The sequence below is a fragment of the Stegodyphus dumicola genome, chromosome X1, assembly GCF_044657685.1.
Source record: "Stegodyphus dumicola isolate Sdum_Otavi_A_Nest chromosome X1, ASM4465768v1".
In the NCBI taxonomy this organism is placed as follows: Eukaryota; Metazoa; Arthropoda; class Arachnida; order Araneae; family Eresidae; genus Stegodyphus; species Stegodyphus dumicola.
In genome coordinates this window covers 93,945,282-94,050,795 of record NC_140780.1, presented here as the reverse complement: position 1 = coordinate 94,050,795, position 105,514 = coordinate 93,945,282, and the positions used below count along the sequence as shown (strand labels likewise).

Here is a 105,514-nt window from a genome sequence, read left to right as displayed (position 1 = left end):
GAATTTCAGGGTGTTGTTAGAAAACAGCTAAAGACATCATGATATCGACAAGCTAGATAATACACCAAATTAAATTTATGAAATCTAAATACTGATGGTAATGTGTTTCATTCAACCCACACAAAATATTAAAAGCTGCAATAAGTGATATCATACAATTTTAGCTTATCTTTCAGGTGTTTCAAAACTTAGAACCTACATTCTATTGAATATATCTAAATATGCATTATCTAGAGAAAGTAGACATAATTATTTAATGGCAATTTTATTGATTATTGGCTTGCATTTTTAATTACTACTTGAAGATGTTGATCAAACGAATAAAACCTCTCAAACTCATTCATAAAAACTAATCTAATTTGTAATGTTCGTGTAATAATTACAATAATTAATATAAAATATGAATATTTCTCTCATTCATTTTTCTTAATTTGTTTAGCTTTTATAATTGTTTTATCAATACACACAATATATTTTCAGACAGATATTATTACCTGGTAGCCTTAGTACAGGATTTGTTAAAATCACACAAAAAAGTTTCAAAGTAACCCCAACAAAGTACACACAACTCCAAAATAATTTATTTTTGAAACAAAATTCACGTACAAAAATTAAAAACAGTTGTAAAGTATTTAAAATACATAGAAAATATGTACAAATAGCTTCAATATTATAATAAAAACACATATTCAGATATACTAATAACATAATAAAAAGTTACTAATAACGTTGCTAAATACAAAAATTTGCTTGTTGCACTTTTTTCAATTTCAACTCGTATCTAAGCATTGACGTCAGCATGGGCTGTTGCAGGCCTCCATGCTGCTGAAATCTTTGCATTGCAACTTCATTAGAAACTTTAGTTGCAATATTAGAAATCGTTAAATCATCACCATACTGTAACATGTTCTTCTTCAACGATGATACAAACCAGCTCTCTTCATTAGGAATACGGAAACTGACATATCTAAATTCACAAATAAAAATTAAAACATAATCAAAAACAAGACATCTGAACCTGAGTTGAATTTAGTCAGACAGTTGACAAATATAAGATCATGAATGATACGATGTAATAGTGTAAAAAGAAAAAATTATTAACAGCTTGGTTTTGATAGTGGTAAACAAAGTTAATAATCATTAAAGAATTACAGAATCATAATTGAAACACTAATCACCTTGAATGCATATCAATTCTCGCAGACACAGCCTTAAAATACTTGTTTTTAATGACCTATTATGTTAAATGGTTTTTACATTGCACCGACATTACCTCTCTTCCCTCCTATCCAAACGGTTCAGTTTTTAATGAAACAAACACTGAATATGCAAAGTACTCAAATATCAAAAGCAGCTCTTAAAACAATACTGGATACCTCTGACTAGTGGCTTTATTTTCTACCATTATAAACTAATAAACAGCTATGTATGCTTCATGTGGCAGATTTCATCAAAAATCATATGCTGTGTTGCTAAATCTTTATATACAGTACAAAATCCGTAATCTGGACCTCCATTATGCGGAATGATCTATAATGCAGACCTCAAAGCCACAAACTTATGCATGCATGTAAAGCGTTTACCCATGCGCGCTTCCGATAGTGAAGAAAGTAACAGAGAACGTTATTGAAAATGAAAAAATTTTGATTGACAAGTTAGTCGGTATTGTCGACACAGCAATTATGGGACTTAAACAGTGGAACTTTGTAACTGAACAAGAAATTATGTCTGTTTATAGAATTAAAGAGAAAGGATTAAAAAACGAAGCAACTTAAACAACTTACATTGAATGAAATGTTTACTAACGTAAAAAAATAAATATTAAGCTTTTTTTTTTTTTTTGTAAATTTTGATACCCTTTAGATCATAATTGCTTTTTATTTCATAAATTACGGTTTCATATTTTTAATTGTATAATTTCTGCATGCCATCTTACCAGATTTACATGGATGATCTATAATCCAGAATTGCCGAAGTCCCGATGAGTCCGGATTACGGACTTTGTACTGTATGAGTATGACAACCTGAACCATAATAAACAGGCAGTAAAAACATTTACAAGATTTTTTTTTCTTGTTGATAAAAACAAAAGACAATGAAGATAACCTAGCCAATTAAAAAATGGATAATGAAAAAAATCACATCAGGTATTCGTTAACAGAAATAAGCAGCTCCATACAAATCATTTTAACATCCTATAAGGCCTAAATGGAAAGCTTTGAAATTGCATCACTTTTTCTTTCCAATACTAGTCATGGCAATCATTTACTGAATTCTGTAACAGCTACACATAGATACGTTCAAACCTATAGTTTGATAGCCATAACCTTTAGCATTTGGTCACAACAAGAGGAGATACTAAGCAAGAAATGAATTGTTGTGAACATCACAGAAAAATCTTTGTATGGATTGTATGTAAAATTGGTAAAAATGTACTGTACACTTTACCTGTTAAGAGAGCAGCAAAATATGTTTATGAAATGCAGAAATATTTAAAGTGATTCACATTAATCAGCTAATGAAAGAAATTATGTGACATTTTTACTTAATACAATTATTTAAATATATTCAAGCTCTGCAGGGTAAAAAGGTCATTTTAAATTTATAGTTTCAATATCGCCAAAATTTGTAATTTATTAATGGAGAAATAATGGTGAGCAAGAATGCGTGTTTTATACAGCTCAATATAAATTTACTGTATTTCCAGAACCCCACTTTCAATCCACTGAATTTTTGTACCCATAACTATTCATTCAGTATACATATTAAGACAAAAATTGCTAATTTAAAAACTAAGAACATGGTCAAAAACTGTGTTGATGTACAAAAGAAATTTATTTAAAATGAAACATACTGTTATGCAAGAAAATAACCGAATGGGCAAATATCCTATAAGTATAGTACTAAAACGGTTTTTCTTTTATCTAATTGACAAATCTAATTATTCAGTTCTTTTTCGGGAAAAATGCAATTAAGCTAAAATAAGAACTCAAGATTTCTAATAGAGTTTAGAAATTTTGGTAAATTCTAAAGAAATAAAGCAAAATTACATTGCTTTTGGAGCAGTAGTACTCATTAGTATTTGCAATGTAATATGCTTAGAAAATGTCCATATGATCCCTTTCGATCATATACAATATGTTTGGCATTTGCAGGCACACTACCCTTTATCAATTTCATAAACATAACAAAATTTAACTTTTTACTCATTCCTCTGGTCTCTGCATTTACATTTAGGAAAATGTCACAGTTATTATGACAAATAAATAACAGAAAGTTTTAACTCCTGTCAGACAAAAATTGACAAAAGGAGCAAATATATTTTTTGCACTCTAAAAGTTTTCATACTCAAAATTTATTTAATGTATACAATGAATGCACATGAATCTTTTTAATTAGGTTATACACTGGCTTCTAAATGCTAAGCACGTGATAGTTAAATCAATAAAAATGGAAAAGTTAAGCCTTGATTAACACTGAATTGTATATAAAGACAGCAGTTGTATTTATGGATGAAACAAAACATTATGCGCAAAGATGCAAAAATATTTAATTTTCGTAAATTATCTGATGGAATCACATTTGTCACATGAACAAACAAATTTATGTTTAAAGTAAAAAAAAAAAAAAAAAAAAACTAACATAATTAGGTATGTGACCGGCCTCAACCTTCACATTAACTTTATAGCCACTACCCTTGCTTTCAATGAGGTGATCAACCATCACAGATGCTAGCAATGACAATTCCTCCATTGCAATGGTCTCCAACTGTCTGAGATGGGCTGATGGAAGCTAACAGACAGCACGTCTAATGTGACTGAGGTCAGGGAATATGGCAGCCACTCCATACAAGAAATATACCCCCTTTCAAGATACTTATTAATGATGTTTGGCTCAATGGGAATCGACATAATCATTCATAAAGAAAACAGCAGGAACAACCGTTGCAGCATAATGCCTCACAATGGGGTGCAGGACTTCATCTTGGTACTGTGCAGAGCCATCTTCAAAAATATATAGCTGAGTCAATATCCCATGAAAATTCCAGACCACACCATGATACTGACACCTCTGAATGTGTGTTTCATCATGTTCATGGCTTGATTCTATATGCCTTGTTTTCTTCGGAATCTTACACACTTATCATCCGAGTCCAGGGATAATTCATGAACAGGACAGTATACCACTTTAAAATAGTCCAAATGACATGTTGACAACACCAATTTAACCTTGCCCAAGGGTACACTTGGTACTTGGACATACACTACCTTCATGATAAGCTTATGCAGTAAAGTACTAGTAGATATTGCCAAATCAAATAATGCTCCAACCATATATGTAAGAGTTCTGGAGGTCGTTCATTGATTCTGCTTAGTTACTGCAGCAATATACAGTACAAAGTCCGTAATCCGGACTGGTCGGGATTTCAGTGATTTCGGATTAGGAGTTTTTCTGGATTATAGATCATCAATTTAAATCTGGTAAGATGGCATGCAGAAATTATACAACTCAATATATGAAATCGTAATTTATGAAATAAAGAACAATTATGATCTAAAGGGTATCTAAATTTACAAAAAAAAAAAAAGTTTAATATTTATTTGTTTACTTTATTAAACTAAGATGCTTTCACAAAAAAATCAAAAATTTCCCTTTTCTTGTGTCATATATAGTGGACTGATAGACTTCGAGACGGATACATCTTTATCTATTTTTTGCAGCAATTCCACTTTTTGTTTAATGGACATCGAAACATGCTTTCGCTTTGTAGATTCTTTGGCAGCTCCAGAATTGGAAACTCTTTTTGACATAATCAAAAGTTCAAGCTTAATTTTTATAAAATTGTTCTAACAGTCTGCAAAAAATAATAAGCCGTATCCAATTAGAAGATTAAGGAACAGCACAATCTGCAACATTAACTGAAATGCCTTAGATAATTTTAGCCTACCTTATACCGTCCATTATACATTAAACACATATTAACTGAAATGCCTTAGATAATTTTAGCCTACCTTATACCGTAAATCATACATTTAACACATTATGCGCATGCATAAACCCACATAAAGTTTGTAGTTTTGAGGTCCGGATTATAGATCATTCCGGATTATGGACGTCCAGATTACAGGCTTTGTACTGTACTGATCAGAAGGAGTGATAAACCTTGCTTGACAGGGCCGTATCTAAAGACAACTGTTTGACTTGTTTGACTGTCTCCACATTTGACAAATTACAAAATGATCAACATATACACACAAAAACAGGACATATTTGACTGTCTTGCTTCAATGCATCCCACAGTACACCAGTAATCACTATTTATCATTCACTTCCTTTTAGCATAGAAGCATAAATATCATCAAAAATTATTAAAAAAAGTTATAAATACTTCATACCAGAGTTTAAATGAACCTCTTTAAACTCTTCAGATTGCTGACATTTTCAACAACAACCTAATTAGCATATGTTCAAATAATCAATCATGATTGGCTGTAACATACAATATTTGCATACTGATATACTGATACCCACATGCACAGAGATTTTCCCACACTCAAATTCAACTATGCTTTCGAAAGTTGCTAATTTGCATTGCATGCTTAACTTCTGTGCAGACAATTGAAGCCAGTGTAAATGTATAAAAGCACGCATTCAAAATTTACATAGCCATTTCTCACATCTTTGCACCTTCCAAAGTTATTCCAAAAGGATATAAGCTCATTACACGTACATGTGATTGAAAGTTTCTGTTTGAAGACTGCATTTCAACAGGTTTATTCTATTTTGAAGAAACTCTTGCTGGAGTTAAGGCAATTTCTACATAGACAAGGCATATTAAAGATACACGCTGGTCTGCTAGTTGCTGCATAAAATATGATACAGCCTTTTCAATTAGAAATTGACTGCTTTCTGAGATTCTGTAAGTGGCCTGAAGATGACATAATCATATAGCATGAGATCGTGATTGAAGACAAAAGGTGTTTTATTTAACCCCTTTGTGCCGACTGTCACATCTACATGCCAGCAACAAACACACTCACTTCCTGGCCGACACGCAGGCGTGCCAGAGCGTTTTCCCGTTCAGCCCCGACTGTCACGTATTTGTGCCAGTGTCCTGGAACGTTTTAAAAACTATAATTTCTGCCACAAGATGGCACTGTATATCCATATGGTTTCAGATACATGTACATTAAACCTTTTACTCGAAATGAGAGAAGCATGACTCACATACACATATTTTTGATTATATAAACAAACGGGGAAATAAATGTTTCCGAATGGCGTGATTTATGATGTCTCTTTAAATTCTCATGTGGCAGTTGTTTATTGTAAGTAGAGAAGTTTTATTTTCGCTAAAGCGTTGGGTATTTTGGTTTGCAGTTCAGTTTTTAGAAAATAATTAGATCTTGTTAGACGTGAATTCTTTCTGTTTTTACCGTTGCAATCTCGAAGCGTCGAAAATGTTTAACAGAGCACGAAATAGCAGAAATGATGCAAAATATTTCAGATATTGATTCTGAAACAGATTCTGATAGTAGTGATAGTGATACTACGATATATCCTGATCATAAAGAATCTGGCGAATCTAAAGATGATGAGGACATTTCGGACATCTGTATGCCGAGTATGTCGAAAGCAAGTACTTCTCCAGGGTCATCCACAATAGAAAATTTTTAAAAATCCTCCAAAATGGCAAATGAGTTATTAAGAGTGCAAATGTACAACTGTGTGTAGATCCCTATTTTTAAATTGTTCATACGAAAAGAGAATTTTAAGTAATATATTTAGTTTTCAGATGTATAATGTTAAAAGTCATAAAATGGTGTGTAATGAAAATAAAATGTGTAAAATATGCATTTAAACAAGAAATAAGGTAATTAAAGTACATATAAAAATATCTATAAAGCATAAGCCGTTTAAATACTCTATAGAGCATTATTAAACAATGCGTTGATACTTCGGAAATTTCATGGGTTTAGGCTTAATAGCAAAAAAGCCCCCGGCCCTGGACAGACGCTCGCATAAGACACTGCCGGCCTCCGCGATAAGCGCACATTTGTGCTACCCGGTGCGAAGGGGTTAAGAGCATCCAACTTGTGCTTTATGACCTTGTCAACATGACATACAACACTGATGTGTAGCAGAAAGATATCTTTATGGATGTTGGCAGGATATTCTTGCCCTAACCGCACTTTCTAACTACTTATGGATATTACAAATTGAGATAGGTTACATGAAGTTGTATGACTGAGAAACAATTCATGAACTGGGGAACTCCAATGCCTTCATAAAGTCATCCAATTCTTAAACAGATAAATTCTTAGTACTGTATTATCTTGTAAATTAAAACTACATAAAAACCTTTCTATATGTGAAAGATCTCAAAATGAAAGCACATTTAGTTAGTAGAATCAACAATAAGTACGCAACATGCTCTGCATACAAAAAACAGGAACTATTTCAATTTTAGCAATTTTCACTTAAAAAAAAAAATCACTTTTTTTCAACTAAAATAAGCATCAATGAGTTTGTGAGAATAACCAAAAGAAGAATGTTAAAAGATGACTACAATAAATTCTGCAGTTAAATAAAACTCACCCTTTCACCGCAGAATTAAGAATTAATGTATCAGTAAAATCTGGAAGACCAGCTTTAGTTGAATCCTCATTTAGTAACTGGATCAAAGTTTTAGACTCATGCAAATCAGCAGTAGACTCAAGAGTTTTTTTTTTACAGGAGCTAACTAAAAGAAAAAAAAAATATTAACACACTGAAGAGAGAAATTAAGAAATTTCTTGTAGCAAATCAGATTGAACTTATAGTGAAAAATCTGGTCCGAGTTTTTACAATGTTACAAAAATTTTAACATTAATAGTAGTTTATATTTGACACATATACAATGTACTTTTTTAGACAAATAAGACTAATGTAGAGTTTTCCTTATTTTGCATAAAAATTTATTTAAGGTTGATTCCGTTATCTGAACTTTTCAACTTCTCCCATTCTCTTGCCAGGATGTAAATTTAAAGTTAAGTGAAGTGCATATTTAAACGGGCGAATCTCTGAATTTATTCAGAGCGTGTTTTTGCTAGCCAGCGTGCGTTTCATTGTTGTTTCACCATTACACTAGTAGGTCTCTAGGCCATTTCGGATTTATCATCACACATGTTAGGTTTTTGTGAGTCCACCTGTTAGGTGTAACTTACATGCTATCCAGCCCTACTTATTTTAGATCTTGACTTGAATTATAATCTACGTTTTTAGTTTCAACATCAAGTTTGATGGTGTCTTTGTAATGCACAAAGAGTGTGCTTTTCTGTTAACTATCTTGAATTAATAAAGGGTTATTTTCACCCTTCTTCTGTGCTGGTAGTATTCATGCCTGTGCGAGAATTTGCCGGGTTCATTGTAGGATCTCACGGACGTAGCCAGCTCAAATGGCGGGGGGTGCTTGTTATGACTCCTATGGCTGTACTGTTCTACGTATTACAGCATCTTCAAGTATATACCAATTATTACGTGACGAATATATTGTGTTAATGGCAGTTATCTAATTATAAATAATAATTATATTATGAATCTTATTAATAAAATTATGTAACATATTTATAGATATATTGCATTTAATTATCGTATTTATAATTATTACCTTACAATCATAATAAATGCGTAACTCAATATTTCTGTTTATAAATTAAACATTATTATTAAAATATTAAAAGAATTATAAAATTCATTTTATTTTGGTTACATAATACAACTATAAAGATAAATAAATATATAAAATCCATATTTCTGTTGTATATAATAAAGATATTGAATTAAATACATAAAAGTTGTAAATACATTATTTATTCTGGAAATGAAATTAAATTGGAAATAAAAATTTAAAAAAAAAAAAAAAAAAAAAAAAAAAAAAAAAAAAAAAAAGAAGGCAAAAATTTTTCTGGCCTTCCACTTTGGTTCGGCATTTAAAATATTCCCGAATTCCACTTTCCGTGACTGTAAACTGGCAAATACATATATCAATAATTTTGTCAATTGATATTCCCTTGGTATAATTAATGTTCCTTAATATCAAAGAATTCCTGCGCTCTTCGCTTATAGTACCTCTATTATAACTTTCTAACCTTTTCAAAGCACCTATCAGAACGCTAACATTCGCAAGATATTATCAGCAGTATAGCTGCTATGTGCAAAAGCACATTAGTATTTGGTACAAAGATTTTATTCAAAGCTTTTAAAACCAAAACTGGTGTGCCTGGGAGCTTTGTTTTGGGAATAGACATAAAATGCCGTTGCCAATGTTTCGTCTCTTCTTTTAGAAGTTTTGGAGAGGGTAAATCACCTTCTAAGGCATTTCTCCCGTCTTCTTAGCATGCCTTTGTGGTGTAATGGTCAGCATGCTCGGAGCGTATTCAAGAGGACAGTGATTCGAGTCGCGGTGAGGGCATGGCTCATTTTTTATCTCTCCTGCTTTAAAAAAATATCTAATGTCTCTATAGTGGCGCCTGAACTAAAAGGTGGTGAATGATGATTCTTCACTACCAGAATTTGGCAACTGGGTCCCCAAAACCTCAGTCGCCCTTTAAAAGGAAGAATATATAAGGTATTTCACCTGCCTTCTTAGCAAGCCTTCGCGGTGTAGTGGTCAGCACGCTCGACGCGAATTCGAAAGGTCCGTGGTTTGAGTCCCGGCGAGGGCATCGCTCCTTTTTCACATGACTCCTGCATAAAAAAAACCCCAATGACTCTACAATCTTCAACTCATTTACCGCAATTTCATTTACACGATCAGCGCAAACTGATGGCTGTATGCAAAACAGGGATGATGCAGTCTTTTCTAAACTTGAAAATTGAGATTTTAAATGGAAATTGAGATGGCCAAGTAAAGGTATTGCTAAAATAGTTTTATAATAATTAAACACAGAATCACAATGAGCATTATATCGATAGATTTGCTTTAGAATGATGCATGGCAGGTAATTAAAAATTGAAAAATTTTACCACTTATCAAAATTTTCAGTTTTGATAAATATATTTAAATACACAATAGCACACACTGCATGCAATTTTGAATGCATTAAAAATTAATTTTATCATTATAATTATAGCTATTATTATAATAGCTATAATTATATAATAGTCAGGATTTTCAAATGAGGGGGGATATTGCATAATATTTTCCACAACAGAAATGCTTCCGGTAGAAAATGTTCATTAGAAAATGTACAAGTGTTTGGAGAAAAGAAACCCAATTTTTTTGCACTTTTTTCTAATTTATGCTTTCTTTTTTCAGGGCGTCTCATATTAAGTGATTTGCATTACCAGTTAAAGCATTATTTCTAGTAACACAACACATAGCAAAATTTGCTGGAAAAATATAGACTTTAGATCTGATCCGTTACTTTTCACTTTCTCATGAACAAATTGGCCGGATCTCTCATAGTTTATTCCCAAGGGCTAATTGGACCTCGTACAGTGATTCCCGCAATTTAGTAAAATGCCTCGGTTCTATTCGTCGACATGCCTAGCTTGTAGGAATCCTCACTGTGTAATTCTAAGTTGCTGTTGGAAGTGAAGAAACTTAAGAACTGATAAGCGAACGACCACTTCAGTTATTGTGACAGGAAACAACAAGATAGAAGGGTAAAACAACCCTTTATTATTCCAACTAAAGTTTAACAAAACTCCGTCTTGGAGTAGTACAATAAAGCGACAATTGGGCTTGAACTTAAGAAACTAAGAATTAAACTAACTAATATTAACTAAAGAGATATAGCTGAAGCTATCAAGATTCTAACAGAGTTGGCCCCTTAACGTTAATCGACTGTGAAGCTATCAAAGGCCTAAAGTACGGCCGAGCGTAATAACAGCTTACGAGAGAGTAGCCTAAAAAGGCGGACGCGTGGTATCCATAATACCTGGTATCTCTCTCACTAAGACCGAAGATCTTTGCGGTTAAATACCGCTCTTCCTCATTATGTATTCATACGTGATTTTAAAACTACGTTCTGGCCGGAAGTGGTAAGTTGAAGTTAAGAATTGATAGGAAAGGAAGTTTAACTCAAAATTTAACTGTTAATAAAATTAATATAATCCTTACAAGCTTTAAAACTGGGAAAAAAAAAAAAAAAAAAAAAGCAGTTTTAAGAGTTTTGCAAAAATTGATGTTCTACACTATTGAATTTAAAAATTAATAGCTATGGTTTTAAAATTTTAGGCGATGCCTGTAATTATGTGATGTAAACGAACCATACTTTCGCATTCCCTTCCGAGGATAACTGTGATACCCTTTAATATTAATATTTAATTGTTTATGTTATTTTTCTCTTTTGCATTACGATCAAAAAGTAAAATGCATTTGGTTTTGATAAATATGTTAGAACTATAGTATAGAACATCGATTTTTGAAAAATAAAGCTCATGCCAATAAAATTATTTCTCTTGAAAAGGGATGTTGCTGATTCGGGGTTTCAGCTTGATGTCGACGATGTATATGATCTTAAAATTACATCAAATTTTTATCATTATAATTAGTATTTCATATATGCTTGCTACTGTTTGTTGAAATCAGTATGGAAAAGCATACAAAAGTTATCTGTCTATGAGAAAGGATGCCATCCCATTTGTGGAGAACTTTCTAAGGGAAACAGGATCGTATTTACCTTATACACTAGAAAAACAATAAAAGCTCATTCAGCTCGTTCCCCGATATTCAAACCTATGTCGAACTAGCACCGTTCAGCAATCTTATACGTTTTGCACACTAATGGGCTATGTACATTTTTCATTCTATTTCAATTCTCATTTTATACTTCTTTTTAATCAGTAATTATCTGATTATTTGTTCCAAACGCAGCTGAACACAAAATAAATCTGAAAGCTTTCAGATTTTATATTATGCCCAAAGGGGCTTGGTGTTTTTTTCTAATGTTTTGTGTGTTACCTTTATTTATTAAATATTGTGTTCTTCGCACTTAAACCACAAAATTCGATTCAACAGCAATACCCCAAATAAACTAAAAAGAGCATACCTTTCGAATTTCCGATGCACAGTCTCTCGCGCTAATCCCCCCCCGCGACAGTGTTGCCACTGCTTGTTTTGAAATGGATGAGTTTGTTAATCAAAAATTTGTTAAATTTTACAAAACAGGAAATAGATAATAAAACAAATTCCAAATTTGGGCTTTCAGATGCTCATATTCGAGTGAAGGACTATGCTATTCAAAATTTGATGCCTCTAGGTATCATTGTTTTTTCACAATGCAGCAAACATGCATACATTCATTCAGATTCTTCATTATTTAATTTTTTTTAAATATAATGCAGGGCTCTAATATTTGCTGGCAACAGTTTGGAAAGTGAAACAACGTTTATACTAAACAAACGCAAAATACCAAAACGAAATTAATAGCCCTTCTGGGAAATTTGCCCCTTTGCGCTAATAATAAAATAAAATAAATTACTTGGCAGTGAATGACCTATCTGCATATGTAACGGCTACCCTATTAAATCATTTTAAATAACAATAATTTAAATTGCTAGATGACTAATAAAATAAAATTCATTGCACTGAATTCAACAAAGTTCACATGCTCTCTACATTATTCCAAGAAAATTAATATTTATGCTATACTTATTGACTTCTGAATTTCGAAATTGATGTAAAAAACAATCACTCAAAATAATTTTACTATCTTTCCTTCCCTCTTTTGTGCAATATTTAGATATTATTATATTATATTTAGATAATAAGCAGCAAATCTCAAAATGAAATACCCCAACTTATCACTTTTTTTTTGTTTTGTAAATACTTATTTTTTTTGGTCCGAAACAAAAGGGCTTTTGGTTCTTTAGTGACATAAGCTTAATAGTTAGAGGGAAAGTGGAACCGGATACAAAGGGCTATTCAAAACTGTAAAAGAACAAAAGCTTTACGACTTGAAAGTGTCACCTAACCTTCGAAGCATTTTCCCGCCACTTGTTTGGTGAGGAAGGCTGACTTTTTCAGATCTTACTTCTAAACTGAAAATCAGAGACTTTCCGTTCATTCTTTGTTAATCACATGAATGTTTTTGGGAAGCTGGAAAGCAATATATTAAAAGTTTGAAGAAAGAATCTATTGAAAATTAATTAGTACATTTTTTAAGTATAGGTAGTGATGAAGCAGGAGAGTGCTTGGGCGCCTCCCTGGCTACGCGCCTGGATCTAATTTAGTTTATGTGGAAAAGGAGAGAATAACCATACACAGTAAAAAGAAAGAATAAGTCCTCTAACAAATCTTATCACGCAAACCTACAGAAGGACGGAAACTTTTCATGGAATTATAAATTATGTGTAGACTGGTGGGTACTGTTAGTTTCAAAACCATTTTATAACTTGGAATTATTGCTCAAACCAGGAAGTTTCGAAATGTCTTGATATCATAATATGCTCTTGAATATGATAATAATGCTATTTTATTCTAGTATACTAATCTTGTACAGTTTATGACAGAAACATGTTTTGCTTAAATAAATCTATTATGCATTTGGATCAAGAAAAAAGCTAAAACTGAGTATCTGAATCAAATACATATGGCGACTTTTCTGTGTTAAGTATTATTAAATATAGAAATAACACTTTTCTGTGTTAAGTCTTATTAGATAAAATAACACTTTTCTGTGTTAAGTCTTATTAAATAAGAAACATAAAATCTGAGATTAATTTTCAAGCTATAGTAATATTTTTCTGCTCTGTTCCTGATTTCTTTTTTTGGCATTACCCTATGATTTGTTAGAGGGACTTATTCTTTCTTTTTACTGTTTTATTTGTCTAAAAAAGTACTTGTCCTATAATAACCTTTTTATATATATCTTACTCCATATGGGAAGAAATTATTTTTCTGATGATTCTTACAATAAATACTGTTAATAAAACTAGTTGCTGAAAAATTATTAAAATGATAGAAAAGTACTAAATAGTTCATTTTGTTACAGTAGTTTATAATTGATACATGATTTACTGTAACAATTTGGAAGATAAATGATTACCTTATACTATTAGAATCAGCAATTTATCTGTTTGCATAGCTTTGGCTTTTTGTCACTTTGTCAGTACAGGATTGCACTCACAAACTGAAAATAGCACATTATTCAAATGCTAATTGAACCGTATCCTCTTTTTGTGTGTATAATGAATATAATCTACAGCAATAAAATAAATAATAATTTTTTGAAAAAAATTCTGCCAAGTATTTTATCCATGCAGTGTAGTAAGTCTTTAAACCTTCTGAAAGCCTTGGTATGTGACTAAAACTTATTTTTACTGAAGCAATTGAAGGTTGATTTCAGGTTAATTTGATTACAGCGAAGGATGCGGAGGCTATTTGTTTAATGAGAGGACTTTCTTTCTATGGGAAATTGGCCTGTATATACATCAAACACATGTGGAGAAAACCATGTAAACACCCACGCAACCAGCTTGTTTGCCTGGATTCGAACCCAGGTTACCAATATTCAATGACTTTACTACTCAGCTGCTAGTGGGTAGCAAATTGAAGGAAACCATACACTTTTTAAAAATATTCTTCTCTTTTTTACCATTCAGAAATTAGTTGGGCTCTTTCTTTATCTCATTTCCCTCCTCCAATTAAATGACCATTTTTAAATGGGGGCAATTTGAGTGCAAATATCCCATTATGAAAAAGTCTAGTTGGAAGTAGACAGTAACCAGACTTTCAACGTATTTTGCTGAAACGGCCCAGAGGCAAATTTGACCCATCGGAATGCTTATATCAAAATATGTTTAATATCAAGTATTTTGCTATTTGTTATTATTTCTTCTATTTAGATATTTACCTGTGAGTAAAAATTTTTACAGTAAGATAATAAAAATATTAATATTATATTTACACTACATAAAACACCATACATGTTATAATATAAAACACAAAATAAATCATTTTAGTTTTGCAATGATGTTTTTTGTCTTATTTGTCCTGCATATTTATGAGCAGTTCTGTTGTTGTTGTGACTTATCTCACTTGTCTGACAGTAACATCAGCAAAACCCCATGAAATTTGTCGTGACAAGGAGTGCAAGATCGTGCCTGTTGTTACAGTGCCCCCATGCTGCATAGATGCTATACTTTTACAAACATCCATGCCTTCTCCGAGAAATCCAACCCAGGCCCTTTGGTATAGCAATCAGTGTTGTTAACCATTATCCTGGTTAGGCGGCATGAGCAGTTCTTAAAACTTCTAATGCAATCATTTCCCACTAAAACCCAAACAGAATTACTTTCAATAGTTCTCCAATCCGTATTAAAATTTAATCATTTTAAAAATTTCACACATTTGTTCCATTTGCATATCTAAAATTATATAAACATCAAATGTATCTGAAATTATTTATACATCAAATAGGGTGGAAATATTTTAATGAATTTCTAAATTAAATTGTTTGGAAACAACTTGAACCAAGAAATAATTTTACTTTCAATTTTTAAATCTTTTTTAGACCCATACTATATTTTACATTTTTTAACAAATAATTTTACAATGATACTTGATCTTAGTGGAACTGGACATATAAGAGTTACGCGAAAACGTAGAAAGATCATTCGATATTTTTTCAGACAGCATAAAAGGATACCTATAAAAGTGCCTGAGTAACCATTTTGAACCATTCTATGTAAAAAACAATTTTGAACCATTTTATATAAAACCTTGAATGCTGAACTGATATTTACTTTGGGGTAATTTTCAAAATTCAAACATAAAAAATTTGTGAATTCTTTTTCAACATTGTAAAATTACGAACAATCCCTTGAAATTTGCGTAAATTTGAGCCGTAATAAAGTGGGTCTTGCAAAAAAAATCAAACAATAGGTGATTACTTTGCAGGTATTTTGTTTGCTTTGTCAGGTTTTTGACTGCAAATCATCAAATAATTAATGGTAAAGCAGGTGAAAGTAAGCATGCTTACCTAAATTTCAATAACCAATTTGACAGCCACTGCACTTATTAGATGCAAATATGCATTGATAGTATTTCCATTAATTTTATTAAGATATAGAATTTTACGTAATATTAAAAAAGTAAACTATAATGTCTATTTTTGTTACCTGTAGAATTTTCACCATGGAATTAAAAGCGAAGAGAATTTTTTTTCATTTTTGATTATGTGCTGCATAGTTATATCCAAAAACTTTAATTAGTTTTATTATTTATTGTTTCATAAATATTTTGTGTACATCAAATGTTTTCTGTACACATGTAATTGTTCTTGAAAATTTTAATAATATGCTCTTTGTAAAACTATTATACTGAATAGGTTCAAAATTGTACAACAAATTGTGAAAAGAGCCTTAATATTAAATGAATAAATTTATTATGTTCTTTGTCAATAAATAGGCATTTACCTTTTTTATTTACTTGTATGAAGTAAAGGAAGTATTGTAACAGCAAAAACATTTGGTTAACAGATATGAGTGAAAATATCCATTTCGACTTTTTTCTCCATAACTTTTGTAAATACACACAGAATAAAGTACTCTTAATTCCAAACCAGATTGTAAAATGGGTTTAAAATGGATTTTTTCATGACATCAGTAAGTACATATCTGAGTATTTATCTCTATAACTCAAAAATGATTAGCTATAGAACACTGACATTTTGTATAAGGGACTACTTTAACATCTAGTTGTGCACCTCTCTTCTTTGTTGAAATTGGCAGTACCACAAGTGTGTGTGTGGGTATATACACACCCACCCTCCTTAACCCGTTTTCACAATTTTTGGTCGCTGTCATATACTTTAAATCACAGAAGTGTTTTAAATGATGAAAATATTCATGTTTTGGAAATATAAAATTAAAAAAAAAATTCATTTTCAACAAATGATGAAACCTAATTTTTAATGAGATCTGGTTGCATTAATCATATTTGGGAAAGTTTTATACTCATTATGAAAAAATAAAATTATAAGAAATTTGACTCCTGCACAACAAAAATTGACCGGGATATTTAATTTCAAAATTTGCAATTATGATATAATTTTTAACTTGCCTTGAGCAACTGTGTTAATTAAGTTAATTAACAATGTTAATTAAGTTAGAAACATTCGAGAAAATAATTTTAAAGGAAGTGTAGCAAAAATGTGTACAATTTAATAGATGTACAAGGAAGTCATAAGATGTCAACATCAAATTTTTTTTCATTACCGATTTCAGTCCAAGTCCGATGTGATTTTCCATCTCTCGACAGACTTAAATATGCAAAGCATATATATCGTGGTATAATAACAAAAAGCTAACAGAAGGCAATTTGTAATAGTTTCAGAATACTTTTTTAAGCTTCATTAATGTTATTCCAGATGAAACACTGATATTTTTAATTGAAATTGTTTCTTTCTATAGCTTTTAAACATTGCTTTGGGCTGGATTATTTTGGTTACAGCAAACCATACAAAGGCTCTTTGCCTAAGGAAAGGAATGCCTTCCTGAGAGACTTTCTTTTAAAGGAAACTCGCTCATATCCACGTAACTCAAATATGAGCTGAGCTCGTTGTGGACCATCAAAAGGCTAATAAGGAAGAATTCTTCAGTTAGAGAGAAGTGTTTCAAAGTTTTATTTCCGTTCTTATAGCTAAAGAAAATGAAACAGGAAAGTGGAAGGGCTGTCCTGTTGACATTTTGGTATTTATTCTAAAATACAGTTCTCCAGAACAAAGTTGAAGATAATGTGATACTGCTGCAAACTTTTTTCATAATTGCTTAAGTGTATCTAGTTGTAATAAAGAGATTTTTAAATAAAAATAATTTTTAAATTTCTAAATGTTTAATTTTGTATTTAACTGCTTGCTTGATTATCCCGAGTTATCCCGGGTTCGTATATAGTGCAGTTAATTATTATCCCGAGAAAACTCAGGCAAAGCAGAATTTGTCACCACCAGGATTTGGCAATTGGGTCCCCTATTCCTCAGTCGCTCTTTAAACGGGGGAGTACATAAGGTATTTCTCCCACCTCCTTAGTGTAGTGGTCAGCACACTTGATGCGCATTCGAGAGAGCACACTCGATGCACATTTTGTGGTTTGAGTCCCGGCGAAGGCGTTGGTCATTTTTCATCTCTTCTGCATCAAAATAAACTAATGTCTCTACAATCACTATGAATGTTTTTTCCCTTCTAGCCTTCTACATGTTCTCAGGTTAGACTGCTGCAAGGCATGATCGAGAAGGTGCAGCATTGCCATCTTGCGTTTGCAAGAATATTCTGTGCTGCCGATTTTAATTTTATCCAGGTTCAAATAAAAACAAACCACAAAAAAATCTAGATATTTTTAGCTTCTCACTTTGTTTAATTAGGCCAAATGCCTTAGTTAAATTAATTATGAAGCTTTTACAATATTTTGCAGCTCCCCCCAGGAAACTGCGGCACACAGTTTGGGAACCACTACTTTAAGTGATAAAAATTTTAATAATGTCTGATGGGGAATAGATGATGAAATCAAAATTCCTAAATAAAAAAGCATAAAAATATTACTAATGAAACAATAGCTTTCTAAGAGACACACCCAAAAAAGATTGCTTTGAATATTAATAATTGTTATCCTAGAGTTTATAATTCTATGCAGAAAGCAAATCAGCATCTTTCAATACTGTAACTAAAATTACTAAATCTACAGTAGGCAATGAACGAACAGAGAATATTAATTCATTACAGCACTTCACATTGCATAAGTGAATGATAATATTTTCTAAGACAATCACCAAATTTATTTTCTTTCTTCTTTGAAAAAAGCCTATAGACCCCCTACAGAAGTCTCTTTTTCACTCTCGAATACTTCAGATGGTATTCATACTTTAAGACGTTGCATTATTTAAATTCTAATGTGGTGCTGCTATGGTTACCCGAGTCATTATATTCAACTCTTTGGCCCAAAATTCCATTCTGACCTCAGTCAGAATCCTGCCAAAGCAACCCATAATTCTGATATCAGAAATCCAGTGCAATAGTCAGCACCATCTATTGACAAAAGAAGCATTCACTTTTCTCAAAACTTACTACTATTTGGATAGGGAAAAGCCGCCAATCATTACTTCTACACGGAAAGAAGACTCCAAACGAATGGCCGAAAGAGGTACGTACTATTTCTAATGTTAAATTGTTGGTAACAAGAGAAAATCCCTGAATGAAGAAATCAATTGCAAAATCTTTAAATTCATCTGTAGCCACAATAAATGAAATAATAAACTAAGATTTACAACCTAGAAAAGCTTAAAAAAAAAAAACTGATGTTCACCAGCTTTTGCCAAGGCAAGTCGCTCATCGCAGAAGGATTTATAGAACACTGTATGAAAACTAACAGGAGATAAGTAGAAATACATTGACCCTTAATGACGAAAGGGTTTACCTAAATGACTGCAATAATAATAATAAAGGCTACTTATTATAGAAAATGAAGAGAAATAATGCATAAGCCTGGTTCCATGAACGCAAAGAAAGTTTTAGTAAGGGCTTATGATTGTCACAGGATTCTCTTACAATGAGAAATTTAAAATACCAAGAGTTGAAAAAATGGCAAAATCAACTCAGTATACTATCAAGAAAAAGTTTCATGTCCTATACTTTTAGAAAAATTCCATTTGTTTATCCAACTGAGTTTCAAACAGTGAAACTTCATCAAGACAAAGCAACAAGTCATACTTCAAAAAGTAACACTGCATTCCTTGAAAAAAAGAAGACTGATACAGATATTGCATATATACCTTTCTAACGTATTCCTGAAAAGTGCCCTGAAATTCCACCTGTAGACTATTGTGGCTTTGGTCTCCAGAAAGAGCACTTTATAAGTGCAAACATATACAGATTCATGGACTCTTAAAAACAATAGAAGAGGGATAGAAATAAGACATCTGGAAATTTTATGAAAAGTTCTATCATGGAAATCACAAATGCAAACTTCCAAGGAAAAGGCTATCAGTTTAAACATTAAAAGAATATTCGGTACTTATGTATTATCGCAACCAGGTTGGCGCTATTTGTAAGTTTGAGTAAAAAAGTATGAATAGAAAGAAAATGTACATTTATTAATTACAAATAATTTTTAATACAGTTTTTTATATTATTTTGTTTTAAAATATAAAACAGCAATTAAACCCTTCCGGTTTCGAATTTGAATAAGTTGCAGAATTATTTTTTCGGCGGAAATCTTTTGGCTATTGCTTTTAGCACTGATTGAAAACCGTATTCGCCATAACCATATACACGTTGACTTATTTTTACTTAAAAAAACATCCCAGAATTGCACAAAGATGGCATTGCGCACACACTTGACTTTATCCATGTACACTGCTATTTTCTCATAAATTACAAAAATTTGCACGAAAATGCAGGAAAATTTTGTGAATCTCCACATGCTCTTTTTACAAAACTACGTATAATACGTAGGGTTGCCGTAAGTAGGGTCGCCAAATTTGTCAATTTATGCAAATTTTGGCCCGGTTGCGATAATACGTAAGTACCGAATATTCTTTACATCTTAGACATTAATTAAACAGCCTCAAATCATTCTAAAAACATTTTAACACCCTCTATATCTACGTCCAAGAAAAAATACCTTCCATTGGTTACATGAACAATATGCATGTTACATATGGAGCAATAGTTTGGCTGAAGATGAACAAATAGACAGTAATCTCTTTAAAAACTTCCAGACAATTTCAAACCAAACATATGTCCTTGCATGATTATAAAACTATACACAGATATAACAGCAGAAACAGTAACAGATATTTATTAGACACAAACTGGAAACTCCTATTCTAGAAGTGTAATTTCTAGTGTAAAACTCTCAAGAATAACTAAATTATTGAAGGACGATTAGAAATAAAAATTTTAACTTCATACAGTAATGGTTATCAAACCACAACCAGATTCTCTCATAAAGCAGGGCAAGGAACATATGTAGTAGTAGTACAAATGGTAAATGCAGCAGTAAGTTATCTACTATCAGATATATTTTTAACTGTTGAAAAATTTTTTAATACTGCACAAAAATGCGTGCTTCCAGAGTGCATGATATAACCCAGAAAAATTTTGCTCTTTTGTTAATTAAAGAGATCATTTATTATTTAAAATCAATACACAACAATTTGACATGTACATTATAACAACTTGTTCTTATTAACATAAAAATGAGATGTAAAATCAGAAAAAGTGATACAAGCTAATTTACAGTGGTACCTCATTTTATGAATGTAATTTGCTTACAACCATGTATATTAATTCAGAAGTCAAACAACAAAAATCAGCGTTATATTTACAAAATTTTCACAGAACTAGTTTCGATGGTTTTACTGAACCACCATCCTCAGCTGCAAAACCGCAAAATCATTTGCGATTGCAAATTGTTGCAAGTGATTTTTTGCGGTTTTGCAGCTGAGGATGGTGGTTCGGTAAAACCATCGAAACTTGTCTGTGAAAATTTTTTAAATATAACGCTGATTTTTGTTGTTTGACTTCTGAATTAGTATTTATTCGGTGTGTTATTGTGTCTTAATTAACCATGTGTATCTCAAAACCCAGTTTTTATTTTTTTATAAATGAACTCTAGCATAACGACTGCAAACGACAAGTTCTTAATGGCATTGTGTCCTCATTAAAATACCGTGGAAGTAAATATTTATGTGTTTCAAGTTACATTTGTAATAAATTAGTCAATATTTCACTGACATACGAAAATACTCCTAAGCAAATGTGATCCCTTTAAGTGGCATCTACTATATAATTAAATTTATTAGTACTCTACATGTTGAGAAAGGCACATTATTTTTACTCATAGCATAAAATATTGTCCTTCAAGAATCTGTAGATATGATACTTCTTGAAAACTGACAAATGAAATGAATGGAAATATTCTTAAATGCAGCTTTTGGCAAGTGCTACTAGCGTGTAAAATTATAATTGATCTTCCATGCATCTTTGCCCAGTCATTGGGCAAAGCATTAGATCTTTAATTTACCTGTTATCGACCTAAACATGTAATTCACTGCTTACTCTGTTGTTAAAATAATAGTTGCAGCTATAATTGCATTTAAAATACAACGGCATTTAGGGTTATAATGTAACAGCAAAAGTTATTAAATTTTCGTCTCAGCAGGTACCTGGGTAGATAAGACTTTAATAGTGCTAGTTCAAGTTCGAATTCTGGTGAACAATTCGGATGTTTGGGTATCTTCATCATTTTATATACAATATCAATACAAACCAGTTTCCCTTACGAAAGTCCTTCCTCTGTCCCATTAGCTTCTTTTGAGCATTCATTTAAACAGTCAGTTCATACTTTTGATCAACAAATTTATACATAATTATCCAAAAGATGTCCTTCACAAGCAAGATTGTAGTAGCAAAACTTTAATTAATATTTTGTAACGAATAAATACTGTATTTAATAAAGACTTTTCACAGTTAATATAATTACTACAAGTTGGAGTTCACATAATAATTAAGCAGGATGATTTTGGATATAGAACAAAGCCCTTTTTTTTACTGGCAGCTGTCATATTCAGGTAGTTAGTAATATTGTATTCATTTTGTTAATCCAAGTACCCACCTTTGTAAAAAATAACATCTTTTAATTACTTATTGAAAATATGGGTCATATTTAATAATGGATTAATTCATAATTAATACCATTATAACAAGTTGGAGCTTATAAACAATCAAGCAGAATGGTTTCGACTGGAATACAAAGGGCATCTACATAAGGAGACTTCACATTTTCTCAGGATCTTTAAATTAAAACAAGGGTAAAAAGATGATAATTTTAAGAATTACTGCAGATAAATATTAATCACAAAACTCAAATTATCTCTTGGAAATTAAAGACGTGCGGTCATTCAGGTCCACTGAATGGGAACCTGAATCATCACACGTATTTTAAGTTAGTAAAATTTCTTTTTAGCTAGTCTGTTGTATACTACTGTATGTATATATCAGCTGGCTTCTAAGTTGCTCATTGACACAGTAAAGTCTCCCTCATAGACTTGTCACCTGAGAGATTTTCATGTACAAAGGGAGATTTCATTCTTAAGTTGCTCTCAGCTACTACAGTCAGAGAAGTCAAAACAGCACGTAATTTTTATCCAACAGAGAGCTACTTTAGTCTCATAGTAATCATAATAATTAGCCCTGTTTATATAAGGTCTTAAGTTTTCATAGCTTTAAGTTTTAAAATAAACTGCAATTATAACAATAGTAATAGTAAATGGAAGGCTTAATTACAGACAGAAAGTTACTATTAAAAATGCAAATAAAAAAATGAAAAATAAATAAAAAAAATTAATGAAGCAGGAAAGCAAAGCAATTAGTTGTGAAATGTAATGCATGATGCAAGCATGCATGCATACACACACATTTAATCATTCATTTACATATACAAAGAAAATAAATCAACCCCTTCATATATATCATAAAATAAACAATATAACATAGATTTTTGGCTAATGGAAAGCTTTCTTTTTGATATCCTTACAAATTTTTGTTTCTTCTAACATTCAATCAAATTCAATCCTACTATCTTGCCCCAGCATTAAAATCAACATATATTTTAAATACTGCAATTTAAATTCTGCAGTATAATTGCGAATAGCCTTATGTGCAATTACTTAAGAAAACTTCATTATCAGGTTGAGTTTTATACTAATTATTTCACTTTAATTAGCATCTCGGACCAAATGCTTTATTATTAAAACTATTTTACAACTTGGTGGTCAAGAAATGTTCCCTGGGTCTGTTTCTGAGCACTAATACAGACATACATGTCCAATAAACTGCTTCAGATAAAAAACATGCCTTGTTTTAATACTATGAGTTGCTTACTATGTGAGAGATTTTTGCATCTTGTTTGTATTAAGGGAGGTGAACTGACAGTGATATTTCACAAATATTACACTGACCTACTCTGAACATCTCACTTCAAAATTACCTGAAATTATCTGCCATGAAATTGAGACACTGATAGGGAGGTAACTCAGAAATACATCATTAACACTCATAGTATACTAATGGCTAGGTATATTCCCACAGAGAAACAAGATTAAAAAAAACTCTTTTTTTAATGCAAAATATTTTCAGACCTCTTGACTGTTTCAGAATATTTAGAATTTCAAAGTTTCATCAGATATGATAAAGGCAGCAGGTGGCTGCTATGGATATTATGGACAGATAAGGTGTATTTTGCCTTAATTGTGAATGTAAGCTCCAAGAGCTGCGTTCAGTGGGCTGACAAAAACTTAATGATGTGGCAGCTGAAGTGACTGTGTGTTGCGACATCAGCAGCCCATTCACTCTTGACATCTTCGATGAGGTAACTTTCACAGGTATGAAAGTGTGTTCCAATAGAAGTGCTCAGTATACAACAAAGTTACAAAATTACATAATTCCAGAAGCGAAATGTCATTAATGACACTGTAAGAATGCAAGATAGTGCTCCTCTACATGTTGACACATGAGCCTGGCAATTGCTACAGCACCACTTTGGGTACAGAATCATCTCCTGTAACTTCAGAGTCTCATGCTACCATGATCCTCCACCCCTACTTCGATGGATTTCTGGTTCTGAGATTATCTGTGATTCAGTGTGTACATAGCAAATCCATAAGATTTGTCAAAACTGAAAGATGTCATAAAATATGAAGTTATGCAGATTCCTCATGCAATGTTACATTCATCGTTATCAACAATCTCCCACATACAATGCATCATCGTGTGTAAAGGTGGGCATGTTGAAAACTTGTAATTGTATGTTTCGTGCTGCCAAGCTCTTCTTTGCAAATGTTTCATGCCAGACAATTTTCGTCAATGTACCATTCCAATGCCATTTATGGTTTTAAAATGTGGTAATCAATTTGCACAGGGAAAAAGTAGGTTTGAAAATTTCGAAATTTTTTACTGTAACCATACCTGTGAGAACTCTATTCTCTTAAATCATCACAATCTTGATCGCGTACCTTCTAATAACAATATCTGAAATTTCATTTTGATTGGTTGAGCTGACAGGCTGCCAGGGATTAGGGAAGGTTTTTTTATGACCACCCTGTATAAAGTACGTAAGCACATAATTGTGCATTTGTTTACATATAAATGCAGGTATACACACATGTACATCTATGCATAAGTACACATTACTTTGTGTAGATAGACACTGCTACGAATTTTGCATGCAGATGATTTTAGTGCAATTATATGTGAAATTGCTGTATTTTTCCTGTATAAGGTAACATGAAAATCTAGAGAGAAAATGCTCTGCTGAAAAAATAAGAACACAGGGGCAAATCTGTTTAACATTGAGTAAATGGCTATCTCATTAATTTGGCAAGGTATCCCCACGCTGACAACAGCTGGTGACTACATCTGGCAAGAAATCTCCAAAAGCCCCTGAACTTAGTGAAATTTTGGTCTGGTCCCTATATCACTATAATAGGTATCATAATTGAATAACTAGTTGATTTCATATGCAACTGTAACTATACCCCCCTCTCATATGCCTTTCAGTAAGTAGCAGAGTAAGTAACTTTTAAGTGGCCGGATGAAAGCTATATAAGGATGGAGAAAGCATCTGCTCTCAGTTGTTGTTCACAAAAAATCTCATGACCAGGCAAAGGCAGTCATACCAGATTTTGGTTTTTCTGAAAAGTTCAGGTTTTAAGAAGCAATCTAAAATGGTTACTTTCTAGAAGGATGATCTCAGACTTCAGGTTTAAGGAGGGCTGTCAGTATTCAGTGGCTATCTAACACTGAGAATGAGTTCAGATGAATGGTTTATTTCACTGTCTCTTTTTCTGTGCAAACATATTTCCTAGAATCATGCTCTGCTTAAGCACATAGGAGAACAAATTTAGTTCTGTGTTTAACATATTAAAAACATTCTGATATTCCATGCAGTTTGCAATGCATGACCGAGTTCATTAGTGAGACATCAGTGCAATTTTCAGCTTTATTTGCCACATACTATCTTAGGTGAACATCTTAGGTTCCTTTCAGCAGCATATATTACATTAATTGCATGTTGCAATTAAGATTACCATTTACAACTAGTTGTTTTAACAGTTCTTAGAATTCATTTAGAATATCTGACTTTTCTAGTGCATTATCATTACTTTTATGTCATGCATTTTGACTGTGCAATGCACAGCTCAAGTCTCAAGATAAGTTTAGTATCTGACACATACGAGGTATGTAGTTACAGAAGAAAATATCGCGTACAAAACATCGCAACACAAAAACGTCGTGGTACAAAACATCATGGGAGAAAAGAAAGCTAAGAGAAAACATTGCAGTTCTAAAACATCATGGTACAAAATATCCTTGTCAAAAATAAAACGGTTCAAAAACTTCACAGTTTAAAAACACAGCTGTCGAAAGTAACGTACAAAAAAAGTACCTACAAATCATAGCATGACAATAGCAATGCAGACATGCATTTTTCAGGCTTTAAAAATTTTTAATGGATATTCGCATAATGATTTGTGAGTGCAAGACGCAAAGAAGAATAATTTTTATGTCCACATTTTTAATTAACTAATAAATATTTTCTGAAAATGTAAGAAGGAAACTTAAGCATAGAAAATTAATAAAACTTACAGCACTTAATAGAATTTTAAACTTACACAGATAACTAACAAAGGTTATTAATAAATTATTTTTATTAAGTTTTACTGCTATTTTTTCATGAAAATATAGTATAAAAAAGATTAGAAAAAGGAAGATAAGTAATTGCATGAGCTTATCTATAAAAAATTGCTTAGATAATTAACAAATGATTTACTTTCATTTTTGTTAATCTGATACTCTTACAGTGAAAATTATTTCTTGTTTTGTTTCAGTTTATTCTTAAAGTAACATTATAAAGTTACTATAAAATAAAAGTTAATGTAAAATATCGCAGTTTTTAAATTTGAAAACTAGCTACCATCAGGGCATTCTGATGACGTTTTTATTGTCCGAGTCGCCGAGCAGTAAAGTCATCTAACACTAGTATTTCGAACAGGTGAAGGAGCTCCCTGCATAAAATTTTTGTGATTTTCTTAATGTATAATATGGATATGAGCCAGTTCCTGAGCAAGTACTCCACAAAGCCATCCCTCCCCATTAAACCTAGTGTGGTTTGGAATAATCCAATAAATCGAAATCCAACTGATGGAGTATTTATGCAGCTGGCTTGCATCATATTTAACAAATCGACATCCAGGTAATTAATGCACAATGTAGATGAAAATTTTAATGGTAATTCAAGAATAAACTGAAACACAACAAGAAATAATTTTCACTATAACAGTATCAGATTAACAAAAGTGAAAGAAAATAATTTGATAATTAACTAAGCAATTTTTTAATAGATAAGCTCATGCAATTACTTATCTTCCTTTTTCTAATCTTTTTTAGACTATATTTTTCATGAAAAAGTATCAGTAAAACTTAAAAAAAATTATTTATTAATGACCTTTGTTAGTTTAATGTTCTAAATTCTCGCAATGCAAATTATTGCCGTCGAAAATAAAGTGGTTAAAAAACTTCACAGTTGAAAATATCATGGTAAAAATTAAAGCACTTAGAAATCATCACATGATGATAACATTGCAGAGATGCATTTTCCAGTCTTTAAGTCTTAATGCATATTCACATAATAATTTCTGATCTTCATTTTTCTAATCTTTTTTAGACTATATTTTTCATGAAAAATTACCAGTAAAACTTCATAAAAAGAGATTAATTCATTAATGACCTTTGTTAGTTTACTATGTAAGTTTATGGTAGTTCGGTCCGAGGTTCGAATCCCGCGAACGGGCTGGCTGCATGGGCGTTTTCGTGGTTTTCCCCATGTGTAACGTGTATACGAGCCAGTTTCCCTTAGAAAGTTCTCCACAAAGGCATCCCTCCCCTTAGGCAGATAGCCCTCGAGGCTTTGCTATAATCACACACACACACATACACTATGTAAGTTTAAAATTTTATTAAGTGCTATAAATTCCATTAATTTTCTATTTACTTTTAGTTTTTAATTATCAAATTATTTCCTTCATACTTTTTCGGCAATAAATTAGTTGTTAATCCAAAAATCATTAATACAAAAGTAAAAATATTTCTCTTTACATTTTGCACTCACAAGTCATTATGCAAGAATGCATTTACAACTTTTAAAGCCCTGAAAGTGCATCTATTAAGTTTTATCGCCATGCGTTGATTTGTAGGCACTTTATTTTTACCACTATAATTTTGATGACGTTTTTCAAACTACAAATTTTTTTAATCGCTTTATTTTCAACAATGATATTTTGTACCATGATGTTTTAGAACTGTGATTTTTTCTCTTTTCGTTCTTTTCTCCAAAGATGTTTTCACCTTGTGTTGTTTTCTCCATGATGTTTTCAGCGGACACCAAGGTATGTATATTTTCCAAGATTATATTCAATTTGATGTTCATAATTTCTCAGCTTGTTTAGTAACTTACCTCTGTGAAATTACTTGTTTAATGATGTAATGTCCTATTGCTTTAAGTCATGCTAATGTAATACTATTCAGTTTATTAATGATTTACAAACAAAAATTTTACTACGGGAGAGGACTTCCAATTTCATCAAAAGATTTTCAAATAGATTTTGAATTAAACTCTATTGATTTCAAGGGCGACTAGACACAAGCCCCTCTTCTTAAGGAGGAAAACAATTTTGCCAAACTAACACTGCTGTTTTCACTAATCTTAAATTTTACACTGGCAAGTTTCATTCGATTTAACATACATAATAATTTATAACCCATGCAGATGTGACCAATATGTTAACTGTAATCATAAGAAGACATAACATGTACAAGTAATATTATAACAAATGCTCATGATTAAAGAAACATAAGTATTACTTACTTTGATGGCCTTGACAAGCTTGTATGAAAAAAAGCTTTGGTTTCTTTTTGAGGGTGCTACAATCATTTGCCATAGTATCAACCAATCTTCTAATGTTAATTGGCTTAGAGTTTGATGCATACACTACACCTGCAAATTAAATGTAACAACATGTAAAATTAATTAAGAAGTAATAATTTACACAATTAAAATATCTAATTCATGAAATACCAGAATCAGAACAATATGAGAAGTACAGTAGTTATGCGATCATGGTTAATAGTATTTGAATGTTTTACTCCTGATACTAGAATCATTTCCTTAACATGTTTATTTTCCCTTTATTTTCTCTACTTTTTCACTAGACACAAGCATGGAAAATATCAAAAATGCTTCTAATCTTGTCACATGGGCAGGCATTATAGAAAAGGATTTTTTTATTAATAAAGAAATTGAAAACTTACAATTTAAAAGATTCATCTAATATGTTTTAATGCATCATACACAGAGCTGGCACTAGGCATTTTCCCACCTGATGCAATCTCTGTGGAGCCTAAATTTTGCTTCCAATGCCTGCTCTAATTCCTAAAAGTTTTGCCATTTCTAGATTTTGCTGTTCGGTGTGTCACTAAATTCTAAAAATTCTGCCACAACGGCTCTGTAACCGGCCTTTACCATATACAGTCAAAAGTCGTTAATCCGGACCTCAAAGCTACAAACTTTCTGTGCATGCGTCAACGCATACGTAATACCTTCACGCATGCGCATAATACGTTTACACATGCGCATTTAATGCATAACGGACCGTATAAGCTAAGCTAAAATGATCTAATTACCTATTTCAGTTAATGTTGCAGATTGCGTTGTTCCTTAATCTTCGAATTGGAACTGGCCAGGGTTGCCACTCAAACAGGAGAATGAAATTCCCTGACTTTCCCAGGTTTTCCAGGTGTGTTTCAAGAAAATTCCAGTCTATCCGCGTAATGTACGTTGGCTGTGCTAAGATGTAAATTAATTATGGTATTACTTGTATTGTGTAGCAAATTCACTTAATTATTCAATAAATCCCAGAGGACATTTATTCTTAATTATTCTTGGTATACTTTGTTTGATAATTTTGTTTAGTTTTCCACTTAAGAAACTTAATAAAATTTAAGATATATATATTGGATAACAAATGTATGTTTTATTTAATTATTACTCATGATCATCACCAGTTCAACACGAGGCTAATCCAGTCCTTATAAATCACAACACAATGCTAAATAGTTACGTTAGATTTTAGGTAAATTTAATTTGCGTGAGGTATGTTCTTAAAAGGCACCTTAACACTTGAAAACACAAATATAATCATAATAGTTGTTGTTTTCTCCACTGAAGATTGAGATTAGAATTTTCCCAATCTGGAATAAAATAAGGCTTTTTTTGCAGACATTCTGCAGCTAAACGAAAGAAAGAAATCTATTTTAATAAATTGAGCTATTTTATATTTATTTCGCAGCATACATAAGGAAAAAATATGTGCATTAAATTTCGTGATGGTATGTCATCATACTGCTATAATTAATTTCAGGATTATGCCAGAGAAAATTTCCTGAAATTTGGAAATATTATTTACTAATAATAAATAAATTTAGAGGGAAGAAGCAACATTAAATTATATGAATAACATAAAAATAATTACTTAAAAATTGAATTAGAATAATCAACGATATTTTAGCGAATATAGTTATATTACATGGCTAGCCTAGATGACTGATACTATTTTTTTATTTTAGTGCAAAATGGCAAGGTATTTATTAAAAAGAAAAAAAAAAAAGGTTTAAAAAGATTTTGCGGTAAAATTCTAGTATACGGTAAGGCTAAAAAGGTTTAAAAAGATTTTGCGGTAAAATTCTAGTATACGGTAAGGCTTTGGCACGATTTTGAAAATTGTCGCCAAGACCAAAATGACCCGTTTACTGCGCATCAAGATGTCGCCAAATCCCATTATTATTCTAACCAAAGAACGTCTATGTAAAGAAGAAAAGGTTCCATACAAGTAAAATGCTATTACGCTGCTAGAATGCGGAGGGAAAATTTGCCAAGGGATTTGGCGACGGAACCTGGCGGCCAGAATTTCCCTCTCCGCGATGTGTACAGGAAATTGAGAAACACGTGTTAAGAAGAAACACTCTTTGACGAAAAGAAAACTACGAAAATCCGTTTTTAAATTATTGCGAAAAATCCAAGAAGAAACGTTTTATCAAAGGACGTTTCTTCTTGGATTTTTCGCAATAATTTTAAAAACGGATTTTCGTAGTTTCCCCCCCCTAAAAATAACTAATCCATGAATTAATTTACTTGTGCCAAAAAATATTTTCTTTTCCTTTAGAGTTTAACCACTTGCGCTAAGACTAAACTTCACAGTTGCGGTGCCGTGCGCTACAATATAACAAGCCGTAAAGTGTCTCATTTACGCCGCTCCGCATCTGCGAGTGCAATTCAGAGCTGTAACTCGAGAAATAAACAATCTCGTTGTTAGGCGAGGTGTGCACCACGTTATTTTCATTTTTGCGATAAATGCTTATCGACGTGGTGTTCACGTTTTGAGACAAAAGCATCTTGATGTGCGTGGCACGTCTTTTTAGCGCAAGTGGTTAAAGAAATTTTAAACGATATTCATTTTATGAACTCTTGATAACGTGACCTTCAAACTTCGACACCGGTTTCGAGCTTTGGTGACAGATATATCAGACATGCACAGCTGTTTTCCCTCTATGATGGAACGGAGCCACAGCCACGTCTGTTGCAGAGAGGTTTTCCTTCTTTACAATACATATTCTTTGATTCTAACCTCCATGGTACCATATACTAGGATTAAACCCATTTTGTTTTATACGAGAACAGGTACTTTCTTTAGTTCATGCACTGCACATGCGATTCTCGAAAATATTGGAAACCAAAAGTTGCGGGAAAGTTGCTTTGCCTTTCTAAAAGACAATATTGGAACTGCTAAAATTGGCTCTATGCCAGCTACCCGAATGACACTCACGTGATACATAACTCTCCAAAAAAGTTACCTCTTCCGACGTCGGCGCAAAAATCGCTTTTTTTCGCGGGATCGTTGTATGAACTTTCCTGACTTTTCCAGATTTTGACAAAAATACTTAAATTCCCTGACTTTTCCCTGAATATTTTGGTCAATTTTCAAATTCCCTGACTTTTCCCGGTTCTCCAGGTAGCGTGGCAACCCTGACTGGCTTATTATTTTTTTGCAGACTGTTAGAGCAATTTTATAAAAGTAAGTTCGAACTTTTGATTATGTCACATAGAATTTCCAATGCTGGATCTACAAAGGGAAAGCATGTTTCGATGTCCATCACACAAAAAGTGGAATTGCTGCAAAAAATGGATAAGGGGTCCTTTGTTTCTCTAACCATTCCGAAATCTGTTTATCAATTTCACACTGCTCTGCGCGGGACGGGGGCGGGGGTGTCGCAGCGCGCAATGAACTGGAACTTGATCTGTCAGCTCTATCCTTATCTTTAGAGCAGATGTTTTTATTTTATTCGGCTTATAATGTAGTATTTCATCTTGATGTACTCCGTCTTTGATATGATTTAAATTAAATTCCTCATCATTATAAATATCACGAATACAAATCAAATAGCTTTCTGATTGCAATTTTCTAATTCAACTATGCATAATGTATGCTTTACGCATACGCGCGTTGAAAGAAATGTTTAATAAAGTAAACAAATAAATATTAAGCCTTTTTTTTTTGTAAATTTTGATACCCTTTAGATCATAATTGCTCTTTATTTCATAAATTACAGTTTCATATTTTTAATTTTATAATTTCTGCATGCCATCTAACCAGATTTAAACTGATGATCTATAATCCGGAATCGCCGAAGTCCCGACGAATCCGGATTAAAGACTTTTGACTGTATTATGTTTTCATTGTTCTTCCAGACGTTCTCCAAAAAGTAAGAAATTCATTGCAAACTTTCAGTAAAATACATCCATTACGTGTTGATGCCATGGAGACATTTTTCATTTTGTCACATATTTCTCGAATCTTCTAGAATTGTTAGTCTATAAATCTTGCCTTCAAATCCTTCTAAACTTTCCATGCTGCAATGTCTAAAATACTAAAGAAAAATTATCCCTACCAATTCAGTAACAGCAAAAAGCCAGAAATATTTTGGAAAAAAAAAAAAAAGGAGGGAAAAAGTGTAAAATTAGTTTTATAGAGAAAACTGATACATATTCTGAGAATTTTGAATATTCTGAGACAATTACATGGGAAAAACTTTTACTATGAAAAAATTAAAAAGAAGATATTTTTAACTAATATCATAGCTAATTTTGCTTTTGCTAAGAGCCATTTCGTAATTGTGCTTTATAGCATTATACCTTCTTTATTTTCCAGAGTCAAAATATTGTATAAGTTGCCAAAATGAAATTTTATAATATGACAGCAAAAATTAAAAATGTTTTATTTTAATGTTATTTTTTAAATATAATTTCAATACATTACCACTATTTTAATGAAATTCATCAATGTTAGGATGTTTTAAAAAAAAATCATCCAAAAATTCTCAGATCTTGGAATTAAAAATTTTCTATAGAAACTGATCTTAAAATCACCAAAATGTTGATAAGTCACCAAATTTAGAACCGTTTAATAAAAGAATTCACATCTCCAAAAGCGAAAAGTTGTTTAAGAGTTCTTTATTAGAAAAAATGAATTTCAAAATGCTTATATCTCACTTCTTTCTTAGAAACTCGAGTATTCCATCAATTATATTAGAAATAGAAACAAATTATAACCCATAAACTCATTCAAAACATAACCATAGCCAGTGAATCGCTGAAAATATTCCTCCAAAATGCTAATTCACACTCAAAATGGCAATTGTAAAAAGAGACAGAAATTTCAAATGATTAAAATTAAGGACCTTCTGCTGATTTTGGCCAAAATTAAGGACTTTTAAGGAACAAAAATCGGTTAAAAAAATATAAGGTCTTTTAAGGACCATATGAACCTTGGTATATCAGCACAAAATAGAATGAGTCTTCTGACTCAGAAAATAAAGCAAGAATTAAAATACATCTTATCTTTTGTTGATGTATATATATATAGCGATTATATATCGATAATGCATGGCTTGGATCGCTATGAAAGAAAATTGGTCATATATTTTAAATCTAGAAGAAATTTATAATTATGCTATTAACTATAATGAAAAAATACAATACCTAACTTTGAAGATCAATAATTTGAAATTGGATTCATAATGATACAGATGTAGAATTACAGTGACTGGATGAACAAAGCACATAGTACATATATATATATATATATATATGAGGCGTATTCGGAAACTAAGTACCGTTATGGAAAAAAAAAAAAATTGTAAAAAAATTTTTTCGAATCCAATTTTTTTTTTTTTTTTACATGAAAATACATGTCTTAAACTATTTTTCAACACAGTTTCCGCCAATGATCAAACACTTGTCATAGCTGGTGACCAGTTTATGTATACCATCGTCAAAGAAACTTCCCGCCAGTTTCGATAACCCCGACTCCACAGCATTTTTCGTGTCATTGTCAGAACCAAAGCGCTTGCCACCAAGCTCGCGCTTCATGTGCAGGAACAAGTGATAGTCGGACGGCGGCAAGTCCGAGCTGTACGGTGGGTGATCGAACTGCTCCCAAGGAAACTGTCGAATTAATGATTGAGTGACATCAGCAGTATGGGGCCGAGCATTGTCATGGAGCAACACAATTCCTTTACAAAGCATTCCTCTTTGTTTGTTTTGAATGGCACGCCTTAGTTTTGTTAAAGTCTCACAATATCGTGCCGCATTAATGGTTTCACCTCTGGGAAAAAATTCAGTAAGCAAAACGCCTTTCTATCCCAGAAGACAGTGCACATGATTTCTTGTGATGACATTGTCACTTTGAACTTTTGTGTTTTCGGAGAATGAGTGTGTCTCCAATCCATCGATTGTTGTTTCGATTCTGGTGTGAAATGACACACCCAAGTTTCATCACCTGTCACAATTTGGTTTAAAAAGTTTTTCCCTCATCACTGTACCGCGTGAGAAATGTCAGGGCACTACCAAGTCGCTTTGTTTTGTGAACATCAGTGAGCATTTTTGGAACCCATCGGGAACACAGTTTGCAATAATTCAAGCGGTCAGACACAATTTCGAACAAAACAGTATGTGAATTTTGTGGAAATGCCTCTGAAAGAGTTGTCATTGTGAAGCGTCTGTTCTCATGAATTGCTTCATCAACTTTCCTTACCAAATCATCGGTGACAACAGAAGGCCGACCACTCCGAGCCTCGGCGTGGACATTTGTTCGACCTGCATTAAACATTCTTACCAACTTTCTCACCATTCCATCACTTATCGCGTATTCACCGTAAACTTCTGCCACTTGACGATAAATTTCGGCCGGTTTAACATTCCTCGCGTTCAAAAATTTAATCACGGCACGAATCTCACAGTCAGCGGGAGAACTAATTGTCTTAAACATTTTGAATGTGCACAGCAAACTGAAAACACAACATAGAGCAACCAAAATGGCGACAATTGAAAGTTAGTGAAAAAGAAAGACTAGTGCGCATGCGCTGGACACCTACCACAGCACTGCGACGGCACTAGAATGAAACGGTACTTAGTTTCCGAATACGCTACGTATATATTGTTTAGTGCATTATCTCCTTGGACAAAAGTAGTTAGAATTCTATTGAAATGAAGAAACTTATTAGCATATTTAAAATGGAACCTTTATATATATATATACATACGTGTAGAAAGATTTATTTATTTGTACACATATGCAGTGAAACAGATAAAAGAATTTAAAGACTCCACCACTATATTCGGTTGACTGAGACTACCACATTTAAATTTGGTTGATTGAGACAACCACATATTTAAGTGCCACTACATTTAAAGACTACTGTATTTGGTTGACTGAATTTTGTACTTCTGCCCAGTCATCCTTCAAGTAGAAAAGAATATAAGAAATACCATACATGCTTCCGTGATGTAAGTTGCAGCATGTCCAGCTAGCACTGGAAGATCAGTGCTTCGAATCCAGGAGAGAGGAGAGTTGATTTCGAACATTTTTCCTGAAGAAATTGTATTTGATGGTGTCATCGTATAAAGAAGTGCCAATGTTTTAGAAGAATATTATAATTATCGATACCGATGTTTATGTGCATTCTTGGAAATGTTGCTCACTTTTATAGGCAGTTGCATGAGAGGTTTTACTGTATTTTTTGCTTGTTTTTTTTGTGTTCGAGTGTATTTTTGTATTGAAATATGCTTAGAAATTGGGCCATTTCTATTTCAGCCAGTTTTCTACTAAATTATGCACAATATATTTACTATTTGGAAAATTAATTTTATTCAAAATAATGAGATTACAGTAAAAAATGCAGGTGCATTTTGCAACTATGACACATGCGGGGATGTCAGTATTTACATTCCTTTTACAAATAAAATCAATTGCTTTACTATTCATCTTTGCACTTTACTTTTTTTTACATTCCTTTTACAAATAAAATCAATTGCTTTACTATTCATCTTTCCACTTTACTTTTCTATGAATTACGATTACATAATTAAGGATAAATTACATTATAACTATTCATTTAACCTTTTCCAGCACGCTACCTTTTAAAGTTGGAGTTTTGATAAAAAAAAAAGTAGGCAGTCTAATTAGGCCTAGAGGAGTACACAAGTAAAATTTTGTGAAGATAGCACTTATCTTTTAATTCTGTGGGTGTGCCCACAGTGGGCACACTGATTGAATAGAGCTTCGAAAAGAATGCTGAAATGAGCATTGTTGTCAACAAACTGACCAATGAGATGTGCAGAAACAAAGAATACAGACTCTCAGTTGTCCTAGATTATCGGCGAGCCCGGTCTGGGCACACCTAGGGATCGCCGTTTGATTTTAGGCAAGATTTCAAGGTAAAAATTTAAAATTAATGTAGAATAAGGAGATTAGCATACAGCCAAAAATATAACAGAAATTTCTTTTGAAAGAATTCCTTTTATGACCTAAAAAAATATGGAAGATTTCTTTGAAAAATGAGGGTCTTAAAAAACTAAACATGGCTAAAATATATGGACCGGTTTGTGTTGAGCTGCCACCTACTATAAATAAAAAAAGTTCAGAGTAACCTATAAATCCCTTTTCATTCAATTTTTCTGTGCGAACAGAAAGAAATTTTTATGTGTGTCGCAAAATGTTAAGTAGACAAATGAAAGCATGAAGTATTTTCTGATGAAAAATGGCCTGTATTTATTTCAATACGGAGAAAACCATAAAAAATTATGCTGCCAGTTTCTTCAAACACGATGAAGACAAACAGAAAAAGCACCACCTTTAATCTGAAACTATACCACTCCACGTCGCAAATTCTTTCATCACATTTATGAGCTTGTTAATGTTACTTTATTTCTTATCTGACAAACTATGACTTTTTTTCTGGGGGGGGTTAGCGAAAAGAAATAAAATTTAGATTCTGATTCGAATAATTTTAATAGCTGTCAATTAAGTAATAAAAAACAGTATTTCTTTACAAGAATGTGCAAGGTTCTTTATTCATGTAAATAAGACAGTTATCTGGAAAACAGAACTAATGATATTTTTTAAATTTGACTTCTAAGACAAATAAGACGGAAAGAATGCCCTGCGGAGAAGCTGTATTCATTAATCAAAATTTATTTAAAATAAGCTGTCAGCTTTTAATACGGCTATTGCATAAACAAACAGTTTAGTTTTCCATTGCAACTAGAATTCGACCCAGCATACATATATAAATGCACATATGATATTCTCATTTAATTTTTTAAATGCAAATTGGATCATCTGATATGTTTTGCTTCTTGCAGTGCCAGTTACAACTAAACATAGACGTAGAGCCATTCAATATCATTTTAGCTATATCATTAACATTGCCTGGTGTTAACGTGTTTGTATTTTCTAAAGTCTTTAATCTGTTCTAAAAACCAGTACTGCCATGGCTGGAAAGTGCAGAAATGATGCTCTTTGAAACTGTAAAATTTCCATACATATAATATAAAAAGTAAAATTGTTTTAAGTCCACATCATTTCCCGATTTTTGTTTCATTTAGAATAATATTTTATAAACGAAACTGGCATTTGTTCGACCTAAGCCATATTTAATGGACCAAAGAGTTGTAGTTTGGTAATACCATATCATAATAAAAAACATTAGGATATGTAGCCTGGTAATTATGAGTTGCCCTTTTTTCTACAGAAGTATAATTAATATACTAATATCCTTATTACAACATATCAGTTTGTAATGTCCTGAAAAGTTTTATCAATATGTTAATTTTCAATTCATATACAAATCATAAATTCCATAGCTAGATTCCATTTTCATATAAATAGGTGCATAAAGCATAAAATGAAACCATTGATCTCATAGTTTATCTTTCTTCAAAACTTAATTCCTCTAGATATAATTTGTTAACGGTAAACAATATTCTGCTAAGTTATATTAGGATATATAAAAGAGTATAATTAAAAAACTCATTTAATCATAGTCAGTCAAAACATTTTATATAATTCTGGAAAAAGAAATAGAATTTTGGTGGCATATTTCATTTATAATAGTGAACTGAATTAATAAAACATTTTTATTGTGTTATCTCGTTTATATAAAACACGTTGAAAAGTTACATAGTTTTAGCTTAATACTTTAAAAAAGTAAAAAATAATTTCTAGATAATAAAATATTCTCAGTTATATGATTAAAAATAAAACAAAGGGGCAGGTGTTCAACATTTATTTTTGTTTATTTAATTACAAATGTTTGGCTTTTGATATTTAAGCCACTAGCCTTTCCATACTATCACTTCTATTATTCCACGAAATTATGTCGAGGTCCTAATACAATTCGTATATGGTAATCCCAAGGTTAAATAAAACTGCAAGGCTGCTAATAATGGCAAATTTTAAATAAAAATTGGCAAACAGAAATTTATTTAAATTGATTATAACCATTTTTATATTCTATGTCATTTCAGTACCCTAATTTCAATTGTTCCTTGAGATACTATAATGTCATGATGTAACTTGCAAGTTGGAGTTCCACAATAGTCACACAGGAGCAGAAATATTTGAAAAGTTTAAAAAAAAAGTTACAATTCATTTAACTGTGAGAATCGAAAAGGATTTTATGTTTTATTACATACATTTAACCTGTAAAATGCGGAAAAGCGAGAAAATCATGTCCTTGAACCCTGACAAATATTCTTTCTAGGATAGCGTAAGAATGCATCAAATTAACTTAAATTTCTGTTTGATTTAGAAATGTGGCCTCTCAGATCAATAAAATTTTGATTTAGAACTCCATATTGCTAGCAAAGGCCCAAACCGGAATTTTTTAGAAAACCGCCAAAATTTGAGACATTTCTTTAAAATTTTGAAAAATTTTTACTAGGAAATTCATTGTTTGATCAATTCTATGATAAAAAAATCAAGCATCACGAGGATTAGTTTGATTTCTGAAAAAAATTCAGTGCTAAATATAAATATGTATATCAAATTTTGGAAACATTCCTAAAGAATATTGTATTATAATTCCAAATATATATAGACTTATAATGTCAAAAAAACATGTTAGGTAAAAAAGGGCTTAAAATTTAATTTCCCAAAATAAACTGGTCTACCAGTAACAAAACACAGAAATAAAACTAAATAGTGAAAAAAGTAAACATGTAAAACATGTCGAATAATGAAGAATTTACAAGAATGCAAGCTACAACGCATCAGAAAGTTTCGAGATACAAAAACTAACGGAACAAGTAGTGAACAAGTTAGCATTCATTAGTGGGGACGTCATTTTATGACCTCTCCATCACTCTAAGGCGAGGCGAACATACCGCTCTAGGCAATGGCCCATCTTAGAACATGTCCTGAAAGGCGAAGCAGACATTTTTGGAGGGATTTGTTAGACAACAATACAGCCGTTTTCAAAGCATTTCGTTTTTGAAGGACCGGCTTGTAAATGGGTTAAGGGTGCATTTATATATTTGAATACATTTCCAATAGTTCAGTAAAATTTTAGTCATACTTTTAGGGACATTTTCTTACCATTTAATGTTACCAAATTCACTATGGACAAAAATAATCACATTAATTGGCACTAACTATTAAAATTAACTTTTAAAAAGTATACTACATGTCGAACAGAAAGAAATTTGCCTCTAGCTTCACATATTTCCCTACACATTACAACTAAGCAAATGAATACATTGAAAAACCTGTTCACTGAAATGAGTTCTGCTTTTATATCCCTATTTATCACTTCATTTGATTTCAAATTACGGTTATCAAGCTGTAAAGAAAGAAAAGAAAATGAAAATAAATATTTTATGCTCATGAAAGATTGAGGGCCTGAGACATTTTTAAAGTTTTAATGGATTTCCATTTGGTGTAATTTATTCTCTTACATATTTATATTATTTCAATGACAAATGAGCATTATACTAAAAATCCAGCTATCTAGCATTCAGTGAACTAGAATACTTTTGAATTATGCAAATTAAGCAAATAACAGACTTGTAAAAATACCAACAAGCAAGTGTACAACTACTGAGAACATGAAACATCCAAAATGTGAATACAAGACTCTCTTTCAGAAGCCACTGATTACTCCCTTCCCCACCATTCTTTCCATCGTATTGTTCCAAGAATTCATCCTTGGAGCTGAACACTTGTCACAGAAAGAGAAGTAGGAATATAAGAGATATTTCAAAGTTCACAACAGGCATTAAGTCTGTCTACTGTGACAGCTAATCTCACCAGCATATTTGACATCAGTCACTTTCGACATTCCTGTTGACCATTTTCAAAATTTAAAACATTGTTGCCAAACAGTGAGATTTAGCAGCAATAATTTTGACAAGCTTGACTTCATAACATAATCATTATTTCTTTGCCTTGTCTTTATGTTAACTCAATTAATTCTCGACAAGCCGGTTTAATTTTTGTAAAAAATAATATATATTAATAGCTATTTATCGGTTTCTCCAATGTAGTTTGAAACAAATTACTAAAATTTGACATCCCTCATAAATGGAACAGCATGTAGTAGAATATTTTCAATATTACAGCATACCAGCATTGAGAAAAGTGTGTATTAATGGGAATGATAAATGACTTTATTTGAAAACAGGTAAACACTGGTGATGCAACATGAAGAATTATAATAAGTGATTTCAGTTTATAAAATATTAAATCTGTAACTTCTAGCTGTTTATTATAAAACTCAGTACAATAAAAGTTTGAAATCTTGGATGCCCAATATTCATAATGATCATCTGGATCTCAAGACCACCAAACAGTTTTTGTTTGAAATTGTTATTTTCATTTCTTATTTTCCCATACAAAGGAATAAAGAATACAATACACACACACACACCTAAAGGCACATGCACCATAAAAGCAATTTTTTTCCTCTTCAACCAAGATTCCTACATGTCACTTTCAAACACCTGCTGGCACCATGGTGAATAATAATAATACAGTGACTGACACCAGCATAGATGAGAGTTCTCAGAATGGCAATTACAGGACTTGAACAATGGAATTTTGCTACCGAAAAGGAATTATGCCTACTGTAAAACTAAAGAGAATATATTAGCCATTTAGCAGACGCACACACAAAAAAAAAGAGCAGCTTAAACAGCTTGTATTGAAAAAAATGTTTAATGAAAGAAATATTGTTTTTTTTTAAAACTATGCCTTATGGTCATAAATTCTTCATTATTTTACAAAACACTATTTCATTAGATAGGTCAGATAACATTAACAGTCACAAATTGCTCATTATTTTCTAAAACACTATTTCATATTTTTAATTTTATAATTTCTAAATGTCATCTTACTTGACTTAAACTAATGATCTACAATCTGGAATCATCAAAGTTCTGATGATGCCAGATATTGGACTTCATACTGTAAAGAGAGAGTTGTTCCTTCAGACTTTTGCTGGAATGACTGGCCCAAGTTTATCAAGACCTCCACCTACTTTCATATTTGATGGAATTTCCTACTCAGGTGGGATTCACATGGATATGTCGGCTACAATAACACACCAACTTTCATGTCCAAAATGCATGCCCCCCCCATCCCTGAAATCTCACAGAATGTAATTAAATATGTCACAGAATGTAATAATTTTACATGTAGGATTTTGATATGCATGTTGATAACAAATAAGATAACTTCGAACCACAAATTTTTTCTTCCATATATTTGCCTTTTTCATGTGCACTGCAATTTTTATGTATCAGCTATCGAAGTTTCCTTGTATCTGCCATTTACTAAGTTTTATGAAGAGTCAAGTTTTTACTGTATAACCATCCGCACATAACAGTTTTAATGGAGTAAAAGCCAAGTTTTTCTACAGTAAACAAAAAAGGACCCTAGGTACACAAGATTTCCCTATAAAGTTTGCATGTGAAGTTCAAAACCAAGATACTAAAAATGCTGGCTTAAAAAATGGGATATATAGGGCATTGGCACAAGGGGCTAGATTTAGTGAAATATGAAATCTGATTGATACTAAAAAAATAATTTAACTTATAAGCAGGTTGTGTTCCTCTTACTTTCTATTAAAGAGCAATATTAAACCCCCTCCTTAGGCTCACAAATAGCTTTACTTGGTCTTGAATACTAATGGCAACTCTGCTCAATATTCTACAGATTATTCATGACAACTGGCCATATCCAAATACTTTTCAGTCTTCACATTTCTACAGCTTCTTCTTAGAGAAGATTAGGTAAGTTTATAATGACTAGAACCATCATGCAACACTTTTCATAACTTGTCTGAAATATACTACTATAATTTAATTTTTGTTGATCATTATTTACTTCGATTTTTCATTATCCCTAAATCTGCTAACTGCCATCAAAGCTGACTTTTGATGAAGATACAGGAAGATCAAATGAATGGGTCTGAAATTGATGTTACATAAATATATAGTACTATTTCTTTCCATTTCTAGAGAGCAAATATAAGACTACCCCTCTTTTATTTTCTTTGTTAGTTATTTCATATGTATTAAATTTCATTTAATGGATGCATTTTGCATAGGTTCTAGGCTACAAAATAAGCAGTTGAATTACTACATAAGAAATCTGAATTGCTAAATAGCAGATTAAACCATTCTAGGAAATTTTAAAAATATCTTTTAGTTCTGATAGGTGCAGAAAATTTATTATATATTAAATCTTAAGAGTCAGCTATACTCAGAAATATTACAACTTACAATGATTTTTACATGTTGATGAGATTTGTCGAAAATCAAAATGAAATAGAAAATTAGCTTTAAGGTTTCACACAAATGTGTACCAGAAAGTTCTATTTATGATAAAAATAGGTAAGACATTTTGTTAGTATCCTTGCACAGAACACCTAGTTATAAAACAAAAAATACTTCATTAGCTGAAAAAACAACGTAAATGCATGAAAAATGCCTTTATATGATGAAGCATATATATGCCAGATTTTGTCTACAATGTGGATGCCATGATAAACTAAATCATCAAACTTTTAGGAAGGTTGAAAAAAATGTTGTTGTGAAACTGATTAGTAATATCTTGCAAACATTAAAAATAAATCTCTTCATTTTATGTACGAGGTACAGATGGTGTTGGCTGTCATCGAAGTAGGAAAAGAAAAAAGGTTTTTCCCTTTCGCCTCGTCACGTGAACCGATTGAGATGTTTAATAACTTGAGGGGATAGTAAAATGTCCCGGAAATTGTTATAATGTATATATTTTAGTATAATTGTATTATGTTGTAGTGTAGATAGAATATAATTAGATGAATCAACTTCTTCAAGTTTTTATTTCCCATGCATCAGCATTGGTTTCGATTCATTATCACACTACCCAGGTAAGTAAGTTTTGTCTTTGTTTTCTGGATTGCTCTGTATCTTGGATGAGTGAAAGAAATATTTTAATTTTAATGATGAGGCTATGTTTTAGTAATAACAAATGTAAAACTTGTGAGAAAATACTTATCACAAATGTTTATCAATTTAAAAATGCACCCATATTTTATCTTCATAAAATGATAGTAAGCACCATGCAGCATTTCCACATTTATACCTTAGGTACCAGGTTGTTCAATAAGTTCGCGGAACGGAAATGAAGAAACCAATTTTTATTGGTAAAAATGACTTTGTTTTTTCAACGTAGTTTCCCTCAATTTCAATACACTTATTCCAACGGTCTTCTAATTTATGGTTCCCTTGACTGTAGTGGTTTTTTCGGCAGCTAAGCAAAATATCCCTCCATGGCAGCTATTACCTCTTCGTTTGAAGAAAATCGTTTCTACGGAGATATTGTTTGAGGTGTGAGAAGAGCCAAAAGTCGGAGGGAGCTAAATCTGGAGAATAGGCTGGATGTTGCAGCAATTCGTACTTCAATTCAGTTATTTTAGCAATGGTTTTCTGATCTGTGTGGGCAGGTGCGTTATCTTGGTGGAAAATGATTTTCTTCTTCTGTAATCCAGGTCTTCTTTCACGAATTGTTTCGTCTAATTGATTCAAAAGGTTACAATAATAATCCGAATTACCGTAATTTCCGGAAGAAAGGCCGCATCAGCGTAAACGCCGCACTCGAGAAAATTGGCGGGAAAAAAATTAAAATTACACAGAAACGTCGCAATAGATTAAATTGCGCGTGACATCGTCGTAGGCCATATAGATGCAAAAACTCAACCTAAGTCCTGATATATGACATACCAGTTAAGTTTTTAATAATGAACTATAAATAATATTTTTAATTATCGATGTATTGTTTTTTAAAAGATTTACAAGTCTTAAGCTTGCGTTCTGTTGTGTTAAATATATTCTCTTCATCTTAAATCTTCTGAAGTTTAAATAGATAAACGCAGATTATAAAGGTAAATTGTCTATTTGCCCTCTATCAGCAAACTGAAAAAACTGCCTAATATTTCCCTGTAAGTAACCGTAGAAACTAAGGCAATCCACCTTAGCGATTTTTTGAACTTCCAAATATAAGCAAACATCTAGTCCACTGCCGTTGCATTCCTCAGAAAACCATTCTAACTCCCCGATGAAAATAATAGAATCGCCTCTCTCGTAGGCTGCCGTTTTGGGATGTAGACGCTAGTCTTAAAAACTATCCAACAAGTACTTGTACCCAAACTGATGGGATCTGTATCTGGCAGAATTCCAAGAAAAATCCATTCATGCTGAAGAGGAAATACATCAGAGTTCATTATTGCGAGGCAGGTGGAGTCGTGTCCGCCTTTGAAAAAAATTGCAGTAAAGGCAGGGGTGGGGAGAGGATGGGTCCTGGAAGATTCATCGAATGGCAGAAGAGAGAGACTATTCGAACTGATGAGAATGTTGACTTGAAAGGGGGAAGAATGTTATTGTTCTGAGATCTCATTTAGGGTGAATAAGGCATGTAGGTCCGTTCAAGGGAAAGAATGTAAACAAAATAACGTTCGCAAAAAGCAACTGAGTGGTCTTTTGTGTGGGAACAGCACCAGTGTATGCACAATGACAAGGCCATCCAAACTATGTACAATGACCATCATAGGAAATATTTTATTTTTAGCGCACCTAAACGCCGCACACGCTGAAAAATTTAAGTTTTAAACACGTAAACGCCGCGGTGTTTCTTCCGGAAATTACGGTAATTGTTTTGCCAGTTTGAAGGTAATCTATAAACAAAATTCCTTTCGCATCCCAAAAAACTGATGCTAACACATTCTTGGCTGATTTTTGCACACGAACTCGCTTCGGCGCTGAAGAGCCGGTTTCACACCACTCCTAAGCCTCCTGTTTCGATTCAGGATCATGATGGTAGACCAAAGTCTCATCCATTGTGATAAATCGATGGATAAAGTCGCTTTTATTTTTCTTAAAATGCTCCAAATGTTGCTGGCAAAGTCGCATCTGAATGTGTTTTTGCTCCATCATTAGAGAATGCGGCACCCATTTAGCACAGAGTTTTTTAAACCCAAATTAACACTCAAAATATTGCTCACTGTGTCTAATGAAATGCCTAAAGCCTCTGTTAAATCTCTTTCAGTCAATCGACGGTCTTCCAATACCATACCTTGTATTTTTCCAATGATTTCCGGTGTTGATGCAGTTTTTGGACATCCCTCTCGTGGATCATCTTCAAGGCTGGTACGACCACTTTTGAATAAACTAACACATTTGCAAACCATTGTTTTTGAAGGAGCAGATTCACCCAACACATTCACCATTTCGGTATGAATTTCCATTGCTTTTAAACCTTTCTTTACAAAGAATTTGATAACTGCACATTGCTCAATTTTATCCATACCTGAAAAAGCCACAACACGTTAGATATAAAGGGCGGTTAAACAATGAATAAATTAACAGATCGAAATGAAACTTTTGATGTGTTCCTAAGAAAGAACACATATGAAAATGGTGTCAAAGTTTTAGGTCTAATATTGACGACTAGATGGTGCTCTGCGAACTTACTGAACAACCTTGTATATTAAATAAAAATGCTAGTGTTCATACACAATGTCTGAAATTCAGAATCACTGGGGTTTCGGAAATTCTGAATTTAAGAAACACAAACTTAAAAATATACAGCGATTGTTTGTGAAGTAATGAAGCATTTTTATGACTTTAAGGGGACAAAAATTTCCGAGAAAAGCTCAAGGGTAATGTTTATTTTGTTATATTAAATATTTCTTTCATCATACATTGTTTAAGCAATGCTGCCTTGTGTTAACATTTTCTCATTCCACTAATTTGGCTTTTTACTTGGCGGTATCTGAAAACCTTCAAATTTCTGGCTACCATTATAATAAAATTTGGTTGTTGTCTATAAATTATGCCAAGCATTTTCAGAAACATCTGCAAACATATTCTCTCATGACCACACTAAAATATTTCATTGAATTTTTAGCCAAACAATATGCAGGACAATTTCATATTGTTGCAGATACTGATGTTTCTCGGCAAAAGAAACCTCAACTAATGCGGAAAAAAGCTGAATTATGAAACTCTTGTTTTTTCCTTATGTATCATATTCTCCATTCTTACACTGGGTAAGGAAAATAAAATTTCTCAAAAAAAAAAAAAAAAAATATATATATATATATATATATCTGAGGTTCAGATAAAATAGATAATTATCAATCATTCCAGTCACCATTACAGATAAAATAGATAATTATCGATCATTCCAGTCACCAGACATCTGGATTTTGGACTTTATGCTATAGTTACTTCAGTGTTTTTAACCTTTTTTAAAAAGGCATACATTTTTAGTTAAGCACTTGATAGCAAAAGGAGCATACCTCTAACATATTAATACATTACCCTTATGAAATTTTAATTCATATCAGAAGTAAAAGATCAATTATTAAAAATTTTAACATATTATGTAAGCTCTTTTATAAAAACAAATAGTTACCTTCATCACCATGAGATAAGTAACAAACAACAAATGCATCATAAAAGGAATGATCCTTTAGTCGTAACTCCTCAAATAAATCAAAAACCTGTTTATCAGTCAAATCACGGTAAATATGTGTTTCAAAGCCAAAGGTTTTCCATACTAGCTTTAGAGCATCTAAATGAGAAAAATGCAATTAATCCTTGTAAAGTGTTAGAAACAAATGCACTACAACATTAAACTTCAAAAGAAATTTGATATTACTAAATAAGCCACCAAACATCTTGTAATAAAAACACTACTCTTAAATAAAAAAATGACCTCATATCAAAAATAAAATGTTTCCTCACAATAATTGTAAAACATGTATTACAAAGAGCGCAAATAAATATTTTGAATTTCCATAAACAGAGACTTAGCAGTTAAAATTCCCTCTAGAGCTTGCAGTCAAGAAATAATATATTTGGTTTCAGGTGAGGTTTTAATATTTCAAGTTATAAAAGATAAGCTAAAACAAAGTTTGAAAAAAAAAAAAAAACTTATTTAATGATGTTGTTTTAATAGCCCTCTCAAACAGTTGCATAGCCAATAATGAGAAATATGGACTTCTCAATGGAATTAAAAAAAGTATATTTTATTCACTTCAGACAGATGACACTACAGGCATTTTAAATGATGTGCAGCTGGTGTGTAATATAAGGTATAAGTGTAACAATAACGCTCATAAAAATATGTTACTTTCAAAGATTAAGCCAACATGTACAACTAAAGAAAAAAAATTTAAAGTACTAAAAGACTACATGAAACAATATGAAACTGATTAGAAACATGAGTAAGTTTTTGTTCATATGGGGATCGTGCACTTGCCAGTACGCATATTAGCCTTTCATGCAGTGTTAGATCTGCAGCACCTTAAGCTTTGTTCAGACGAAGGTCTTGTCACCATGAAGCATAAGTGTCACGCCACGATCGAACTCCAAGAAAGGTAAGTTTCTCTGTTATGGAATGGAAATGAGAGAGAGATTGTTTTTTTAAAAAGATGGATGATCGAACTGCGTTGTAACGATCATTTTTGTGGACGTTGCGTATTGTAAAATGAACATATTACACTGTACTAAATAGTATTAAAATGCTATATATTAAAAGATCTTTCATCTGATCTAAATTTTAACAAACCGCTCATTATTTTCTCTTAAACTCACAATGTTCACGACATTTCTGGCACCCCCCGGGTGGGCGTGTTTGTTGAAACATGTCGGATGAAAGAATAGATAGGGTAAGTTGATTACCTTATACTTCCGTTTTGAAGTTATTGATTACTGTTTTACTGAAGTTTAAAATACTATTCTTGCCTAATTTTTATCTGAATATTTTAAACTTAAGACAAAATGGAAGTGATGAAAAGAAACAAAACTGCGCACCGTTCAGCTTTTACTAAAGCATATAAAAGACTAGATGAACTTTTAAATGATGTTAATGTTGTTTATGAAGAAGCAGAAATGTGTTTTTATTTGTTCAAGAAAAAGGCAGAAACATTAGAATTGATGCAGAGTGCTTATTTAGATACTATAACTGATGATAAAGAATTCGAAACAGAATTTGAAATAGCAGAGGACAATCGAGAAAAGGCTGTTAGGATACAGTTAAAATCGGAACAATTTCTCGATAATATTAAGAGAAAATTAAACGAAATCCAAAATACATCGTCAAAGAGTAATCAGAAATTAGTTACTGATGAAAATACATGTAAAACTTTGTGCCAACGCCTACCGAAAGTAGAACTTTATAAGTTCGCAGGTGATTTAAAAAATTGGCTTACGTTTGGAATCAGTTTAAAACCATACATGAAAATAATAACTTAACGAATGCAGACAAATTCCATTATTTGATACAGTCAACAAAAATTAAATCAGAAGCTAGAGATATTGTAGAATCTTTTCCTGTGACGAAAGAAAATTATCCTTTGGCTATAGAAAGCCTCACTGAGAGATATGGCCGTAAAGAACTGTTAATTGATTTTTATGTTCGAGAGTTAATAAAACTTGTTTTGGATAACGCAGCGAAAAAGAAGCAGGATTCTTTGAGTAGTTTGTATAACTCACTTTCAATACAACTTAGAGCCCTGAGCAGTCTCGGTGTGACAAACAACTGATCAGTGTGGAACAATTTTACACCCTCTTGTAGAAAGTGCTATTCCTATTCATGTATTGCGATCATTTGAAAGACAACGAAAAATTACTGAATCTGAATGAAACATTTTGAGTCTTGATGCAATAATTGAATTTCTGAAAAGCAACTAGCTAAAATATTCCTTCCACGTCGGATTTGATGAATCATGAAGCAATACCTTCTTGTTCATTTTGTTTAAAAGATCATGAAACGCGTAACTGTAAAAAGGCGTTTTATGTTCCGTTAGATGAAAAAATGTCTGCGGTAAAAAAGAAAGGTTTATGCAGAATATGCTTGGTTAAAGGTCGCCTCAGTAACCAGTGTCGATCAAGTGTTAAGTGTCAGATCTGTTCAAAAAGGCATTTGAAATTTTTTTGTCCTAGTCTTGAATGTAATAAGTCTAGTGAAATGCATAACCAGGAAAATGATGAGAAAAAAGAGAAAACAATTGATTCTTTGCATTCGCGTGCTACAAATGAAGTTTTCCTTCAGACTCTAGTTGTAAACATAGAGGGTAAGAATAAAAGGCGTAAAGTTAGATTAATGATTGATACGAGTAGCTCAAAAAGTTATGTTTTAAAGTCCACCACAGAAGAAATGGGTTTTGACTTGCAATGGGAGGAAGAATTTAGTCACTCTTTATTTGGTGGAACGAAAACTGAAATTTAAAAACATAAATGTTACAAGATTTATTTGAGTAGCCTTGATGGTAATTATTCATGTAAATTAGATGCTATGGATCATGATGTTATTTGTAATATTTCAAGCATAAGATATGGTTCTTGGATTCGCGAATTAGGAAATAAAAGAATACGCTTAACTGATACCCAAGAGAAATCCAGGCCCTATTGAAGTACTGTTAGGGGCAGACGTTGCAGGGAAGTTATTTAATGGAAAACGAGAAGAACTAGGAACAGGTTTAGTGGCTATAGAAACAAAATTGGGTTTGACTTTGATGGGTAAAGTGCCTCAATCCGAACATCAGCACAATGTAAATATGACTATAGTTTCTATGTTATCTCAAGAAGATCTGCCTATTTCATCATTGCAAGACTTAGAATTATTGGGTATCCGAGATCCTGTTGAACAAAAAACTAAAGAAGAGTCAAGAAGAGCTAGCTATTATGGTTCATTTCCAAGAAACAGTTCGTCAATTAGAAAATGGTAGATACGAGGTTGATATGCCTTGGAAGATTGAGCATGCAGTCTTATCTGACAATTTTGAGACTCGAATCTACTATGAAGAACTTGTAAAAAATCGGATATCGTGAAAAGTATCATGAAGTCTTTAATGAATGGCTGCAGGAAGGAGTGATTGAAGAAGTTCCCCAAAAGGAGTTGTCTTTACCCGTTGTTCATTACCTCCCACATCGTCCAGTCATTAAGGAAACATCCTCACTATCTTCCATGAAAATTAGACCCGTTTTTGATGCTTCGGCAAAGCTTCCTAATCAGCCATCTCTAAATGACTGTTTAGAGACTGGAATTAATTTGATTGAAACTATTCTCTCTATTCTAGCAAGATTTCACTTACATGAAATTGGTGTGATTTCATACATCAGAAGAGCTTTTTTACAGATATCTCTAAATGAAAGAGATCGGGATTTTTTTACGATTTCTTTGGTATGGTGATGATGGTAGAGTGAAGACATTTCGTCACACCCGTGTGGTATTTGGCATTACTTGTAGTCCATTTTGCTGATGGTGGTTATTGACCATCATTTATCCAAAGAATCGTGGGAAAAAAATATTCTGAATAATTTCTTAAAAAATTACAAGATAGTTTTTATGTTGATAATTGCATAACTAGTGTACAAAATAATGCCGAACTAGAAATATTCATCGAATCTGCAACTAATGTAATGAAAGAAGGAATGTTTGATCTCAGAGGATGGGAAAGTTCTGGAATTCCTGCATTTTCAGAAAGTACAACATCACCTGTATTAGGACTGATTTGGGACAAAGATTTAGATACCTTAGAAATAGACACCGAATCTTTGAAATTTGATGAAAGAGAAAAGGTAACTAAAAGGAAAATACTTTCACTAGTTAATCGAGAATTTGATCCCATAGGTTTCCTTGCACCTGTTATGATTCAGCCTAAGATTTTGCTGCAGGCCGCTTGGAAGAGCAAAGAATCATGGGATGATGAAGTGAATGATGAAATAAAGAAGAAATTTTTAAAATGGGAAAAACAACTGAAATACTTCAAAAATATAAAAATTCCAAGATGGTTAGGTGTGATGAAGGAATGCAATTTAAGTATTCATACTTTTGTCGATGCCAGTAAGACAGCTTATGTGGCATGCATTTTCTTAAGAAGTGAATCCAGTATGGGTTCTGTGACTGTTCAATTACTTCAAGCCAAATCACGAATAATTCCAACGAAGACTATTACTATACCACGTCTTGAATTAATGGCCGCTACCATACGTGCTAGGCTGTTTAGTTCTGTGAAGCAAGCTCTGAGACTTTCCAACGTCAAGACTTACTTTTGGACAGATTCTTCCACAGTTCTTGTGTGGATAACTCGTCGAGAACAGTGGTCGGTATTCGTTACAAACAGAATAAGTGAAATTAGAAAATTGACAACTCCGGAAGATTGGTTCCATATTTCAACTGACCAGAATCCAGCAGACATTTTATCAAGAGGTTGTGCAACTTCAGAAACTTCAGAAACGCAAGTGGTGGCAAGGGCCAGCCTGGTTGAAGAATTCGAAGGAGCAGTGGCCAAAGTCAGCTGTAAATACTAACGAGAAAGAAGTAGAGATGGAGAAACGAAAGTCAGTCATCTCTGCTAGTAACACAGAGCTAGAGTCAATTTCATTGCAGTTAGCCAGAAGATTCTCTAGATTTTCAAAGATGATTAGGGTTATGGCTTGGATACTGCATTTTCAACCAAAGGCCAAGGACTTAAGAAAATGTAAGTAACTTCAAAATGAAGAATTGTTAAATGCACAAAGGACTATTTTCCATGCAATACAAAAGGAATGTTACTCTAATCAAGAAACATGAAAAAATTTGAAAGGTCTTCTAATATTTGAAGATGAAGGAGGAATTTTACGATTAAAGTCCAGATTGATAAATGAGGAAGAAACGAAAGATTTTATTTCTCCAATAATTCTACCATCGAAACACCTGGCAGTGAGAAGATTTATAACCCAAGAACATACTGCTAACAAGCATGCTGGGACATCAACTCTACTGACTATTTTATGGGAAAGATTTTGGATAGTGAAAGGGAAAAGAACTGTTCGGAGTGTTATCAAAGAATGCTTATGTACATGTAAAAGGCAAAAGGTAAAACATCTTGAGGTACCTTTTCCGCCTCTTCCAAAAGACTGAACAGAAGTAGCAGCAGTTTTTCAAGTATCGGGTGTAGATATAGCTGGCCCTCTGTTGACTAAATCTAAACAAAAGGTGTGGATAGTACTTTTTACTTGCACCCTATTTAGAGCCGTCTATCTTGAGCTAATACCTTCACTGAGTACCACTTTATTGGAATTACTTTTGGTTTTGACTTTTACCCTTGCCTGCATGAATTACGAAACACGAATTGAATGATTGGAGAGTTAGGTTTGGAGGCAACTTCCCCTTGATAAGTCTGTCTCCTGCCTATCTACGGTCATTCACATATGCATTTTTTAAAAAAATTGTTTAATTTAATTTTAATTTATTAAATTAGTAGATTTATTTTCATGGATAGATTTTGCACTTGATTTGCTTATGCTTCTGAATTTAAATGATATTGTAGATTAGTTCGAGAATTAAATCTTTTACATGTTTGCACATTTTTTTAAAATTATTTTAAATTATTTTGGCTTTTTTTTTTTTTTTTTTTTTTAGAATTTAAATTTGCTTTTTTACTTTTATACGTATTTGTTAAGATATACAGGGTGTATTAGTACAGGTGACAGGTGAGAGCAGGGTCCGGACACTTGGCTGGCTTTCACTGACTATTTGGGTATCGTCCGAATCCCGCAACTGTACAGAAAAAGAATATTGCACACAGGGGCAGATGGTGGAAAACAGGGGTATTGCAAATTCCTACAATAACAATGCTTATTATACAATATAAAGATACTTACATCAAAAAGTGTTGTTACTATGTTGAATTACCACAACAGTTATACATCGTATTACATTATAAATTAATAATGCACTATTATAATAGTCGACGCAGGGAAGATAAATTAATACGCATAATAATAAAATTTCCTGAACTCTACAGAAATTGCAGAGCGGTATCAATGTGCATTGTATAACCTATAGCTATACATATTATACATTAATATACAGATAACATAAAGGTGCATTCGATATATTAATACACTATACATTAGGTGCATTAGTACAGCAGTGACAAACTTTCAAGAGAGATACAGTACACCTAGATGATGGGAAATCACATCGCAATGCATGGTTGGAAACACTTTCCTGATGCAATAGTGACGACACAAAAATCAAGGAAAAAAAAGACAGGAACAGGCTGAGAAAACATGTTTATTATTCAGAGTACAGCAACAATACTGGGAAGTCTTTGGCTGGTGTACATGACAGATGTCACAATGTAAACCAAAGTAATGGTGGTGCATGCACACATGCAGTTGTTGCTGCCGTTCTTGCTGTGAAGCTTCATTTCAGCTGCTGACAGAGTGGTAGTAGGATGGAATGCTACATGACCACTGAGCTCATTGATATGTATTTCCCAAATGGGGCCTGTGATTGCAATGGACAAGCTACACAGCGGTTGCACGCTCAATGTTAGCCCAGGAGGTAAACTCCCACTTGTGCCTTCTTTAAACACTTGCACTAGAGATTGACCAAGAGTTGATCCTTCTTCAGCGTGGACACACAGCAGCGTGAGCAAAGAGTAAGGATGCCAAGTAATGAGGAGACAGTGCTGAATCTGGTACAAAACAATCACGGAACCAGTATGTGGGTTATTGCCTGTCAGGTCAGGATTTCTCATACGACTGTCAGATCCTGCATACTAATGACATGCACACCTATCACATACAGCATGTGAAGTTAATGGGCAAGGCAAATTTCTTTCTCAATTGACCTTTGCATGCTGGTATGCTGAGATGTGAGCAAGAGATCCCCATTTCCCAAACACTGTTTTGTTCACCGAAGAGGCGACCTTCAAGCACGAAGAAATATTCAATTCACATAACACCCATGTGTGGTCAGAGGAGAACCTGTGCAGCCCAGGATTAGTTTTCCATAAATGTATGGACCGGCATCATAGGAGACCACCTAGTTGGGCCATACATGTTGCCCCGAAGCCTGATGGGTGCAAACTGTCTGCTCTTCCTTCAGGCATTGCCACAGCTGCTGGATGACACATATTTGCTGCTATCCGTTCTTTCCATGTGGTTTCACGATGATGGGGGTCCCCCGACATTACAGCATTGAAGTGCGTCTCCACCTGAATGCAACATATGGCCAACAGTAGATTGGTCAATGAGGTCCCGTGCATTGGCCTGTTCAATCTCCGGACTTCACCTGCCTTCATTACGTCTTCTGGCGGTATCTCAAGGCACTGGTGCAAGAAACTTCCATTAACAGTGCTGAAGAACTTACTGTATGCATCCTGGCAGCTGCTGGGGTCGTCCAGAACCTGCCCGGTATTTTTGCTAACATTCGCTTGTCAATGCTCCAGAGATGTTAGGCCTGCATCACGGCTTGGGGTCATAATTTCAAACACCTACTTTGATGAAGATCGTTGTCTGTTTTTTTCTTTGTTTTTGCCGTATTCGGAATAATAAAGATGTTTTCTCACCCCATTCATGTCCTTTCTTTCTTCATTTTTGTGTTGTCACAACCGTGCCAGGAAAGCGTTTCCGACCATGCATAGCTATGTGATTTCCCATCATCTAGGTGTACTCTGTCTCGCCTGAAAGTTTGTTACTGCTGTACTGATACACCCTGTATATTCAAAACTAAAGTAATTTTTTGATTGCTTTCAATGCTCATGAGAAAATAAAGAAGGTTGACAGGAAACTTGCTTTGTGAGTTAGTTATGTAAAACAAATTTTTCACCATAACTTTAGAATCATGGCCACTAGGGGCTGAGCAGTAACGACTCTGAGTACTGGTAATTTTGACCTGGGTTCAATTCTCTGTAAACTGGCTTGCTGCATGGGCGTTTTCATACTTTTCTTGGTGTACAATGATGATGCAACTTAGTTTCCCTTAGAAAATAATTCACGAAAGCATCCCTCCTCTTAAGCAAATAAATAACCCTAGCATGCTTTACCATAATCAAATAAGCCATATTAACCTTAGAATATCTTTTAGTTGAAAATCATATTCTTATTAGAAATGAATTACTTAGTGACATAGGTTTGCTTCTTGAAACTCTGAGATCCCATTATAACTTATTTTCTAAGTGGCAAGCGTACTGAATTCGATAAGAATACCAGACTTAAAATGAAATTCCATGCAGAAGACAAGGTTAATTTCTGAACCTTATTATTAGTAAAACTAGAATACAGCAATATGGTGATGATGGCACTTTCAAACATTCAGTCTGTTTCTACACAGTACTGGATCTAGCGGGGGGGGGGGCAAGCAGGGGTTCTTGCCCTGGGTGGCAACTTTTGAGGGCGGGAAATTCGAATATAACACTGGATCGTTTTGGTATGTTGTTCGCTAAAACAGCTCTCTAATTTTATTACAACGTTAAGAGTTTTAAAGCCAAGTTTAAAAACCTCTTTTAAGAAGATTTCTAATTAAATACTAAGAACCCTTTTAAAGGAACATGAGTTAAAATAAAGTTAAGTACAGCCGATTACAACTATAAATACAAGATCCGAAAGAGGCCAATAGAAGAATTCCAGGCGTCACTGATAGAATCAGACTGACCCTATCAGTAACACCTGGTGTCCCTATATCATTTGCTGTCTGGGCCACGTGTATTCAAATAGGAAATAGAATGATAGCTTGTTGAAAAAGGTCGCCTGGTTCCCATAGCAATGTCTGCTGGGAAATGGAGAAGCATTGTAACTTTTTTTTAAGAGCTAACCCAAAAAATTAACCTTGGGCCATCCTGGCCAAATGAAACAATTAAAATTAATATTCTTCAAGTTTATACAAGATACAGCCATTATGTCTTCAAGATGAAGCAAGGCATTTAGATCTTTTTGCAGTGAGTTGGAAACTTAGGCTCACCTTTGGCTTGACTCGGAACAGTGAACTTTGGCTTGACTCGGAACAGACTCGGCATTTTGGATTTTAAAGCTAGTGTTCATGCGATATAGGGCGTTGATATACAAATAATACAATTTTAAAGAAATGGACTGTACTAATTAATATTTTATTCGACAACTTTAATCACATGCGATGACTTACTACTAACAACAACAGCAATAAAAAAAAACTGAGCGAGCGTTTACATTGTTGCTGTAATGAACATCTGCGAGAAAAAATGATGTAATCTTAAAGTGAAATAGTCCCAATGACTGAACAGCTAGATTTATTATTTTTGTGTTTTTTTTTTAAATATGCTTGCTTTTAATAGCCCACACTACATTTAGCGAGGCGCGACCATTTATTTAGGACTGCTCAGTGTAATTATGTCAATTCTTAGTTATTCTTATTAAGGCAATTCATAGTGAATTTAATTTAGATTAAAAGAAACCATCTGCAAGCCACAGGGAAGAAAAGCGGAATGCAGAAAATGAGCCAAAGAATAAGGCCAAACAGAGAACACAAATTTCAGCTAAGATGAAAAAATAACTTCACGGAAGAAATAAACCGTCAGACCCTGCCGCAATTCCGATTATGCCGAGATTCTAGAGAGTATTAATATTTCTTGCAATTTCCATGACAAACATGACTGCATATATCAGCCCCAAACAATCTACAAATCAGCATTTAAAAGAACAACCTTTTTCATCGACATCAAACGAACAGCTGGAGGACATGAAACCATGATATAAAGATCTCTTCATTTAGATGGGGGTGGGCAGCAGAAAGACAAAAAACTAAAAATGTTTTATTTGTTGGATGCATGCAATTGGCTGGTCATAAAAAAAAATGAACGGTCACCAACAATCTTTCTTAAGCAGTCAATCAGTATTATTAGCCAGTAAAATCCGGTAAAACGTAAACCTCAATCCCATTGAACGTGATGGCAGACATTTGACATGTAATACAAAACATTAGTAAATAATGAAAAGCTTAGATCTTGGTTTACATATTCTAAAAACAAGAATGCAATTTTTTGTACACCCTGCAAGATTTATCAGAAACATGGTGCTATCGTTACACCATACAACAGGATTCATTAACTGGGAAAAACGTTTTATCAAGATTAACTGAGTGTGAAGCGTCTGGAATACACAGAGGTGCATGACTAAGTGGAAAATTTGAGTAAAACAAATGAAATCGTGTCAAGGCATTGATCATGATACTGAGCGGCTCATTCATACAGAGAAAGAAAAATGGAGAAAAATTCTATATAGTCATGGACACGGTACTATATCTTAATAAACTGCCGTTCTTTTCTTGGGTCTGATGAAATCCCAAGTAGCCTGTTTACAAAGTGTCCTCGACCAAGCGAAGGAAATTTTCTGAATTTAATCTCTCCACTTGTCAAATATAATTCAACTCTTAAGTACCAGTCAAAGCACCTATGTGTCTCATACAGAAAAAAAAAGAACCAAGTACTCAATACGTAAAAACATGTGGTGATGTGTGTGAGATAAAGGAAAATTTAATTGATTTCATAGAAGTTGGTGGAAAGATAGGAGAATGTATTTCTGAACGCATTGTAGAAAATTAGTGTCTTCATTGACACTTGGTGGTTTAGATATTGGACAACGTTGGTGTCAGTCTTACGACAACGGGTCTAATATGACTGACCCAATTCATTTCTGAAACAGTACAAGCTAGAATTACAGAAATGACTAAGCTGGAGGAATTTGTGCCATGTTTGGCTCACTCCTTGTATTTTGTCAGTATGCATTCTGCTTTTTCTTTCCCAGAAGCAGTTATCTGTTTGGAATTACTCAGAAAATATTTAGCTTTTTTGTCGGATGCACCACTCAATGGTATATTATGAAAAAATGTGCAAAGCACAACTTAAAAGGAAGCAGCCAGACGAGATGGTCGGAAAACTATGTGGCTGTGAAAGTGCTTCTAATGAATCTACCGAAAATATTCAAATATTTAATAGAAATTAAAAATTGATGTCTCTTGATGTGGAATCAAAGCACGAGGTAGGACATCTGGTACATGCTGTGAAAAATTTTAATTTATTATCAACCTGAAAATTTGAGCTAATATTTTCCCAGAATTCAATCGAGTAAATACAGAAATTCAAAAGGAATTCCTCTTTTGTGTTCTGTGTAGTTAACGAAAGATCTGACCCAAACTTAGAAATTATAAAAAAAATTAGAGAAAAATCCTATTGAATATTGGATACAAGAGTCTAAAATAGTAACCTAAAAAACTGCAGTTGAGTCTATTCTGAAAAAGAAAGAATTCCAAAGCACAAAAAGCAATCTGATGAACTATTTGAGGACGAATCACGAATATGTCAACCTGTTCAGATCGAAGTTTCAGCAAATTAAAATACATTAAAAAATATCTATGATCATCGGTGAGCCAGAAGCGTTTATCAAGTCTTGCGATTCTGGCAACCGAAAATCAAACTGCAGATCAAATTATGACGATTCCATGCATTTATTTGCAGAACAAAAGGCTTACAGAGTAAAATTTAAATTTACGTTACTAATTCCGTCATATTTTAATAGCGTTAAAGCAGGTAAGAACTTAAAATTACTTATGAAATAGGAAGTATGAAAAACATGGCAGGAAGCACGAATACTCTCAGTAATAGTCCATATTCTGTATACTTGATTCAGAATACTTCCTTTCGGCAATAGCCCATATTTTGTATGCAATAGTCCCATTAGTGGCTGAGCAATAAAAGCCGCTGAGTGGTCCAAGGGTCAAGTATAGGTGAATGGGCTGACTGTATGAGCATTTCCATGATTTTCCCCATGTGTAACATAGATACGAGCCAGTTTACCTTACAATATTTTTTCACGGGATATTCCTCCTTTTCCATACAGAGCCTAATGGCGAAACGCATAGTAATATAATCAGACAAATGTCCTCAGCAGTGGCTGAGTGATTAAGAAGATATATAATGGTAGTTCAACCTTGCCTGGGTTCAAACCCAGGCGAATGGGCTGGTTACATGGTTTGTTTTCGTGGATTCATGTGTAACGTGAATATGAGCCAGTTTCCTTTAAAAAGTTCCTCCACGAAAGCACCTCTCCTCTAAGCAGATACGAGTCCATATCCCTTAAAAAATTTTCCACAAGGCATTTCCCCTTTCCATGTAGTACCTAATGCCGAAACACATAGTAAATACTCAAACAAATGACCTGAGCAGTGGCCGAGTGATTAAGACCGCTGAATACTGGTAGTTCGACCTTGCCTGGGTTCAAACCCAGAAGAACGGGCTGGCTGCACGGTTTCTTTTCGTGGATTTCTTCATGTGTAATACAAATATGAGCCAGTTTCCTTTAAAAAGTTCCTCCATGAAAGCACCTCTCCTCTAAGCAGGTAGCTCTCCTGTCTTTGCCATATTCATATAATCTAACCCAACCTAAATTAACCTGTAATGAAATAATACGGAATAGTGAGAAGCTTAGGGGATGCCCGTTGTCCCTAGAACGGAAAACGAATGGTGGCGAGGACAGGAGGGTTAGAAGCACTCCGGATTAGAGTTAGGATTAGGCTTGAATATCAAAGTAAGCTCACCAGAAAGGCGATTCTCCTAGGAGGGGACGATTTTCTAATTATGTAATTTCAGTACGTATTTTTCCTTTATAGCAAAAAAAAAGGGGGCACGTAAAGAATTTAGTACAAAATGGAGCTTAGGTTTTTACCTCAAATGCTACTAATTTCTGTATTTATTAAAGAAATTAAAACTTTTTAGAGAAACTTAAAAGGATGATGGGTGAGGGCGGCAGTTTTAGCTTTTGCCCCACATCAGAAAAATCAGAGATCCATGACTGGTACTACATATCTGTGTGAGAAAAGGTTTTTCATCATTAACCCAAACAAAGTATCCAAATGAACTTAATGAATGTGCTGATCTCAGAGCTTAGGCTTGTCAGCATACATCCATACACAGAACAATTGTGCAAGAACTGGAAAGCTCACCTAACTATCTGTACCAACACTTAATTTTTTCCACAAGGCATTCCCCCCTTTCCATGCAGTGCCTAATGCCGAAACACATAGTAAATACTCAAACAAATGACCTGAGCAGTGGCCGAGTGATTAAGACCGCTGAATACTGGTAGTTCGACCTTGCCTGGGTTCAAACCCAGAAGAACGGGCTGGCTGCACAGTTTCTTTTCGTAGATTTCTTCATGTGTAATGCAAATACGAGCCAGTTTCCTTTAAAAAGTTCCTCCACGAAAGCACCTCTCCTCTAAGCAGGTAGCTCTCCTGTCTTTGCCATATTCATATAATATAACCCAACCTAAATTAACCTGTAATGAAATAATACGGAATAGTGAGAAGCTTAGGGGATGCCCGTTGTCCCTAGAACGGTAAACGAATGGTGGCGAGGACAGGAGGGTTAGAAGCACTCCAGATTAGAGTTAGGATTAGGCTTGAATATCAAAGTAAGCTCACCAGAAAGGCGATTCTCCTAGGAGGGGACGATTTTCTAATTATGTAATTTCAGTACGTATTTTTCCTTTATAGCAAAAAAAAGGGGGCACGTAAAGAATTTAGTACAAAATGGAGCTTAGGTTTTTACCTCAAATGCTACTAATTTCTGTATTTATTAAAGAAATTAAAACTTTTTAGAGAAACTTAAAAGGATGATGGGTGAGGGCGGCAGTTTTAGCTTTTGCCCCACATCAGAAAAATCAGAGATCCATGACTGGTACTACATATCTGTGTGAGAAAAGGTTTTTCATCATTAACCCAAACAAAGTATCCAAATGAACTTAATGAATGTGCTGATCTCAGAGCTTAGGCTTGTCAGCATACATCCATACACAGAGCAATTGTGCAAGAACTGGAAAGCTCACCTAACTTCTTAATATCTGTACCAACACTTATTTTTTTGTTAATAAAATGAAGATTATTCAAGCTCTAATAGGCTTGAATTATTGAAAATGAACATAAATTTTCTACTATTAAGTAAATACCAATAACAACTTAAATGAATTTTAATTAGTTGCACTTTGAAAACGTAAGTCTATTGGTAGTAACATATGCTAAAAAACTGCTTTTGATGGGGGAACAAGACACATTTGTATTCATAAAAGTGGTCCCCATTTGAAAAATGCTTGAGAAACACTCTTAAGGTCATTAAAAAGATTACAACTTAAAATTTTTTTGGCATATATAAACTAAATATATTTTTAAATTAAATTATTTACATACGTTATTACCATTACTTTACAAAATAAATTTTAATGTATTCAGCAAATTACTGTTACTCAGTAATACTTCTTAAGAAAATAAAGAACCTGGTAAAATATAATATGAATGCACATAAGAAAACTATAACATCTTAAATTTTCAGTAAACATTTGGTAACAAAACGACTAGACCTCTTATACTATTATTTTCCCTCCAAGAAGTTTTAGTCCATATCAGAAATACGATACAATACAGTTATAAATTTTAACAAAGAATATAACATTTTTCACTGTATGAATCATACTAATAATCATTACTACTTCATTGATGACCAATAGACTTAATAACTGTATTTTAGTTATATTGCTGCCTATGCTGTTAGAATTGCTGTCTACGCAACAGAAGAATAAATTGGCACAGACAGTTAAAATAAAATTTAAAAAAATTAAACAAAATATTTTAAATCAACAAGCTAAAATCATGCTTAAATTAAAATAAGAGCTTTCACAAACGATCCATCTGCTTCGTGATCCAGCTGATGCGTCATTTGCGAAAGCTCCTACTTTTTTTTAATGTGATTTTAGCAAAATATTTTATTTCATTTTTAACATTTATCCTGTTGTCATTTGACATTCTACGTGACAAAAGATAAATACAAGAACTCAACAGCTTGTGTAAATTTTTCAGTATGTTGAAGTTAGCACAATCTAGAAGAAAAGCTATATTGACAAAATCTCAAGAATAGTTCTACATGCTTCATAAAATCAGAATTTTAGAAATTTTTCATACACATTAACTAAAACATGTTTGAAACTAAATTATTTACACTTATTATTTATTTATTTATTTCAACTAATTTTAACAGGTTTAGGATCATTATTGTTATAAAGTAACATGTGGAAAAATAGAGAACTTGTTAAAAAAATAACATGAAATCATATGAGAAAAATTAATAAACACCATTAGCTACATTCTTATACTAATGGTTTATTTAAATTAACATCTACAAAGTGATTTTTATTAAACAGATATACTACAGCTAAAAATTTCAGAATGTCTATTAGAATAAAATATATACACAGTACAAAGTCCAAGATCCGAGACTTCAGTAATACTGGATTTGGCATTTTTCCAGATATTAGATCATTGGTTTAAATTTAATAAGATAGCATGCAGAAATTATAAAATTAAAAATATGAAATTAAAAATATGAAATATAAAAATATGAAATTAATTTATGAAATAATGAATACAAAAAAGCTTAATATTTGTTTACTTTATTAAACATTTCTTTCAATGTAAGTTGTTTAATTTTTTGTGCTAATATTTTCTCCTTTTTTTCTATAGACAGATATAATTTCTTGCTCAGTTACAATTTTCCACTGTTCAAGTCCTGTAATTGCTGTATCGAGAATTTCGACTAACTTGTGAATAGAAATTTTTCCATTCCCTCTCTGTCACTTTCTTCACTATCTGTAACAGCATTTTCAGGGTCTAGAACCATACTACAGATTATGTCATTCGTTAATTGACTGATGATTTGGATATTGTTATCACAATGAAAAATTGCTGTATCGAGAATTCCGACTAACATCGCAATTCATTAACTGGAAAATTTCACCTTTGGTCTGCGATATCCTAAAACCTTCAAATTCATGGCTATAATTTTCCTCATCCTCATGATGATTTAAAGTAGCTTGCCGTAAATTATGCCAAACATCTTTAAAGTATCTGAAGACACATCCTCCCACAATCTTGCGATGCTCCACACAGCAGATGTTTCGCTAAAGTATTTCAAAAATTCTTGAATAGTCGTGCTATTATTCAAGAAATTTAACAGATACTTTAAAAATGCTACTTTATATTTGCTTTTCAGCATGCATACTCTTCCGATATCTATAGGCTGAATGATGGACGTACAATTTGTAGAAAATAATAATACGGATACAGTATCTTTCAGTACAACTTTAAGTGAAGTATGAGCCATACTACAATCAGGTCAGTTCTGGCATCATCAAGTAAACCAACCAAATTCAAATGTTGCTGAGCCTTGGGTATGAAATGATTTTCAAACGAATTGCTCAATAATGCTTGCGTCATCCATGCTCTTTTTACCTGCACAATATATAATGGGAAAATTGTTACTCAAGTGCTCAAGGTCATGTATTCTTTACAATTATGAAAAGTTTACACATGCCAAAATTGTTAGTCTCGCCTTGGAATCTTTGACACCAGTTGAAGACTTTTCTGTAGAGGTTGCCAAGGTAAATATTGCCAGAAGAGACCAGTTTCTTCAGCATAGTAAATTTGTTCTGGAGATAACGTTTCACTATTAGCTAGTTAAATAAATTCATCTGTAAATAGTTCAGCAGTTTCAGTATCAGCTATTATGAGATTGGTGTTGAAAGACACATAGTTCCACTAAATTTTGTCTTGTTCTATTGTGCACCGAGACAATTAATCCTGAATTGCATTATTTTAGTTATTTATTATACTTAAGTTTATTTCTTACACATATTTAAGGCTTACACGAGTCCTGAATAAATAAATTCCCACATATACTTATTGAGGGCTTGCACTAGATATCTTACAGCCTGATGCAGTCCCTGAGGGTCCTAAATTCTGCTACCAAGCACCTCCCCAAGTTCTGAAATTTTGCCACCCCTAAATTCTGGGTCCCAGTGCTTTCCCTCAATTCTAAAAATTTTGTCATCTCTTAATTTTGTTGCTCGTTGCTTCTCTAAATTCCAAATATTTTGTCTAAATTCTGCCACCTGGTGTGGCCATACAAGCTCTGGTGCCGATTCTGGGTTTATGTGAATAACTAATCAATTACTCTTAATTCAAATAGCACTAACTGTAATCTTTTAGCCTATGAGTATCATTAAAAAAATCTACTTTTAACATATGGAAAGAAATTTTTGCTAAAATTTTTTGTCTACATTTCTTAGCGCACTTAACTTAAATCTGTAATCATCACCAAGTGCAATGTCAACATAAAAGGTTGCCATACTATTTGTTATAATAATATAAAAAAAAAACTGCTTAGGCATCACTCCATAAGTTGTTACTCAAGTTGTCATGTGCTGATAAGCAAAATATAATAAATGATGTGGCAAGTTGGCGTCAGGAATATAAAGTATTAGTTGATGTAAAATCAACAGTGTTTCTACGTAGAATGTTTCAGCTTGAGATGCATGCCAAGTAGATACACAGCTACAGAGTAAAATTACTGATCACACGAATTTATGCTAAAATGTAATGAGTAATGAGGTATGTGAAATTAAGAATCAGGATTCTGTGCATGCTTTATTATGAGGGAAAATCAAATGTGCATGCGTGAAGCATGCCAAAAAAAAAATTCTTGGTGGCTTTAATGTCCGGATTTTAGATCATTACAGATATTGGACGTTCCGGATCTCAGACTTTGTACTGTATAACTGACATGATATGAAATGATTCGGAACTTGGTGGTGGCATAATAGATGCGTAGCATAGAAACCTAGCAAGGTAGACATGGCCAGATTTCAAGATAATTTTATTATTAAGAAAAGCAATTCCGGATCTGCGATATTTGGTTCACATACAGACAAGTCTTATGTTTCCTACATTTTTGTTAGCTCAGCACATAGTCCATGAACAATGAAGGTAACTGCAGAGCGTCTGGCCAGGAGGAAAGTGCAAGCAAAAAGTGATGCAGCAATTCAGAGGAAGAAGGAAGGGAGTCAAAAATTTTAGTTCAACTTAAAATGTTTTGATACATAATTTAGTGATTGGGCAAGAGGTATCTGCATTAAACGTTACATAGGATTGCATGATTAATTTGAATCATGCAGTATAGACACAGCACTATTTTTAAGATAGAGGAAGTCTTCAAATTAAATAAAAAATAAAAGACGTTATAACCAATTAAAATTAGAAGTTTGCTTATGTATTCTTTAGCTTACATATAGATATTACATATATAATAAATATACATACATATATTTAGATGGATATAGATAATAAATATATATTCATATATTTAGATAAATTATGGAACTTAATTAGAAATCTGGAGAGATTTAATTTATAACAGCAATAAAAATATTTTACTACACCTTTAATAATACACAGTATTCATGTTTTCATTTTTAAATAATACATAATCTAAATACATTATTGTCTCTACACATACCAGCATCTTTGAAACTTCCTTTTCTTTCTTCCAAAAAAGGAAAATTTTCATTTTCTCTATAAAATTTTTCATGGTTTATGATTACCGCAATGCCACATGGAGAGCTAGAAGTTGGTTGCTTAATTGGATAAAACTCCACTTTCATTTTTTCTGAAGAAATTATGGAACTTAATTAGAAATCTGGAAAGATTTAATTTATAACAGCAATAAAAATATTTTACTACACCTTTAATAATATACAGTATTCAAGTTTTCATTTTTAAATAATACAAATAAATATCATATTAAAGTAATAAAACTCAATTCAATGCAACATACTGTACTAATGGTATTTAAGTGCATAAACTCTGTATACATAACTTCAAACATGTATATACTGGCCTCGAAAATTTAAGCACATAATCCAAATTAGCAATTTTTAAAAGCATACTGAATTTGAATAGCAGGTAATTGCAGTGTATGCAGATGACAGTTGCACATCAAATATCATATGTCAAGATTGACTGTCTGAATATATGCTAATCAGGCTGTCATTGAAGATGCCAGCATATTGAAGGGCTTGAAGAGGTTTCTTTAAATGCAGATACAACATGTTTACAACTTTCAAAGGATAACTTTTGATGATATTTGTGTTTCTATGGCTGAAAGATGACAAATGGCAGATAGCGACCACTGGCATTCTGTAGGGTACATTGAAGCAGGACAGTCAAGCAAAAATGTCGCTCTTCTCTTCAATTCCAGACAAGAAAAACAGTTGTCCAGAGATCTATGCTGGGTTAACCAAAGATTACCACCCCTTCTGAAGATTGGTATATTGCTGTAGTAGCAAAGCAGAATCAACAAGCAGGCTCCATAAGTGTTACATCTATGGTTACAGTGTCATTTAGTAAGACAACATCTGCCTGTATTGTATGCCAAAGGCTTCACAGGACAGGACTGTACACTCGAGTAACAAGTGTTTGTGTTCCACTAACCGCCCAATCCCGAGAGATGAGATTAAAATGTCATCGTCAAATTTTCAATTTAACTATTGCACTGGCTCAATGTCCTTTTCATGGACAGGTCCAGAAATTTTTCTGAAACTAGATAAGTGTGTTAGGGTCTGAAGACACACTTATGTGCATGTGACACATAATGGCACACTTATGTGCCCTTGACATAAAGCAATGAAATCAGGCCATGAACATTACACATTAACAAGAGTCAGCATCATGTTGTTAGCTGGAATTTTGATCCAAATGTATATCTGTAAAGAAGGTTTTGTAATGGCTGTGTAGTAATGGGATAAAGTCCTACACCCAATTGTGAGACTCCATGCTGCAGCAGTTGGTCCTGATTTCTGTCTCATGGACAAAAACACCCATATCCACCAAGCCAACATTATTAACAAGTACATCTCGGCATGTTTATCTCCTTCAGACAATTGGAACTGCCCTAAGACAGAAGTGGCCATTACTGGCATCTGTGATGACTGATTACATCACTGAAAGCATGGGCAGTTTGCTGTAAAGGTTGTATGAAGGTCCAAAGTGGTGATGTATCTTCAATTAATGTAATATTTGTTTGTTTCTTTTAGCTTTAAACATAAATTTGATGAATTTATCAAAGATTACAACTCCGAAAAGTAGAATCACCTTATGAAACATAAGACTAAAACAATTTGCAAAATTGCAAAAGACCTCAGAAATGACAGCATAAATCAAATTAAAAGTAAAACAATCAAATTGTTCAATTAGAAGAAGAAATTGCAAATCTATTTCCTGAAGTTTTAGAAGAAACTTTCACTCCAAAACCCAGCACCAATATTGAATACCTCCATGTTATAGAAAAAATTTCTCAGATGATGCACAAAACTGATATTATTTAATTATCCTCTCCTAGACAAATCAGAAAAATTATCCACAAGATGCATATTAGGAAAGCACATGGATTTGATCAAATTTCAAAAAGTCATAAAAGAAATTCCTAGAGAATATATCATTCTTATTGACAATATTATCAATGCTTGCATTTTCAGCAACGGAAGTATGATGTTATTAATTGTTCCTGTTACCATGAAAAAGTATTTGAACATATATTCCAAAACAGATTATTAATATCTCAAGCAATAACATCTTAAAAAAATCAATTTAGTTTCTGTAAAAAACACACTACTACAATTCAAACTCTAAATGTCATTGGAACAATAGCTGATGCTTTGGCAGTTGCTCCATGGTTCTCAGACATTAAAAAAGCTTTTGATAAAATCTGGCTTAGAGGTCTCCTCTACAGATTAACCCTCTCGCTGTGCATCCCGCGATTTCCACAGGCAACTTAAAAGTAGCAAAATTTGCGCAACCTGCGATATTGCGGGGATGAACTTTTGCAATCTATTCGACTGTGCAATCCGCTCTTTCCCCGTTCAAAATTTCCTTTTGGCTTTTCTGTGATGTTAAATTGTTTATTTAGATGTGGGCTAACAGATGGCGATAGCTGTCCACATTTCTGCCAAATACACAAGAATACATGATATAGCATTTTGCACATGCTTTTCAGAGTTCAAAGATGTCTGGCAGGAAGCATTTCGCGAGTGATATAACCTATATACTTCACGATATTTCCGACACTTATTTCAAATATATTGAAGATTTTTTTTTTTTAGTGGCAGATTGTGAACAATTACAAATATAGCCCAGTCCATTAATCTATACAAGGCCAGATGTGGTGGTCTCTTTATTATGGAGGCACTTAATAGGTGGGCCACCATCGCCTTTCCTGTGAATGGATGGACAATTGCAACCATGCCTTCTTCAGGATTCAAACACCAGGCCCTTCGGCATCGCAGTCAGCTTCCCTGACCACTATACCAACTGGGCAGTTGTATATTGAAGATAGTTATAGCGAAACTGTTGAACATTTCTCGGATTACTCTGCAGATAGTGATGAATCTGAAAATTCTGTTTCTATTGAAAACAGTTCGACAGTGGTGCAAAATTGATATGCAAAATATTACATTATGTAAATATTTTCATTATACCTTTGTATTTTATAAAATAAATCATAATTTAAACAATATTAATTTTCAAAATCTTTTTATATCATTATTCTTCAATTTCAGTATTCTGACAACCTTTTGCTATGATCTAATTATATATTGAAAAAAAAAAAACTCTTTCACAAAAAATTTTTGCATATATTTTAAAGCCAAAATAGATGTAGATTCGAAATATGTAATAAAAAATATGCAATTTTTTAACCTATTTTGTTGGAAAAAAGTATGCAGTGCACCTTCCTATCAACATCAAATTAATCAAGTCATACCTACATAACAGGTATGACTTTGGTCAAAAACAGGGATACTATCCCCAGAAAGAAAAGAATACACATGGCGTTCTACAAGGCTTAGTCTCTTGCAACTATACTTTTCAGTTTATAAGTCAACAACATGCCTGAACTGTTTAATAGCAAAATATGCATATGACACTGTTATACTCTCTCTCTTGAAATCCACAACTTTCAATTGATAGCCTCCACTTCATTATTAATATTATAGCGTTTTGGCATATGGAACTTTGAAGGATTAAATTAAATGTTGCTAAATATTGGATAATACCTTTTAGAAGATATAAAAAATCCCATCCAGTCAACACTGATATTAAAATTAATGAGCAACAAATACCCATAGTTATTTCTACCAAATATATTGGAGTTATCTTGGTTCATGAATTAAAATTTAAAGAACATGTGGACTATGCTCTCAAGAAAACCAATAAAGCTTATATTTCAATCTGCAGCGGCAGCGCCAAACAGGCGATACGGACTTAAAAACTGTACAGAAAAGTGCCAATTGGCGAAACAGTAAACCTGTTTGGCGAACCTACAGGCTGACGGGGAGAGAAGAACTTTCCCCGGCAGTCAAGTGGAACTACTTCAACAAATGTGTGCGTCTGTTTTTCCGAGATATGTGAACTTGTGTACTCGCATCTGTACTGTGCTCTGAATTTCTTAAGCCGTTATAATGTACCCGACAACTGTTACTTTTCCTTATTAAATTTGATTATTAATTGTAACATGTCTATCTTAACTAAGATTTCGGCTTTCCTAGTTAATGTTAGGGATATTTTCTTATGCATGTGTTACTCACATGTACATCAAATCTATAGTCTCATATGCAGGAAATCACAACTGGATTTTAAAAAAAAGCTGTACCGTACCTTATCTTACTGAGACCAATTAATTCTGTTTTATGCAGTCCTTGTCTGGGTGACTGCCCCCAAAAGTCACAGAATGAAAACCTGTTGTTCTAGAAACAAAATATTAAGGACCATCACCAAAGCACCATGATTTTTCAGAAACTGAAAAATTCACGAGGATTTAAAACTGAACATGTAGTGAACCATATTTTGATTACATTCCATAATTTCTTTGAAAGGATTCAAAATTCAAGGATCATATTTAAAGCTTTGCAAACTACAACCAACTACTGAGCATCTTTTAAAAGGCTAAGAACTATGCATCATAATAGCAGCATTGATTTATTGTGAACTCTTCAGTTTAAATTACTTCACCTCAAAAGATGGAGCCACATGTTTAAATGTATTTCTCCCACTCAGTTTTGTTTACTCTCTGTTTTGCAAAGCTACCGTCTCATTTGTAACTACTGTATTGTGTTATCCTCATTTCACGCTGTGTTGAGAGACAGATGATTCTGATGCTTTATCTGAATTTATATTTGCCTTTTCCTCGTTGTGCAGTATATACTGTAATATAATATGCAAACTAATCTGCAAGTACTGCCATTTTATGACTCTCTATATCTTATGTGCATCTGATCATGTCATTTTTGCATACATACGATGAGCATACTGCACCTATGCTATGTATTTACACCCAGTGCTTTAACTGTGCCTTAGCCTGGCTCCAGTACTTCTATATTTCTGAGGTAAATTGTAATTCTAGTTGGAGTGCAATGGAGCCTTAAAGGCTCCAGCAAGCACTTCCTTTTACATAGATGAAATACAGCAGACAAATTTTATTTTAACAATAAACATGCCTTAACCCTCTCACTGTCTACTTTTTTCTTTTCAAAATAGGTTAAAAAATTGCATATTTTTATTACCTATTTTAAATCTACATATATTTTAGAGTTAAAATGTACAAAAATTTTTTGTAAAAGAGTTTTTTTATTTTTTTTTTTTTTCTCAATATAGAATTATATCATAGAAAAAGGTTGTCAGAATACCGAAATTGAAGAATAATGATATAAAAGGAAAATTTTGAAAATTAATATTGGTTAAATTATGATTTACTTTTTAAAATACAAAGGTAAAACATGTATACTAATGAAAATATTTGCATAATGTAATAGTTTGCATATCCATTTTGCACCACTGTCGAACGTTTTCAATAGAAACCGAATTTTCGGATTCATCGCTATCTGCACAGGAATCTGAGAAATTTTCATCAGTTTCGCTATAACTATCTTCAATATACTACCGCCCAGTCTGTATAGTGGTCAGGGAAGCTGACTGTGATGCCGAAGGGCCTGGTGTTTGAATCCTGGAGAAGGCATGGTTGCAATTGTCCGTCCTTTCACAGGAAAGACGATGGTGGCCCACCTATTAAGTGCCTCCATAATAAAGAGACCACCACATCTGGCCTTGTATAGCTTAATGGACTGGGCTACATTTATAATTATTCACAATCTGCCACTGGAAAAAAAAAATCTTCAATATACTTGAAATAAGTGTCGGAAATATCGTGAAGTATATAGGTTATATCACTCGCGAAATGCTTCCTGCCAGACATCTTTGAACTCTGAAAAGCATGTGCAAAATGCTATATCATGGATTCTTGTATGTTTGACAGAAATGTGGACAGCTATCGCCATCTGTTAGCCCACATCTAAATAAACAATTAAACATCACAGAAAAGCCGAAAGGAAACCTTGAACGGGGAAAGAGCGGGATGCACAGTTAAATAGATGGCAAAAATTCATCCGCACGGAAATCGTAGGTTTTGCAAATTTTGTTACTTTTACATTGCCCGTGGAAATGTGGGATGCGCAGCAACAGGGTTAAAAATCAATTCTAACTTCTGAATGCATGCCTGTCTTTCCTTAAGGAACAAACACTTTGAAGGAGGTTGAAAGTTTTAAAGTAAGAAGCCGCCCAGATGGTATACTGGTTAGGGAAGCCTGACTGCGATACCATAGGGCCCGGGTTTGAATCTTGGCGAAGACATGGATTTAAAATTGTCTGTCCCTTCATAATAGGTAATGGTGGTCGCCTTTTGTGTGCCTGCATAATAAAATGGCTATCACTTTTGGCCTTAGTAGTGGCCAATGCCGTTATAGGCAAGTGCCAGCCATTTGTAAAAAAAAGTTTTAAAGTAAAACTTTTAAGAAAACAACCCCCCCCCCCACTGCCATGTCAGAGGCTTGTTCGCCAGATAATGGAATGAATTCATGAGAGAAGGTAAAATTTTTGTTTCCAAAAGTACTGACAGTTATTACATTTCAGTCGTGCAAGTCTAGTGCTAATGACCTCCCACTGCAGACATTTGAACTATGTAACTAAATGCAGAGGATCAAAACTGGTAACGTGCATTTGTTCTTACGTTGTTACTGGATCGGATTCGGGGGGGATTGCTTGACAGTTAGTTATATATCCGCAGTGCACCAGGGTCAGAAAACACTCGACTCTCCTTTTCCTGTTTTCGAAGCTACACTTCTCTGTTAAAATTTCCTTCCACACTGTCATACTGTTTCTGGTATTATCTCTATTCTCATTAGTGATGCTTTAGTCATTTTACATTTTTCCACAGGTGTGCTGCAGAAACACTAGCTTTTGTTTCTTGAAATACAGATGGTGAACAAAATAATGTGAACACCCGTGAAAAAGTATGACGTATTTCACACCTGCAACAGAAATCTGCCACCTAGTGAGCATGAAGAGGAAGGCATCAGTCTCTCAACAGCGGTCACCTGCATTGCATGGACCCCACAGCAGTGGCAACAGGTAATATGGTCAGATGAATCGTTATTCACCCTATTTCAGACGACCGGACATGTTTATGTCTAGAGAACGCCCAAAGAAGCGTTTCATCCTGACTGCCTCTTGCCGACTGTGAAGCATTGGGAGCGACAGGTTTTTTCAAGATGACAACGTCCCTATCCACACTGCTAGGTTTATTCAAGAATGGTTCGATGAGCATGATGATGCAATCGAACATCTCACTTGGCCAAGTCTCCGGACTTGAATATTATTGAACATTTATGGGCATATTTGGAGTCCAAACTTCGTTCCTGATTTTCACCTCCATCCAGACTTTCGGAATTAGTGAATGCTCTGCAGGAGGAATGGCTTATTCCTTTAAATATTGTCCATGACCTTTGTGCATCTACCCCACGTCACATTCAATCTGTACTTCAGTCAAAGGGTGGTCCAACTCCCTATTAATAAAGATTTTCCATTATTTCACAGGTGTTCGTATTATTTAGTCCTCCATCTGCAGTACATTACATTGCATATTCAGAGCTTAAATTTAGCTGGATGCTGGCTGAGCTATTTTTGAATGAAACTGTAACAGGGTTCGTACACATATCTGCACATGAAAATTAAGCACTTTTAAGGACCATTAATGAAAAAAATTAAGGACCTATGAGCAAATAGCAAATTAATAAATTCAATTAAAAATATTATCTCTAATTGAACTTCACTTTTCTAATAGCATCCAAAAAAATAAAACAGATCGGTAATTAGGATGCATTATTATTAAACATCACTTAACATAATTATTAATAAGTTTGAGAATAAAATATACTTTACGCAATTTATCAAATAGCATTAAATATTATACACTTATAATAGTTCGGCATATTTGAGAGAAGATAAATGACATTTTATTTACGTTTTACTAATAGTTAGTTTCATGTTTTTTTTTTTTTTTTTTTAAACGTCTCATTTTGTCACATACTTGCTCAATCAAGAGGTTTAGTAAAGAGGAGGTAGATTTTATGTCAAGCCGCATAGGTTAAAATGAGAAGTAAAATCATAATCAGAATGATTTATAACAAAAGAATGGCTATTGTCACTGCTGCTCTTGCCTAAAGAGAGAGACCTGATGATCAGAACAAAACTGAAAGGCCTGATGTGGGCACGGTTGGCAAGTTTTGAAAGTTAGTTGGGCTCTGTTTGATGCAGTTTGTGTCATAGCTTCGTGTAGAGTTCCAAGGGTCTAGCGGTTCCACCTTTTGACTGTCAAAATCCGGGAGAGGAAAAAAGTTTCCGGGAGAAGAAAAAATGTTTCTTTGGCAGTCGCAACTGAAGAAAAATCGGCCTCCTGAATCTCATTTAAAAGTATTTTTTGAGCTGCAGGAGCAAGCACACTCTCGCAAATACTTGTACATTTCGTTCTACCACAAGAAATCATTTTGCCAAAGAAGAATCTAGAAATAGAGTGCTATACAATTTGTTTGTGCAATCCTGGCTATTAAAAGTGTGATGGTCCTTATTGCTATGATAGACTGAAGTAATTTCAATTGCTGATATATTGTCCTTTTCTTTCGAAGATTTCTTTACCAAAATGTTCAAAACCGATTGCCAAGAATCCCTATTCAATATTAACGATTGGTGTTTCTTGCTTTGGTAATGTACAGTTAGGTTAAAGTCACTACTCTAACACCCTCGCACTTAATATTAACCGTTTTCTGACATAATTTACATTCTCCGTTACAATTGTCTCTCTTCATAAGCCAATCAAATTAAGTTAACCACTTGTCTTGAAACGATGTTGAATATTTTTTTTTTTTTTTGGTGGCACTTGTTCACTTGCAGAATCAGAGTCATTTTTTTCACTAGACGTTATTATGACAGCGTTTAAATAATTTCAAAATACGCACTTTTTCGTGGCTAGCTAGCTAATTGCAAACTAAATTAAAGAATGGATTGAAAATGAGAGGGTGAGGGGGATGAGGGCGCATAAGCGCGACACGGCCGCATGAAACCACGACTCATCCGTAAAGTGCTTACTCTCACCGTAGAACACTGCTGCAAAGAATATGTATTGAAATACACATTCTTTGGCTGTTGTGCGTGGTCGTGTCATTTTCGATGCTCTCTCAACAATTTCGTCCGTGCGCATAGTATTGTTATTTCCGAGAAACCTGATATTCCGGGAGAGTAATATTTATTTTAAATTCCTTCCGGGAGCCAGGAGATTTTAATTTTCAGGGCCTAATTCCGGGAGAATTCCAGAATTCCGGGAGAGGTGGGAACCTTAGTTGTAACCCAGTTAACATATTTTAAGGTTCCAATAAGCCACTAAAGCACCTGAGGTGATACTAAATTGCTTTGTATTATTTTAGGTCTCACTAGATACAAAGAATAAGTTTTAGATGAATTTTTACATTGTGTTTTATCTTGCACCATGGTAAGGATTAATGAAAGGCAATAGCCCGCTTTAATATGCAGAGATAATTTTTAAGGGTAAGCAGTTATAAATAATTGATGGTTGGTTGGTTGACTTTTAATGGCACAAAACCTTGAAGTTTATTATGCACCAAACGAATGGTTAATAAAATCTAAATTTCACAAACACATTGTATCAGATGAATTGTTGAAATGAACCTGCAATGCTGCCAATGAGATCTGTTAGGTAAGCATTCGTAGAGTTAAAATGATATTCACATTTCTAACTAAAAGCAGGACAACAGGTTAATATAAATAATTGAATTAGGTAGTTAGATAACCTTAGTCATTATGGATTTACATGAAATCGTCGAAAAATTGCCAGATCTTGGAATTAAAAATTTACTATAGAAACTGAATAGAGCCGTCCCATCCCCACAAGCTAAAAATTGTTTAGAATCTCTTCATTAGAAAAAGTGAAACAATTTCGAAATGCTTATGTTTCACTTCTTGCTTAGAAACTCGAGTATCCCACCATTTATATTAGAAATAGAAACATATTATAACCCATTCAAAAGAAAACCATATTTCTCAGTGAATCGCCAAAAATACACCTCCAAAATGGCAATTCACACTCAAAATTTCAGTTGTAAAAACAGACAGAAATTTCACATGATTAAAATTAAGGACCTTCTCTCAGTTTTGGCTGAAATTAAGGACTTTTAAGGACTCTTAAGGACCGTACAAACACCTTGTAAGTGCAGCCGAAGCCCTAAATGAGATAAGGTCCAATGTTTCCTTTCTTTTATTTAACTATTTGTCATACATTTTATAATTTATTAAATTTTTATTTATATTTTTACATTTTGCTCAATTTTAATTTAATTAATAGTTATTTTATTCATCCATTTTTTCCTGGGATGCTGGGATAGGGCTTCTGCAGGGGACCTCATTAATAGCAAACTCCATTCGCCTGAGCCAAGGAAGCCATTATACAAACATGACTTTTTATTTAAAATACAAGGTGTATGCAAAATCAAACAAAGTCAACCAGCATTTAATTTTTTCCAAAGAACATATTTTTTTCTACTTAATCTTTAATTAACCCCTTAACTGCCGCGGGCGTATATATACGCCTTGCTCAGCCGATGCATTAACTGCCCCAGGCGTATATATACGTCCTTCCAAACTGCTATCATTTGCTTTGCGCTGCTACACCTAAAATTATTCGCAAAGTTAATGCATCGGCTGCGCATCTGGGCACATCTGGGGCAGTTAACGCATCGGCTGAGCAAGGCGTATATATACGCCCACGGCAGTTAAGGGGTTAACAACATGCACAGTACATTTAATGTTTTGTTATAAACATACCTTTAAACGATTTGATTAAATTACAGAGGGAAAGATTAAAATCTTGGAATATTTTTTCTAGCTGCACCAAACTGTCATAATAAGATTTATGTGGCCTTGTTAAACAGAAGATGAGTTCTTCTGCAGACATTGGATCACTCCTTGATAACTGCCCAATGTATTTATCACCTAGTGCTTTTACATCATGGTCACTTAATTCTTCACATAAAGAATATAAAAATTTCCTAAAAATAAAAATAGTCATAAGCATCATAAAAAATTTTTGTTCATAAACACACAGAAAAAGTATAGCTGTCATACAGTGATTAAAAAATAAGGTCAGCCAAATTTCAGAATCTACAGTTCCGATTCCAGCAATTACATTAGTTGGAATACTAAGTTCCTCAAGTATCCTCTACAGTTTGGTCTGAATGTTGCTCTATGATGTCAAAATAGTAATTTTTTACTTCAGATTCAAGCCTTGGAAAAAATTTTTAAAAAAAAAGGCCCAATCTGTTATTTTTTATGTGCTAATAAGATTTTTTTTTCTTCTGTTAAAGCTTCCACTTTTTTCAACTTCTCATTCTACATGGGGAAAAAGAATATGATTTAACATGAACTTTAAACACTTTAAAAATGATACAAATCAACAAACTTGCAAATCAGACTGCAGTTAATGCCTAAAGATGTACTAGAAGTGGAATTTTTTTTTCTGGATAAAAATAAATTTTAATTAAAATTTTCATTAACTGGTAATATAGTGTACTATAAACAGAATGTGCAAAATTACGATTACGTATAATTTATTTGCTGGCATTTGTGAGTCTATTGCAGTAAAAGACCAATTTCCAGCATTCAGCTAACAAACAGAAAGCACAAGTAACTGGAATAGTTAAAAACTTGAATTTTTTTAAACAGAAAGTTATGCAAATGAGAGACTCATAAAGACATCATAAAAGCATGCATAAGACTACTATTCAGAAACCCTGCTTATAACATCTAAAATCCGAATACATTTACATGGCTCTCTTTCAGAAGTTGCTAATGTACTCCCGATCATATCTATCATATTATTCCAAGAATTTTATCCCTAGACTGAACATTCCTCATAGGCATCTCTCCTACTTTGACAATTTCAACAAAAGAAAAAAAAAATTGCTGGAGATTTGGACACAATGCCAATAATGAATAAGCATGATGTCACAAATAATCTTCACCATGCTTATATACACTCACTTAATTTTCAATAAGTCGATTCAATTTTTGTAAAAAAAGGCTGCAACTAGTATTTATCTGTATTTCCCTCATGTTGAGGGGAAAAAATTATCAAATTTTAGACCCGACTTTTATGGAAGAGCATGCAGTGGAGTAATTTCAAAGTTATGGAATAAAGTTGTGATGATGGGCCCAATATGCAACTTTAGATTGAAATTACAGCAACACAAAGTGAGATTATGATAAACAATTTAAAGTTTTTATATGTTATACCTCTAGACTATATTCATAACTTGTATCTGAGGACCATCTAATTAAAGAATAAGCAATCTATTTCTTCAAACCTCTGTCGGTATTGCTGGTATATGTTTGAAAAGACTTTAGACAGTTCTCATGGCAAACAGGATATTTACATTCAGTTATTTTACATTATATGTTTAAGGCCTGTTTGTTGTTATGCAAACTGTATTTCTAGTCATTGAGCTGAGGAGTGGTGCAATCACAAATTATTGGGTCAGTCCATAAATTTGTGCACATTTTTGGTAAATTTTTAAATAATATAAAAAAACACAATTTAACATTTTAATCTATTATATATTTTCCTCCATTATCTACAATGTCTCACCATCTTACAGGCAGCTTTTTTATGCCATTGCTGTAAAAAGACTCTGGTTTTGATGCAAAGAAAAAAAACTTGAAAGTTCATTGTGTATCCTGTATAGAATTTAATTTTTTTCCCCAGTAAAAAAATTTGTTAGGCACAAAACAAGTGAAAACCACTTGGGGCAATATCTGGAGAGTAAGTAGGATGTGGCAAAAGCTCCCAATTAAATTCACTAATTTTTTGCAGCGTTGTTTGAGCCATATGCAGTCTAGCGGTATCATGATGAAACAACACTTTCTTAATATTCACCAATCATAGGTTTCTTTGATCAATTCTGAGTTTAGAAGACAAAGTTGTTCACTATAAACTTCTGAATTAATCGTTTGATTTGGTTCTAACAGTTCAAAATGCCCTGAACGGGGTTCATCATCAATGCTGCTTTTCCCAACTTTTTTTAAAACCATTTCTGGTCAGTCCTTACACTAATAGAGTGTTCGCCATGTACACTATTAATTTTTATTGCTGCAAACCTGGCAGATTCACCTCGCGAAAATAAAAAATGTAGCACAGCACATTTGTCCTGATTATCTATATTCATCTTCTACGGGTACTAAAATGTGTTTCATATTTACGAAAGTTGGTGATGAAGTGAATAATATGTTAGACAAACGATGGCAAGTTTCAACAGGTTCAAAATTGTATTGTTTTAGTAAATGCATCATAATGAATTCCACACATACTCTTAATGCGCACGAACGTATGGATTGACCCGATAGTTACAGTTCTTAAGCACGCACTTGGAGCTTCAGGTTGCTGGAGTTCTAATGAAGCAGATGTTCTTTTGAGATGTATTTTTAAAGCAAGAGTTTTGTCATGTTCTTGAGTCGCCATTCCTCAGCCAACAAGACGTCTGAAAAGTGAATAAAATGATTCAGCCAAGATTATGAACCTGAGATTTCTTCAAGTTCTACTGAAGAGTTACAATCACAAGTCAACTTTACAGTCCACTAATCATTAACAATGGATCATACACACAGGATTTAGGTCCATTGAGCCGGAACTGTAGTGAAATTGGCGAGTCAGTATATTTCTACACGTTTGTTACTAGATCATGGAATTTACAATGCTTAAGACGAAAAGCAGGTAGCTAAGGCTAAGTTAACTAAACTAAAAGAGAAAATTACAGTGAGTTATTACTCTGCTGATTACGCTCAGTTTGAACTTTTTAAATCAAAATTAAGTAATATAATGACTGAAATTTTGGATATTTTTAGTAACATTTTTGTAGTTTGTGAAGAGTTATGGTTTGACAAGATAATATTGATGTGTTTATTGAAGAACAAGAAGATATGCAGGATAATGTTAATGAGTTATTTTTTATGCTAACCACAGTAAATGTTAAAGATAACAGTGTAGAGGCTAAATCTTGTGAAATTGTGAGCATTGCTTACCTAATCTAACGTTTCCTATATTTAGTGGTAGTGCTCAAGAATGGTTATAATTTTTTTGGATTTATTTAAAACAGTGATAGTGGATAATGATAAATTAATGGATGCACGAAAATTGCAATGTTTACAATGTTCTTTAAAGGGAGATGCATTAAGGATTTCTCAGGCTTTAACTATTTATAATAGAAATTTTGAAATCACATGGAGTTTACTGTGTCAAAGATTTTCACATAACAGAGATTTACATACAATACATAACAGAGAACATGGTTGTTAAAGAAAATCTTACATTTATCACATTTACAAACTGAAAATCCCAGTCAATTATTAGTGTTCATAGATATCATGAGAAAATGTGTATGTTCATTTGAGAATTGGGGGTTCAAAGTAGAACAATTCATGGATACTATTTTGATGTTAATAGTACAATTTAAATTACACTCTTCTATGACAGGATGGTGGGAAAGAACGTTAAAGTGAGAGGGACTACCAACCCTTAATGACCTGTTAGAATTCTTAAGATTTCATGCCAGATCTCTGTAAGCAGGTAAGGAATTAAGTGTTAAAAGACAAACTATAAAAGACAAATTAACCTCATTGGCTTCAGATATTCATAGGGATTTACGCCATACTCTGTTGTATGCTGTATAAGACAAAATCTCAAAGTAAAAAATTATCAAGTCATAAAATTTGTAGTAACTGTTAATTAATTTAAGGAATCTGGAAATTTCCAGATCAGAAAACTACTACGACATATTATAAATGTAAAATTAAGTGTTAGAGAAAATGAGTCATTTGAAATTAATACATAATGTGATGGAAGTATATTAAAAATGAATATTAAAAAAATAGATAAACTAACTAGTAAAGAGAAGGTGAAGCAATTAGTAAACACAAGAAACACAAAAAATAAGTAACGGAAATAGAAGCAACACAATTAATAAGTAGCCTAGTAACTAAGTCACAATAGGGAGGTAATACTATTAAAATGCGAACCAGCAAAGAAAATAACGAGTAGACGTAAACATAAAAATCACATTAAGTAACCATTTATATTTTTGATAGATTACTACAGATTAAATTTACCTGTGAAATAATTTAAAACTGCATCACTACATTAAAAAACTATTAGTGAAAAATAAAATGAAATAATATAAGCATTTGTTTTTTATATGATATTAAATATGTGCTACTTTTAATAAAACCAAATGAAACAAATGTGAAGCAATTAAGTAAACAAAAAATAATAATGAGCAGAAAGAAATAATCTTAAGCAGAAACTACAACTTTTTTTCTTTTAAAATTAATTCTGGTTCTATATCTATTGGAAGATGAACAGTAATTATAAAATAACCACAGTTTCATATAGTCACAGTCTAAGGTACTACATGAAGCCAAGGACAGCCTATTCTGATGGGCTGACAATTTTAATAATACTCTTGTTTTGAGATAGACTGGCAGCAGGGTTAGCATTTGCAATCAACACCACAAGGGATCAACTAGCCAGATATCATGGCTGTAACAAAGACATTTTGTCTCCCACTTTCATGGCATTTCTAAACAAAGTACGAAGGTGCGATTAACTCTGCTAGTGCAAAATTAGTGTTGCATTTTTTTCCCTGTGCATTTCTTTCCTGCAACAGATAGAACCCTGTTACAATTTTTGTTGTGAAAAGAAAGCAAAATAGACAACATGAGTAATAATGGAAGACATCATTAAGGAAGAGAGAGCTTTTTTTTTCACCCGACTAAAAAAAAAAGTTCAAAAGTACTCATTATACATCGTCACAATCAAAGTATAAAACAATCATTCAGACAGCCATTCAGACATTTGCGTTCAGATTGCCATTCAGACATTTGCGTGGATTCAAACCCGGTTTGAATACCAATATTTAGTTGTCTTAAACACTTGCAACTGGTGGGGTGCACCTTGTGCTGAGTTATGCTAAAGCGCGAAAGGATCACCTGAATAGGTTGCATATGTTTGTACAAGGAAAGCTAATTCAGGAAAGAAGAATCTAAATATAAATGAAAAGCCTAGAAATATTTATCCCAGATAAGAAATATTGTTGTGTTATTAAAAGCAAATTAGTCTGGAGAAGGGAGGAGTTCATTAAATCAGATTAGTCTGAAGTATCTTTATTCCTAATTGTCAACCTTCATCAATCTGCTTACATTTTATGCATTCAATCCCATTGGTTATTTGCTCGTTTATTAGTATATGGTAAAGCACGTCATTAGGGCTATCTGCCAATGAGGAGGTATGCTTCTGGGAAGGAATTTCAAAAGAAAGCTGGTTCTTACTCATGTTATATGTGAAAAAAACAAGAAAATGCTCATGCAGCCAGCCACCCTGCTGCTTTTTGAAAGCTTCACCCAAACAACTATTGCAACAGCAGTTTTATCCACTTGCCAAATGTGTATTTGAATGCATCTTCAGTTTTTTTAAGTTTTAAGGATGTCTGCACCCCCCCCAAGGCTTGGATTCTGACCACACCCACAGACATGAGAGCAAATGTGCAGTTAGTTAATCCTCAATCCTGCTAAGCTACAAGTCTCCTGTGATCAAATTGTGAGATGGGCTGATCCAAGTTCCTTCATTTTATACAAGGCATGACACAACCTCAAAAACAAAAGAAACAATGGCTAGATATAATTTTCAACTGAAAAATTGGCTGCTCAATCTGTCTTTTTATACTACTTCTTCATGCCTCTGTAATGTGTACATACCAAGAAATGCTAATCATTTGCATTACTCAGCATATTCTACCTTTCATACAAATTCCTGGTTTGTTATGCCCTTCTCTCCTAATTTAACAATTCTAATGACCAGCAGTTTACAAGTAGATATTACATAAAAATAAGCATCATTTATCAACATAAAAACAAGTCTCATGAAAGCAAATTAGCAATTACATTAATCGAAAAAAAAAACAGCCCATATTGATTGTAATCAACACAAAATGTTTCTCCTTAACTGTTACTTATTAAGGCTAAACTAGTCTTTGGATGAATTTTTTAATTATTTTTGAAACAGTTACTAATTGTAAAATGTTTAACATATGAAGGTGTATAACTCATAAAACTAACTTTTAGTTAATAACATTTCACTTTTCTTATCTGAAGATAAACTGTCCAGAGGTAATTTCTTTTACACACTATTGCATATTTTTCTATATTTTGCATACCATTCATTATGAATCAATATACAAATAAAACACAAGAATTATATTATAGAGGGCAGTTTTGAATCAAATTAAGGAGCTACTCTTATATGCGGCCTCGGGTCGCCAAATTTCTCGCCATCCACGGTGCCATATCACTATCTAAATTTTTTGTCTACATTTCAAACTTTAAGCCTAAAATGTCTCCAAAAACCACGTTTTAAAGACACAATTTAAGCCAAAAATCCGAAACAAAAACAAAAAATTTAGATAGCAAAAACATAAAGTTTCTAACCGAAAATATTTAACAAGAATCCATGTACACAACAATATGTTTTAACTTTAAAAAAAATATCTATGAATTGCACAATCTAGTCAGCGAAAGAATCTACCAACTACACACACATTGCTTTAATAAATTAACATAACAACAATAAATTTCAAAGAATACCATGTACACAGCATTCTGTTTAAACTTAAAAAAAATCTACGAATTGCACAATCTAGGCATTGCGCACAAATCAACAAAATAAACTAAAATAATTCAAATAACAACAGAAATTCATAGTAAAAAAACAATGAACATAACATTCTACAAAATAAAAACAATAAAATAAAATGCACTTACCGTAATACATAAGTGAATAAAATTTCGCCAGTCACACAACGTCTGTCAACAAAAGTGCCACGATTTTGCTGTATCACATGTCTTTCTGCGATTCAAAATTTCGAAAGTAACAATAAAAACTTCCTCCAAAGTTAACTTACAACATGAAAACCACAATCCAAATCTTAAACTCTGCTGACAGTCACGTACATTAGCAGCAACCATTTGACTGCAAACCCACACAAGTCAATCAGAAACACAATTTTTCGTCCGACTTCTCATATCAGATCCATATTTCAGACACGCCAAACTCTGTTTTAAGTCCTGGCTGCCACAAAAATTCTAAAAATGCACTTCTATCCACATAAACACAAACGTGAACAAAAGACTCGTTAACAACTCCACCTGTTTGAACCCAGCCTCAGTTGTTATTTTTCTTTTCATAGTTTATCACTGCAAGAGTGGCAACCATCTGATCTTTGTTGTAGTTTGTTGCAGTTCTGTGGATTTTGAAAATAAATATGACACTGTAGAATTTTATATGTAAAGTTATTTTATTTTAAGTTTATTAGGAGAAAGGAGAACGGTTAGTTCTTGCAAATCTCGAACACCACCATCGTACCTTTTAATGCTAAATTTACTTTCCATGCAATCTAAAATACGCGACTGAAATCTTGCCACCACGTCTCTAAGTTTCAACGCCGAAAGGGTTGCCATACAAATAGCATCGTCAACCAAACCATCCCACAGCACAGAATCGTGCCAAAAGCCAGCGCAGAATACATATCGCCACATTTGGTGATCTTAGGGTGCATATAAGAGTAGAGCCCAAATTAAAAATACAAATAGCTTGTAAAAATAAGATAGAAAGTTTATGATAATATTTAAATAAAGAAAGAACATGTTACATTGCCCAACTGAATAATAAAACAGCTAAATATGCTAGTTTCAAGATTCAAGAAAGTTTTCTGCTAAGTTTTAATGTACCTTCCCACTTTGCAACATCAACTACTGTATTACTTTGAATTTAAGCTCAATTTTTATTTAGAATTTTAACATAAAATTAGCATGAAGCTTAAATTCAAAGCAAATATTTATGAAATATAACAAGCAAAATCTTAAAAAATAGCTTAGTGGGAGCCTTGTAAAAATATTTTTGAAGGTATTATTTTATTTTTTTTAATACTGCAGTATTAATGATTTAAATGGGATTGAAGATGATATGCTCTGGGCTAATAACGAAAAAGGGAATTCAAATTCTGAATGTGAAGATGCTGAAACTGATGGTATACCTAATAATTCTCAATAAATTAAGTGCTTTATCACATTTATATTGAAATTGTTCTCATTTTTTAACACTTACTATAAAACCTTCAGACTGGCAAGACTGTATACTCTCTCTCTCTATATATATATATGGGGCTTAGAATATTTTTTGTGATGTCTGTAAGAAGGTATACATATAGGCATTGAAATATTCCCAAGAAATTAGGCAATATATTAAAAGTACATAAATGGAGGTTATAAAGTACAAGGGGCATTTTGGCATTAAAATCGAGGAAATATATCTTTCTCATGGCAGTTTTTGGAAATTTGGGCTTTCGTAGTGCAACCCCATGCCGGTCAGAGAGTTAATGTTATTTATTTATTTTTTTTTAATTTAAAAATTAAACTGCAGCTTGAATTCAAAGTAATCAGTAACCGTTAAGTAACAAGAAAATTTATATCTGCATTCAGAAAACTCATGTTATCAACAGTTTCTTTACATTTTTAGATTTCAAAACATGCTTTTAAATTTCCAATAAGTTGTTTTATTTTTCCAAAGATTTTTATACGCTAAAAAAAGTTGCAACTTCATTTGATGCAATTTTTGGTTTTGTGATTTACACAAAGACTATCATCCTTACCAGTTAATTTTGATAGCACATAGAGAAATAATACCAAAATTTATCTGGTAAATACATGAGATTAAAAGGTGCTGATTTTAAACAATTTTTTTTAATGTTGAAAATATCATTTAAAAATCACAATTTTCCCTAAAATTATTCCAAAATTTCATTTCTTTAAGTTTTACATTACAGGAGTTGGTTTGGCTGTGCACTGCTAAGATTTTTACTGCAGATTTCATCAAATGAATTTAATTCTAATTCATGACTCGCAGGAAAAATAATTTTCACTTCCGAACTGAGAACTTCAATCAAAAATTAAAATCAGAATCTTTATCACTTCACATATAATTCAGCTATTTATGACAACATGAAAAGAAGCAATTATTACCATATTAAGAGTTATTCATTGCAGTCTCCCATTACCCAAACAAGATTATTAACAGAAAAGAAATGTCTTTGTGACTACTTCTGTCAAATGATATGAAGTACTCTTTGAGTTTTCAAGCAGTCAATCCTCAAATGATATACCATATGTTTCCAAGTACAAGATGAGAAATTCTGGAACTTTTTCTAAAGCTAAATTATGGTGGTTGGCTTATATACAGATCCACTAAACCTGCAAGAAACTTGGGTAATTTTCCCTTAGTTGGGCGCAAATCATAAAATGCGAAACACACCATACTTTATTTTTTTGGATTACATTTCTTAGTTTCTGAAAAAAATTTATTTAAAATGAAATGAGTTATTTGTTTTATGAAAAGTGAGTTATTTTATTTTCAAAATTGTTTATATTGCTGATGTGTTTTTTCCCTCCACTCTTGAATTTGTTTTTCATTTATGAAGAAATGCCTAGAAGACATATTGTTATTAGAATTTCCAGTAAATGTGATCCCCCATAGTTTGCATTCTGCTATATAAGAATATTTCTCTCCAATCATCTTTCAAAAAAAATAAAACAGAACACACACACACACAAAAAAAAAAAAAAAAAAAAAAGACTAGTACAGATAACAACAGATCCTATACAATACAACAAATGAATAGAAAAAATATGCCAGCTTCGAATAGGATTTAACCAGAGTTAAAACTATCATCTTTACCATCTGGCAGTTTAGTTAACAACAGTTTAGTTGGAAAATATTTCATCTATTTTACCAGTTTTCCAAGATTTTTGTCTTCATGGCATAACATGTTTGAGCGTCACAGGAATTTATTTTTGTTTTGGTTTATATATGGGTTTTGAATTTGGGGTCAATTTTTGGAAGAAAAAAAAAAAAAAAAAAAAAAAAAAAAAACACTCTCTTACATTCAGAAATATATGATAATATCTCATTAAAAATAAAATCACTTCAACATAAAAAAGTATTTACTGAATCCTTACCAAAATTGATGTATTTGACAATAAGCAGATATTCCATGCACATGTGAACATGTTTGCAAAAGTCTTAGTAAACGATATTTTTTCAGAACAATAAGTATTTCAATAAGAAGAAAAGCTTTACTTTTACAATTTTTTAGTACTGTCATAACTTTTTTCTTTAATATATGGTCTTCTCCTCTAATAATGGACAAAAAGTCACTGCTTTCGGTCGCACAATCATTGTCAACATAACCATTTAGTAGGAACAGAATGGATACGTAATCATTTTGACGAAATTCATCAAAAATAACTTCCACTTTTGAATCATATGCTCTAGAAAATCTATTATCACCTGAAACTACAGAATATGCAATGGCATCAACTGAAAGTTCAGGTACCTCCTCTTTCATTTTCAGTAAACAGTACCTAGAAGAAAATAAAAACAGTGTCAAGCCTTTAATCAGTACATCATAATTTTTATTCAACTAACCAGAATATTTTTGAATTTAAGAACTTTTTTATAACATACAATTATGTAAATAAGAGATCTGTAACTCTGCTATGATTTAGTTCTTATAATGGATAAGCATGACATAATGCTTTGCATTTATGTAAACACTATTAATTCTTGATAAAACAGCTTAGCTTTTGTACAAAACAATATAAGCTAACTGCTAGTTATACTATATAAAAATCTTTGAAATTTTATATCTAAAAAAATTACATTTTATATGGTGCATAAATCAGGGCTAAAGAAAAGAGAGCTAGGTTATCGCTTTGATGGGAACGACGACAACACAAACCCCCTTGGGGATAATAAATGAAGATCACTTATTTCAATTCCCCATTGCAATGACAAAGTCCTAATCATCAATCAACAGGTGGTATACACTGTAGTATGGGTTTTGAATCCAGAAAATGTCACAAACAGTAGTGAAGAAAATGATAAAGATGATGCTGAGAATTAAATGATTTTGAATGATAATTTTACTGGAAAATCTCAACACAGCAATTACAGGACTTGGACAATGGATCTTTGTAACTGAAAATAAGAAATGCTGTCTGTGTATAAAAGTAAATAAAGAATATGAGCTTAAAAATGAGACAGCTTAAACAACTCACACAGATGGAAACATTTAACAAAATAAACAAATGCTGGGCCTTTTCTGCAAATTTTGATTTCTTAAATCTTCATTATTTCATATTTTTAATTTTGTAATTTCTAAATGTAATCTCACTAGATTTAAATTAATGATCTAAAACCTGGAAATTTCCAAAATTATGAAGATTCAGAATCTTGGACTATGTGCTACACAAATTGTACACAGGTGCTTAACAAATGCTGTTACTGTAAACAACATATTTTATTTTTTACAGTATTTTAATTAAATGTTATTCAATGGTTTAACCATAAAGAAGTTAATGAAACTAAAATATTTCTATAAATTGAAACAATATTAAAAAAAAAACTTACTGACTAGTACTTGAATTTGGTTTGATTAGTTAATGCAAGAACTTAAGGGGGGCATGAGACAATTTAGGCCACATTTCAGAAGGAATCAGATAGCTTCATTAAATTAGAAACACATGAAATACCATTTAAGAATTTATATACCATGTTAAATATATTTAAAATACATGGGTTAGAGTTGACTTTAGTGTACCCCTTGTATTATTGCGAAGTTACTGTTTCATTTATTGCCAAGTTGTTTCATTTATCACCAAGTTGTTGTTGTTTCATTTATGGCAGCTTGAGCAGTTGAATGATATATGGAAACCCTATTATGACATAATCATTGCAGTAAATTCATAACGGCTTGTTGTTATGCGTGTGTTGGTTAGGAAGTATACTGCTTGTTATGTGGTTTAGACGGTAAAATGGCCGAATGTGGTAAGTTGAAGTTTCTGTATGATTTGAAAAGAAAGGAGAAAAGACCATTACTTGACTGGTGTGTAAATGAAAGTTTACTTAGTAGGCATTACAGTCAAAAGTTGTTAATCCGGATTCGTCGGGACTTCGGCGATTCCAGATTATCGATTTTTTCGGATTATAGTTCATCACTTTAAATCTGGTAAGATGACATGCAGAAATTATAAAATTAAAAATATGAAACCGTAATTTATGAAATAAAGAACAATCATGATCTAAAGGGTATCAAAATTTACAAAAAAAAAAAAAAGCTTAATATTTATTTGTTTACTTTATTAAACATTTCTTTCAATGTAAATTGTTTAAATTGCTTCGTTTTTTATGTGATAAACCATTCTCGGTTGATCTTTACAATATGGTAACTGGTAGTTTGGCGACATTTTGGAGGCAATAAAGGTTACTACCTGGGACTTTGGTAATAATGTGAGCAGTACTCAGTTCCGATTACGCATTATTTTGTGTGGGAGAATTGAGAGATCATGGGATATGTCATGTGATATTAATGGACGAATTATGGTTCTTTAATCGGAAAAGGGGGGGGGGGAATTTGGACAAGTATCTGTGGATGTATATTATTTTGTATTAAGCTTCATTGTGTGTTGTGTGAATTAGGGTTGAATAATTTTGGGATTGTATGGCGCTGTCTAAAGTGAATTGTAGATGTGATAAAGAGAAGTTTTTTTTTTTATCAAATTCTATCAAATTCGGAAAAAAAATCGTTCAGTAATTTTATTGAATCCATAATAAAAGTGTATCCACCATGTAAGGAAGATTCGGAAGAAGATTAGGTTAGTTAGACTTTGTTAAGAATGTGAGTAGTATTCAGTTCTGATTACGCATTATTTTGTGTGAGGGAAATGAGAGATCATGGGATATGTTATGTGATATTAATGGACGAATTACTGTTCTTTAATCGGGAAAAAATCTGGCAAGTTTGTATTTGGCTTTATTCTGTGTTGTGTGAAATAGTGTTTGTGAATTTTTGGATCCCATGGACGTAACTAAGTGAATTCGAAATGGGTATTTAGTGGTATTGAAAAGGATAGTAATAAATGTTTTTTAAGGTTGTGCGAGAGAGAAATAAAGATGTTTTATTATGTTATTTATTTTACCTGGTATCTTGCTTTGAAAGATAAGTATGATTTTAAAGATTCTGAAACAGAAGTTAAAAAATTGTATCCGCCACGTAATCAAGATTCTGAAGAAGATTAGGTAAGTTAGTATTTTTAATTATTTGAGGATATTATTTTTATGCATTGTTGTAAATGTAAGGTGGAAAGGAATTTGGTATTATTGGGAAAATTGTTATTAGCAATGATTTAGTTTAAAGTAATTAGGATTGTAAGGTAATTTTTATTAATTTAATGTATGTGCTCATTTATATTTTAAGTAGTGTTTTTGAATTTAATTATATTTTAATGAAATGATAGTTATTTTGTGAATTTTATGTTTGTAGGAATTTGGTATACGTTTAAGTTGGGTTGATCTTTACATTATGGTAACTGGTAGTTTTGGCGACATTTTGGAGGCGATAAAGGTTACTACCTGGGACTTTGGTAATAATGTGAGCAGTACTCAGTTCCGATTATGCATTATTTTGCGTGAGGGAAATGAGAGACCATGGGATATGTCATGTGATATTAATGGACGAATTACGGTTCTTTAATCAGAAAAGGGGAGAAATCGAGAAAAAATGTGGAAATTTTGTATTTAGCTTTATTCTGTGTTGTGTGAAACAGTGTTGTTTAATTTTTGGATCCCATGGCCCTAATTAAAGTGAATTCAAAATGGGTATTTAGGCATTGTGATAAAGAGAAGTTTGCTTTTTATTTAGCGGAGGAAGTATGGAGGAAAAATTCGCAGAAAAAATCTTTCAATAATTTTATTGAATGAATTAGAAAATTGTATCCGCCACATAATCAAGATTCTGAAGAAGATTAGGTAAGTTAGTATTTTTAATTATTTGAGGATATTATTTTTATGCATTGTTCTAAATGTAAGGTGGAAAGGAATTTGGTATTATTGGGAAAATTGTTATTAGCAATGATTTAGTTTAAAGTAATTAGGATTGTAAGGTAATTTTTATTAATTTAATGTATGTGCTCATTTATATTTTAAGTAGTGTTTTTGAATTTAATTATATTTTAATGAAATGATAGTTATTTTGTGAATTTTATGTTTGTAGGAATTTGGTATACGTTTTAGTTGAAGTAAACGTGCATGGAAATAATTTAAATATCTGACACTAAGTATTTGTAATGGTTGCGGTATGAATTCGTTGGTGACGTTTATAATGTAATAGATGATTTAGAGGTAAAAGTTTTTGGATATTTTATTTATTTTATATTTGGAAATGTTCATATTTGGAAAGGGTAAATACTTTTTCGCGATCAGGTAATTTCATATATGTTCTTTTTACCGGGTTTAAAGATTGAGAAAATTGTCATGTATTTTCGTGAAATTTTTCTAATTTATGAGAAAAAAGCAGTGTACATGGATATAGTGAAGAGTGTGCGCAATGCCATTTTTGTGCAATTCTGGGATGTTAAGTAAAAATAAGTCGACGTGTACATGGTTTAGTGATATTTTAATGAAATGATAGTTATTTTGTGAATTTTATGTTTGTAGGAATTTGGTATATGTTTAAGTTGAAATAAACGTGCATGGAAATAATTTAAATATTTGATACTAACTATTTGTAATGCTTGCGGTATGAATTTGTTGGTAACGTGTATAATGTAATAGATGATTTAGAGGTAAAAGTTTTTGGATATTTTATTTATTTTATATGTGGAAATGTTCATATTTGGAAAGGGTATATACTTTTTCGCTATCAGGTAATTTCATATATGTTCTTTTTACCGGTTTTAAAGATTGAGAAAATTGTCAAGTATTTTCGTGAAATTTTTCTAATTTATGAGAAAAAAGCAGTGTACATGGATATAGTGAAGAGTGTGCGCAATGCCATTTTTGTGCAATTCTGGGATGTTTTTTAAGTAAAAATAAGTCGGCGTGTACATGGTTTATGTGTATGTGTTATTTTCAAAAACGCGTAAGGAGCATGATATTGTGCACTTTTTTCCAATTTTGCAGTGAATATTTGTCATGATTAAGCAGTTTTGTTTGATAAAATTTCTAGCATAAGTGTAATTCGGCTAGTAGATTGTTGGAAGAAGTGTTCAGTAGATAAAAAGAAAAGAAACATGTCTTTACTTCATGAAGACAAAATGGCGGCGGGGAAAAAAAATAGAGGGTTGCTGTAGGAGAGTTGGTTGCCAAATTTTCGCCAAAAAATCGCCAAGTTACCATAATGTAAAGATCAACCGAAGGAAATGCGTACGGTCAAATGTCGTTATGAAGGATATTTTTAACTATTATTTTGTGAATTTATGTGGCGATGCCAGTATACAGATTCTAGTTCAGATATCTTTAGGAAGTTTTGGATGCTGTTAAGGAATTTTCTTTGACTGAAAAGGTGAAAATTCGTAAATAATGTAAGTGGATATTTCCTTTGTGTAGTGCAGTGCTTAAATTGCGCCGGAGTGCGGCTCCGGTATTTCTCAATTTTTAAGATAAATTACAATTTTAGCCGGAACGCACTGGACCCTTAAATAAGATGAACTCCGGTACTTCTTTTTATAAAACTGAAACATTATTTAAAGGGAAAAAAAATTAGAATTTCTGACGTTTTAGTTTAACAATAAGCAGACTTTGCAATACTCTATATGAACTCATGAGAACATGAGACGTTCAAGTAAAGTCCCCTCACTCACATGCGAAAACCTTTCACTTTTTAAGCACGGCAATAAATTTGGGGGAGTTTGTTTAAAAATGCGTAAATTTCTCACCATGCCATCTTATCTAGTGTATTGTTATTGATGCTTACAGTTAGTTATCATCGCAGGAAGGAAAATTTGTGTTCCTAAATGTGCGTTAAGTGACAGCTAGTACAATAAGAGTGAAATACTGAGATAAACTGCTCAAGCACGTCCTATACATCGTCTTCCCACAGTGTCCACTAATAGGGGGAAGTGTAACCAGCAACTTTACATTCATCCTTAGGAGTCAGACTTAGGGCTCATTTTACTTTGACACACATCTGCTTGATGGCTATAATTATATCAGCAGAGAACTGCGGTCAAAGACAACGTTCTCTCTTACCAAGATTGCCCTGGAATTTTCATCAGCTGTATACTTCAAGTATATTTGATTTTTGTGATGATAAAAGGTGGTGGTGGTGGTGTATTTAATTATGGCAAAGCACACGAGGGCTATCTGCCTAAGGGGAGGGATGCCTTTCGTGGAGGACTTTCTAAGGGAAACTGGCTCGTATGCACGTTACACACTGTGATGATAAAAGAACCCTCCCCCTATGATCAGAGCTTAAATTGGACCGGAGTCCACCAGATTTCAGCTCCGGTGCTTCTTAGTTTTTGTAATAGTTCATAATTCTAGCCGGAACGCACCGGAGCCCTGAATAAGAAGGCTGCAGCATTTCTTTTATGTAACTGAATAACAATTTCAATAGAAATTTTATCTCCAAAATTTTATTAAAAATTGCTTATTGAATTTCAATTTATCTCTTTATATTTTATTTAATTTTAATAATTTAATTACTTCAATAAATAATAATTAATTATCATTTAAATTATAATTAATTATCTAGTAATTATAAATTAAATTATGATTAATTATATAATAATTATTTATTAAATAACAATTTATAAACATTCATAAAATAGCTATTAATTAATTTGATAATAATTAACTTTTTAATTTTAAAACTATTCACAAGTTTAACAGCCATTTTATTTATTTATGTATTCTTGTTCCTCTTTGCTAACGGTCTTCCATAGGGCTCCGGCACTTCTAATCTTAGAAATTAAACCCTGGTGTAGTGCAAAGATGAATTTCCTTTTTCATGTTATTTCAGTATTTGATTTAAGATGTAGTTTATTGAGATTATATATTTTTTTGTTGGCTGCTTTGACTTTTGAAGTGCATATAGTTCGATGTGTACATGGACAAACTCAAGGGAGTGCACAAAGCCCAGTTCATGTAATTCTGAGATGTTTATTTTAAGTGAAAATAGGTTGATGCATACATGGATACAGAGTTTGTGCAATTCTCTGTCTTTTTATTTTGGCTTTGTATAGCGGCGATTTAGCCTAGCTTACGGAATTCTCTGATTTTTCTTAAGTGAAAATTGGTCAATGTGTACATAGGTAAAGGGAGTGCACAATGCCATTTTTGAGCAATTGTGGGATGTTTTTTTAAGTGAAAATAGGTCGATGCGTACATGGATACAGAGTTTGAGAAATTCTTCATGTTGTTATTTTGGCTAAATCGCCGCTAAGCAAGCCAAAATAGCAAGTCAAAGAATTGCACAAACTCCGTATTCATGAGTCGCCAAGGGGTACCCTTAAATATACTTTTACCAATACATACTTTACAAATTGCAACCATACTTTATAATAAGATAAAAGAGCAAAAAAACATATTACACACAAAACTTAATTGCATATTCATAAATATGAATGCTTTTTCTACAATGCATTTCCAAAAAACTGCAATCTAATTCCCACTCACAGTTACTTAAAGTCATTCGGGAATTTAAAAAATTTTAACTTTCTTTGAAGAACTTACTCCACTTTGAAAACTACCTTCTATAACGTTCTGATAATATTAACCGAATAGTTGATCCTAATTGGAGATGTATTTTATATGTCTACGTACCGGAATGACAGCATTAACCGCGATCACATCAATTGGTGCCTACTATTTTTTGCCAATACCCACAATGAGTGTCGAATAGGGCAAAATGCCAATAACTAACTCGATTACACCTTAAAGCAGTTATAAAAACTGCATTAATAGAAAGAAAAAAAAGGAAAAATACACCTACGCTTACACACAGCAACACACTAAAATCTCCGTCTCGGTTTCACAAACAACTCAGAAGAAACAGACAGACAAAGTAGAGAGGTCTTGTTTTGCACCCGCTAAGTCTTTCTGCACCGATGGGCGAAAAATCAAGCATAGGTGCGAAGGAAAGGTATATAGAAAGGGGGACAATTTCGTATTTGAGGAGAGTAAAAAGGAACTTCGTACATTTTGTACGAGTTCAAAAGGCCAGAAAGAAAAGATGGGACAAAATAAAATTTAAAATAAATGGCCCAAAAAATAATAGAGGGGAAAAAAAAGGGCCTATAAAAAGAAAAGGAAAAGTAGAAAATATCCTAAAAATACGATTGTGTTCATAAGTGTAGTTTGTAGTGGCCCAGTTATTGCATGAGAAATAATTATTTTTTATTTCATATATTTGTTCATGTGTTTAATTATTTTATAAAATTAACTTTAATATTTTGTTAATATTCATATTTATATTTCTTTTATGCTGAATGCCAATAAGTAGTTCATATTTATATTTAAATTTCTTTATGCTGAATGGCAACTAGTTCTAGTTCTGATTCATGATTGCTAGGTTTTGGTTTCAAAACGTTGCTCGTAGCGTCGCATTTCGATAGCTGGAAAATAAAATGCAATAACTTAGCTATTTGTTTATAATTCATGCTGTTACTAGTCATAAATTAATTTTAAACATTAGTAGCCAAGGCTACATCGTGGTGACCCTGATTAATTTTCGAAATGTCAACAAATGACTCTTCTGAAACTGCTATGAAAGATACGATGCAGTCACCGAAGCTTCATAAGGTGAGTGTAAAAATACCTCCTTTTTGGATTGATAAACCGGAAATATGGTTTTTTCAAGTTGAAGCTCAGTTCAAAATTAGTAATATCGTTTCAGAAGAAACGAAATTTAATTATTTAGTTTCACAGCTTGAACCTAAGTTCGTCGAAAATATTTGGGACGTTATAACGAACGATAGTGCCACAAAATATTCGGATGCTAAAATTAGGTTATTACATTTATTCAAAGAAAGTGAAAATGTACGGATTAAACGTTTGATTACTGGTATCGAACTTGGAGACATGAAACCAAGCCAACTTTTGCAGAAGTTGAGATCAGTTGCTACTACAGATGTGTCTGAAAATCTAATCAAAACTTTATGGCTGGAGAAGCTACCTGACTCCATCAAAAATATATTATTAGTTAGTGATGAAGATGTAACCAAGTTAGCGTCTATGGCAGATAAAATTAGTGATATGAATCGGAAACCAGAAGTATTTAGTACTAATGCTCCTTCCGTTCCCGCAAATGATTTGTTGCAAAGAATTACCTTTCTTTAACAAAAAATTGATCAAATAACCATTCGCTCAGGACGCAGGGACTCGGATTTACGTAATTCACGTTCACGATCTCGAAGCCGATCTCGTAAACGATATGACCCTACTGGCAAATTTTGTTTTTATCACTTTCGTTTTGGAGCAAAATGCATTCCAGAGAAATGCAAGCCTCCGTGTACTTGGATAAAAAACGATTTCAAAAACCAGGAAAACTCGAATCTGCAGTAGGTTCAGCGGCAAATGCTGCTGCAGAAAATATGAAGGATTGTCGCAAATTTCGTTTATTCGTTCGTGACCGAAGATCAAATTTGCACTTTCTTATCGATAGCGGAGCTGACGTAAGCATAATTCCTGCTACTTCACAGAATAAATGTAAAACTGAATATAAACTGTATGCAGCTAATGGCACAGATATTTCCACTTATGGCATAAAAACGCTAACTCTTGATTTGGGATTACGTCGTGATTTTCAGTTTCCATTCATAATTGCTGATGTCACAAAAGGTATTTTAGGAGCTGACTTTCTTCACAAATATAAATTGCTTGTCGATATAAATAAGAAAAAATTAATTGATGGCGTAACACAGCTTTGTGTCCAGTGTGATGTCGCTGCTATTTCCAGTGATTACTCAGTAACCACATTAAATAAATCCATAAAAATTTTCGATTTACTGTCGAAATATCCCGAAATTTCTAAACCTAACCTTTTTCCTACACAAATTAAACATGGTGTTACACATTTTATTACGACTGATGGTCAACCCGTTTATTCAAAGGCACGACAGCTCGATCCAAAACGCTTAGCTATAGCTAAAGAGGAATTTAAATTTATGCTTGACAATGGAATAATTCGTCCATCAAACTCCCAGTGGTCAAGCCCCTTGCACCTTGTTACGAAAAAGGATGGTTCGTATCGTCCTTGCGGAGACTACCGACGACTGAATGCTCAGACGATACCTGATCGATACCCAATTCCTCGCATTGAAGATTTTCATCATATTTTAAGAGGTACAAATATTTTTTCTAAAACTGATTTATTCAAAGCTTATTTTCAAATTCCCATTGCAGAAGAAGACAAATGTAAAACGGCTATCATCACTCCTTTCGGCTTATACGAATTTAATGTAATGAGTTTCGGTTTAAAAAATGCTCCTGCAACGTTCCAAAGATTTATTCACGAAGTCTTTAGAGGATTAGAATTCGTTTTTCCCTATTTAGACGATATACTCATTGCATCCAGTACCCATGAAGAACACGAAAATCACCTTAAATTAGTTTTCGAAAGATTACATACATTTGGGTTAAGAATTAATGTTTCAAAATCTGTCTTTGCTGTTCCCCAAATCGAGTTTCTAGGCTACCTAATTACACCTAAGGGTTCCCGTCCTTTGCCAGAAAGAGTTCAAGCTATTACTAACTACAAACGACCAGAAACAATTCATGAACTTAGAACCTTTCTTGGAATAATTAACTTTTATCGTCGTTATATAAAGGATGCAGCGAAGAATCAAGCATTGTTACATGCGTATCTCAAGGGAGCTAAAAAGAGGGACAAACGTAAAATCGAATGGACTGAAGAAGCTGAAAAACAGTTTGAAACGTGCAAGAATGACCTGGTGAACACGGCACTGTTGTCTTTTCCCAATTCTGAACTATCGCTGGCGTTATTTACAGATGCTTCAGATACGGCGATTGGCTCAGTGTTGCAACAATATGAAAACTCCTCGTGGAAGCCAATAGCATTTTTTTCTAAAAAATTAAGTGATACTCAGCAAAAATATAGCACCTATGATAGAGAACTATTAAGCATATATCTTTCAGTTAGACACTTTAAGCATTATCTAGAAGGAAGAGTATTTACAATTTATACAGATCACAAGCCCTTAATATTCGCCTTTCGTCAAAAACTTGACAAAGCAACACCTAGACAGGCTCGCCAACTTCAATACATCTCCCAGTTTTCGACTGATATCAAATATGTAAAAGGTGAGAATAATATTGTGGCGGATACATTATCTAGAGTTAATGAAATTTCACCGATAGATTATGATAAAATAGCTGATGAACAAACTCAAGATGAAGAACTGAAGAGTTTGCAAACCACTACTTCCTTGAATTTCAAGCAATGCTCTCTACCTTCGGGGAAATATTTGTGGTGTGATACATCAACTAAACATGTTCGGCCGTATATTCCTCAGGCTTTCAGAAAACACGTCTTTCAACGAATTCATGGTTTATCACATCCAGGAATAAAATCGACTATGAAATTAATGACATCAAAATTCATTTGGCCTAACATAAAAAAAGATGTACAGTTGTGGACAAGAACCTGGCTTCCTTGCCAAAAAGCTAAAATCAGTCGGCACACCAAAACAAAATTAGGTGAGTTTGAAGTACCACCAGGAAGATTTTCTGTCATCCATATCGATCTCATAGGACCACTTCCACGATCTAAAGGGAATATTTATCGTCTTACTTGCATAGATAGATTTTCGAATTGGATGGAAGCAATTCCTTTAGACAATATTTCCGCTGAGAACGTCGCAAGAGCCTTTTATAGCAACTGGATTGCGCGTTTCGGAACGCCAAGTAAACTCATTAGTGATCGTGGATCCCAATTTAAAAGTGATACATTACGAGCTTTGTCCAAAATCTGTGGCATCAATTTACAACACACTACTGCCTACCACCCGTCGTGCAATGGCAAAGTTGAGCGCCTTCATCGAACATTAAAAACAGCATTAAAAGCCCACAACAACATATCTTGGACGGACACGTTACCAACAGTACTTTTGGGTTTGCGTACTGCTATTCAAGAAGGTACCAATCATTCTATTGCGCAAGTAGTTTATGGCCAGAGTCTCAGACTTCCTGGAGAGTTTTTCAGCGAACCAAGTATCCAGACAGCATCGGAGACTTTTGCTAATAAACTCCAGAAACAGATGGAAGTTGTTGGACCGAGACTAATTCGTAAAAATTCATCTGAACAGATATTTGTCCATAAAGACTTAAAAACTTGTTCTCATGTGTTTCAGCGAATAGATCGGGTAAAAAAACCTTTGGAACCTCCTTATGAAGGACCATTTTCTGTTATTGATCGCAAGGACAAATATTTTACTATTAGCATAAAAGGAAAACATGTTAATGTATCCCTGGATCGCTTGAAACCAGCATATATTTTAGCTGAGGAAAATTCTCAGTTGATACAACCTGACTACACTAATTTGCAGAGACCGGACTCAAATTCGGATGTGAATCAAAAACATTCTCGCACAGGCAGAACTATACGTTTACCTGTTAGATTCAAGGACTGACTAAAATATTTTGATAGTGGTTAACACTGCAATACTAGTTACTACCTATTTCTCCATCTTCGTAACGTAACTTAGTTACTGGTGGGGGAGTAGTGTAGTGGCCCAGTTATTGCATGAGAAATAATTATTTTTTATTTCATATATTTGTTCATGTGTTTAATTATTTTATAAAATTAACTTTAATATTTTGTTAATATTCATATTTATATTTCTTTTATGCTGAATGCCAATAAGTAGTTCATATTTATATTTAAATTTCTTTATGCTGAATGGCAACTAGTTCTAGTTCTGATTCATGATTGCTAGGTTTTGGTTTCAAAACGTTGCTCGTAGCGTCGCATTTCGATAGCTGGAAAATAAAATGCAATAACTTAGCTATTTGTTTATAATTCATGCTGTTACTAGTCATAAATTAATTTTAAACATTAGTAGCCAAGGCTACAAGTTAAAAGGAGTTCATTTGCAAAAATTAGTTTCTTTAAGAAGCAAACTTTAGCTAAGTTAAAAAAAAATAAATAAATGAATTCCTACATGGTAATGTGTATGCCTTTATCTTGAGACCTAACTAGAAAAGACATATATCATCACAGAGATGTACATAATATTTTAACTAAAGTAACATTAACTAATACCGTTCCCAAAAAATTCATGTATATTTCAGAAAAACAGTAATTGACAAAATCATAAATCCATACACAGTGTGAGAGCATATCAGCAAAAATAAATTATACAGTTTATTTTTCTTAAATATTAGTTAAATATAAAATTAATTTATTAATTTAACCGTTGTAATTTATTATAGTACAAGTTTAACAAATTCCGTCACACTGTATTTATATTTGCTCATAATTCTAAGTTTGATACCTGAAAAAAAAAAAAAAAAGTCGGGGATCTTAGTTACAAAAATCACAATCTATACTCAAGAGATCCCCATTTTTTGCCTCTCAAGAAATTCCTAAGCACGAAGAGGGGGGCCTCCGAAGGTTGTGAATTGCTGATAAGAACACACACACACACAGATCGTATTTTATTCTCGAGTGTCAAGATGTAGAAACATCTTTTTACTCGATTTCTGATAAAGATCGGGAGGGGGGAGAAAGAGAAGGGTGAAAGGAGTGTGGGAGGCGGAAGAAAGAGAGTGAGGTCCGCATTAGCGGCGGCGAAAAAGGCGGAGGTGTCAAGTTCAGTGTCATTATAAGATGTAGCCACCAGTGGAAGCAAGTGCTGTTTTCAATGAATCAACTTTCAGACTATTTTTTCTGCATCAGGATGAGTAGGACTTTAGAATCTAGATTCTCTGCTTCCTACAGTAAAACATGGTATTGTTTCAGTTATGCTTTTGGCAGTTATATTGTGGTTTGCAGCAGGTCTTGTGATCATCTTCATAAGAAAGAAGTTTTGCGTGAATGAGTCATTTAAGGTTGTGAATCCCATGGAAGTAGGAAAGGGAGGAGGGGCCATTCCGCGCTAGAAGTGAAGCACTGCTTTGAAGCTTGGGTCACCAGAAGGGGTGTTCTTTGTTTACATTCAGAAGCTCGCTTGACAAGATTCTGATAGTATTTCGACACACGACAGTTCCATAGAAACCGAAAAAGGGACACTCTCGCATGAAAGAAACATTCATAGTGTGATGGATAATAGCAATTTGTATAGTTTACTGACATTTACGCAAAAATCACATCTTGCTTATTTTTCGATAACTAACAACAGCGATTTTAATTATGAATTTGTTTTATAAAATTCTAAGCTGTTGCACTACAAAAATATAAATTTTAAGAAAATTGCCAAAAGAGATCTACCAAAATTTATTTTCTGGAAGATTTGAAAAGTTTGAAACTTGATGGCTAAATGTAAATATAAAATTATGTATGTTAAAATATTTGTAATTGGGCACATAGGTCAGATTAAGTTTTTATTAAATAGAGTAACGCATGAAAGGGCTATCTGCCTAAAGAGAGAGATGCCATCGTGGAGGAATTTTGAAGAAAAACTGACCTTTGAGTGGGTATTAAAAATAATACTTATAATTTTCATTCAAATTATATACATATATATTTTTTATGTAAAACTTTCGGGTGTATGCTAAATTAGTGTAAATTACTTTACACGAAAAATATAGTGAATGCACAGAAATTAAAGATTTGCACATACCGGAAATGATAAATAGGAAATATGTATGGGTATTTATGCATGTGCTTGCAAAAAGCATGTATCTGCCTTTGACAAAATACTTAAATATTCATTAAATTATTTATAAATGTATTTGAAATGAAGAATTTATTCACTTATAAACAACTGTGAAAGTACTGTGAGGAAATCTAATGATTAAATGTATCTAATTTATAATGATTATAAATGTTATCTAAATATATAATAACCTTAATTTTGAATTGTAAACATAAATTGAAATCCTGTTGACAAATACGTTATAAAACTATTTAAGCAAGAATTGTTCGTATTGGAAAGCAATCTGTTAAAAGGTATTGTAAAGCAAATGCTATGGGATGCGCACTTAAGAACGTAATAAGGAGTTTTGGAATATGTATTGTTGAAATGAAGGGTAAAAAAAATCTGATAAGTATAATTAAAAGAATTATTCCCTTTACATTTTATAATAACTCAGTTACAAGTTTTAAATAATACTTAAAAAAAAACTTATTTTATTCCCTTTCAGAAATGTCCAGAGAAAGTCAAATACTATTTAATACCTATTTAATTATTAGGAATTAGCGAAATGCTTATTTAAAGTATTTCGCTAATTCCTAATAATTTTCTAATTTAAAATGAACCGAATAGAGCATTAGTTTTAAATTGACTTACATTTTTCGATTTAAAAGAAGCCAAAAAATCATGTCATATTTAGGAAAGTATTTTAGGAAGAAGCTCTATAAATAGAAAAGAAATAATGCATAATTTTAATATTAATAATACAATAAACTTTGATCTTAATTTTTGTACCTTAACCGAATAAAATCGAATTACCTTAATTTTTTTTCTAATGTAATTAACGAAAACTTGTGAAAATATTTCATTCAAATTAAACCATTCTGAGAAAACTGTCCTGTGAAAAGTATAGCATTTAATTCCGTTCAGAATGAAATGTTGTTTAAAAATATGTTGTTTTCACATACTTAGGACTCTGAAGTGTTGTAGAAAAAGAAAATATATACATTTATATGTATATTTGCGACGTAATTAAAAAATATTTACACCCGAACGCGTCAAATCCCATAGAACTCAATGGTAAATGACCCAATGTTTTGGTCACCACGTAGGGATCGCCGGTGCTTCAGAGCAGGGTACTAAGAAATTTGTTTAGGGTGACTCCATCTTACTTCCTACCTCCATGGTGAATCCTATGTGGGGAGGATATCACAAGGGTAGCGATGTTTTTCTCTGGGACGCGGGGAGTGTCTGAGAGTGCTAATAAGGCTATTACTGTGGGTTTGTACTGAATAAAAGAAGTTGACCGCTAATCGTTTAATATACTCTTGAATAAGTTCCATTCGAAGGTCTCTGTGGATGTAGATGCTGGGAATATACCAAGGAGCATTGATAATTTCTGGTAAAATTTTATTTTGTAGAATTTGTAATTATTTAATATTGGTTTTAGCTGCATGTCCCCAGATCGGTGCTGCATAAAGAAGAGCTGGGCGCAGTATGGAGCGATAAAGAATTAATTTTTTTGTAGTAGATAAGTTGCTTTTTTTACCAAGAAGAGGTCGCATAGTAGCTGTGGTGATTTTAAATTTTTGTACTACGGACCGGAAATGGGCTCTGAAGGTAAGTTTTTGGTCAAGGGTGACTCCAAGGTATTTGGTTTCATTAATCTAGTCAATTTCTTCGTCAAATATTTCAGGGAGTGGAGGATAGTATTTCATGTTTCCTTTACGGAAAATTATCGCCTTAGTTTCATCAGTGTTAATTTTAATCCTCCAAAGGGTAAGCCATTTTACGGACTACTGATAAGGAATGTGGCGTCTCTACGGAATAGTTGCGAAGAAAAGAACCATATGACTTGCTACTATTACTAACTATTGTATAATGCTAGAATCTTATGAAAATGATAAATAAAAAAATGTAATGGCACTTTAGTGATAGAGAATAAGATATTGTATAGAGAACAGAATGTTACTTATCTGAATATTCCGTGTCAGGGTTTCTTTTGGATTTCTCGTGTAGATAGTAAACAGCGAACAAGATGATTAAGATTCGAAGAAGCGAAGTTTCCTTTTAGCGAAGTTTCCTTTTTCAATTTGATGAATGAGACATTGCATAGGAAAGGTGCATTAAACTTTTTAAGGGGACTTATACACCTTAAACACCTCATGATGTTCGAATATGTGACTGTTGAAAGAATTGAGATATTTTATTTATTTTAAAAGCAATTACTTCCAACTTTTTACAGCTGACTACATAATATAGCTGCTTTGGAAAATAGTAATCAGAAAGTTTGTGTTGCCACAAATATTTTTGTAATTTAATCCTCTTTGTGACAAAATATTTCGCCATGTTTTCCCCTTGCGCGCACAATATTTTAAAAATGGCTAATGGTACATACTTGAAATTTTATGGAATTCTTTATATGGGCACTATTTTCTAACTGAACCAACAATCTGATGAATATTTTAATATTGAAACATTTTATGGACGAAAACATTACAATTTTTTTAATAAAATACATTTTATAAACTCAACTCAAAATAAAATAAAAATTTAACATGAAATTTTTAGAATTTTAGGTTCACAGTAGTTTCCAAATGTTATAAAAGCTATATATTAAATATGGAATTAAATTATGAAACAGAATGTTTTAAACTGTGCGCGCAAGTTGGAAACATGACGAAAAATGTTGTCACAAAGCGGATTAAATTATAAAACTATTTGTGGCAACACAAACTTTCTGATTACTATTTCAGAGAGCAGCTATATTATGTAGTCAGCTGTAAAAAGTTGGTAGTAATTGCTTTTAAAATAAATAAGTTATCCCAATTCTTACAACAGTCACCTATTCGAACATCTTATGGTTTTTAAGGTGTATGAGTCCCATTAAGAGAGTTGAAAACATTTACTGAAACACTTATTTAAAAATTTCGGAGCTATGTTTAGACACTGCCTCCAGCTCCGCACTCCAGCGGCGTCACACCTGTTTCTCAAAGAAGACCTCAGAAGAAACACAAAAATTGTTGCATGTTGCCAATCAGAAAGGGTTAAATAGTAGTACAGAATATTGGCTGATGTCCGTACGTCTATCTACGTTTTTTTGTTTTCTTTGTGTGTGTGTGTCCTCTGACTTTCAAGAGAGTAATAGGACGTATTTTTTTTTGTCGTTGCGAGTCCGGTTCACATAGTTCGAGCGAGAATGTACTTCTTACCCTAGCCCTTGCCACGTGCCTTGTAGTAGAGTTAGCTACAGCAACTGTGGTACATTCTATTACCTAGTACTACTTAATCATGAACGAGAAAACTGCCCAGTTAACAAAGACAAGCCTGAGTTGCCCCCATTAAGGTGGCTCACATCCAACTAACCTCTCCCAGAGTCGAGCTAGACCACAGCAAACAAAGCAGAAGTTCACACCCAGCAATTCACCAACCAAGGACCAAATATCCTTGGAATTTACAAGACAACAACTTTCCACCTGTCAACAAAGATATGGGGCCCTAGTCTGAACACGTCGAGATAGAAGAACGGGTCGCTTTTTGCGATCTACTCGACAGAGAGCGAGTCTGGTGTCATCGTTTCGATCATTACTGCAGTGGCTAATCGCACCGACGGTGCGAATAGCTAACAGGCTATTCACACCACCTACTTCCGCGCATGCGCACAAGCAGCCCAGGTACCAGCATTTTACGCCGATTTCCGTAAGGTA

General features: G+C 32.9%; 1 protein-coding gene across 2 annotated transcripts; it reads right to left on the bottom strand.

The window, feature by feature from the left end:
• Nucleotides 1-563: 563 nt before the first annotated feature.
• LOC118205802 (caspase-3-like) lies at nucleotides 564-95,094 on the bottom strand. 2 transcript variants are annotated; one of them, XM_035378085.2, is made up of 8 exons: nucleotides 94,988-95,094; nucleotides 87,174-87,578; nucleotides 76,887-77,110; nucleotides 66,127-66,276; nucleotides 47,391-47,549; nucleotides 28,910-29,038; nucleotides 7,600-7,744; nucleotides 564-967 (listed from the first exon to the last, which is right to left on the bottom strand). In XM_035378085.2, the coding sequence occupies exons 2-8, from the start codon at nucleotides 87,560-87,562 to the stop codon at nucleotides 733-735; spliced, it is 1,431 nt and encodes a 476-aa protein (XP_035233976.1). In that variant the 5' UTR covers nucleotides 87,563-87,578; nucleotides 94,988-95,094; the 3' UTR covers nucleotides 564-732. The 2 variants fall into 2 exon arrangements, with proteins under 2 accessions (XP_035233976.1, XP_035233975.1); XM_035378084.2 differs by lacking the exon at nucleotides 94,988-95,094 and adding an exon at nucleotides 94,819-94,944.
• Between the last annotated feature and the right edge of the window lie 10,420 nt (nucleotides 95,095-105,514).

Coding starts and splice junctions, on each gene's coding strand:
- LOC118205802 (XM_035378084.2), bottom strand. Junction 66,277..76,886: donor TTTAATCAAATCGTTTAAAG/GTATGTTTATAA, acceptor TAATTTCTTCAG/AAAAAATGAAAGTGGAGTTT. Junction 968..7,599: donor CTTAATTCTGCGGTGAAAGG/GTGAGTTTTATT, acceptor TTGTGAATTTAG/ATATGTCAGTTTCCGTATTC.